Here is a 122,719-nt window from a genome sequence, read left to right on the forward strand (position 1 = left end):
ATATATTGTGATGCGGCGCCGGTTTAGTCGGTTTTTCCTTTGTGTGTTTTCACTTCTAGAAAGGAAAACAATGATGAGAGCAATTAATGATGTGAAGAAGAGACAATTACAGTTTATACTTTTGGGGCCCCGTGCGTTAGTCTGAAAGGGATTAACTTACTGCCGCGTTTGTATTCTGCTTACTTTCAATTGGCTCAAGCCCTCGTGTTTGGTCTTGTTAGTGCCAGCGGGCCCCCGTTTCCCAGTGAAGAGTACACTTCAGCTGTGATGAAGTATCCAGGAACGCAGAGGTTACCAGTGGCTGCTAATTAACCTCGCATTGTATTCGCTAACAAAGAAACAAAGGAACAAAGTGGAATTTCAATGCAGAAGATTATCACAATCACAAAGAGCATAGTGCTGGATCATGCACTTAATGGGGATTTTCACACCGGCCATGACACCATGAGATTAGATCAAAGACAGATGAAGTTACATTAACAAAACAATGCAGTCTTGTTATGCAACAACAAACAGCCCATCTGGGCCTTCTCTGGGGTAGGAAAGGCTACAAGTGCACAGCATCAACTGGTCACGCCAGAGCTCCCGTCTTCCTCAACAACTTCTGGAAGACTGGATTTGATTGTGAGAACTTTATTGCAGCTTTGTTCTGGTTGAGAGGAGGTAGCATCCTCTCCTCAAATACATTAAGACAAAGAGGAAATGGGCTGTATGTTCTTCACTGGTTATTGTTGTCTCGGTTTCTGTCCCCCTGGCTGAATGGCAATTACTGACGATTTCCTACCAGGCACTGAGCCCAGGCCCGCTGAGGGTGCCCTGACCCCGCACTATCCAGAGGGGAGAGACAGAAGCTGTCAAAACTTACACCTCTCCCTGCTCCCACTGGGAGTTCTCCTCCAGCTGCTGCCCCACGGGGCTTGTTGCGCACTCCTGCTAATCAGCTCCATCTTCTTCTTTTTTTCTTTTTTTGTGTGGAAGAAATCAGCCCCGAGTGGATGTATGTGCGTTTCTCACCTCTGCTACCTATTGCACCTTTGAAGTCCTCTGTAAGTGTTAGTTTATGGCTGGAGAGAGTACGATAAGATCCCAAGGAAAGGTGATAAATTAGCTTTTCGTCCCACATTTAAAAGGGGAAATAGCAGCCTGCTAAAATCCACAGAATCAGTTACAGTTCTGACACCTAACAGCTAAAGCACTCGAGAAGCAAAACATTGCAGTGCCAAATCTGTTAAGCAACTTCATTAAAGCAGATTATTTGCAGGAAGTTTACTTGCTTCCCACAATGAAGCTCTGTATGACAAGCATTTGGTGAAATCTCTCATAGTGCCATTTTTTGGAAAACAGAATTTGATAAATATTGCCGATCCAACAGATTCACTAGGATACACAAGGCAAGCTGGGACAGAGCAGATATTTTGAATCCCCAAAACACGCCCTTCACAGGCATGCCAATTACCAAAAACTGGGGAGTAAAAACACTTTTAAAAATCTGTAATTCATTTAATAGGATTAGATATGCGTTCAGCTACTTGCTGAACCCCTTTATGCGCCAAAATGCAACATAACTTAATCGTGAGTCACACGCAGTTGCTTAAAGTTCAGGATGACAGCTCGAAATTTGATGAATAGTTCTGTGTTGGTTGTGTTTCTCACCTTGTCTCAACCCGCCCAACAGTTGCACATACTCAGGCAAAAACAAGTGATCCATCTACATATAGAAGTGTCATGGCGTTACATTACATATTGTAAAATGAAGATGGGAAATGTGTCAGTGACTGTCGCCAATACACGATATCCTGTAACAGCTAATCCATATGTATATTGTTCAATTTATTATTCAAGTTAGCTTGAATCAGAAGAAATACATGGAATTATACAGAATCAGAAAAATATATTGTACAGAAAAGGGGTTCTACTTATAAACACACACACACATATATATGAACATACATATATAATTCAGAAAAAACTGTGCTGACAGTGTAACAACAGGGACTCATTTTCACCTCACAGCCTGTCACAATAAGCATTCTTATCTTGAATATCAATTATCACCTCATTTCCTAGAACCACTGAATCTCCTTTACAACACCTGCCTCTGTGCTGGAAACACCATCTCTGTGATGTGAGTGAGAATATGATCTGAACCACATAAACTTTATGGCGTAAAAAAAGTTTCACCGCAGTTTATAAAACAGACTCGATGGCCTATAACTTCCGCACAGCCACCGTCTGCTGCAGCTCAGTGGAATTTCGCCGCTGCCACCCGCTGACATAATTTGTTTCACAGTCACCACCCAGCAGCATGAATCAGATGTTGACACTCTAATTTCATGCACACATGGGTGTTTGGCTGAGCCAGCCTTGAATGTTGCTGCATTCCCCCCGTCTCTCTCGCTCCAGCTGCCCGCTATACCTGCCCTTTGCCCTGCGACACAGCCATGTAATGTATTTAGCCTATGACTCAGGATTTGACCAAATACTGTTGGACTGATAATGTGTAAGTCAGGAGTATGTCTTGAAAGTTGTAAAATATAATTCCAGTACTTATTATAAGCTAAACATATGAGCTTATCTTCTTTATTTCCCAGGGATTAAACCTTGGGATAAATCCCTAACTGGCCTCAAGCTCTCAAGTTTAAAAGAGACTCAGTCGTAAATGTCTGAAAGTAGAGATTTGTTTTTAATCCACAACTACTCTTTTACCCATCAGGAGAGCTTCAAGTTGCCCTGCTTACCACTAAAATAAACCTGTTTACCATGGTCCACAGCTCCATCTGAAAATATTTGTTTTACTGGGTTTTTTTTAAATACAAATTGCACATACTTGCAAGGAATAATAAAATAAAGCCACTAGCCATGCTACAAAATGCCAAACGCAAGTCAAGCACTGACATTTTGCTGAGTATAATTAATGCAAATTTTGTCTATCAGTGATTATTTGCTTCTTCTAAAAGCCACTTCTGGCAGTCTGCAGTGGGAGCGAGGAAGAATTACCTTGTGTTGTACATATATGTCCTCATTCTGTCAGCTCAAACAGGCAGCATAAACTATTTTCAACAGTAGTGACCAGCTGAATAAATGCAATTATATATCCCCCCCCCCAAAAAAAACGGATAAAGGTGAGAGCAAATCCCAATATATTTTCCCCTCAGCAAATATGACATCCTCTCTTATGGCTGAGCATAAATCTACAAGATAAGCACCGAAGAAACAAGTTGTTTGTGTGCATTGGAAGCAGCCAGGATTTTCTACTTGCTTCCTCGTGACAAATATCTAAACAGTAAACACATAGTAAATAACAGCACCCTGTCCATATCAGTTCCCTGCTTGAGGTTAAGTTGAGTTCATTGCAGAGGCCACTGCCTGCATGCATTAAGCAAATCATAAATTATACATGCTAATTACCTTGGGCCTCCACTTTAATGAATTATTTTAATTAAACTACAACATTGGGGTTTTGCATGTGGTCTATATTTCATCCCCTGCCTAAGATGACCTTCTTCTTTGTATAAGTGGAACATAGTTGAGAGAATAAGGACAATGCAGACTTGGTTTATACCGCTGAGTTCATACTGGTGCTGCTGAAGAAGGGAGTGAAACAGCAAGGCTGGCATTTATTTGCTGAAGGGAACGCTGGGTTTGTGTTTGCTAGTAAAGGAAAAAATAATCTATTCATATGGGTTTATGAAAAAATGTGATTTTTTTTACAGCGTCATAAGTGTCAGACGTGTCTCTTTACCTCCCACCTGTTACTTTAAAGCAAGGAGATTTAGACGCTCCCATTGGCTCTGGGAAAGGTTAAATCAATTTGCACATTTCATCAAGCTTGTAGTGTTCATATATTTGTAACTGAGTTGATTGTCTGCCCACCAAATACCTTTATATACCCCCCCCCCCCCCCCAATACAATTAAATTGAACCATCCAGTGAATGTGAAACAGAGCTGTAGGATGGCAGAGTTTCATGATTTAAATGCACATTAAAATATTGCATTTCTGTTTGTACACTGGTTGTGTTTGCGTTTCACATTTGGGTTGTATTAACAATAAATGACTTCTTATTCACAAAAGTTCCTTACAGCCATTTATCTGCATTATTATATTACATAAACCTTTTAGCAATGCAGTACAAATAAGACAAATGACACTGAAATTCAAATAATAAAAAAATCCACATTTATATATATATATATATATATATATATATATATATATATATATATATATATATATATATATATATATATAAATACATATTGCACTACTTAAAACAGTACTGTTTTTACCCCCCACTCTGTAAAACAGGTGTTTTAGGAGTTTTTTTCTTTTTATTTAACTTAATTAAAATAAAATAAAAAGTTCCATTTCTTAATGTGGTTTTAATGCAAGCCTAATTATTATTTTCTGATTAATCTGCTTCTAAATTGTAATCTGGTCTTCCAGTTTAAATACATCTAATCACCCAGAGTCAGAATTAATGTTACACACACAAAGATGCACAAAGTTGGGGTGGAGGGGTGGGGGGGCTAACACTGTTGTACAAACAGTCCGTGGGGGAGGGGTGGATTTAAATTCCAAAAGGGTCTCGCAGCTCGTTTCCTAGTTCCCCAGTCAGCAATGTGTTTGTGAAAAATCAGTCTTTTTGTCTTGCTGAAAAAAGGCTAAATCTACATTGGTGGCCCAGTCTAAGTTTACTATTCTTTGCACTTTCAATACAAGTGAATGAGGGAGAATGAAGTGGCCCGAGCCCCCTTATTTGATCTACTGGATTGTATAAAGTGACGGAATTCTAATGTATTTGCTCAATGCCCCGAAATAGGCTGTTGCTTTTCTATAGAGGATGCAGAAACGTCACGTTATTTTTTCAACACTAAAAAAAAAAAACAAAAAAAAAAAACACACACACACAAAAGTTAAAAAAGCGTATTTGGCAGCCTACGTAGGTATCTCCCTCCGTCTGTATTTACACAACCTGTTGGATAATGTCCCCTGAAATAGAAAAAAAGCACAAGGTTGAAACGTTCAGATGCTCTTTTTATAGGAACGAGGGGGGAAAAAATGAACATGGCGCTTATTTAATTACCCTCTGTGACGTCTGAAGTCGAAATTATGTAACACTTAATTTAGACACTGTTTGCAGCTTTTCTAAATGTTTATTGTCGGGCCTAATCGTGTTTAGCTCAGCTTGATGAATGAGCCTGGTTGTCTGCGCTGTGGCCAGGGCATCGCAGCTCCATGCATCCTAATCGGCTGCACGATTCATTTCTCTGCCCACAGCCTCCGCTGCCTTTCTCACATTCATAAAATTCGTAAAATCATCCAGTTCTGGATAAAGATTATTATTATTATAATTATTATTATTAGACGGAAATGTAAAACAAATCCCCAAAGTTACATTTACACGATCAAAAAAGCTGCCATTTGTAATGATAATAATAATAATAATAATAATAATAATAATAATAATAATAATAATAATAATAATAATAATAATTCGTATCGTCTTAGATAAAATCTTCAGAATCATTTTGATTGTTTACTTCACTTTTAATGAGAAAATATTTCGATGACCATTTTTTTCCAATTCATTGCAGACTGTTGGCACACTTTTCGAAAGCACGCATGCTTGCAAAAAAAATTTAAAAAATTTAAAAAATAATAATAATAAAAAACAATTAAAACAACAACAATACCCACGTCATCATCATCAACAACAACAACAACAACAGCAACAACACAAATTTTAAAATGCATGCTTTACCTAAAAAAAAAAGTACAAATTTACAGCATCTGATACACATGGTCACCACAGCCTTTTAAATTAAATGCTTCACAGAACATTTTCTGGAAAATAGATATCTAAAACATAAAACTAAAAAGTGCATTTTACAACATTTTTAGTATCAGTTATTTTCAATATTCACATCTTGCATTTTGAGGACTTCTCAAAATTCTACTTTTCAATATTGAAAAGAATTTCGTAACTCGGTTTGCTTTCTTTTTTTCTTTTTTTCTTACAGGGATGGTAAGAAGAAATCTAAACCCTATTCCTATTTGGTATACCCTTAACCATCATTCCAGTATTTTTTTTTTCTTTTTATAAAAAAAGCAAACAAAAAGTCATTGCCTCGCAATTTCATTGACATTACAGTGGTCACACAGAAACGGTGCAAAAGTTTTGCCAGTTGATGGAATTGAGAAACTGCAACGGGGGGATTTGGAAGCCACCTTCAAATAAGAGTTGATACTGCCAAAACAAACTCCCCCCCACCTCCCCACAGCCCTCCAATTGGATCCCCTCAGTGGCTCCACTTTCAACACTCGCATTTTAAAATAAACTGAAAAATAGAACTATCAAATAATTTATGATTTCAAGAGCAATACTGTACGATTCTGTGCTGGACTTGACACAATTTAAAGCGACACATTCAACACGAACACAAATAAATCGATATGCAAACTGCAACTCGCCTTGATTCCAACAGCAGAAAATATAAACTTTGGGTTTGGTAAAGGGGCCTTGGAGCCAGCCAGCAGTTCGTTTAATAGAAAAAGTTCAGGTGGTCAGTGCACAGCCACAGACTGTAGAGTGGAGGGGCTCGTCAGAGTCTCACTCGGGGTTGCAGGGCTGCTTTGGCTCGTCGCTGTCTGTGGGGACGTCGGGCTCAGAGACTGTGGAGAGTTTGATAGAAACGCGGGGATGTGGGGAGGTAGCGCCGAGAAACCGGGCATGGACGTCGGGGTGGGCTTGATTGGCACCGGGATAGCCGGTAAGGACTGTCCCCCGTGACACAGGGATTTTATGGGCACGCCATAGGCACTGTAGTCGCTGCTTGCCATGGATATTGGGGCCGCCGTGTCAATCACGCTAGTGTTGTACATGTGGGGCCAGGCTGTCGTCAGCTGGTTGTGAAGCGGGTACCCGGCAGACATGGACTGCATGGTGGAGAACGCCAGACTTCCCGGGACCTTGTATTCTCTGGCGATGATGTTCTCAATTGCAAAGGGGTGTTTGAAAGTTGATGACTGAGACACTCCGAGGTTGTAAGTTGACATCTGAGGGAGGTGTGTGCCGGTGGCTGCCAGGGCGCTCAGTCTCAGCTTGGCTTGCTGTTGGAGGTAATGGGCAGCATCCGACTGCTTGCTGGGAGCCAAATGATCAGACACGGGCAACACTTTGAACCTTTTGCGGCGCCTCAAAAAACTTCCATTCTCAAACATGTCCCCACAGTTGGGGTGCAGAGCCCAGAAACTGCCCTTACCTGGTTGATCTGGGCGCCGGGGGATTTTGATGAAACAGTCGTTAAATGACAGGTTGTGACGCAGAGAGTTCTGCCATCGCTGGGTGTTTTCTCTGTAATAAGGGAATCTATCCATGATGAACTTGTAAATTTCACTGAGTGGCAGCATCTTCTCCGGGCAGCTCTGGATCGCCATGGCAGTGAGCGAGATGTAGGAGTAAGGTGGCTTCTGATCGCTGTACGTGTTTCTCCCCGGACGAGGCATCCTCGGTGTATTTTTTCAGCAAACGCAATAATAATAATAATAATAAAGTAGCTTCCTTTAATTCCTTGGCGAAAGCTTGCTGCTCTTCATGAAAACAACCGCCGCAGAAAGTTTCAGTGCAGGCAGAGCCGGAGTTGGGTCGTGCGCAAAGCAGCCACTCTGAGCGCCTCTGCAGTGTGCAGGCGAACACGGTCGAGGACGGTGCACATTTATGGAGTGACGGCTGCTGCGAGTCTTTCTTCCAAAGTAAGTCAGCTTGTCCCTCTAGCAGAGCTGAATGGACTTCATTTGGCGTCCTTGATAAGACTAGCTAAGCGTATGCCTCCATGGCCTTCCTCTAACCATCTGATAGTTTTATGTAGTGACATGAACAGAAAAGACCCCTGTAGAGGCGCTCCATTAATGTGCCACCTCTTTGCTATCACATGACAATTGCCATGGGAGGAGGGGGCTGGGAGGAAGGCATAATCTGGTTTCATTTACACCTATTTACATGGACACCTTGGGCCAATGGAAATCATTTCCATTTGAAGACAGAAAAAGGGGCGAGAAGGCTCGGTAACCGGAATTGAACTGCGATGGCACTCAGTGTGTGAAGGTATGCGCTAATACTTCTTCAGCGGACTTTACAGCTGCACCTCACAAGTACGCTATGTGAGGGAACTACGTGGCAAATTTATGTCATTATAAAATGCTTTTAAATATTTATGTTTTTCTTAAAATAGATGCGTGTTTTAAAAACGTGACAATATTCCTGTTTGCGCAGTGATGTACGTAAGGAGCTATTTTATAAAGTGTTTTAGCATGCTGATCAGTCTTTTTATTATTATTATTATTATTATTATTATCATCATCATCATCATCATCATCATCATCATCACGTGGATTTGAATGAAAAGCTGATTTCCCAGATAGGCAAAAATGCTGAGAAAATGCATTTTGCTTTCCTCCCCTAATTACACTCTAACATTGTTTGCGAAATGCACACACCATAGAAAATAATTTGCCATGAGCAAGTTTGTTGATGAGCCCACTATTAGTTTTTCTCAGCTAATTTCGCCCAGAGCTGAACAACGGAAGTAGACGATATGAAAACATCAACACAATGCAAACAGCGCTGTTCAAACTAAAACTTCATGAGGCAATCAGGTCTATTGTGTTTATGTAAAGAAGATTCGAAAGTACTTCAGAAATGCAAATAAACCCTTGAGGACGGTGTGGTCACAACTGTATAAAATATCCATAAGTCAATTATATGAATGTGAAAACCAAATGGGAAGCCTATTTTGAGCTATTGCTATTCAAGCTTTTGGCCAGGGCCACCTTTCCGCTTGGAGGGTTTGCAATGCCAGGGACCACACACACGCACACGCAGATTTACTCATAATTTATGCTAATTTCCCCCCCATAAACCCACAGTGCACCCCATCACCAGTCTGATGGATTACGAAAAGAATCGCATTGCGGGGGACACCGAGCAACTTTCACCCAGAAAGCAGAAGCAGGCTGAAGAAGAGCATCCTCCCTGCTGTATGAGGATTGTTTGACAATCGATTAGTTAGTACAAGTAAATCAGTTAATTAGCTGATTGAGATTAAAGAACAGAAAAAAGAAACAAAGTGAGAAAAAAAAGTAAAATTATTGTTAATGTGTTGCATGCAATAAGTTAAAAATAAGCACGAAAAAATAAGCGTTTTTTTCTTTCTTTCTTTTTTTGCTGGAAAAATTCCCACCTTTCTCTTTCATTATTATTATTTTCCTGCAAAGTGGCTTTTAACACCTGTCATTTCACATTAATGTTCAGCTGAAAAGGTTTTGTCCAAAAGGAAGTGGCCCTGTCAACCTATCTCCAGCGGCTCGGATAATGACAACACACTGCCAAATGCCAAACATCTTCTGACATCCAGCCTGTTCAGTCAGCCATTCATTCCAAAAAAGAAAAAGAAGAAAAAGAAAAGTTAGGCCATGTTATTAGTTCTCACCCAGATTAATATGTCTGTCCACAAATCAGATAAATCGGTTTGAATTCGCAGTTGATTCAAAAAAATTAGCTGCAGAAATCGCACTACAAATGCTTGAGCGTGCAGCAAATGGATTGCATTTCACGCACTATTCGGGCTTATTTTACATTATCAACTTGAATAAACTTTGACAGTTTTTATTTTTTGGCACCGCAAACCAGCTGCGGGTTTGCGGATTGAAAGTTAACCCGCAACGCTCGCGTTAACCAGCCGTGCCACACAGGCATTTTCCCACCTTCTTTTTGACTCCTCTCACTCATAGTCGGAGTGGCTTTTTGAGCTTCAGGGTTATGGGGTATTGGTAGGCCTTTTGTCCCCGTCCAATGCACACACTGAAAATACCACCATGACTCTGAATCTGAATGGGGTTTTTAGCTGCTCCCAAAACTCCCGAGTTCAAGCAGCAGTAGATCAAGTCTGCACTATGTTTGGTCATTTGTAGAAACCCGAACAAAGGTTGGGATAAGCCAAATTGCATTGCACTTGTGAACCAGACCTCAGTCTGAAGTATCCTTTATAGCGGGAGGGGGAGACCAAGAACAATTTTGTGTGAGCTTAAAAAAAAGAGGGGGGGGGGGGGCAAAACAAAGGGCACTTTCTGAAACATCTTAAAGTAGAGTAGTGAGGCGTGACATTCCCAGGGTGACGAGACACAAAAGCTGAGGTCATGGGGATGAAAAAGAGAATCAAACAGCCACTTTCACACGTCTGCCCTCCTCTGCTGCACCCCCCGAACACAATAGGAAACAAATGTTGTTAAAAGAGGATCGATGCCATTCATCCTAAAGCAGCGAATGATAGCCAAACAATATTGTCACAGTGAATCGAGTTGAGATATGCTGCCACCCAGACCTACGGAGAAGGAAAGAAACTGCTATTCAGGGAATAATTAGGGGGGCTCATGGCGCTCGACCAAAAAAAAAAGTCAAAATGTTTTGAAGTATGTCAATAAACAAATGTCACTCTTGCTTATTATTTTTTATGTGTCTCAAATAGTTTTTTGTTTTTTTTTTACTTCCAGGTGGTGCTCTCCAGTTGTCGGCTCAGAAGCTCCATGTCAGACTTCAGGCAATGATTTAGGCCATTACCGATCAATAAGTAAACACAGTGCAGCTGCAGAATCATTTTAAGACAATCGTTTATAATCCCAAGTTTTCTCTTTGAGTTGGCTCAGTGTTCTTCACGCAGATTATCATCATCGTAGCCCGTAGATTTAAACGGATTTGTCATCCGCTGGCCTCTGAACACACGCTCTGCGTAAAGGAAAGCGTGCATAGTTTTGTTGTCTGCTGCAAACTACGGCTCTCCAAGCCGTCCAATAGGCCTGTGCTTTTAATTAAGTCCGTGGTGATTTCATCCCCCCCAGAGATGTTTTACGGTGCAATTAAGGACGCGCTGATGATAAGGTATGAATATTCAGCAGAATGACAATTAATTAGCAGACAGAGTGCTCTCACAAGAGTCTCCTCAACGGAAAATTTAGCCTATATAACGCAATATTCACACCACTTCGAGGCCAACTTCACATGCTGCCCCCCCCTTGAGATGGCTGTGGATTTTGACCAGAGAAAAATCAGCGTAAAGGTAAAACCCCAACGTTAACAAATACAGTAAATATATTTGTTAATATTTCTTTTTGGAACACTAAAATTACGGTCCTAGTCTAGTTGTTTCTTTGTGACATCAGAGGGAGTACCTGGAAGAAGACCTCAGGGCATTCGCAACATATGCTCGGATTAAGCTTAATGGTCTAATTACATAAATTAGGCATTAATTATACAGCACATCATGTGTAACAGATATCTCAATTGTACAGAGGCGGGAACAATCTAATTCAATTTGTGTGTGAATAGTTTCATCCAATTAAACACACAAGGACATAAAAAAGTAGAAATATCGATAGCGAGGCCCGGCTTATTTAATCAGGACACCAAGGGATTTTTCTGGTTGTAACATTTGAGCGTGCACATTTTTTTTAATCTAATTTCGTTGTGGAACGTTTTCCCCCCTTTAGCAGCATGAACACCGTGAGGCAGCAGTTTCACTCAATGGCCATAAGATGGGGACAGTGTAATTGATAGTTAAAGGAAGAGTTTTACAAGCGTAAATAGTAATCACTCTCTCTATGTGCATGTACACAGGGAGTTTTTTTTTTTTAAATTACAGTCATATTGAAGAATCACTATGACAACATGGGACTGTTTTTAAATCTATCTGTCCATCTATCTACTGTATTACTATGAGATTGTCTTCAGGCACACGAGTGTGCATGGTAAGTGTGAGTGTGTGTAGGAGGGTGTCCCAGTTCATTGACTCCATATGGTGAGAAACAGCAGGACTGATGAGTGTACTACCTGAGGTCCCTGTTTGTGCCGTGGAGTGTAACCAAAACAGCGGCCCCCCACCTGACCCCTCCACCATAATTCATTACAGACAAGACGGTGCCACTCTCACTCCCATTTCATTTAGCTTCTTTAGTGACAGATGACTCTGTAACAACAAATCATACCATTAAACTACACGTGATACTTAGCCAGCTGACAGATATAAAAGGGGAAGGAGCAAAGAGCAAGAAGATGAGAGAGAAATGGAAATGGGTGAAAGATGAGAGGAGAAAACAGAATAACAATATGGCAGAATCCATATCAATATTGAGAAGAAAATGCAAAAGCCCTCACTGATACACTATGTATTACCTCATAATGAACTGGTTTCATTTGAACAATAATCATGGAAATTCTCAGTCACTGTATATACTGTTGAAAATGAGAGAATACTGAACTATTTATCAGTGTGAGATCATGATATATTAACAACAAACTCAACAGAAGAACGAACTTTCGTTGTGACGAAGCAAGATAAAAGGGCTTTTATGCACAAAAAGGTGTGAATTAACATAGGTCAATCCTGTACGCAGGGGATAAAAATGAGGTGGAAGACTTTGACGTGAAACACAGTGCAAGAGCGCAATGAGGACGAGATCAGAGGGTGAAGTAATATTAATGAAGGTATACCACGATTAAAATCGTACGTTCATACTCCCCTTAAGTGTCATTACACACTGATGTACAATAGCACAACCTACCCAGATGGCAGGTGACATATAAACTAAATGGCAGAAAACGGATCAATATACTGGGTCACTGCAGGGGAAATTACAACCTCTTGAGGTCAACGTTATAAGTTTAACCTAAAACCTCTAACCTTCATGTTTGCCTTTTGCTCTGCCATTATCTTTTCATTGCAGGAAAATTAGTACAAAACGATTACTGCCCTTTAAGCGTTGCCTGTTTGTCACAAATTAATTGCAGGATTTAAAAAAAAAAAAGCTTTGAACTCAGGGATCAGTTGTAAGGAAAGTTGACATGTCCTCCGCAACACCACCAACACGTCTCTCCTTTGGGGGTTAATGTGAAAGACGTCTAATGGAGGCAAATCCCTTTTTTATTGTGAGCTTATGTGGTTGGAAGGCACGGTCCTTTGTGTGGCTCATATTCATCCAGACCTTGGCAGTGATCAGAACACACTTAACCAACTGGGACCAAATGAGGGGCATTTTGTTCTGTCTTTCATCTTATACATCAGGGAAAAATGCTTGGTCTCCACGGACGGTTAACGGAGCCAAAGACCAGAACAACACAATACGCAATAACAATACAGGAGTGTTTACAGCACACGTAAACAAAAACACATGGCTGATCCTCGGGACACCCACGGGGAAGGTAAAAGACTAAAAACATATCACAGAAATTTTTATTTAAAAAAAGTTTGCAAACATATTCTGTTTGTGAACACCTAAGAAAACGAGATAACACACTCTTTCTGACCTACATCTGTAATCTGCTCTTATTTTAGAGTTGCCTGTCTGTCTTTCTGCAGCCATCACAGAAGATTCAGTCATTTACTCATGAGCGGCTAACAAAATAACCAATCATTAAGTGCCACTTCCACTGATATGTTTTAATTGGTATGTGATATATGCTGCTGTAAGACTCAAATTTGCATTGCTAAGCATAAACAAGCATCGCTGTAAATCACAAGAAGCCCTAAAGAGAAACAAGAAATGTTGCATGGTGTGCTTTGAAATGCTCTTTATTGTTGACCAGCTCAATGTGCCTCCTGCTGAAAGATAATATGCATGACACAGTTCCAGGCACTGATTCATTTGTTTAGTAACAGGGCAGCTAACCTACGCTGAAGGCATGAGTGCAGTGAGGAAAACATAAAGGTCCTGTTAATCCACAGCTAATCACAGGGCCACAGGAAACAATCCTGCAAAAGGATTTTGTCAAGTTATTTAAGGCGGGACTTGATGTGTTTCTGTAAAAGCATGCTGACAAGACATGACACAGTGCAGATTCTGCATCATTATTCCATCAGGCTGCTGAAGACGCAGCCCCTAACTGGCAGCCAAGGACTTTTAGGAAAGCATGGCAAATGTCTAGAGAGAAATATGTATTTATGTTTCCGAAACACTGTTGATTAAGAGTTCTTGAAGCGGCGCCGTAGCTGATATACGAGAACGTTTATTTTTGAAGGATAGTAATGGACCTGATGAACTGCCGTGTTGATTACTAGAATCTTAAGGGTGTACACTTGAAAATAATGTTGTTGACTCTGACCCATTCAGGAGCAAGTGCTTCGGATGTGACAAGGCATCTGAATTATACATGGGAAATGCACAGAGGCTGCACTGCACACAGAAGAATGCAATTACATTTCTATCAAACAAATTTAATCTAGAGTCGAGGTTTATGCTATTATAATGCACTAATGGAAAAGCACAAGAAGAATCCTATAAAATGTCAAGTACCGCTGCATATCAGGAAAAGTCTTTATTGGTCACTGTAGGCACAGACTGAGTGTTAACAGGCTTATCCGCAAGGGAAATGTTCAGTTCCCCTGCCAAAACCAAAGCTATTACAATCCCAAATAATTAACTTTCAGCAGAATAGCCAGTTGTCACGAAAACTAGGATAGGAAGATGTCCAAGGGGGGAAACTGGATGAAAACACCAAGCTCTGTTTGCAACTACATCTTCAGACACAAGCTGGCAAGGTACACACTAATCCAAACCTTTGGTGGTCAATTAAAAATAAATGCAAACATGGTTAATACCTAACAGTATGGAGTCTTTTCTCCGAGCTGTCACCGTTTGCTTTCTCATAGGCAAATGTTTAACTGTTGGGTTCCTATTTATAATGGTCACTGAGATGATTGTCATTAGCTGGTGCTTAATTCCCCAAAATTAATTTAAATAAATAATCCAAATCTGGGCAAAAAAAGCACATCGCACATTGGCACTGTTGCACTTTTTCTTGTTTTCTATAATTCTTACACTCTTCTACAAATAAACACAGTTCTGAATTCCTTACACCGAAACCTCCTCGACTGAGAGAGAGACATTTATTATCAGTGAGGTCGATCTGCCTCCACATCACCGAAGCACTGTCATTCAATCATTACCTTGTTTATGCCCACATTTCACTGACAGTCTTGAATGGCCCTTAAACCAACTCAGGTAATATGGCCTAATAAACTGGGACCAATAAAAAGCATTTAATCGCGAGTGTCAACATGATTAATTGTGTACTAAAATCCATGTGAGACCTAGTCATGGGGGCAGTGAAAAAGGCATTTTGCATTTCAGCATAACTGGCACCAGGACAAGCAGTTATGTGAGTCTATCCATGGAATGGTATGAATATCAAATTAATAATTAGTCATGTAATTTCTCCTCAGGAATTACTATGCCTCAAACTGGTCGGTGAATTTAATTATTAGCAGCCTTTTTGTTTCCATGTCCCTCTCATTACTGTCAGGATTGATGTAACGTAAACTTCATTAAAAATTAAAGCAAGAGTCTTAATTATGAGGCTACACTGACTGAAGTTAGAATTAGCCAACTCAGTGATGTGCAAATGAGAGCATTATTTAAGAAACATGCTGGAAGTAGTTATGCTAATTTCAAGAGTTCACAGTAGCAGACCTTTTCACTTGCAGTTGCATATTCATTAAACACACTATGCAAATTTAATGTAGCAGTCTTAGTAATGCCTTGTTAATTTATTCAGATTTATTGAGAACGACTTGTAAAAAGTACCAATTTAATTACCCTATCTCCTTGGAAGGTAAGGGATATGGCCAAGGTTTTAAACTGTGTAAATCAGCATTAGTGTGGTTTGATGGAGAAAAAGGGAATGAAAGGACACTGCTGTTAATAGCCATGCTTGAAAGACATATTGATTCACTTAAGACATGATCCAGGTAAAGCGCATTCAACCAGCCAAATTTGGACAGTGCTGTAAAAAATTACAAAGTGTCAGTTTTAGCAACAGGAAATACTTTATCACCGATCGTGTGTTTTACACCTACAATCCGATCTGCAAAGTAACTCCTAGTTTAAAAAAATAAATATATAAAGTAATAAAGACATTACATTTTAATTTACAACAGCTTCTATTATCATATTACTCATTAACATAACATAACACTTCTGGTTGCTTACACCTGTTCAGGTGCTCGTTAATGCAAATATCTAACCGGCCAATCGCATGGCAGCACGTCTCGCGCTTAGGGGTGCAGGAGATGACCTGCTGAAACCAAGCATTACAATGGGAAGGATGTGAATTAATGATAAAATGTCCCATTGGTTCTAGACAGATTGGTCTGAGTATTTCAGAAACAGCTGGTCTATTGAGGAGAGAGGGCTCTCTCAAGTCTGAATAAGAGACAATGTCCAGTGAGTGGCAGTCCTCCAGCCAGAAATGCCTTGTTGATCCCACAGGTCAAAGGAGAGTGGCCAGAAATGCTGCAACAGTAACTCAACCAAGCACTCATTACAACCAAGGTATGCAGGTGAATATCTCTGAATGCACAACATGTTGAACCATGAAGCAGATAAGCTACAGCAGCAGAAGACTGCACTGAGTGCAACTCCTGTCTTTACCTTACAATATAAAGCACCTTGGGGTTATTGTGATTTGACACTTTATGACACTTTATTTAAAACTGAATTGAATTAAAACACATAGATTACAATGACATTGAACTTAATATTGGTGTGTTGTATATTCAGCAACAATTTGTCTAAATTGCTTTTCATTTTGTTTGATTGCACTAATACTGTTAAGTGCTATTCCATTTAACTGTACTGACAAAATATTGATGTATAATCAGGTCCAACTTGGAAACATCTCCATAATGCAAATCATTCTCAGAATTTATCAGTATAGAACCCTTGAAGCTACGGTAGCAGAAGTTAATGTCCTTCCAGTTACACATTCAAATTCCTGCCTTGAACAGCTGAGGTAAGACTGAATTTGTTTACAAGCCATCTTTGACTCACATTTTTTGGCCTAAATGGACTGTTAGTCGTGATGCTGTTTCCCCAGTATGTGCAGGTTGATTATGGTGTACACTGAAGATAATAATAAATAAGACAAGGGACTATAGCCAACTTTTACGAGATTAGCATAACAGAACTGTAACTAAATCTCTCCCTCTCAAGTAAAAATCATCGTCAAATTAGAAGACTGTTAAAGATGGACATCACCAGCATGACACTTGTTTTGAAGCCTCAATTGCTGCATTACAGAGATCACCATCTTGTTTTTTGTAGCCATATATTATAAGTAATATATGGCTCCAGAGTAATCAGCTAACACTAGCAAGTTGGGCTAGCAAGGCTGAATGGGTTTTTTGGCTAATGTGCTACATCATATACAAATAAAAACTGCACTTTCGCTCATGGACCTGGAGGACCTGTGTTTAACTGCAAAGTAAGCCTAATTATTTGTCAGACAATTGAAAACTATATTAAAAAGGTTCCACAAACAGTCAAAAGGTCTAGTTCAGTCAGTGACTTGAATTAGCTGAGGTAAAAAAAAACACCTAGGCCCTGAAAGAGCTAACTTTAACCCTTAATAGAATTTAAAATGATGGATTACAAAAACAAAAAAAAAAATTAAAAATCATCACTGGTACAGTTGTCACCATTGGGGGAAAACAGCAATCGCATGTTGTCTGAGTAGATGTCAGGTAAGTAAAACAATTGAAACAATGGACAAGGTAAAACCCAGCTCTTTTATCCTTTTAGTGTTTAATACTTGCATTTCATTTTAAAAACACTCTTGATTTGCGATCTGTGATTGTTAAGTCAGAGCATATAAAATGCTGGTTCAGGGAAAGGTGACCATTACAAACAATACCGCAATAAACATTTGCAACTGAGAGCATGTTTACTGCATTGGACCATGTCCAAATATAAAGAATTACAATGCAAAAGAGGGGTGTTAATTAATATGTGATTTTAATTCAATAAATAAACCCCCGAAGACAAAAAATAAACATGTCTGCACACATCCGGACTCACCCTGTTTATTATAATAAACCGAAATTTTACTGAGAGCTGTTGATTTACAAACAACAACAACGGTGTCATCTCAGGTACATATCACTTCACAAAGGAAAGAAAGAGGGAGCTAATACGATGTGCAACCAAATAATCTTGTTAGTTTCAAGTGGCCAGTTGTCAGTGACTACATGTTAGTCCTCGGGGACAGAGTTGAAAGACTGAGCTGCAGAAAAACATCCTTAGGGCTTGCGAAGGAAGAAGCCCAATCACTGTGTTGGAAAAAAAAAATAACCTGCAGATGAGCGCTGAGGGTCGCAGAGCTCTGACCGTGGCAGGGCAGAGCTCAGTGACTGCATACACCACTCGAGGAGATAATTACACTGGCTGGGTGTCTATTGCTTGTGTCTGTTCATCACTCTCTGTTGTCCCTCAGGAGTCCCTTTGGGTGTGTATGTGAAACTGTGTGTGTGCGTGTGTGTGTGTCAGGTGGTCCCTACAAGCCTCTTACTGTTTTGCTGCATTTGACGCAGTCATCCAAATACAAATTTAAAAAAAAGACACTAAACCTACGAACATGTACTCTCAACAGTTAAGCTGGATAAAATCATGGATAAAGCTTCTTATTCTCCGGCTCAATAAATAAACTAGATAGGGCACTTGGTGAGTGCATGTGTGGTTTTAAAGGAAGTGATCTGGATAAAGCAAAATTTGATGGGCTTTTCTTTGCCCGTGCATCATCATTTTATCTTTAGGCAAGTTTACAGAGTTTACATATTTAAGAGAATTCTGCTTCATATATTTTTTTGTAATCTTGCTGACAGACAGAAAGACAACCAAAGAAATGACACAGATCACAAACATCTGCTCTGGCTTTTACCTTCATCAAATAAACACTTAGTAGACTGGGAAAAACTGCACACACATTTACTTGAAAAGGAACAGCATAACATGTTTTTTAATAATTATCTATGCTCATAAATAAAGTTTGACATCCCATTAACCTAAGAGTTAGATTTTCTTTGTTAAAATGTAATTAAAAAATAACATATATACTAGCTGTATGCAATTCCAATATTGCGCAAAATAATAATTTAATTTAACCTTTAAAGTTGTAACTTTATGACCAGATGAGGCTGCTGTGGCTGAGCTCATGCGAGTTCTGGACACAAGGACAAGCAAGGTTAAGTAAATCCTAAAATCTCCTCGTTACCATATTAATTCAACCAAATATGCAAATATATAAATATAGATGGCATTATCAATTGACATTTACTGACCTATAAACTTATGACAACACACTGCATTGACAGATGCATACATATCATGCAGATATGCTTAGATAGGTGATAAATACTGGAGTCAGTTGTCATTATCTCTGTATACTTTGGTTTTAGGACATTGATGTGTCTCCTGCTCCTGTTTTTCCAGGTTATTCTGGCACACAATGCTGATGTCAGAATTAAAATGCTGATTGTATTCATCCCTATTGAACCTCCAACTAGAAGATGACTTAATATACATCCTTTATCATCTTGAGGGCAATAATTTCCATTTTTTCTACTAAGAGTGACAGATGCGAACCATCCCATTGACCATAATTAATCTGTGTTTAAAATGAACAGGCTGCATAGAAGTGGAGCCATAGCCCAGGGTCTGAGGGCCCGCGCCACAGTACTATCTGTCTGGCCCCATGCATCTCAGTGTAATTATCCCATTGCCATGAATAATGGGACAAGGGGGGATCCGAGTGATGCTTTGATAGAGATGAGATTAGTTTAATCAAGTTCATTGCTTGGGCTGGGCCACCGAATCTCATCATCGTTCCTCTCAAATCACCAGACCCTCACCCCACCCGCCAAAGCTCCTTTTACGCCTGCCACATTAGCCAGAAAAAATTTATGACATCGTTAGTTTTTAAGTGCTACCTCTGTTAGGACAATACATACTTAAAACAGAAGGCTTTGTGACAAAAGGATTCATATTAAACGGGGCAAAAGCAGGAGTCCTGAATATCAAATGGTCTGTAGGAACATTTACAACAGAAAAAAAATAGATACATAACACAATAATTATATATTTATTTAGTAAACTTATATATTTATTGTCTCAACAGATTTATGAATTACACTATCTCATGCTTTCAAATATAACCTTGGCCAAATAATTGAACAATTTAGCATCACATTCAGATTCATCATAAAGAAAAACTGTTGGTTTAGAATAGTTTAGGCACCTCCCATTACAAATTCAAACATGGGATTTGTCAATGTAATGTGTTATCCCCCTGAGGCAAGCATTCAAATAAAAAAAGAAAGAAAAGTACAGGGCACTCTGCGTATTTACAGACAACAAATCATGTTTGGCAAAAAGTGACAAACCCAGCGTGCGGCAAAGCCGGTGGACTCCTATAGTGATCTTAGCTTGGAGAGATCCATAAACACATGTTCCCTACAGCACACCATCACTCTCTCCTGCTGGCCTGACGTCAGAGGACAGGGCTTTATCTGTCTACAGAGGACGGCAACTTTGCAAACAAAGCCTCAAGTGAAGCCTCTCGGAAGTCCCGACTTTGACTTTCTCCTAGCTTCGTGTCAACACACCTCTCCGCAGCCCCCTCCACACGCACACACAAAAAAAAATACCACTATTACAGCACAATTTGGGAGCCATTCATCAAATAAGACATAGGATTAATTAAGCCTGAGGACTGAATTAGCCTCCCTCTTTGCTCATCAAGGTGTACCCTTGGCCTGGGGTTGGAGAATGGGGAGTGGGGGCTCCTCGGTGGTGGTGGTGGGAAGGGATTGGTGGGTTGGGGTGCTATTTCATACAACTCGTATGTGTTTATTAGCCTAGACCACAGATTCATGCTGAGACAGAAAATGAAAATTTCTTTAGCACCAATTTGCTTATGATGTACGACAGTTCAAAAACTCCAGAGGGGAATGCTACACCAGTGCTCTTCATTACATATTAGCTTTATGACAATATATTTACCAGAGATCGAGGCCTTGTAGGAAAATCTTGACAAAAGATTGACTGACAAAACCTATTTCCCCGCAAGTGCTTTTCCTCCTAAATCAAACATATACATCCATTTCCCAAGTATAATGCCTGTTGAAGCCAATATCACACATGATATATCACAATGACACTCAGCCTTTCAGGGTTGTTTTTAGTTGAATAATTTCACTCCCATAACAAGATCAATGACATTAGGGCACAGCAGGCAGACCGGGCTCTTCTGTTTGGTATGTTTGATGTGTTATGAAGTCTGAAATAAGTAAAGATTCCCTCCTCTATGGAGCAAAAAACATGACATGCATACATTCATACCTTGCACTGAGTTCATTAGTCCATAGCATCCTGTCCCTGACTGAAGAGGGTCATGGTTTTGATGAATGGACTGTGTAGCATGTAGCTTCAGGCTAAGATTCAGCACCTCAAGAGGCAGCGAGGACTCAACACTGGATGGAAAGAAGAAAAGAAAGAAAGGAGGAAATGAGGGAGAGAGAAATGAATTTGGATTACCCAGGAGTTCTGTCTCTCCTGAGTCCTGCATCCAAGATACATTAGGAATCTAATGTGCTATTATTCTCTATCACCCCCCTAAGCCTAAAACATCTGTCCTTGGGGTGTCTCTGGTAATAGACAAGGGCTTTCAGACCCCTCGCTACTACAAGATAGCAGCTTCTTCAAGGGCCCTTGACGTCCGGCTGACTTAATCTGCAAGTACTTCCACAAAATTGACATTGCCTAGAGTGTATAGCAATGAGCAGACAATGGCGTTACAGAGCATTTATATTTCAGGAGTGCTTCCAGGGACAGTGAAACCTGACCTTTAGAAGAGAAAGAATTGGATTTCTTTTTACTGGTTTTTCTAACTTCAGAAGACTTTGATTTGACATTTGAGTTTCTTGAAGGTTAGTCGAAGGTGTGCGGATCACTTCAGAGCACGTGTGGGTGGGTTGTATGGAGATATGTTGTATTTAGTGTGTGTGCCAACAGGATTCACAGCTATGGATCCAGGTTTTTTGGGAGAGCTGGAGAGTAACATACAATATCACAGTACTGTAATAACGCTTGTTATCTCCTGTTTTGAAATTGTGTGCTTTTGCAAAGTAATAAAAGGGTTAAGCTAGCAATGAATGACAAATGACGTCTGTGTAACACATATGTGAAGTGGTGAAATGACAACAATTTCAACAATGATTGTGATAAACACAGGAAATGCAATTTACTTAAAGTCAATTCTTCTTATGTTAAATAACTTCTTCTCGGTTAAATAAATCACTCCTACATATGCTGATCTACAACCAAGCAACTATTTAATGCTATCTATTCGTCTTAAAAATACAGTGGCCAGATTTTTCTCTACATGAAAACAGTTTAAAAAACGGAAGTGAATATTTCAATTAACAGTTACATTTTTAGTGGAGATAGGAGATCAGGAACAACAAAGTACTGATGAGCAGAAAAATGCATTGTTGGTTTTGATGACAAATAATATGGTGCATCTTTACCTTAACGAATACAAATGGCAGAAAATTCAAAAGTATTTCATTGCCACCCTTTTGTGCCATTTCATTTTGAAACAATGGCCTGCTGGTGTGGCGTTTCTTTCTGAAACCTAAACGCATCAGAGAATAACTGTTTTCATATGATCACGGATGCAATATTCATGATACTCATTTTTAACATGAAAGATCTGTTAATGGAGGCATAGTATTTGATGTTGTATTTCTACTAATTGAATTAAATCTAGTCAAAGAGCAGAAATATTTGTCTTTAAGGCTTTTGGACCTTCAAGCTCTGATTATAAATGCATCCCATTAAATGAAAAGAATATATCTTGATTCATTCATTATTAAAGAGATAGAGCAAAAATACTATGAGTACTCATTAATTTAGGAGAAATAATGTTTCATTCTTACGCAGGACAACGCCGCAGTAACTCTCCTTTTAGCCCATGGAGTACCTTATATTCATCATATATGGTAATGGAAACCAAGCAACCTGTTTAAATAGAAAGTTTCTTTGCTAAAGAGATGTGGGCTGAACAGATGGCCAACCCTGTGCCTTTCACTACTGTTTCTATTGAGCAATTAAAAGTTTCTGGCTGTTTTTCTCTCATCCCCCCTCCACCGTCCCCCAAAGTACAGATTGCAAACATGACAAAAGGTCAAATATCTGCAAGGGAAAAAGGAGTGGAACAACTGTTCCACCAAGCTGCTGCGGCCACAGCTGTTGTACACGCGGACGAGTATTCACCTGAACGAGGACTGGTAATCACCCCACACCGAAGTGAATAATTAGTGTAATAATTACCAGGCTTAAAATGAATCTATGAACTGCCCTCTCTCACAATGCCATCAAGAATAACAGGTGTTGAAAGTGCCTTGAAGGGACAGAGATTAAAGATTATTTCGTTATCCCGAGTCTCCTTCAGGCACAACTGTCTTGTGTTTTATCCTGTCATCCACAGCGAGGGTCATGTGGGGGCTCATTTTCCTCTGGCTTGGCAGTTCTGGGAGCTAGGCATTTGACAGAGAGTGAATGTTGTTTAATCTGGGAGTCTGGGCCGTCCTTGAGCTTCCTGGACACTCCATGTCCACATAACCTCCAGCTACATGGAGTTAGGTTCTACTAATGCTTATTATTAGCTGCCATAATGATTGTTACTTGTAAAAAGAAGAACATAAATAAAAATTGCATTTCTGATATTCATGAGACTAAATTAAGTTTTCTTCATTAACTAAAAACAGGGAGCACTTCCCCTTCGCTTCGGATTTCTTTGTAAAATAGTGGACATCTTTTTCTGATTTGTGTGGCAGCTTTGTGGCTGTATCTGTTGTGACTTAAGCACCGAAGCAAGTGAGCCTAGGGGTGTTTGTTCTTGTAAGACTTACTTAAAGACTTGTCAAGATGCCACAACTCGCGTGCTGGTTCCAAAGCTCTTTCTGTGTTGATTATTCAGACTTCCTGTGTGTTTTTGAAATTGCTACAGCAGGTGTAACACATCTTAGACACAGCGAATTAAATATTTGTTTCTAATGCTTAACAGAGTGGGTTTTGTGTTTCCATTACACTGAAACTGGAATAGTCCCAGTAGTATTACAGGGAAAAAATATATAAACGATAATTATTAAAACTGGCGAGGCTATAATATTGTAGTGAGAAACCATAATGTCACAGTAGTTTTGTGTGGTGCGAAAGGATCTGCCTGCATAAACAGCTATTTGTATGTATTCCTCAGTGTTTCCATTCAGCAATGACTAGAATATGTGAATGTCTATGCAAAATCAAGATAAATGTGCAGTTGAAACAGACATTGGTTGATTATAGTACCAATATGACATCTCACACTTCATCTTTTACCGTGGTCTGTTGTGTTATAATGTTATATCATTAGTTTTCCTGACAGTGATTCAGCATGCAGACATCTACCTCATTGACCTGAGCTGTGTTTAAATGTAACCTTCTTTTGGCCCTAGCCATCGTTTGTCAATTCTCAGCTGTCAAATACACACAAATTGGACACAACCTGTCATTTACCAGCGACAGTGAGATACAGAGGGGTTGCAAAACACAAGCAGGGCAATTATCTGCATCCCGTGGTTACATGGTCTGGGAGGTTAGCAAGTTGTTCCTGAAAGATTACCACCTCTAATTTCTTTGGGGAGGATGGGACCTTGGTTCTGCTGCCAAGCCTGCTTTTCAGGTCAGGGCTCCCTGAATGTTAACTAAGACCCAAGAGCAGGTCAGCACGCAGGCCAAGGGACCAGAGGAAAGCATGCGCCCTACTCTTACAGTGGCGGCCAGCAAGTCGTGCAGAAAATAGCCATCCATCTTTGGCACGATCCTAATGATCCACTGTGGGTGATATCTGTGGTTAGGAAGGCTATCCAGGTAGTCCTCCACTGGTGCCTCCCTGCAGCTAAGTGCAACACTGATTCTGAAATCTCTGCCAACAAAAACACAGACTCACTTACCAAAGAAATTCTCTAGTATTTCTTCAGGAGGAGGCAGAATTGTTTGATGTCCTCACAGCTGCTCATCAAGCCTTTGGTTGTCTTCTTTAAGCTATGCTGCAAGACATTTTCATGCAGTACCACAAAGGCGTGTTGTGCTTTCGTTTTTTTCTTTCTTTCTTTTTTTTACTTTGATCTAAATTATGAAACACTCGGCTCAATCTCAAACTGTTATGAGCACTGCAGCTATGTTTCTGAAACTGTCATAGCCCTACATTATATTTTAGAATGCCATTCAATGTCTTCTTTACTTTTTTGCAGGCAGCCAGCGAGACTGCATAAAATACATAAGTGGAATACGCATGTTCACACAAAAAGTGGTGACTTCTTCTGCATGTGGGACACATGAAAAATCTCAAATTAAACAAGAAAAAAATAAACAATGATATAAATAATTAGTAACTATATCTAAAATGATTTTAAATTTGGATTAATTAGAATTAGTTGTAATGCACTCCACTGAACATCTGTAGTAAACTAAAAATCCACAGTAAAAGTCTCTTGTTTCCATTGCCTTTAATAAAGATATACTTACATAGTAAACCATACAAATCTCGGTCAGTATCTGTAAAGACAAAAACATAATTGTTATAGCAAAAATCCATGCTTACATACACATAATAACATAACATTTGTCTTTACACAATCGGGCAATCGTGGCTCAAGAGTTGGTAGTTCATCTTGTAATAGGAAGGTTGCCGGTTCGAGCCCCGGCTCGGACAGTCTCGGTCGTTGTGTCCTTGGGCAACACACTTCACCCTGGTGGTGGTCAGATGGCCCGGTGGCGCCAGTGTCCGGCAGCCTCACCTCTGCCAGTGCGCCCCAGGGCAGATGTGGTTACAATGTAGCTTGCCATCACCAGTATGGGTGAATGACTGAATGTAGTGTAAAGTGCTTCGGGGTCCTTAGGGACTAAGTAAAGCACTATACAAATACAGGCCATTTACAATATCTCATCTAACACATATAAAAACTGGTATTTTGTTTTCATACATTCACTAAAAGCACAACCTTGTAGTAAATAGTATATAATATGCACAGAATTTATCAATAATCCCACATCAGTGCATGTTAGATGCTTTCCATATACAAAAACATAAATACAAAACTAAAGAAGACCAGACATCATAAGCTTCAGCAACACATCCCTTGTCATTTTATTTAATTTGGTTTACAAAGAAATGGCCAATTAAAAAATAGCTTCATTACTTTGTTAATAAAGCAGAGGATTGACTCGAGGGAACTTTTCAATTGGAAGTTAATTATGCAGTCTGGTATTCTCAAATGTTCTCTGCAAATGTACAGTGAGACTATAATGCTGCTCTGTGCTCTGGTTCAATTTCATATTTGCATAGCGGAAAGAGTGCCATGTGTTTTGCAGCTCAGGCACTCAGCTTGTTTTGGTGGTATTTGTATGTGTGGAGATGCATTATTGGTACATCATACCTCACTCGACTCAGTTCCTGGGACATAAGGTGGTAATCCCCAATGTTTGATTTTCAAAACATGAGTATAATCAGATATTTATGTTGCTGATGCTCCGTAATCCACAGAGCATCTAAGTACAAGAGCTAAATAAAATGTTCAAATGGTGCATATAGATAAAAATAAGATACAGTTCATCTAAATCTCTACAATCTGTGAGCTGAACAGAACTCCTAATGCTTTCACCTGTCTTCATTGAATCGTGCAGGAAAGCTCAGGGTAAATGATGCTTGAACAGCAGGAAGATCACTCATTGTTAACCATATGGTTTTGTGTGATAGGTCACCAGTGATTCTGAGGGTTAATATCAAATGCCCAAACACAGACAAGGGGGACCCACGCATATTAATGATAGTGCATATTCCCTTGTGCAAAGGAGATCGGATGAATGGCAAATGTGTTTTCTGGCGAGGTGGGGGTATTGTTTTCAGTAATTTGATAATCAGTGAATAAGTGCTTTGTATATCTTCTTACCTGAATAATGTGATAATATTTTAATTCACCAATCATTTCACGTTACACTGAGATGCTCCGAATTCACTCGTGAAATTCAAATATATATGCATCACTAATGGTTAGAATGAAAAGTGTCTCATTTCTCCTCTTTTCTTTTGGCGACATTTCTCTTTACATTAACAGTGAGTGGGATCTGCCCCCACCCCGAGCTACAATAAAAAATATATTGGCTTTTAACAGTTAAACTAAAACATATGGATGCTCAAGGCCATTCCAACATTGTGCGAAAGCCTCGAGGCTTTTACACAAAGTGCAGCTTCCCTACAAATCTGCAATAAGCAACCAAAACAACCACCGCTTCATGTGAGAATTAGCAAACAGTTATCATTTCTATGACATAAAAGAGTCCGTGCCAACATGCACTGAAATAATAAAATATTGAAATGTCTATGAAACATAAATGTGAATTCTTGCTACATCTGTCTCTTGCTAATTGAGTTGCTACCAAGAATGTTAGTACTCTGGAGAATAATTTGTCAGTGCAAAACATCGAATGGACCAATTTATTGGTTGCTGCAGGCTGTGGAGTTCCAACAGTCTTTGATCAACCTTTTTAGGTCAGTATCTCTCGAAATACAGAGAGGAGAATTACACAGCAGAGAAAATATTTCATCTTTTTAAAAGACAAGGAAAAGTATTCTTGTAGTTACGTTGTTTGGCTGTAATAGTGAATAAATTCTTTGCTTGAAGCCAGAAAGGGAAAAGGGAAGCTTTTGTGCACAGTATTTATTGTTTTGCATGGCTGGAAACTTAAACATTTATTGTGAAAAAGTGACAGTAAGAGTAATTATAAGTTTTGTTTTTTCTCATCACGCGCTGGATGTAAGATGCACGCACTGACAGTTACCGGTAGGTATTTCTGACACACTAAATTAAAAATGTTCTTCAAAGAGTTTTGTGTTGGCTGAGGGGTTGATCAGCCTCTGATTTTGAAATAGTCTTGGCATTTTGACAGTGAATGTACTAAAGGTTGTTTGACATATTCTGCAAGCATCAGAACTCTGTTTTTCCCAAATAATATTATAACTCTTACAGTTAGAAATAGAAGTTGTGTGTCGATCTTTAAGACGAGTGTCCTCACTGAACCTAACTAAATTAAAAATTCACTGTTATTATATAAATAGTGTTGTAGCCTGATGTGCAGTGTACCAGATCTACCCAATATTCCTATAAGAGTAAATATTATCACCTAATCTAACCTATTTAACTTAACCTTAAATGGTACACTGCAAATGATATAATATTAATCTATAAATAAATAATATTCTTTGTAGCTTGTTAGGGAAAAACAACCTAAAAAAATGTGCCTTCTAGCTTTTTCTGTACAATTTTCCATCCATTTTTTTCTCTTTTCTTCCACTAATGCTGGAGCCTATCCTGGGTGTCATAGGGTGAGAGCTGGGGTACATGCTGGATAACAAACAGAGACACATAACACATTCCTAACTACAACCAATTGAGAATCACCAATTAACCTAACAAGCATGTGTTTGGACTATGAGAGGAAGACAGAGAACCCGGAGAGAGTACACAGGGAACGTGCAAGCTGCACACAGAGGAGAGGAGCTGGGAAAGAGCTGGCTGGAGGATTCTGCCAGACCTTCTTCCTTTAAGGCTACAGTGTGACCCACTACACCACCATGCTGTCAGTTTAGTTCCCACTGAAATAAAACAATAATAAAATCTTTTGTTAAGATCCTGTTGTTGCCGAGTGCACAAGAAGCTTAGCAGCTTCTTCCTGACAACATTTGTCCTAGATGTGTAAAGACTATACTTACTACTTGTAAAGGTGCTGTTTTAGCACCAAGCTTCCTGGAACAGATACTAGTCGGAGCCAGTAACTCTAACTCGTATAGTGACATTTTAAACCACATCCCCTGTTTGGCCCCATTGTAACGTTTTACATGAACAGGTTATATCTGGTTAAAACACCATATTTGAGTTTCTAACATACTTAAATTGCAAATGACAGTATGCCATTTTTCTCTAAAAAATATAACATATTAAAGATGAAAAGAGACACACACTGTATTTTAATTAGGAGTGCAGCTGTTCTTTTTCTTGCTTAGCAGATTTCGTTATGAAATGGCCAAGAGTCTACACGCTGATCACCTTATCCCATTCATTATATCTATGAATGTTCCCTTGACCGCATGACTGGAAAGTCTATTAATGCTGGCAGGAAAAGGTAAAATTGAGTGGTACATTTAAAAATGCTGAATTGCTTTAATTAATTTTGTAAAAGTAGACTTAGCTAGTAGAGGTCTATTCTCCTGCGTCCTTTTCAAAAATGCTGTCTCAACACCATGCCAATGCTTTGCGCCCACACGAATTTCAAAGTAGCCATGTATACTGACATTCAAATTAATGTAAAGTTGCATTAATAATTAATAACATATGAGAAATCACAGTTTAAAAATAATAGGTACAAATCATTTGTGAACTGAAGGATACTGAGGATATAGTCACAAAGCAAATATGTGCATAAAATTATACTAGTTTTATTATATTGAAACTATATTACTATTAAAAGTTTTAAACTGAAAACAAAAAAGTCATCGCTTAATTCAGACACAACAAACTTAAACATGTTTGCTTGGAATATATCTACACTCCAACAGTGAGGTCACGCAATTCATTTTTACTCAAAACATTTCAATGAGGCCCTTAAGATAAAACATCAGGTTGTACAGCGCACCACATCATTAGCTCACACATGTACAGCATCTCAGAGGACCTTTAATTTGAGGAGGAAGAGTCTGTTCCTTCGCTACGAGGTTAAAGAGTGGGTGACAAGTGTAGAAAATCACAGCGGAATGGATTAATTAGGTAGACCTAAAAGCATATTTATCAAAGGCTAAGCCATACAGGCATTATCTTAGAAAGGATCTAATAAAGATGTGCAGGTTAATAGAATAAAGGGCCTTGAATAGAATGTGTGCTTATACATAAAATATCAACCACCTCCCACATGTAAAAGAATCATTAGAATATACAGATTAACTGTTACGGCAAGCAGATTCTTAACAACTCAAACGACCTTCATGTGGTTTGACAGCGGCAATTTGCTTCCTGTGGTCACTCTGATTAAAATGTCAAAGCCTCTGACTTAATTCGTTTTGGTCAAATTCCACATGAAAAGGGCCAATATTTGCTCAGAGAGAAAAGACTGATTACATAAACCTGAATACGCTGATATCAAAAAAATAAATATTTAATGAACTCCCTTAATCAGAAAACACCACGCTGCTCCACTGAGGAAATAAACAGCCTGGTGATTCTAGCTGAATCATCTAAACGGTGTCAATCACAAGTGAATAAGGAGGGCTCCGTTCCCGGGTAGTGATGACTGATGGCCCTTCAGCGGCGACTGAGACAGACAGAGCTGATTGAGAGAGCTTATCTTTATGGTGGAGCCATGGAATTGTTAACAGGATGTGATGGCTTGCGTCCGCCGAGTTGAGCTGGGAAATAAAGCTGTTGGGCTCGGGCTGCCTTGCCATCATTCACAGAGGTAATGATCTCTGTCTGGCTCAGAAGTAAGTAATAGTCTGCCCACAGGTTAGTAAGGGCATGACACAGCTACCCTGACAAAGTTAAACTTGGACAGATGAGCGCAGGGAATATAATAAATTTAATAGGCAGTTTAATAAAAAATTAGAATATGTGGTGAAACTTAGAATTCATAAGAGGTGTGCATGCTTCTTTTTTTCTATCCGCAGACATTTTTAGCTTTTTTCCTTATGACCCATAGAGGAATAATGTCATGCAGCTGTAGAGCAAGAGATCTGCAAAATACTAAACATAGTTCTTAAACCGCCATTACTATGCCATTACACCTTGGCATTTACTGGGGCATTTCTCGACCACATTTTGCATGGCGCACACGATATTCCTCACGTAATCAAAAGGAAGGCATATTGAGGGAAAGCAGTCAAAGATCTAGCTCCACTCAATTAGCTTCAGCAAGATAATTAATCAGTTCAGTATGCACATCCAAGTCTCAGAGGCGTCTTTGAGATAATTGTTCTCATTGACTTGAATAATTATTTGTTTGCTGATTTAATTATTTTCACATTTGGAAAACAAATGAATGCGTGCTGGTACATACTTTGGATCTTTTGTTTTCTTTTGATGTATGCAGGTGAGTGTCAGACTAAAAGAATGACTGATGACTTCTTTTCGGAAAATATCTCTTGAGAAATTATCTGGAACCAAATTCAGACAATTGTGTTTTTTTAAACCATAACCTCGACGTGAAGACAGTCAATAAAACATAAAATGTTTCTTCCTCGTGGCATCAATACAAACTGCGATGAATCAAAGGCTAATATTTCTCAGACAGAAGGTCATCTCAGGGTTACAGATACAGAGTCTCCGTACACTGTCTGGCACGGTGAAAACAATTGTCAGAGTCCTCGGTTCACACCATTACAAGTGTGACTGAGACCTTGCGGCTACTGTAGCAAATAGCACAAATTATGGGGGCCATTTTAATAGCAGTCTCTACTATTTATCATGCTGTTTTAAATGTTTTGCTCATTTGTTTCCATTAAATATTTCATCTTCCCTTAAATATTCATTTAACTTCCTCTTTAAATTTTTTACCAGTCTCTTTTCGGTTGCTATCTTCTTGCCTCCCTTTTAGGCTTTGCAATCATAAATAATTATTCATCTACACCCAAAAAGAGATTGCATAAAACATGCACATGAATCCTTTTTGTCTTTTCTCATTAGTGATATACTTCGAGTAGCCTAAATACTTCCCGCTACCCCACTTATGGAAATTGGTCAGAGAACCTTCCTAATGATTCTGCTTCACAAATAGCATACAGCCTGCGTTTCTGATCCTAACGTTCACCCTATCCTTTCAGGATGAAAGGCGGGGTCTGCTGCAGATCCCAAGTTTGTGTATTACTTTTAAAAGGAGGACTAATCCTGACATATTATCCATCAGACAATGCTGTTTTAGATTTTACTGTTTAAACCCAATGCTGGGCCGCAGTGGACCAGCTGTACTCTGAATGCCTGCTTCTTGGTGCTTAACTGTATATTGAAGAAAGAGATTTACCAAAAAAAAAGGTGCAACACAAAACCACAACATTTCTCTTTCACTGGGTTTACTGTCTCATGTCCTTCTCATTTGATAGTATTTTATTTTCAAATTATTTAAATATTTCTCACTTTTGTTTGGATTTCCTAAAATATTTCCAGGATTCACTTAACTAAAAATAAAAAGTCATCACATCATTTATAAATATTTAAGATAAATTGGTATTATTGGTATTAAGGCAACATTTGTCTTAATTTGTTGGACAATTTCAACTTGCCTTATTAGCATGTAGTGCCATGTTGGAAGGTGAAAGGGAAGCATAAACTCTCAATTTGACTGGATTATCCTTTTGTGATGAGGCCTAATGATCCAGCAGAGTAAATAGCAATGTGTTAATTAGAAATTACAGTGAATGATCCGCTGCACACAGAGGAGGTATTAATCAGGCTGCATCGTTATATTATACTCAGAGTTGTCTTTTCTTTTCTTATAAGAATAAAATATCTAAAAAAAAATTATATTATTTCCAATGTAGCTGATATGCTCCTAAAGAGCCAACTGACCAGCAATGCGTGTAAATAAAACCACCCCTAGCTGTGACTGAAATTATATTATACTGAAATTAACTATTTAAAAAAAATATGTACATGCTGTTCAGTAACGTATTTATTCCTCAATTCGTATGTCTTTCCTAATTTGTTTTTAATTTGGAAAATATTATGGAAAGGGCCTTGTAATTGTGGCTGCAGCTGCCAGTTACTTCTGAATAAATCTCAGACTTTGTCCAATTTGGACGTTGCACAGTTCACAGCAGATTTTAATCAATAAAGGTGTCTACAGCATTTAAGTAAGCATTTGCCTCCACCTAGTGGTAAATGTTGGTTACTGAGGCTAGAGCTATATAGAGCTGTATATTTTTCAGTTCTTATAATTTTACATTTTTTAATGATGTTAACAAAAAAAAACTATACTATCTTTTAATGATTTCTTTGAACTGATCTTTTCCCCAGGTGAACTGATTGTACAGCATGCATCTTTAATGACTTTAACAAACAAATACTGGGTGCACAAGTTTGAATTTAGTTTGGATTTTCTCTAATCCGCACAGCCAAAAGTATAAACTCTTAGCATGTACATAAACTTCCTTTTTTTTAATTGTAGTTTTAATTTATTTTTTAAATAAATGGTGCTGAAGGTTCCCATTAGTGATCACATTTGACTACAACTGCTAATTTCTCATCACCTCTCATCATCAAAAGGATTTCTTTGACAGCACTAATTGGATTGAGCAAAACTTTTTAAAAGGGAACGTCTAAGCAGCTCAGTGAAGAAGGAAAATTGTAGACTTGCATAAGCTGCAAAGGTCTTGGGGCAATTTCTAAACAACTGCAGATTCCAAGATCATCAGTTTAAACAAGTGCATTGTAGGTTATTTTCATGTGTCACTTTGCCAAAATCTGGAAGAAGTGTCCCAACTGTCACCCTCAGATAAGAAGAAATTGGTTAGGATGTTCAAGAACAATCCAAGAACCACCAAAACTCAAGCCTGTGAGGGTGCTGACAAAGAAGGGAGCCTCTGCTCCAGTAAAGAGCTATGTTTGCGTTTCACAATAAAAGTGAAACTTTCAAACCTAATAACACTGAACCAGCTGTCAAACTTGGTGGTGGTATCATCATGTTCTAGGATTGTTTTGCTATCAGTAGTACTGGCACATTGCACAAAGTGGAAGAAATAATGCAGGACTACCTCAAAATTCTTCAGCTTCATCTCAAATCAACAACTGTTGCAAAGCATGCATCAAAGCCGGTTTTGGAATGGATAAAGCAACTGGAATGACCTTTCCAAGGCTCTGACCAAAACTCTATTGAAAATTTGTGGACTATGTTTGAAAGCTGGGTCAGTGCCAGGAAACCAACCAATTTAAATGAACTCTTCTGCCAAGAAAGAGTAAAATAAATTCAAATTCAAACTTGTGCACCCAATTTTTGTTTTTTAAAGTCATTAAATATATGCACTGTATCATTCCACCCTGAAAGAAAGAAGAGTTCAAAGAAATCATTAAAGCCCCCAATTACCATGATATTCATGGCCATGATGAGTGTATGTAAACTTCTGACAACTCTGCATTCTTACATACAAAACTGAGTATTATTTTGTGCACACAAAATCTCTTGGCTGGAGGCTGCAGGTAGAAAGCTGATAAAACAGACAGGGCTTCTAAAATACCAATTCCATTGCATTATACACAGGACTGGTTCAGTTTACTTTGCAATAGTCAGCTACTGACCATAACTGACATTATTTCATGTAGTTAATAACTAAATCCATTAATTTAGAATTTCTTTGAAAGTAATTACTGCAAAGTTAGAGATGGATAAAGCATTACACAATAATGCTTTTCTTTTCGGTATTTCTATGCAAACAGGAGAACTTTGCATATTCAACATTTACAGTTAGTCAAACCAAATTAGCCTTGCAAAAACAGAGGCCTACTATACAAGACAGGCTACAAGTATGCACTTCAACAGCTTCATTATTTCATTGGTAATGATGAATAAAGTCATATTTTAAATAATTACTGAAAGGATAATGAAGTAATCACTGACAAAGTAACTATAATCCGATTACATATCTTTTTAAAAATGAATTGCGCTCAGAGTTACTTATTTGTGTAACCTTATTAGCTAAGAGATTATTTGCTGGATTAGGTATAAATGTTACTGCCCTAATGTAATGAAATATATCATAACACAAGCTCTTTTTACAGTGTTGCCTTTTCAGACACAGCGTCACTAATGCTTATTAAATAAAGTGAATAAAAAGAAAAAGTGAAAAAAAAATTACTTTGGCTTGACCAAATAACTAGCAGTTACTTCCCACTATAAGAGAGAACAGTGCGATTCCTAGTATAAACCATCAGACGAAATCAGCACGTTGCGGTTTTTAACATTTAACCCACTGCTGCACGAATCACTAATGGATAGCAAGATGAAAGCAAAAAATACAATTTGGACAACAGAGCTGGATTAGAGACGTGTGTGAACCAGACTGCGTAGTCTCTACCTTGTCATTATATGTTTCCAGTATCAGCAGAGGGCAGTGAAGCTTGCTAGGGTAAAGACACTTCTGCGGCTAATGGAAGGGCCGTTGCTATTAGGGGTTGCCAGATTTGCTCGTTTTCCACGGACCAGAGCAGTCTGAGCGATTAACTCTTTAGGTATATTGCGTTGTTTTGTTTTTTATCATTATTATTACATACTTTATAATCTACATTGTGCTAACTTTATTTTATGTGGGACACTCAAAAAGAAGTTTCAGTTTTGAAAATAGAATATCATTATGTTACTCGTGGTCACAGCAGGGCAGTAAAAAGAAAAGCTTACAGTGCACCAAAATGACATTTTAATGAAATTTGGCGTGCTTTTGTGTGCTTGCACACAAAAAAATAAATTCATAAATCACACGTGACCACAAACTGTGTCGTTTATGCCGAAGAATCTGCAGGAAACACAACTGGCAACTCCGCTGACCATAAACTGTATGCATATCTATGATAGAGCAAGGCGTTGTTAGCAAACGGTTAACTTCTGCCGTTTAGTTGCCGAGGTTCGTGTGTCGGCAAATTAAAAGGAAGTAGTCTTTGTATTTAACATGGGTCCAAGAAAAGACTGTCTTTACGTTGAGCTGTAGTTGATGACTGCCGAATTATTTCTTTTTTGGCTCATAGACAGCGTTAATTGGAATACAAAGCTTGTTTTGTCGTGGCTAAACTTTGCTAACCCCAAAGCTAGCCTGACTGAATGTGTTACGTCCACCGGAGAGCCCTCTGGACTTGGAGGAAGGAAGGAAGGAAACTGATAAGTAGGATAACTGCGCACCTATGCTTCTGCAAAGCTAGAACTCTTTAGGACTCTTGAGTTAACACCGTGACGCATTTAGAAAAGGTGACTATCTGTAGACTTCGCGTGATATTTGACACTGTTTGGTTAATGAGATATGCTGTTAGTTGGCATAGCTAGCTGCTAGCGCCACGTCTCTGGGCTAGCTGTGCAGCAGACGAGAGCTATCCTGTTAGCCACAAACTTCCAAAGAAGTTGTGTAAGTCAGATTTTTCTTTCTGGTTGAGTTGGTCAAGGAGCTGAACGGTGATTAAAGCGTTTCACGGTCAGACTCTTTAACTCTGATCTGCTGTACCACCGGGACAACCGAGAAACTTATGGCATCGGATGTGATTGAGAGTGAAGCGGTGCTGAAGGGTGTAAGTAATATGAATTTGAACAATAGCAGCCCAGATACTGTCACACCCAGGAGGACTCTTGAGGATTTGGGAAACAGACAGACTTCCAGCCCGTCATCATCCGGTGTATCGGGAGAAGGCGATGACGAGGAAACAGACGAATTGCAAAATAGCACAGCTTCTGCTGCAGAAAAGGGCGAAGAGGAGTTTCAAGACAGTCTAACCAAAACAAGCGGTACGCCACAAGAAAGGAAGACTCCAGACAATGTGCAGAAGCAACGAGGAAAAAGCTCTACCCCGGTGAGCGTTCCCCAGCCACGCTCACCAGCTGGAGCCACTGGAAGGTGTGTATTTAGACATTTTTGTGTTTTCCTTACACAGAAGCAAACTATGAGAAAATTAGCACAGATATGGTTTAGTCTCTCCCAGAGTCAAACGATAGTTTTGTCGGTGGTTCTAAAGTGGACCTAGGTGTACATGTGACTGTTTGTTTATCTGCCTTTGTATTGGTTATAGCGTAGTCTGACGGCCCTGTGTCAGTTGGGATAGGCTCCGGTGGCGTGCCAAAGAGCGTCGTATCATTGGCCTACAGTCTGTGAAATATATCTCAGACATGTCTCTCATGAATGAAGTCATTTTCAGCCAGAAAAGCATCTCTGTCATAGGGTAGAAACTGAAATCAGTTTTTGGAAGAGTGACTTTTATGTCCTTTTATTTATTCAGGTTGAAAGTCTCATTGACATTAAAAATTCATATTACATATTAAAAAAGAAACATGGAAAAATCAGGAGTCACTTTTTAGCACAACATCGATCCTCTGCAGAAAGATGTGTCAAAGCTATGGATTTCAGAATTGACAAGCCACCTATCCTTAACTATTATTGTCAATAAATATTGCTTACTGGGAGCCAATCACTCTTGTGTCTTCATTCCATTTCTCTTATTAGATATTTGTCAGTAATGTTTTTTTCATGCAGGAAAAAATAAGCAACTTGACATGGCGTGGATACTCTAAAACATTGTACTTATAGGTGTGTTTTTTATTTATTATTTTACATTTTTTGCAGTAATCTTGAAAATTGCTTGTCCAGGAGTTAACTTCCAAAAATGTCATCATTTAACCTCAGAGTTCATCTACGTCTTTGTAGCACTGGTACTTTGCTCTAAAAATAGTTGTTTTCAACATCTTGCCAGAAACTGTTGGAAACCAGCCATCCCAAAACTAATTCAGGACCATCAGATTACTTTGCAGATCTTAAGTTCAGAAAAAGCTGTTTCAGTTTAGCCAAACTGGTCATTTACAAAGGTTTGCCTACGGTAACTTCTGAACTTGTTAAGATGTGAAATTGAAGGTTTTCTCTACAGACATTAGTGCACTTTGCTCTGCACCCCTGAGGGATTTTTAAACTAAGTATTGTGAATATTAACTTGGAGGGAGCTATAAAGAATGGTAACAGACTTCAACCCTTCACATAACTAAAACAGAAAAACGCAGCAAAAATAAATGTAGATAGAATGATAAACTTACAATAATCTTGTATTTGTTTCATTTATGTTGAAATTATGAATATGAAAAATGACTTCTTAACTGGTAACACATTTACTTTTGCCTTGAGCTTTATTTAAACAAATTAGCATTGCATCTTTAAAGTTTTTCCATAGTTGAACCATCCCCCACTGATATCCATATTAATTCAGTTCTCTATTGTGCTAAAATTTCTGTCATCTTTTCCTTTTGACTTTTTAATGTAGCTAATTTCTTTCTATATGCTTCCATTTGCATTGATTGCAATGGTTCCCTCTCAGGAAACTACATTCCTGTAGCAGTTGGATTTCAGATGTAATGTGAGGATTAGCACCATGTACAAGTAGACAGCTAAACTGACATATTATGAAATGTTGAGTACTGAATGCCCAGAATGTTTGTGTGTCTGGAAATACAAATTCCGCAGTCTATATGATTAATGCATCAAAGGGAGCTTGGTACAACATGGATACAGATACCATTGGTCTGCACTGGTGAGCAGTCGGTTTATAAACTAAGCCCTTAGCACAAGCTTGTAAGCTTTTTAAGAAGCTACTGAAACTGAGATTTTCAAACATCTATTTCATATGATTACTTTTGTCTCATGTTAAGACATTTTATTAATTGAAAACAGGCAATGAGGATAAACTTCCTTTTAGGTTGCTTTAATCATTAAAAGCCACAATATTGAATATACAGTCCAAAAACATGCTTTTATCTCCATAATCTTTTTACCCCACACTTTACAGTTGCTCTACTTTGTTGGCAATGAAAACGTAGCCTGACAGATATAGGATTTTTAGGATCAATACCAATAGTTAGTTATTTTATGAGTTCAATATTTTAGATATTATTTCCTTTAATAAACATGAATGTGACACATGCATAGTAGTGATATGTAAAGAAGATTTTAGTTTTGCAATTATAAGTAATATTGGTGGGTGAATCAATACTTGCAGGCTCTGGTGCCTTCATTGTAAGGGTCAAAGATATTTTTCACCTCCTTACAGTTCTTGGGGGTCAAAAATTACTCAAAAATGCCAACCCTTATTTTGGACCTACAGACCTGTAAACGTATATTGGTTCTTTAAGTTGGCAGCATTTTGAGTATTAGAGGACTGTTTTGTTTTTTGGGTTTGTTGGGTACCTTTTGCATTAGTATAGCTTAAGTAAAATTACTTGTCAGCTTATTAATTTAAAATCGAATTGATTTGTTTCGAATAAATCCAGTTATTATGGCAGATGTTCTTCCTTCTTTATTTGTACAGTGTATGCTCATGTGCTTTTGTGTAGCCAAGTGTACCTATTATACACTGACTTTTTGAAGATTTTAATTGATGATGTATTAGCCCAAGGACAAAAATTGCCTTACTTTCAGCACATCAGGAATGCGTCTGCATTTTCCCCTTAATCATTTTAAGACTAAACAAGTCATTGTTTTAAGATGCCCAATTACACGTTTGGATTTCACAGATAATTTCCGCTTGCCCTCCTCCTGATCTTGATACATTTTCAAGTGCAAGACAACAATCAAGCAGTTAGAGATTGTTAACCATAACAGATTGTTCAACCTTTTTCCCCTTTTCATTCCCAGCCTTGAACGTCAAGAGTCAGTTGCCACAACAGAAGCCCGCCTCAGAATGGAAGGAGTTGAACTTAAGGAAGAGTGGCAGGATGAGGACTTTCCACGGTACTGTCTCAATCGCACTTATATCATGCTTCATAGCTTTGCATCACATGTTTGGGTTTTTCAAAGTCCCATTAACCGTGAATCTGTTGAATGTATCATTATCTTTTGTATGAATCTTAGGCCTCTCCCAGAGGAAGAGGAGCTTGAAGATGAGCTTTTTGCAGAAGCTTCTGAGGCAGGAAACTCTGGTAATGAAAACACAATACTGTTCTTTGCATTGCTACAGTCAAAAACAGAACACTGAAGAACAAAGTTCTTGCATTTTAAAATGCACATGGCCATATGGAAGTTAAAAGAGATACTGGTTGATCTTCAATTCATGTGCATTCAGCTGAAACTGAGGCCTGAGCAGTCTGAGTTTTACAAATCAAAAGAGTAATTTCTGACGTGGTCTTTTTAGTACAAAATCCTCTCAGGTAGGGGTGGGCGGTATAAAAGGTATACGGTAGAAACAATATAAAATTGGCCAACGGTAGAGATTTTGACTTTACTGCGATAGCGAATGTTGATGGTGTCATCAAGCTGCGCCTGTTTTGGTCGAAAGCATCGCAGCGGCTGCAAACAATATCATCTGCAAATTATGTCGAGCGACGGTAATAGCAAAGAGACTAAGCACTTTTGGAATACGGGGAAAGCCAAAAACTGCACTTCCTAGACTTCCGTACCATTGATTAATTTTTGCTGAATTCTCTCGCAGCTGCTCTATTCCATGTTGTTGCAGTATATTAATGACTAACCTCGTATTGTGAATGGATTATCTCAGATGTTCTCCTGACTGAAGTTTGGTCCGTTTACAGCATCCCGACATGTGATTGTATATGTCCCTAACCACCAGAAACCCTCACGTTAACATTTATCGAGTGGAAAAAAGTTAACAGCCATCCTTCAGCTTCACTGTGCTAATGTTATGCTAACGTAGCTGTTTTGCTAGCGATCACGTAGCACATCACTATATACCAGCTAGCTCAACTTCAGTAACCCTACAAAGTCACTGCTGTTTAGTTTTCTGTCTTCATTTATGTTGGAAATGACAGCAGAGCTGTACGTTTGAATTTTTCAGAGATCTCTCAGTCAGAACATGCAATATCATGTTTAGGTGGAAACTAGCGAGCTAACTTCCTTGTCACTACCCGATCCGTACCGGAAACCCGATCGGCACCCCGCATGCGCAAATCTTCCGTCACTTCCTCTCTTTGCCAACATTGCGACATTCAATATATTTGAATGATACGGTTAGCGCCCAGTTAGCTCCTAGCATTTCTCAACAGCTCTGCCTCCTTTTCGACTGCCCGGGACATTTAAACAATGGATAATCCGTATACAAAGAAATTCATGCTTTTCTCCTCAACAGAGAGCGTCCCCCGATTGAGCAACAGCGCTGTAAAATAAGAAGAATGGCGCCTAATTACAGAGTTAATAATGCAGACTTTGTAATATCTCACGTGTAGATTCATCAGCCAGATTAAGTGTTTACTGACAATTGACAGTGATAGCGCACATCATCATCACTATTCCAACAATCCTCTCCTCACAGACAAGCATAAACACACTCGACTATCGCTAAATCAGATTTAACACACGTTTGTCCATCCATTCGCTTCCGCTTATCCTTTTCAGGGTCGCGGGGGGCGCTGGAGCCTATCCCAGCTGTCATAGGGCGAGAGGCAGGGTACACCCTGGACAGGTCGCCAGTCTGTCGCAGGGCTAACACACAAGGACAGACAACCATTCACACTCACATTCACTCACACATTCACACCTAGTGGCAATTTGGATTATCCAATTAACCTATCCCCACAAGCTGCATGTCTTTGGACCGTGGGAGGAAGCTGGAGTACCCGGAGAGAACCCACGCAAACACGGGGAGAACATGCAAACTCCACACAGAAAGACCCCGGCCTGATGGTGGAATTGAACTCAGGACCTTCTTGCTGTGCGGCAACAGTGCTAACCACCGTGCCACCGTGCTGCCCCATAATAGGGTTTATTCGCTCCGTCAGCAGGTGGCGGTATCCTCGTACACTGGGGAGTAAACTGCCATTAAACGAACAGAAGAAAAAGAAAACATCTGCACATGCGCGGTACGGATCGGGTAGACCCGATTTGTATGGTCAGACTTTACACATGCGCAGTAAGGATCGGGGAGTCCTGATCCGTAACTTTCTTTTTATTTTTCGTTTTTGTCTACATTGTACTGAAATGCTTCATTATTGCAAACATTTTAAGATATACTTGTTATTCTTAACATCTTAACAGATACTCTGACCCATAACTATCGTAAAACGCTACGACCGGAAGTAGAAACCTTTCGCGCATGCGGGGTACCGATCGGGTTTCCGGTACGGATCGGGTAGTGACATTCCTGCTAACTTCTAACTCTGTTAAAAATAAATTCTGTTTTCATGGATGCCTGGATGTTAAACGTAATTATTACACCTGGTAAAGCAGCAACGCTGATCATTTTATTAAAGGTGAAAGAATTTAGACAGTTTTTAACTCTCAGTGATGCTGCAGTGTTTGTTTGACTTTGGGACCTGAAGCAGACAGAGTTTTGGACCCAGATTACTCCGCAAGGCTCCTCACTACGGCAGCCGTAATGCTCCGGCAATCCATCAAGCGGTGCGCCTTCATAGCTTACCAAAGTCGTACTGAAACATTTTTGACAGATTTCTGCGCGCCATGTACTACATAAAATCTGTTTGAGGTCGGTAACCACAACCAGAATTCATACATAAGGCACACTGTTGATCTTTGAGAAAATTAAATGATTTTAAGTGTGCCCAATGGTGTGTAAAAATACGTTATACAGAAGAAAAGAATATATCGCGATATATATATCGTTACCGCACATGCTTCAAATTATACCGTGATATTTCTTTGCCAAGCTGCAGTGGAATGATGTTCGCTGAAACCAAAATTTCCATTTTAAAAGACTGTAATGTTGAAAGTGTCACTTAATTTCTATACCAGCCAAGCTTCACATTAGTGTTGGCTGAACTTGAAAGTATTTGAAAAGTATTTTTTCATAAACAAGCTCTGTGAAGTACCAAAGCATAGTATTAAACTGGCTCTGGAGCTAATTAAATACTTTAGTAATCATTATCCCTGGCATTGTCAGTTCTGCTTTCATTGCTATAGAAATTTGGAAAAGAGATTTCCTTTTTGTTATGAGTATATAAACAATATCATTAATGTCGATTTCAATTTTATTCATATAGCACATTTCATGACATGTAAACTCAATGTCATAAAAGATAAAAATAAAAAAAATAAAAAAAACTTGACAAAGAAATACAAGGTAACACACACACTTTGTGCTGAGCTACAGCCAGGTGGTAGAGCAGGCTAATCTACTAATCAGGTAGTTGGTGGTTCGATCCCCATCTGCATCTGCTGCTCTGTGTGCCAAATATCCAAGATGTTTGGAACCATTAAAATGTCTGCACCTGATGGCCTGAGAGGTCTAATTGGGTTATAGATACTGAGGAAGTCAGAGATCTACTGTTCAGCCAAACCATTGAGGGCTTTATGAACTAATAGAAGCATTTTAAAGTAAATTCCGTACTGAACTGGGGGCACTTCAAAATTTGGGTAATATGTTCAAATTTACAAGTATGTGTGAAGGTTCTGGTTGCATTCTGAACAAGCTACTGATGATTTGGATAATCTGCCAAATAGAGCATTACAGTAGTTTCATTTCCCCAGTATGAATACATGGACTAATTTCTCTGAGCCAGTTTCAAAAAATAATTTTTATAGCATATTTTAGTGCATATTTCTAACTATTATTGGATATTTTCCCTCCATAAATTCTTAAATTTGCTCTTCCGTTTCTGTCTTTAAATACCAATTTAAAATAGATCTTTTTTGGTATTAGCAGTAGAAAGTTTTTATAATTTCTTTTATAAGGAAAACTGGTAAGACTGCACATTAAAAATACTGTCAAAATGAAAAGCCCTGCATTCACTTTTAGTTGAAATGCACACACACATTAAAATAAGTACCAACAAGAATACTGCCTATGCAATAGGTTAAAATGCCTCTTCCTACCAACCCATGATTCCAATCCCTACTTAAATAAGAGACGCACCAGAAAAGAACTGCTCACCACATGTAATCACTGTGTTATCTCTGACCTGAAAAAGCTTGAACCTTTCAAAAAGCTGTTCTCACAGTAGACCGTATAATCATTATTGATTTGACATCCTACCCTAGGCTACGCAGTGAATCATGGCAAGAAGACTAAGAAAAAACTTGCAGCTCCAGACATCAGTCTCACTCTTGACCGCAGTGAAGGTTCTCTTCTCTCTGACGAGCTGGATGAAAGCACAGAGCTAGACCTCAGTGACATGGACACGCCCTCGGACAACAGCAATGAATTTGAATGGGAAGGTAGGAATTATATATAATTTAAAATAATTAAAAATATTGGTCTGGTACTTCTGGTATTATCCTTTAACCCTCATTGTTTCACTTTGCTTATTTAAAGGCAGATGTTACACATCATCTTTTAGATGAGGTCTAGTTGGGATGTTATTTTCACAACAAACAGAAGTTCTCCGGTCTTTTTTTTTAATATCTGGGTTCTTGCGCCCATGTGGTTTTTTTTTTTTTTTTTTTTCTTCCTGTATTTTTTTACAGGTTTGCTTAGGCAGCTGACTGCCTGCAGTGTGGTTAAAATATGCTTTGTTGTTTTTTGTTTCCACACTGCTGCCTTCCTCTTTTTCACTTGGAAGAATTGTTTCCATTCTCTGCCTGGAAACAGGCTGCAGGCCAGCAACAGGTTTCTCTGTTCCTTGTGGTAAGATCTTTTGGACAGCTGTCTTTTTATTTTTCAAACAAATCAAGATGTTTTTTTGTTTGTTTTTCATTTTTGTTCGTTTGGTTTGTTCCTCCCCACCATATTTCATACCTTTTCATTTTTACTTAATATATTTGATTCATCTCCCCCTTTCTTTCAATTGTTCCTGCTTGAGTAAACAATAGCAGGTTATCACTTAATGGTGAAATTGTTGGCCATTTTGTCCTGTTTGATTATCAGTTATTCAGTGAGTCACAATTTAAAAGCATTCAAATTTCAGAGAATAACTACTGGAACAAGAAAACTTCATTGATCTCTGCACGAAAATTGATTTGCCGCAGTTGCTTAACACAGTAATAAAAGAGTAAATGCCTTAAGCATAAAACTTAAATTAAACTTGTATTAAGTTATATTGTTCCAAAATCAAACAAGACATGAGACCAGACAATTAGAATTAAATTAAATTAAATTAAGAACATTTTGGTCCTCTTCACAGAAAACACACTCAAGTTTGTCCGTTTGATTTAATCTCACGGTTTCATAAGTTTTGATTTGCTTGTTGCATGCTTGATATCATGTGATCATGTGAGTACTTTCCTTGATGTCTGCATGATGAACTTGACATTCTGCACATCATGCAGCTATGCTGTAAATCTTACAAACGATCCTCAGATATCCTTGGGCATTTGAGCAAATGCAGCACTCTACAGTAGAAGTGTGTTTTGCTTTTGCTTTCCTACAGGAAATTATGAATTTTCTCCCCAGAAAAAGTGAAGTGAGCGTATGGAATTGAGGATGTGAATGTTGGTGTTGATTCAGAGAAAGAACATCCCTCAAGATACACAAGATTAAAGCAAGAAAATAAATGTGCATATGATTTGAAATTTAAAATACGAATTATCGAGTGATCTCAAAATTGTATCACATTTGACCAAAAGGAATCTGATTTGAATCATGTGTTAAGTTTGCAGCATTCAAGTTGTTAGTTTAACTTGCCTCTTCTCCTTCAGATGATCTTCCTAAGCCAAAACCCACAGAACTACTACAGAAAGGCGTGGAGTCAGTTCACGAGTATTCGGCCTCAGAGGAGAGGGAAGACAGTCGACGCTGGAAGATGCTTCGTATTGGAGACCAGGAACACAGAGTGGACATGAAGGCCATTGAACCTTACAAGAGAGTCATTAGCCATGGAGGCCAGTACCATTGAAGTACCTCTAGTAGCAAGTCTTGAAACTTTACATACAATTTGGCAGCATCTCACTGTACTTATTAGAAGTATTATTTTTAAGGGCCTCTCTAAATAAATTATGAGTGATTCCTAATCTTAATTCCAGCTGCAGCCAGGACATGAAAACTACATTTATAGAGTCATCGGTGAAATCTGACAACAAAGACACTTGGGTATATCTGCCCCAGCTTGAGGCTTAAAAAGCTTTCATCACAGAGGTTACACTTTTACAAAACGTTGATTCACAAGATTATGGCTTCATTAACGGTTAAATCCAGTGATGACACAATCAAAGCCATAGTCTGGCTCCTCCCACCAGAGCAAAGAACAAATGGCATGCTAATTAATCTTATAGACACAGTAAGCCCAAAACAATGTTATGATTGGCTCATATTTTATCCGATCGGTTCTTTGGTAGCAGCAGTGGATGAATAAACTGTATTGCCGGTACACGTTTGACATGATTCAATCAGCTTGTGTGTATTCACAGTATGAATTCCTTTTTTTTTTTTTTTTTAAATATTAAAAATGACTTTGTGGCGTTTGAATCTCTCATTGCAGGTTACTATGGAGACGGTTTGAATGCCGTAATTGTGTTTGCTGTGTGCTTTATGCCGGAGAGCAATCAGCCAAATTACAGATACATCATGGAGAATTTATTCAAGTGAGTTTTTATTTGAAATTTAGTTCCTTCGCACATTTTAGAGAGCTGTGTCAAATGCGATATTCTTGTTTCAGGTACGTCATTGGCACACTGGAGCTTTTGGTTGCTGAGAACTATATGATTGTGTATTTAAACGGGGCGACCTCTCGTAAGAAGATGCCAACTGTTGGCTGGCTTAGAAAGTGCTATCAGCAGATTGATAGGAGGTGAGTGAGTTGCACAACTTGGAAAACTGGTTTTTAAAAGACAGACAATATGAGAACATAGATATTTGGGTCACTTCAGACAAATAAGCATCAGATCGTAACACCTGTCCTCACTCTTCTGTACAGGCTACGGAAGAATCTGAAATCCTTGATAATCGTACACCCCTCTTGGTTCATTCGCACCCTGCTGGCACTCACCAAACCTTTCATAAGGTAACTGTAATGTAAAAAGGTAATCACAAGTCAAAGACATTCGTGGTGTAATCTCTTTATTCTGAATGTTTCTGATTTCTTTTTCACAGCTCCAAATTTAGTCAGAAAATCAAGTACGTGTACAGCTTGTCAGACCTTGCTGACCTGGTTCCAATGGAGTATGTGTCCATACCAGATTGTATCAAACAGTAAGTATGGTGTTTGTAGCACTGATGTCTGTGTTGCATTATAGTGGTTTTCCTCGTGGCAAGGGTAGGCCGTAAGTTAGCTGTGTCCCACTGACCTAAATGTGCACACTGCGTCATTATACAGGAGATACAGTCTGCCCAAAGCCCATAGGCATTACTAGTATTATTATTATTATTATGATTATTATTATTATTATCATCATCATATATGCATGATCCCATGTTACAATGGCAATGTTTTATTGCCACGTCACTACATATTGCTTCCAGTGTATACACAGCTTAGGTTGTTGTTTTGTAAGTATTCTATAAGCTGCTGTTAAATATCGTAGTCTTCATTTCTTTGCTAATATGCATAATTATTGAGCTGCACTACAAATTACTCATGCTGTCTTCTTCTTTGAGGCTCTGCACGTGACAAATCTTGTATCGTCACGGCATTTAAAAAGGCAGCACAAATAACTCATCTTGACTCAGTGAAACTCAGTAAAATGTTTTTCTCTTTTGGATGTGTGGTTGCTGTCGGCTGTGTGTTTCTTCTTCTGCCTAACCCGATTTCCCTGCCCCCTTCTTAAGGTTTGACGAGGAAAAAAATAGGAAAAGCCGTAAAAGGTATATGCACTTTCACCCAGGGTCAGCTTCCGCATCTTCTGCATTTCATAAAACTAACAGAGAAATGATGAGTTGGCTTTCAGAAATGCACCAAGACACCTAACTTTCTTTCATTTTCATAGTTGGATGATTTTTAGTTACTGCTTGTCCCGAATCAACAGCTTTCCTCTTCAACTCCCCACATGTTCATCTGATTTGATTCAGGATTTACCTTCCTAATTAACAGATTGAGAGTACATTTTTTGGTCTCCAAAAAATAGGTGACTTGGTGATTATTTAACCAGCTAAATAGATTTTCTGAGCCACTTTTGTGAAGATCATCCCCAAAAGACTATTGCATTTACATTTATTACCTCAAAGCTACCTTAAAATTGTATTCAGCACTTAGTTTTGTTTGTTTTTTTTAAGCCGCAGAGCGTGCTTGCTCACAGCTCATACTTGCTGTCACAAGTCATAACTTCACAAGCTACATGAAGATAAGGTTTCAAGGAAGCTGAATGTGTTGCTGCTTGTTAAGGTAAAAAAAGCCAGGGCATTAAGTTGCACTTACTTGCATTTATCTTGTGAAAAACAGGCTCTTATTTTGAGGAGGTTGGTGTTTGGTAAGTTTGTTCGTGTGTACAAATGAATGGGGTCAAGTAAGGAAGTAGCTCGCCTTAGTCACTGTGGTTTTTGGTGGCACTGCAGCCGTGGCCTCACATGGTTTAGTAACTGGCTCTCACTGAACACACGGTTTGTTCATTCTCACAGCTCTTTGCATGACTCACTGCTTACCCGCTGCCCACTGATTTTTGGTAATTGCCACTTCTTTCAGTTTTAATATTCTGCTTATTGTTGATTCAGTAATGACCACTCAGGAAGAGATGGTATTCAGCAAGACAAAGGCTTTTCTGGCAATATTTAATGTATTTTTACTGCTAAAGTAGAAGCCAAAGTAGAAATTTTTCACTTTTCAATGGAAACAGGAAACTTTTAACGATACAGCTGGTACTGATCTTTGTACTGATCAGACATTTTAAGAAGTTGCATGTATACAAAATATATACATGTGTATATACAATATACAAATTGGGATTTGTATATATTTTAGCGTTTTAAAATTTTTTTTTTTTTTTTTTTTTTTTTTTTTTTTTTGGGCAAACTGGTCTAGTGAGTCTGATCATTTTTATACATTCCTGTGTATAGAAATAATCCTGACACCAAAAAATCCCATTTTGATAGTGTTACAGATTTTGTACAGTTTTAATGACCACTAAACTTGTGTGCAGAATCGATCAGGACATGCACGGCAAAACGGAGAGCGCAGCTGCTACTGTCCCGGAGTGACCTGGCTCACGCTTCGAGACGTGGAAAGGAACGGTGAAGAATGTTGAGGACTGCAGCCATTCATGTTTGTTTTCTGGGTGATGGGACTGGAGGCTTCTTTGCATCAAGAAAGTGCCTTTTTGACATGATGCTGCCTGTTACATGTTGGAACTGTTTTTTGTTTTTGTGCTGCATTTCTGTGTCAACCAGTTTGATCTGCAGCACTTTGTCCACATGCTGTCATAAACTTTTTAATCCTTTTTTATTTACTCCTGTATCTCATGTCAAACTAAGCGCATTGGTTTCCCTGTAGCTACTGGTGTATGTACACTATTTGAGGCACTCTTGTTACAAGTGGTTGATGCATGTTCTACTTTATTACATTTAAAATTATATATTTATATTCAAAAGGTGTCAAAGGAAATAAATTAATATATTTTTATGATGGATCTGATTTTAAACTGCGGTCACTGACTCACTGAGTGGCATTGGATAGAACACGTTTAATGGCATCTTGTTCACTGTTCACTGCTGATGTTCTCTGTTAAAATCCTGCCTGGGGAAAGGAAATCTTTGTTTTTATTTTATCTTTTTTTTTCTTTTTCTCGATCTTTTTTTTTTTTTTTCTTTTTTTTCTTTTTTTTTTTTTTTTTGGCCCCTCACTTGAATGTACTGTTTTTGCTTGTTGGGGGTGAACACTTGCGAAAGAAACTATCTGAACCAAGGATGTAGGTCTTTATTTTCTCATTTCCTTCAAAGTAAAGCCATGGATCCAATCTGATTGCTTTGTATCTTTTATTATTGTTGTTATTATTAGTTTTAGATCTTTTTTTTTTTTTTTTTTTGTAATGCAAAATTTTTGGGAATAACAAGATAGTTTTTGCGCTACAATAGTTCTGTAGTGGTCAAAAGTATGTTTAACAGGAAATGAGAATTTACAAGAACAAAAACAAAAGGCAACGTGCACTCAGCTATTAATTGTCTATATGGAAATAAAAATGTAGCCTAATGCAGTAGTTCTGCAGTAAATGTGCTTTCCGTTAGGTTAAAACTTTTGCTTGAGACAATGTGAGCTGAGTTAACTACCTAGTAATTGCAAGGACAAAATTTGAGAAACCTCTGTTTAAATACAATATAAAAAAAATACAATACAAAAACAATACACTTAAAAAGAAAAGATTTGAATTTCAAATGATCTGTTGTGAAAGTTTAATAGACATACTTTAAGCAATGTTTTTCACCTTTGCGTGTCTCTTCTGCCATACTTGAGCTCCACTAGATGGCACTGCAATTACAGGTTTCACTGACAAGAAACTATTAACAGCTCTACAAGAAGGCTTGAAAGAAGTACCAAAAATGACAAGGAACAGTGACAGCCACGGGATTTTACATTTACATGACTGACATTTTAGTATAAATTATTGCTGATCTGAAAAAATCTAATTCTCCATAGTTGTTGAAAAACCAAGGCATTAGACCCCTTTGCTTTGTTACAACACCTCCCAACATTCTTATCTTTTTAACCACTAAAGGCAAAAATAAAACTCAGGATCTTCTACGGGTGTAACTTAGAAAGGACTTTCTACTTACAACAAACAACGCAAACTTCACTTATAATGAATTACACTTTTAATTCATTGTAAGTATTACTCAATGGTCACATTTTCCTAGTGGACAGTGGATCATGACCTAAAGCTTTGAAACGCAGCACTGATTCCAGACACCTTATGGCAACATCATCATCCTCTGGATCAAACTTATTTGCAAACAGGTGGTGTTGTTTCAGGAGCCATGGGAGGTCACCCGCTCCATACACACAAATAGATCTTCTATAAACACCAGTGCATGGGTAATATGGGGCTCCCTTATTCATATCTCCTGCTAAATACGACCACTTCACTGCCCGAGCCAAAGCTAGCATGTCTGACATGTCATACTTCCCATTTTGGGGCATTGACCCAGGAACAGAGGGCATCCTCTGCAGGGTGGCCCACAAGTGCTCATCAGGGCTGTATGTGTCCTTCTCCCACTCCAGAAACTTCTGAACCTCTCTGTCCTCCATCACATGTTCCACAAAAGCTCTTGTGACCACAAAGTAGGCATTTCCTGAGAACATGGGGATGCTGATTGGTGGGTCACTTTTCCTCACATTTGTGTTGATAACACTCTTTGTGATATTGTGGTGATACTGCCAACGACCTTTCTTGTAGCCAGAAGTCACCTCGGACTCCATGCTGTTCCTCCCATTGAGAAGCTTCAGTGCCCTCACAATCTCTCTGTTTGTTTTGATGGGGAAGTCTGTCCCACAGGTGTTAAGCAGGTACCTCCAGTTGATGTGAGTATTTAGCAGATCTTTCATGCAATTCAGATCTGCCTGTACTCTGAACCACGAGGCATATACCACTCTTTCTAATTTACTGGCTACAAACACATTAGGAAAGCATGAAGCAATCGCAGCCACAGCCTTCATGAATGATGCAGAGGAGTTCTGGTCCACGTGTACACAGTAAATGTTCTGAGGAGCATAAACAGCTCGTAGAAGCCGCTCAAACATCTCAATCTTGTCATGGATCACCATGGAGTATGCAATGGGGAAATCTTTCTCTTCCTCACTGAGAGGAGCTGTGATGAAACCTCTTTTTTCAATGTAAGCCTGACAGTTCACTGTTGCGTTAATGTAGAAGTCCTCAGAAAAAACATTCTTCTTTTTCCTGGATGACAGAAGCCCTTCTAATTCACCTTCCTTACCTTTCACATCACCAGTGATAATAGTCGAACAACCAGGCAGATCAGCTGAGAACTGAGGAGGTATTTGCAGATCAGACGGTGACTGTTCAGAGCCAAATCTCCAAAGAGCAAAAGAAAGGAACAAAACCATCAAGGTAAGAAAAAGATTTCTTAACATACGACCCTTTGTAAAATACATATCCTTGTTTGAAAGGGACTGCCACACAGGTGACTTTGTCTTCGGTGCAGGTTACAATTCGACTAAATGGTGAGAGGCTGCACCGTGGGGAGGTGTGTCAAGCTAAGGCGGAGACAATAAAAACATTACCTGGGAGGTTATGCCTATTACATCTATTTCTTTTGTCCCCATGATAGATCAGAGAAAACCGACTCATAGTGTATTAAAACATCTATATTTCTTTTTATTCAATCATCTTCCGGAAGAGAGAGACCCCTGCACAGCCCAAACGCCAGTTGCAGGATCTCTAACATTAGAATCATAAACTATGTCTCATATATTATTTTGGTACTTTACACGTCACACAGTTTCGATACCAACATTCCTCATATGGCAAAGTTCCACTTTTCTGTGTCTTATCTATTAATATGCCTGTGCACTAAAACTTCCTGTGCAGCTTGCAATAACTTCCCCTTTCTAAGGTCTGTCTGAACTTAGTTTCACTCTGTCTGTTGCTCATACTCTACAAAAAACATGCAGTTTCTTGTCAGCCTGTGACCTAGTCTCAAAGCTGGCCTTCTTTTCTACATAAAACAATCTAATGAGCAGATACGCATTAAAAAATATCTCTCTATTTCTTACAGCATCAGTAGTGCTGATGTCACTGATACACCAGTGCAAATTCAAACAGATGATATTTTCAGGATGATAGTTTATAACACGCTGGTGTGTTTCAAGGTGTACTGATAGCATCAATTAGAAAAGATTTTATTTCTATTTACAATAAATCATGCAAGTTTCACTTACAAATTTAATATCAGGTTGAAAAAAATATATACATTCACACAAACTTGTAACTTTTCAGACATTACTCACGTGGTCTAAGAAATGGTAATATACTGTACAGATACGGGCACCTCATATAGGAAATATTCACCTTAAGTCGAAAGAAACCTACCAAAACAAATTAACTCTTCATTCTCTTTTGATCATTAACCATTTTAACTTTGAATACTTGTCCGTCTTGATACTGTGCATCCATGATACATACCTCAGTTAGGGTGAGCTCTAGATGCATCTGAGGCATTAACATTTTGATCATAAAATTAAAAAAAAAAAACTCAAGAAAACAATGGCACAGTAACAACCACAGGCTTTTACATATTACATGACTGATATTTTAGTCGATGTTTCTCAATAGCTCAGTTATTTATGCTGCATGGCTTTTGGACCCTTGCTTCATGTAACTCCATTTCTCTGCCTTCCTGTTTCCTCGTCACCTCACTAAAGGCAATGAAAAAATTCTTAATATAAATCTTTATAATAATTTATTTAAATCTCAAAAACTACATATCAATGCCATGATATTTACTTAAATAACTCGAATATCACAAATTACACTTTTAAATCATTGTAAGTATTACTCTGTGCCTGGGTCCTCGTCACAAAACATGACATCACTGTTTTGTACATTTAAACACAATTTAATCCCCACATTTGTGAAAGAAATGCAAAACACTTTTTTGAAAAGTCTGTAGCAAAACCATCAAATCTGATAAAGGTTATTTAAATGCTGGAAAAGAAGAATGAATTGGAATATTAAAAAAAATACATATCCTAACCTTAATTACTGGGGGAGAATAATGGATGATGCTCATAGTGAGTAAAAAGTAAACTGACTGCATTTTTTGGATACATAAAAAAATACTCCCAAAACAGAATAAAAACATTACAAATAAATTATTAGAAAATATTAATAAAAAACTATGAAAGTGAGGCAACTTTGCCTGTGGTAGAATGTATATAATGTATGAAAAAATCTTTACTGCTGATACTAATTTTACTAATTTAATAATTCTAATTTTGTGTTGTAAGATTTATGAGTTTCATACATTCATAGTGGTACTTGGGAGAGCTTGACATTTTATCAGGTGGTACACACTGTAAAAAGTTTGAGAAACACTGATAAGTGTATGTGTGCTTTTGGAAAACATTTAAAGCTGCAGTACAGAATCTTTTGAAACAAGCTTAAAACATTTTTAGAATAGAAACAGAGCACTCTGCTTCTCTCTACAGCTCCTCACTCCACCAGGGCTGTTTGGCACTTTCTGATAGTGTGCAAATGTGATGTACGTACTGCGGCAGTCATACAGACAACCGGATGGTCCAAAGGTTGGCCTACCTATTACTGGCTGAGGTTTAAGTAGAGTTGTGGCTGAACCACATAAAAATATATCATTAATTTTAATCTCCCCAATCAATGATAATGTTATGTTGGTTTTGCAGATTCTGCATAGCAGGTTTAATATAGGGGGAAAACAACTTCCAGATTGTGTGAGTAAAATCAGGTTTTTTCTCTTTGTCAGTTTAACAGTTTCTGTTGTGCCTGTCACTGTTCCCTGTCTGTCTTCTTACCCGGTTCTTCCTGACCTTGTACTTTCTCCTCATGTTCCCCTCTTTCCTCTCTCCCTCTTTGGACTGACAATCTTACACAAATAGATTATAAACAATTAGATGAAAAATTAAATTAATATGAAACAAATACTGTAGATCATTGGTTAAATGATCACCAAGCAATATTTGTTTGTGCAGACCTGCCATAACTGTGGGGGACTAGCCCAACCGGAATAGTATGGTGGGGGGAGTTTTGTTCTTCCGGTGCGGTCTGTGTGTTTTGTCATGTGCTGGAGTACGCATTAAAAGTTTTACAGCGGACTACTAACAAAAAGTCCTAACCAAACCACATGCATATCTAATAAAAGATATAAATATTGAAACACTGATCGAACATTATTGCTGATTCACGGATCATTTGATTTTACAATTTTACCTGAATGTGGCTCCTTTTTTTGAAAAAAACTTTCTTATATCCATTGTGAACCTGGCTGTCTCTCTGTACACACAAACACTGATTCAGTAAGGACATCTCCTGGTTTCATCTTCATGTTTCCCTCTCCCCACATACACAAACCGATATCATGACCAGCAGCTTTTACAGCTGTGGCTCCACCGAACATCAGCTGATACTAGAAATTAATATTAAATAAATGCTAACAACAGCTGATCACGCTTAAACGTCCTGCCGTTGTTCAGCGTGACCTCCGCTGGTCTCAGCAGGTTTCCCCAATCTTATAAACAGTACATTGCATAATGACTGCAATTAGCACCACTGAAGGAACAATGGGCTGGGAGGGCAGTTCCTTGATTATTAATATGCGATGAGTTTATACGATTCGGGAAAACCTGCAGTCAGAGGGTCAGAGATTTCTGGTCCACGTGTACACAGTAAATGTTCTGAGGAGCATAAACAGCTCGTAGAAGCCGCTCAAACATCTCAATCTTGTCATGGATCAACATGGAGTATGCAATGGGGAAATCTTTCTCTTCCTCACTGAGAGGAGCTGTGATGAAACCTCTTTCTTCAACGTAAACTTGACAGTTGACTGTTGCATTAATGTAGAAGTCCTCAGAAAAAACATTCTTCTTTTTCTTGGATGACAGAAGCCTTCCTAATTCACCTTCCTTACCTTTCACATCACCAGTGATAATAGTCGAACAACCAGGCAGATCAGCTGAGAACTGAGGAAGTATTTGCAGATCAGACGATGACTGTTCAGAGCCAAATCTCCAAAGAGCAAAAGAAAAGAACAAAACCATCAAGATAAGAAAAAGATTTCTTAACATACGACCCTTTGTAAAATACATATCCTTGTTTGAAAGGGACTGCCACACAGGTGACTTTGTCTTCAGTGCAGGTTACAGTTTGACGAAATGGTGAGAGGCTGCACTGTTTCATTACATAAAGAAGTATCTAAAACTAAGGTGTGGAAAACCTAAAAAAAAATCCGAGACCGTTTTGCCTGTTGCATAGTTGAGCATCAACACTACTAATGCCGCTGACAGAGTAGTGTTAAATGCAATCAGATAACATTACCAAGTTGTTTGTTGAAGTTGTTTGTTTCAGGATCTTCTACGGGTGTAACTTAGAAAGGACTTTCTACTTACAACAAACAACGCAAACTTCACTTATAATGAATTACACTTTTAATTCATTGTAAGTTTTACTCAATGGTCACATTTTCCTAGTGGGCAGTGGGTCATGGCCTAAAGCTTTGAAACGCAGCACTGATTCCAGACACCTTATGGCAACATCATCAACCTCTGGATCAAACTTATTTGCAAACAGGTGGTGTTGTTTCAGGAGCCATGGGAGGTCACCCGCTCCATACACACAAATAGATCTTCTGTAAACACCAGTGCATGGGTAATATGGGGCTCCTTTATTCATATCTCCTGCTGAATACGACCACTTCACTGCCCGAGCCAAAGCTAGCATGTCTGACATGTCATACTTCACATTTTGGGGCATTGACCCAGGAACAGAGGGCATCCTCTGCAGGGTGGCCCACAAGTGCTCATCAGGGCTGTATGTGTCCTTCTCCCACTCCAGAAACTTCTGAACCTCTCTGTCCTCCATCACATGTTCCACAAAAGCTCTTGTGACCACAAAGTAGGCATTTCCTGAGAACATGGGGATGCTGATTGGTGGGGCACTTTTCCAGACATATGTGCCGATAACTTTGTTGGTGACTTTGTGGTGATACTGCCAACGACCTTTCTTGCGTCTAGGAGTGGCTTCAGACTCCATGCTGTTCCTCCCATTGAGAAGCTTCAGTGCCCTCACCATCTCTCTGTTTGTTTTGATGGGGAAGTCTGTCCCACAGGTGTTAAGCAGGTACCTCCAGTTGATGTGAGTATTTAGCAGATCTTTCATGCAATTCAGATCTGCCTGTACTCTGAACCACGAGGCATATACCACTCTTTCTAATTTACTGGCTACAAACACATTAGGAAAGCATGAAGCAATCGCAGCCACAGCCTTCTTGAATGTTGCAGAGGATTTCTGGTCCACGTGTACACAGTAAATGTTCTGAGGAACATAAATAGCTCGTAGAAGCCGCTCAAACATCTCAATCTTGTCATGGATCACCATGGAGTATGCAATGGGGAAATCTTTCTCTTCCTCACTGAGAGGAGCTGTGATGAAACCTCTTTTTTCAATGTAAGCCTGACAGTTCACTGTTGCGTTAATGTAGAAGTCCTCAGAAAAAACATTCTTCTTTTTCTTGGATGACAGAAGCCCTTCTAATTCACATTGCTTGCCTCCAGGGATAAGAGCCAACTTACCAGGCAGATCAGCTGAGAACTGAGGAAGTATTTGCAGATCAGACGATGACTGTTCAGAGCCAAATCTCCAAAGAGCAAAAGAAAAGAACAAAACCATCAAGGTAAGAAAAAGATTTCTTAACATACAACGCTTCTTAAAATACATATCCTTGTTTGAAAGGGACTGCCGCACAGGTGACTTTGTCTTCAGTGCAGGTTACAGTTCGACTAAATGGTGAGAGGCTGCACTGTTTCATTACATAAGGAAATATGTCAAACTAAGGTGTGGAAAACCGAAAAACATTCCTGGAATATTTTACAGTTTGCAGAATTGTATTCAACTCTACTGATGACACTGATAGACCAGATGACACTGATAACATTACCAGGATGACAGGGTTTAAGGCAGTTATTTCAAGGCATTCAAACAGTGTAAATTAGAAAAGATTTTCTCTTTCCAACAAACAAGTTTAACTTACAGTATATGACCAATTCACTGTTTCACAAGCACGACTTTAATATCAAGTTGAAAAAAAAAAACCCATATACATTTACACAAACGTGTATGATCTGTACTGTTTCACGTGTCTAAGAATTTCCATTATACAGATACAGGCACTTCATAGAATAAATATTCACCTGAAGTCAAAAGAAACATACCAAAGAAAATTACTGCTGCGTTCTCTTTTACACATTAACTATTTTAACTTTGACTACGTGTCCGTCTTGATACTGAGCATCCCGAAACATTCCTCAATTACTCTGAGCTCTAAATGCATCTAAGAATGACTAAAACGGATGTTTCATTACATAAGGAAGTCTGTAAATCTAAGGTGTGGAAAACCTAAAAAATATCCGAGACCATTTTTGCCTGTTGCATAGTTGAGCATCAACACTACTAATGCCGCTTTTAGAGTAGTGTTAAATGCAATCAGATAACATTACCAAGAAGAGCGAGTATAATGAAGTTGTTTGTTTCAGGATCTTCTACGGGTGTAACTTAGAAAGGACTTTCTACTTACAACAAACAACGCAAACTTCACTTATAATGAATGACACTTTTAATTCATTGTAAGTTTTACTCAATGGTCACATTTTCCTAGTGGACAGTGGGTCATGGACTAAAGCTTTGAAACGCAGCACTGATTCCAGACACCTTATGGCAACATCATCAACCTCTGGATCAAACTTATTTGCAAACAGGTGGTGTTGTTTCAGGAGCCATGGGAGGTCACCCGCTCCATACACACAAATAGCTCTTCTGTAAACACCAGTGCATGGGTAATATGGGGCTCCCTTATTCATATCTCCTGCTGAATACGACCACTTCACTGCCCGAGCCAAAGCTAGCATGTCTGACATGTCATACTTCCCATTTTGGGGCATTGACCCAGGAACAGAGGGCATCCTCTGCAGGGTGGCCCACAAGTGCTCATCAGGGCTGTATGTGTCCTTCTCCCACTCCAGAAACTTCTGAACCTCTCTGTCCTCCATCACATGTTCCACAAAAGCTCTTGTGACCACAAAGTAGGCATTTCCTGAGAACATGGGGATGCTGATTGGTGGGTCACTTTTCCTCACATTTGTGTTGATAACACTCTTTGTGATATTGTGGTGATACTGCCAACGACCTTTCTTGTAGCCAGAAGTCACCTCGGACTCCATGCTGTTCCTCCCATTGAGAAGCTTCAGTGCCCTCACCATCTCTCTGTTTGTTTTGATGGGGAAGTCTGTCCCACAGGTGTTAAGCAGGTACCTCCAGTTGATGTGAGTATTTAGCAGATCTTTCATGCAATTCAGATCTGCCTGTACTCTGAACCACGAGGCATATACCACTCTTTCTAATTTACTGGCTACAAACACATTAGGAAAGCATGAAGCAATCGCAGCCACAGCCTTCATGAATGATGCAGAGGAGTTCTGGTCCACGTGTACACAGTAAATGTTCTGAGGAGCATAAACAGCTCGTAGAAGCCGCTCAAACATCTCAATCTTGTCATGGATCACCATGGAGTATGCAATGGGGAAATCTTTCTCTTCCTCACTGAGAGGAGCTGTGATGAAACCTCTTTCTTCAACGTAAACTTGACAGTTGACTGTTGCATTAATGTAGAAGTCCTCAGAAAAAACATTCTTCTTTTTCTTGGATGACAGAAGCCTTTCTAATTCACCTTCCTTACCTTTCACATCACCAGTGATAATAGTCGAACAACCAGGCAGATCAGCTGAGAACTGAGGAGGTATTTGCAGATCAGACGATGACTGTTCAGAGCCAAATGTCCAAAGAGCAAAAGAAAGGAACAAAACCATCAAGGTAAGAAAAAGATTTCTTAACATACGACCCTTTGTAAAATACATATCCTTGTTTGAAAGGGACTGCCACACAGGTGACTTTGTCTTCAGTGCAGGTTACAGTTCGACTAAATGGTGAGAGGCTGCACTGTTTCATTACATTAGGAAATATGTAAAACTAAGGTGTGGAAAACCAAAAAACATTCCTGGAGTATTTTACAGTTTGCAGAATTGTATTCAACTCTACTGATGCCACTGATAGACCAGATGACACTGATAACATTACCAGGATGACAGGGTTTAAGGCAGTTGTTTCAAGGCATTCAAACGATGTAAATTAGAAAAGATTTTCTCTTTCCAACAAACAAGTTTAACTTACAGTATATGACCAATTCACTGTTTCACAAGCACGACTTTAATATCAAGTTGAAAAAAAAAACCCATATACATTTACACAAACGTGTATGATCTGTACTGTTTCACGTGTCTAAGAATTTCCATTATACAGATACAGGCACTTCATAGAATAAATATTCACCTGAAGTCAAAAGAAACATACCAAAGAAAATTACTGCTGCATTCTCTTTTACACATTAACTATTTTAACTTTGACTACGTGTCCGTCTTGATACTGAGCATCCCGAAACATTCCTCAATTACTCTGAGCTCTAAATGCATCTAAGAATGACTAAAACGGATGTTCTCATCCACATCCTGGTCTGCATCTGTGTCCTGCTCGTGGATGAAGCTGTAACGCCGATAAACGGATCCACCTTTGCTGGTGTACACCACATCTACCTCATCTCCGCTATCTGGCTCGGGCACGCCGTGGGGCATGTTAATGTTCGCACTACCACTCAATCTCTCATAGCTTCGTTTCCAACAAAGCCTCTTCCTAGCATGGGCTTTAACCAAGACAAATACAGCCAGAGTCAAACCAATTGCCAGCAGCAGAGCAATAGGCAAGGCAGCTGAGGTGTGCTTCAGAGTTCTGGAGGACAAACTCATATCGGTTTCCTGGATGTCTCCTGATTTAGGCTGGGGGGCCTCCACACACAGTGCTAGAAAAAACACAAAATTCCTTTAGTAAACTGTCACATCTATACACTTTTCTTTCGCTTATGAAAGACAGCATCACTACCTGAGCGGCTGTCACAAACACAGCAATTGGTGTAATTGCCTCCAGTCTGACAGCATGGAGCACAACGGTTCTCCACAGCATGAAGAGCAGAGTCAGTGTGACAAGTCAGACAGTGGTCAGGTCCGGGGCCGTAGCAATGCCTGCATGACTTGTTGCAAGGCTTGCATGTTTCCTACAATCGAACAGTTAGATACAGACATTAGATAAAAGGTTATGCCAGAGGTTATGTTATGCTCTGAAGAGAATGGAAGGCAAATAGCCCAGCCTGTTTCACCACTATCAGTTCTAACCTGACAATTCAGTATGTCAGTATTACTCACTGTTAATCCTGTTTTACTACATCCTGGTTTTGAGAGGATGTCTATGTACTTTCTTTTGTGTACTGTCACAAGCTAGTAGGCATACAGCAAACATCCGTGGTAGCTCGCTTACGAATATATGTGGCAGCCAAACTAAAATATTAATTTGGATCAGTGTTTTTTATTATTTCACTCATTTACGGTGGTGTGATCAATTAGTGTCTGTAGGCAGATTCTATGCTATCAATTTAAGCGAGAACACCTGCCATTTGCCTTTAAATACAATGGTTATGATACATAGAGTAGTACAATGACAAGACGATCATTAAGTCATAACTAGGGCTGTGCGATATGACCAAAATCTCATATCCCGATATAAGAATTCTATCGTCTGATAATGATATAAATCACAAAACTGTAACATTTTCTGTAAATTCTGTGAACTTCGGGCAGCTCGACTTGCGGGAAGTGTTTCCAGCTGGGCGTCATGTAGCTGGAGTCGAGTGTTTTAACCGATGCATGAAACGATACATTTTTAGACATAAATTGTAATGCCCGCCGTTTTCTTTGTGAGTATTTATTACACGGCATGCTGCGGGGAAAGCCTGTTCTAACGTTTGAGTCTTTTAGCACCTGGCGGCTCTTTTTTTTACTTCTCATCCGTAAATAATCTGCTCTTTCACGTGATTCAATTTATTTTGAAAAGTCTCAACAGGATCTTGAGCTTTATTGTGAAAGGTTTATGTGGAACATAAACAAGCGGACACGCGATGGTGTTACCGTTGTTGTTGCTAACCACAAAGCATAAAACAGGCGCTTGTCCATCTGTAGTGTGGTTATATTGAATATAAGAGAAATAGAGAACTTTAAGAAATTAATATAGCCACTACAGTGACCATCAAAACGATGAAAAATATTGCCGTAAACAGTTTATTTTGTGACACCACGAAACAAACAATAGCATAAAATGAAACGATAGACGTTTTTATATCGTCATATCGAACAGCCCTAATCATAACCCACCTCTTCAGAAAAGTACAGTCCCTCCTTACAGCGTGGATAGCACACTTTGTCCTGTAGCATGCTGCCCCAGTCACAAGTCAAGCAGCCCTGAGGAGAGGCATCTGCAAACACACATACAGGCACTGAGCAGATACCTAATGAGAAAGTGAATCCACGATATTGACAGTTTGGAAATATAAAGTACAGTCAGAAATTATTCAAGCCCCAGTTCAGGGTCAAAGGTGGTGGTGGTGGCAACCCAGTTCATCACACTGTGAGAACAAGCCAGAGTAACTGGAGAGACCCATGCAGACATCCACATATAGAAGGACTCTAGACTGGATTCAAATCCAGGACCCTGTGAGGTAACAGTCTTACCCAGCATACCACCATTTAGTATCCGAAAACCATTTACAGTCAACAGTCAGTCTACAAAATAAAAAATAAAGTAACAATTGAGGGTTCCCCCCCCCCCCATTTAATACTACTGAATGAAGCTGTGCTGCTAGATACTGTACCCAGATCACTGGAGTGCTGCTATAATGCATATTCTATTTGTCCCATGTCACCACAGGTTCTCTGGAGGTCACCAGGTTCCTAACCACCTTTAGTACCACGATCTTGCTCTCATGATTCCTCAGTTTGGGAATCGTTTGTCTACAGGAAGAGTGCTTGTTGCTCCAAATGTGCTCCCTGTAAGAATATGGATCTGTGCCTCCACACAGTCATGTCTACAAGCACTTTAGGGAGGGCTTTTGAGTTCCTTTTGCTTCCCCTTTGATTTTGTTTTCATGTGCCAATCAAGGTACAGAAACATCTCAAAGATGATTAAGAGAAAGAGAGACTCCTGAGTTAAAATGAAAGCAAATGGTCTAAATAGTTACATCAGTGTTACATTTCAGAAGGAATTTTATTTTTCTGTTTGCTGAACTGAAATTAAATGAAATGATTAGAACAAAAAGCTGTATGTAACACAGTAAAATAAATAACATGTAAAAAACATGCCTGAATGCTTAAAAATGGGTTTCTGTTGACTCACTGGTTTGACATTTCACCTCTACCTACCTATGCATGTCTGACAACTGATATGACATTTTTTGCAGATGTCGTTAGACTGATAGAAGCGGTGTGGGCAGCGTTCGACACACAGCTTGGTGCCTTTCAGCTCCAGCAGAGGAGGGGAACATGCCCTGCAAGACTCGGGCCCCGGTCCTGTACACAGCTCACAGGACTGGTGACATTTATGACACTGGGAGCCCTCCCTGTAATACCTGAAGAAATGCATAAAAAAATGGGTTAAAACATTTCCTTCATGTTTGTCAAATATGTAACTGATAAAAAAAAAAAAAAGCTTTAAGAAAAAGTTACTTTGCTGCTGAAGAAGGAGAAACCACGTTACACCCTTTCTTCCTAAGAAACTTTGGTTCACTTCCAAAACAAATACTGTATTATCTCTAGTTTGGTGTCACTGAAGCATAAAGGTCTGTTTGCAGAAATTGTTTGTCTACTTGAGGTAAACATTTCACAAATAGTAACAGAGCTTTCTACCCAGTGGGACAATGGGTGACACAGAGCTGAAGGAGCCGCAGATATCCTGGAGAACACGTAAGACAATCTCTTGGTGATGCACTAGTGCAAGAGGAACACACGTGGTCACAAGGCAAACAGAGTCCCAACATCTTTCCATCAGCTTCCTGCCTTGTGGTATACGTGCCATCAGGACACATATTAACACATGTGCTGTCTGGAAAAAAAGCATACAGCAACAGAGTTAGCACCTTAACTTGGTGGCGTACTCACTTCAGAGAAGCAACCAGTACAACTGCATAAATCTGTTTAACCTGAAATTGTCAAATAGTCTTACAAAAGCCATTATTATGAAGCCAGCTGTGAGAGCACTAAATGCAAAAGCAAAGTCTATAACTTGGGCCAAAAATTTCATTAGTGATTAAAATGAGAAAAGGCTTTTTCAAACACCTGTAGAGCTAACAGTTAAAAGATAAATGATTCAGATTTGTTTTGTCTTTGCATGATAAATCAACTTTAAAACAATCAGTTTTGTGCTGATTTTCATTTATACCACAAATCACCTCTGTGTCTGCACATAAACCTGTTGAAAATGCTCACTGTAAAGATATCTGGGGACAGCACAGGTCTGGCATTCATCGTTGCCTGGCCCCTCACACGAAAGACAGTGTCGGTGGCAACCCTTGCAGGTGAACTGGTCGTTGTGTAGGTAGGTCCCCGGTGGGCAGGCCGTATCACCCGTCACACCACACAGTAACGTGTTTGGATCCAACACGAGTCCTCTCTCGCACTGGGTGCACTCGTTGGCGTCCGGCCCGGTGCAGCTAAGGCAAGTCTGGTGGCACTCTAAATACAACCAAGCAAAGCAGATTGCAACACCTTCATGTCACATTACCACATTTACACAAGAGGGTACAATAATCATGTTTTAGAGGTGAATGGATTTCATTTTAAGCAAATAGCTTATTTCATTATCACTCAGTTGTGAGTTTAGTAATTGCTTTTGGCCATTGCATTAACCTCCCTTTGTTACACATTTTCTGTTTTATTTTATTTTTAACGCTTATTCAAGCTTTAACATTATTCAAGGTAATTAGTATGGAAAAGAAAGTCTAATAGAAGGTGTGAGGAAAAAATTGGATGATCTCGCTTTCAAGGTTTTTTCTTTGTGTACTTGGTGTGGACTTCTAGTGCACGCTTTATAGACTGTTCTGTGTGAGTGCCATTCTAACCACTCCATGGACCTCAAGCACAGCGCAAACATTTAACTTTCTGAGTCTAGCGCAAACATTTAACTTTCTGAGTCTAGCTAACCTAACTTTCATGTCTGTGGACATTAGTGTGTGTGGAGTCCACAGTGTTCAAACCTCAAGGCGGCACATGTGCATTTTGGTTTTTTTTATTATACTTTTACAGAGCTTGCACCTTAAATTTGTCTGATTCTCTGTGGTGAGCTTTACTATATTACGCTGAGCTGTCTAAGGGAGAGAAACTTTAGCATCTCCACTGTGCTACGTGGTGTTGTCACCACTGGCCCAACTCTGGCATATTTGGCTCCTGGTGAGTTTATCCTCTTCCCCAAAATGAAAGACAAGTTGAAGGGTCACACTTCTAACGTTGTGGAGGAGATCCAGAACCGATTGCTGATATACAAATTCAAGTGGTGGGAATAGGAGCTGTACAGTGAAAAAATCAGCAGTTCCGCTGAAACGAATGTGGTGCTGCAAGCTGATCTATTTTACATTATGATCTAATTTATACAGTAGTATAGGTACGACTGTATAAACACTACAGTATAGTATAGATACTATAATACTGCAGGACTGGGAGTAAACTGCTTTTAAAAAGTCTGTGCCAGATTTTTTCCGAAACATTGCCTCCAGCACATGAAATAAACACTAAAACTAATACAAACTAAACTAAAAGGCAACATTTTCAAACAGTAAAACCAAAACTGAAAATAGCAAACCCACTCTGGAAACTAAATGAAACTCTGAAATCAAAGAATCAAATAAAAATGAATCAGAAAATACAATAATAATAACTCTGGGCTTCTTTTACATCAATTCCCTAAAAACTACGACATGGAAAGGGTCAGTTTGATCAATTACCCAGAGTATTATGCATGATTATTGCAACACATCTACATGTTAATTTATCCAACTACCGTACTTATTCAAAGGGATATCCCAACTCTATATTACACAGATGCAAGTCCTGTGAGTCAAAGTACTTTCAGCAACACATTGTGAAAAAACATTAGAGAATATTACTTGTGGGGTTATCTTAACATTATCTTAAAAGTTCTGGTGGTGCCAGTAGTACCCCTCAGGCTCCTAGTAGATGCACCTATGGTATAAATGTGAAAATCCTATGTTGCTTTGTTCTGAAGTTATCACATTCACAAGATCTTCTGACCTTGAGGTCGAGGTCGCCGAGATTTGAAGTTTTCTGAAATTTTTAGTTAATAATTAATTAATTAAATAATAATAATAATTAAATAATTAATAATTTTATCAATTTAAAAGTCTTAGGTGGTTTCCTTCTCGAGTTATCACATTCATAAACTTGAGTGTTCGTGCCAGCCACCCGCTCCGCAAGGTGACAACCACACCCCATCAGCCTTTTACGGCTGAGGGATAAAAACAAATAACTTTGCAACACTGCAGAATTCCTGCTACTAGGAAGGTCAAATCCAAAACTCGAACAGAGGTAATATCATTGGATTTAAATGAAATGAAATTTGACAGTTGCATTTCATAGTTGCTACAGTTTCAATTTCTAAAATTTCAATTTCATCAAAATTGAATAAATATTAAAATGATTAAATGATTAAAGTGTATTTTAATCATTTTGACATCTGAATTTATGGTCTTTGAACTGACGTAGTAGCATCATGAAAACTAGAAAGAATTCTCGCTGTAGAACGGTGAAGCCGTAACAAGAAAACTCCACATATTTGGTGTTTAAAACCAAATCAAATCTGTGAATCCAGGTGCTCACCTTGACACTCCATAGCTGCAGTCTCATAGTAAGTACCAGCGGGGCAGTCCTTTGAGCATACACCTTTATAGAGCTTGGGGCTGTAGGTTGAGCAGGTCTCACAATCATCTGCTGAAGGCCCTGAACAGCTGCCACACGTAGGGTGGCACTGACCGCAGCGGCCCTCCTCCATGTCCTCATAATAGCCCACAGGACAACTAGCCTTACACTCACCGTTCAGCATCAAGTAGAGGAAACTGCACCCTGGAGGGGTGAAAAATTTATAACACAAATCTCTCACCTGTATCGAACATTATATCTTTTAAATCTGCTGACTGTGCTAATAACTCACGGAAGCAGGTCCTGTCATCTGAGCAAACTTCACAGTGGGGAGGACATCGTCTGCAGGTACCATCATCTGCAGGATACATTCCCAGCGAACAGTTGAGTCTACACATGCCACTCTCCAGGTAGTAGCCGTCAGCACAGGACAGACACTGGGATTTGATGTCATCACAGGTGAGACAGGAGCTATCACAGGCTTCACACGACCCCTCTGCTGTCTCAAAGAAACCTCTAAAGAAAAACAAAACAAAAATAACCCCAATACGGTTGGGAGAAAACAAAAGAGAAGCGAAGCACGAAGAAGATCGTGTCATCATTGCATAGCTCCGTGTTTGTTTCACCACTTATCAAACTGCTTACTCTGGGCAATTGGACCAGCACCGGCCTTGGTGGAGAAAAAGTTTATCGGTGCCTTTGGAACAGCTGATGCAGTTATCACTGGTGTCCACACAGGCCTCACAGCTGGGAGAGCAGTCCTCACACAGCTGAGTGGCAGAGTTCGCATATGAGCCAGGTGGACACTGCTCTACGCAGGAACTGTCCTGGTCCAGGAAATATCCTGTGAAGCACAAATACACACACATCCACACTCGCACGATTGGCATCAAGAATTAACATCGCGATTAAGATAGTTTACTCTGAAAAGCTAAAAGCAGTAAATATTACCTTTAAAACAAGAAGAACAATCCAGTGCCTGTGGGCCAAAACAGGTCTTACAGGAAACATTGCACGTGTGACATTCACCATATTTCCCTGGATGGAAAAGAATATACATACAGCACACAGCTTGTTTTAACCATCCCCACCACAAGAGGGAACCATAACAAGATTTAGTGTCTCAGGCACAAATAGACTGTATAAGAAAGGGCTCTGGGCAGAAATAAACAGAAATGATTGATAATCAGGAGCTTTTGGACTATTGCATTCTGTATTCAAAAGCAAACATTAAGAAAAGGTATTGCTCTAAAACCATTCATGTTCAGTGTTGCCTAAGGATAAAACAGGCACTAGTGTTTTAAAAAAAACAAAACAAAAACACTAAATTGCAAATGCGCAATAACAGCTCTTGGCTCAAAGTGACAGCACTGGTCAGTTTTACAGATATGTGAATGACACCTGTGTTAAAATCGAAACCTAAGAAGTAGAATGTTTTAAATGAAGCTGTTTCCTTACAATAGCAGTATATAGCTTGGAAAAATACTTGATGGCTGAATGCGAACTGCTCCTGACGAAGCTGGCTTATCCACACGCGTAAGCAAATAATGAAACCAATGATGTGGAAATTAAAACAATCGACTTATTAACCGTATATGGCTGATAACAAGAACAATGGAGTATTGTATCCAAGTGCTGGTGACACAGACACAAAAGAGAAGGGGCTAGAGAGGTAGATGCTTGAGGCAGATGACCCCAGAGGTCCTTCAGCAGGGTTCAAGCTTGTGGGCTCAGCAGCAAGTATCAACTTCCTAAAGTGTCCTTGAGCAAGACGATGAATCCCTCCACATTTCTGGGACAGTGTACTGACCTCCAGTGTCACCCAAAGGAGAAAAGCAATCATTTCCACCCGAGATTCAGAGAAGTATCGTGTTACGAGTGTTATCTGCGATTCAGCTATGACCTGATATGTCATTCTGTCCTTTTGTTCGTAAATTTGTAAATCTGTAATTTACCTGGATTACAGTGGATCACATAAAACTTCTTTTTTAACCAGCCTAAGTCAGCTTTCACCGTGCTTCCTCTACTTACCATCAAAATACTGTCCCTGTGGGCAGTTAATGTGAGGACACTGTCCATGTACAGGAAAATTCCCACCAGGACAAAGGTCGCAGTCTGTTGCACGAGGTCCGTGGCATGTCTGGCACGAGCTGTGGCAAGACTGACAGCGCCACCCGCTGGAGTCGCTGAAGGTTTGCTGAGGACACTTTTTAATGCATTGTCCCTCTGACACAGACACAGAAGCACAGAGAGGGACTAATGTTATTACGACATTATTCCATTACAGCATTTCTTCTATACTGACAATCTTAAAAACATGGATGCTATAGCAGACAAAAGCACTTCTCTACATGTTCTCTTCTACTTTTTTCTGTAGAAATAAGTCAAGAGAAACCATAAGAAGTTACTTTGATTTGTAAAAACACTATTTATTCTTTAAATTGTGCTGATAAACTTATTCTCATAAGTGAGCTGTTCACTGCTGCGTAAATCCTTCTCCTTTGCCCTTATAGGATCACTCTCTCTCCAAATTCCATCTGACTGCCCAGGCACAAAACAATGACCTAGATTTTTTTTTTTTTTTTGAAACTGGACCTTGTAGCTGGAGAAGGTGGAGGCCGATTAGTGCAGCAGTGGGCTCGCCAACCTTTCTTTACTATAGTTTTGTTTCCAGGCTTTATTTACAGTCTCCAACCTTTTTCTCCCACGCCTACAGAACACAAAAACACAATCCCTTCTTCTTTGTTTGCATAAATCATACATTTGCATATCTTATGTTACAGATTTGCTTAAATGAACATGTTTTGCAAGCCAAATTAAGACTCAGAGTGCTTTCATTTGTCTTTGGTTAGTCTCAAAAACAACGTGATTAAAGAATATATTGAATATACTCTTTTAGTATGGTATGGAACATCTGCATCATTTAGTATACTGATAGTAAGGAAAGCATAGATATATGATTGTTATTTGCTTCTACCGTTGAGGAAGTAACCAGGCTGGCAGGCAAAGCAGTGCGTGTTATTCCTGCAGTCTTCACATGGTGCTGGGCAGGAGAGACAGACACGCCTGCCTCTGTCCTCATAGGTGCTCTGAGGACAATGTCTGCGACACTGGTGCCTGAAACTGTAGAGAAAGGTTCATTGAAAATCTTCCATTAGTTTCTTTAACTTGTTTGCACGTGGTGAGCAATAAGAATCCCTGGCAATTAGCAAAGTATTTTTCCTCAGTAGAACTTTTAATAGGTCAGTGACTGCATTACTTGAACTCCCTGCCACAGCTATTAAATGAAAGTAGACTCTGTTTTGCAAAGCAAACATGCTGAACAGAACTATTGTGATATCAAAAAAGCCAATGAAAAGCACCATGATCTGATGGCAGCAGAAACACAAGGTATACCGCACACAAGTGGTAATCCCAACATGCATTGTGTCAGTAAGCCGCACACCTGTAGATGAATTGTTGACTTCAGAGCACTCCTCTCCCAACTCGTGCAGTTTAGACGAACAACAGTAGGGACAGGAAGCACAATGTAGGCTGGCTTTCTTCAAGCATATTGTGGTTCTACTTTCTTCTTAAGGCGAAAAGATAATTGGTGTTTTATTTGTAGCCCGCAGGTATGGGGTGATTTCTGTCATTAACCTATCCTATCAGTCCTTCGGGGCTTAACTGTCTTATTAAACATGAGACAGCTGCCCCAGAAACGAGCTTTAAAAAAAGTGAAGATTTGATTTGCAAAGATGTCACGCTAAAACATTAAAGAAAGAGGGACTTAGCCAAGCAGCAAATAAGCCACTAACATATGTGATGCAGCATCTTGTGTAGCCTATTCCACCACCTTCCTACATAAGGGAACCTGACCAGTGACAGCCCAACCTGCCCTTCCTACTGCGTTGCCGTGGATCTGGTGCTAAGATGTGGGGGTTGTTTGAAGAGGAACAGCTGGAGGCGCCACGATGCATCCATCAAGTGGTTCACAATAGCAGCTGGTACAAACCAGGCCCCATTTCTTGCCAGGAAAAACTACTCTGCTTTAAAATCTGCAGGATGTTTAAGAATCCCCCTGTGCAAACACCAGGCTATCCATTCCAGAAGAGCACATTTGCATTTCCAACGCAACTTCTGTTTAGGTCTTTTACTCCTGGACTTTGTTAGTAAGGAAGAAAATATACTGCAGGTAGTCTCAGAAAAGAGAAAGCCCCGGGAAATGAAGGATTTAAATTATAGTGAGAATGAATCACAGCAATTTTTGGTTTTGCTGCACTTCTTTGGTTCCTTGGGGAGGAAAGTAAATGCCAATAAATACCAAACATCCATCATGCTGTGATTTCTTTTAAAAGGCGGCGTTTAATGCAAGAGTAACACTGGACTCACTGATTCATGGTTATGCCAAAGCTGTCGAACTTTAACATTTTTCACTACCAGCAAAATCTCAAAAGGAGGAATTTCTTTTAGTGCTCGAAACTGTCACAATCTGTCGCAGTGTGGCTGTTTTTCCAATTTATAATAGCTCCCTGCTGGATTATATTTATTTTATTTTTGTCTGCTACACATGTAGATATATAATAGCTATAACAACATAAAATGCTAAGATGAACAGTCATATTGAATCTCTAAAACCATACTTTTAAAGAAAACTACACAAGCAGATGCAGAAAAATAGACTATCCCAATAAACCTGTGTAGCATCCACAAAAGCAGGTGCTGTATTTTCTTGCAGCTCTTCCATGTTTTTCTCTACTCCTTACACATAAGAACACTTTGTTAAGTCTCTTCTGAGCTCAAAACCAAGGCTCAGGTAACAGCGTATGATTCTGAATGGAAGGTAACCTGATTCACACGATTCCAGGAGGCCTAAACTCGAGGGAGGAGTGCACAATTGGGGGGTCTGTTCTGGCTCTATAACTTGTGTTACACACTGCGTCCAATTGATAAGCTGGTGTAAACAGGAATATAGATGCAATTTTCTGTAGAGGCAAGAAAGCTAAGCATATTCTGATAAGCAATTTGTGAAATGGTTGGCCATATAATGCCTCACAGTGCATGTAGATTTACAAGACCCGTTTTTTGTTGTTGTTGTTTTTTTTCCTGCAAAGCAATACCATTGAATGTAAAAAACAATTACAGGGTCATTGTGAGGTTAATTGCTTCTTGGCAGCATATTTAATCTCCATAAAAAAAGAAAAACTGTTTGAAAAATCATAAAGCATAGCATGCAAAAGCATAACTGTTCCATGCCGGATAAACAAATAACTAAGTCGAGTTTTCTCATTTTACTATTTGCAACATTTCAGACCTTTTGAACTCAAATTTATAAGCATAAACTGATTAACTAATTTTAAAACTGTTAAAAATCAGAAAAGAAATTACAAAAAATAATGATTTCAATTTTTTGTGTTTTTTACTAATAATTACTAATATTCAAACTAATAGAAAATACCTGTCAAATCCATAAACAATGAAAAGATAATTGCCAATTGACGCTGTTGTCTGTGGATGATTTCAGAGCAGAACAGGAGGAAAACACAGTTATCAAAATATAATAATAAGGTAAGAAAAAAAACACTCACAGAAAGTAACCTTCAACACAGCTGCTACAGATCTCTGGGTCTTCTGGGAACAGAGGAGAAAAGGTAATTAATTAGCATTCATAGGGAGAAACAAACTGCATTGTGCTCCTTTATCAGCGTTTTAATATACATCGCTAAACAGTAATGGTGTGTGGGCCTCATACAGAAAGCATGTTTACCTGTGTAACATGTTTTGCAGCCAATTTCACAGTCAATGCACTCTCCTGTATCAGGGTCCTGCACCTGCCCTGAAACACAGAGGTCCAGAATACTGAATGCCTCTCTGTTAGGCAAAGATATCGCCTCCACAAAAACTCTGTTTTGCACTTACCTATGCCGCAGAGTGCTGTTTGGCAGACCCCATTGTGAAGTTTGTAATGTCCTCGACACTTGGCACATATGTTGCCATCTGTGCACAGTTCACAATTGGCTATGCAGGGCAGGCAGGCATAGTGACCCCTGTCAGGATAGAATCCCCGTGGGCAGTGTGTCCGACAGCGACCTTGGTGGAGGAAACGTTCCTGTCCGTCTTCATCTGAGGAGGAAGAGGAGGTCACGGAGGAGCTGTTAGCATACTCTATTTTCCCTTATCATAAAAATGCTGTTTGCCGTATTCTGAGAGTGAAAAACATTCAGATTCTCCTAATAAATACAGAGGTAAGCTTTAATCTTTTCTTCATCTGACAGCCAGTCGGATGAAGGAAAGTTAAAAAGACACTGCAACTGTGTAAAAGTAAGTGCCTAATGAAAGATGAGGATTGCTGAGGGAATCTGTGGCAACTGCTGGGAGGTGCTGGATTCAGAGATTTCACATGCATATTTAATAAAAACAGAGAATAGCGGCAGGCGAATGGAAGGCATAAAGATCATTATAAACTGACTGCAGACAGCAACAGTGCCAGATCACTTGTGGACTGATGCTCCAACTAATATAAACACTGGCAATTAGCGGGAGACCAGAGATCAGAGCTGTAAGCAGAGACAGCCTTGTGTTGGCCCTCATGATTAATGCTCTGCCACCTGCCACTAGCCTAGCAAGGCACCTGTGGCACCTGAGGCATCTCTGAGAGCAGCCGAGTTACAGCATTGTCTCATCTGCTCAGCGCCACACAGAAGACGTGTGAGACAGGGAGGAGAGCGGCTGCAAGCTGCTGCCTCTCTTATCCTTCCACTTCCTCAATCACAGCATGATCAGAAAAATATGGCACATGACAACCAAGCATAGGTCCACCCAGCAACAATGTATAGTAAGAGAATCAGTAGTGTGTGTTCAAGGGAGGGAGAGTGTGAGGGAAGGAGGGACAGAGTTGCAGCTTTTGCAGGTTGAGCCTAGTCAACAGCACTACTTCCAGCTCTTCCAGATATTTTTTCCCTGTTCTGATTAACAAAGGCCTCTTTCTGACACGATCACATTACACCGTGAAAACTCGGGTGAAAAACGATCATACATTCATACATTCAACCCTTCCCTATTTCAGAGGTAGCCAGCAAGTCCTACAGCCAGCCTCTCTGATTGTTTAACAAGAGTAAATGGTAAACCAGAGCTGAATGCTCCTCATCGAACAAAAGCCTTTTTTAAAGAGCTGGGTAATCATTAAATAGACTAGTAAAAAAAAAAAAAACTGGATTACTGAGTCGTCAACAGGTCTTTGTCATAATCTGGTATAGGTGTGGTAAAATAATAACAAATTATAATAAAATCCTTTAAAAAAACAATTATATGAACAATGGCATGCAAATTTAGTGCTCTCATGTCCTCATTTCATAGGTACTGTGTTGGATCTTTTTGCCAATGATGATGAAAACTTAAGTTATTGTCACATAAGATACACGACTTTAAAAAAATCCGTGGGTATATCAAATGCACTGCAAGCTAGTGTGTGTGGAAAATGTAATGGATATTTAATAAAAATCGCCTTTTTTTCATTTGAGAAAGCCATCAACAACAGCCCTATATTCACCGCGTTATACGTGCTAAGAAAATCCTACTCACAAACTCCACAGGTAGTGCATTCAAACAGCTCGTGTCCGTAGCACTCGGAGCAGGTGGGATGACACAGGACACACTGGTTCTTCAGCATAAACTGGCCACTCGGACAGGGCGACGAGGGTTTACATCCAGTAAATCCAACGCAGAAGACCAGGAGAATGACAAACGCGACGGAAGACCTCATGGCTGTGCCCGAGGACTTTCGGTTGAAAGTGAGAAAGACGGCAAACAGTGAGGACTGTCTCCAAAGACGCAGTGTCCGTGCGGCAGGTAAAGCTGGCGGATCGATATGGGGACTCGGTGTGAGGCACCAGCCCAGAGATAACTTGCTGGACCAGTTCAAGTGAAACACTGGACAATGAGAATGGACCGCGGTGAGCATTTAGTCAACGAGCCAAAGAAAATGAGAAAACACCCAGTCTCTGTGAGTCACGATAGATAGATAGATAAATGATTTCCCCAGCACTGGAATGTAGATCCCAAACCAAACGTCTACCTGTTAGGTACGTCTATTAAAATAACACCTTGGAGAATTTGTTTCTTGTAGAAACTCGAGATTTTGCCTGTGTATGACAGAACTTTAAAGAAAAATGAAAAAAAAAAAAGATAAAAAAAAAAAAAAAGATTTCCTAACCTATTGTCTAACCCATTAGCCCAGAGGTCTACTTCACCACCACCATCGTCACCTAATTTGACATCAGTAATAAACATTATGTAGACTGATCCCCCTTTTTCTATCTTATTTTTTGTTTTAAAGTAATTAAAACATAACATTTAGAAGCCTTGTGAAATGTATGGCAGATTTATATATCCACGGGTGTTCCTAATAAAGGGGTAAATGAGTGCAGCAGTCTTCAGTGTGCTTTTAATCTCAGGAGAATAGCTTTGCAGTCACTGGAGTTTCGTACAGGCTGTGATTACGCTGGCTTTTCATTTCTTTCCTTCTTTTTTTTTCTTTATTGGTTCATGCACAGCGGCCTCTGGCGGCCAAATGATGGACGCGCATGCGAGGGCGTGTGCAAAAAAGGGCTCGTAAGAGGCAGACGTCACGCGGCTACTGGAGGAGGCGTGGCTTGGTTCTGCTGCAGCGGAGAGAAACATGACATGGGGATGAGCGAGAGAGAGGGAGTGAGTGACACAGCCTGATAGGAATAAACGGCTCGTCAGAGGTCTGGACTCCAAACGCTATGATGGGGAGCCATGACTGAAGGCAGAACGGTAAGAGACACGGATGGTTTCATCTCCTTTTACATGTACGTCTATGCTGTATTTCGCACACACGGCGCGACACGTAGATTTGGTAGTGAGCACAAAAGGCTGCCACTGCAGACAGGTGCACCTGCCTTTATGGGAGTACGTGCCTCGATGCATTCAACTTCAGCTCCTGTGCGAATACCTTTAATTTTCTTTGGACGAAGACAAACGCACCGAGGCCACATATTTCCTCGACGGTCTGGGATGCTGTAAACATGGACCTCAATGCTTAGTCACAGACCTTTGTGATGTAGCAATATAATATAGGCTTCATCCGAGGCAGCTGGGTATATATGTTTGCAGCCTAGCCTTAAATCACTTTTTAAAATAAAATAAAATAAATATCCTATTAGGTTTATGAGGCTGTGAAACCGTGAAGGTTATAATATGTATATTTTCTGAGTATTCCAGACATGGGATATTAATCATTCCAATGTTTTTTTTTTTCTTTTTTCTTTTGGAGGGCCAGGTGGCTTTACATGGAGATGGTGGTAAAATGCATAACGGCTGGTTGTTTTATATTAAATCACAGCAATCTCACTTTCAGCTGAAGCCAAACAATAAGTGCAAACACCACTGCCTCTTTCATTCTGGTGCCTGTATGCTTCTCTTATTGTTGGCCTGGTTGACAAAACCTACCAGCTCTGCCTGCCTGTAAAGATAGTGAGGCCACTGATTCATTGCTGTGGTATTTTTAAAACACATTCACGTCCTCTGACAAAGACCTACATAATAACACCTCTTCTATCACTAATTATATTTGAGCTAGTTGCAACGCTGGTGTAATAAACACCACATAAATATGCAAGATTAGATTTCCGATCAAGTCAACTTTGCTTTCTTAACTTTGCCTCCTAGCCAGGTCTTTACTGCCGGGTTTTAAACTCCTGTGGCTGCTGACAGCAGGCGGGTGTGATTTGGAGATAGCTTGAATAGTCGAGGGTAGAGCTACAAAGCTTGGGCCCGTGGCTGCAAGACCAGGCCAGGCCAGGCCAATGCCAGCTTCGTGGAGGGCTTCGGTGCAGCAGGGCACTGGGGAGAGGGCACTTGGCACCTGATCAGTTACCACAGTGAATTCTGTTCCTGTCAGTGGCATTTATCTACAGAAAAGCAGAGCAGAGATGACGGCTGTTGTTGAACTCAGTTGGGCTTTCATGTCACCGAGGCAGTGCCGCTTTATCAAACTGCTCTTCGGCTGATACAGAATGACACCTCCTTGCAAACATCGGTGCCAGTTCCACTACCTACTCGAAAACCTCAGCAGAGAAATTCCCTTCACAACGCATCACTATGGAAAAAAAACCAACAACATTAGATGCATAATAAATGCAACATTTCAGATATTCAGCATTTTACAGCATTTCATGCATATTTTGCATCAGAAACAAGTTCTAATTAAAGTGTTTCTACACTGGTATTAATGTACACAATCAAAAAATATAGATGGGAAGAAGAATCCATCTCCGTGCTTGATGCCCCAAAGTTTAGTGCTTTAGAGGAGATGAAATGAGTCAAGTGCCCATGGTAATCATGGCCAATCACTGACTGCGTAGCTCTGAAGTGGGGCCTGTTCTTCAGACATCTCTACAGGTGGGGAGGCAGTGTTAAGTGGTCTGTCTGCAGGCGGAGGGAGGTCAGCTAGAGGCCAAAGATGCAGGCAGAGGGGCTTCTTTCACACATCAGCATAGCAGGTAGTGGTTAGCTTTCCAGCCACTGCGCTCTGGTCCAGTGTGAGGCCTTTTTTCTTGAGGCCCTAATTCAGCACACTGTTGAATTTGCGTATGAATGAAAATATGACGTGTACCTCCAAATTACAGATCACCTGTCTCATAAAGCTCCAATAAATCCCTGCACAAGTATTTCCTTTCATACTGCGGTAAAGGCTTCATTCACAGAAGTGTTGTAATAAGATTATTGTGGAAATCCTTTATTGTAGTTTCTATATTTGTCCACGTATACTAGAAAGGGCTTGTGTTTTACAGTTTCGAGTTTTTGATGTCTGAATAACTTTAGAGCTACGTATAAGCTTGCAACCAAAATCCAAAGGGGAGCAACGCAACCTTAAGGTTCCTTAAAAATTCTGTCGTGACGAAGCGCTGACATTTTTGTGTCGTTTTTGTTTAAAGTGATAAGCTGAGACACATGCCAATCAAGCAAACACTCCCACAAAGATGGCCCTCTTTCACCTTTTATGTTGTCGAAATGAATCATTTGTCAGTCGATTAACAGGGACGGCATCCACAAGCCAAGTTTAAATGAAAAGCATTTAAATTCAGAGAATTTCAGAGCTTTCCTTTTAATGTCGAATAATGTTTAATACAGTCAGCTTTCCATGAGCGACTTAAGGTATTTTCCCCATTGTCTTCACTTTTTAATCTGATGTTTAATTTAGAAAACAACCTCTGAAACTCACTCTACTTCCTTTTATTAGCCACTTAAGAAACAACTTCTTGAATCTACCAGGTTTCAACAGATGGTTCGATATGATGTTTGCTCAAACGCAACCTGTAAGAAAGAGGGCTCAGCTGAGACAGGGGGCAACAGGAACTGGATTTTAGGCTGTAGCAAGGAGACGTATGCGTGTGAACACGTTTGTGTCTGCTCCTCCTGCACCTAATTGCATTTGTGTTGCTTGGCTTGTCTGGTGCTGAGTCTGGGAGCAGGGTGCTGCTGGAGACGTCTGCCATTGAAACATTCCCCCCTCAAGGCCTAGTGGGCACAGCCATCCCCTGTCTTGCCTCGAATCAGCAGGGGAGCAGTTTCTAAATCAAACAGAACACTGTTGCACAGGATACCCTTGGTGACTCAATTTAGATTCATGCAGGCCCACAGCGTAGGTCATTTCCATTCATTCCGAGAAATAGGTCAGGCTTCTTTTTCTCCTGCAAATTCCAGCTGTATTTGGTAGAAACTCTGTGTTTCTCCATTTTGTCACATATTAAAAGGCAAACGCACTCACGGGTACGGGTAGAGAGAAGCAGCCGTGCTGTATTTGACTGTAGTCTTCACGTCATTCATTTTCTTAAGTAGAGAAAGAAAACGCTACCCTGTCTATCACTGTCACTGCCCTGTCTTTCCTCTTTGCTTGTTAAGCCAACGAATATATCATTGAATGTTTGACGAAACCCATTCACGGACCAATCAGGAGCCAGTTCAAAAATGTCTGAGAGAAATCGACTGTGTCAGGAATAACTAGTTTTTGTTTACTTATGAACGTTTTCGCTGAACATGTTGATGTCCCCCTACATTTATAGTCACATAGCTGCAGATACTATACATTCATAATTTCACAAGAATCTGTGGTGGGAGGTGTGCTTTGATCATTTCCCTGCAGCTGGTTTCCTCCCACCAGCTTTTGGTGCATCTTTTTACATACTCTAGCTGCGTGGTCTGGACTCCATGTGAGGTCACAGTACGTGTAGGCTGGGGTCACGGAGCATTTTTTTAAAAGATGGTTTAATTGTTTCCCGTACAAAGAAGGAGTAGTGCTTCAATTTGTGCAGTTTATTTGAATTCAATGATACTTTTGAAAATACTGTGCTCGCTTTAGTCAGTTTGACAACACTAACTGCTGTGGCACGTAAGATCTTATGATTGTAATCCTCAAGGTTTCCTGGCAAATTGAACAGCTGGCTCTTGTAACCAGCCATTTGGATGTGGGGGAAGTGGCTAGCCTAGCTGTAGGGAGTTGGTAAAAGGCCAAACAACCAAAATAGCAAGATTTAAGGTGAACTTATGATCTGGTGATTCCCTAATAACTGTGTTCTGAGAAGAGACAAACTTTTAACTGGAAACAGAATTTAAAGGATCTTCTACATATGCCTTGGTGGCAGATACAACAGGGCATTCAGAGGTCCTGCTCGCTCTGTGATAATAGGTTGGTATGGGTTCAATAACATGCAAAGAGTTAGGAACACATTAGGAAAATGTGGTGTTGAAGTGAATAATGTACAGATTAATGGGAAATATAGGGAAAATTTGAGCCTTTGAAACCAAATAGTGAATCAATTAAAGGGATTTGGTGGCTCTCTTACATTGTGGGGGCATTTTGCTGGGTTCCCTTTTTCTTTAAAAGGAAGAGTCACCGCAGTTTTGTTCTATTCGCTTTCATCCTGTGACAAAACATTTCTATCCTGATCATAATTCTGATGGCCACCAAATAATAAGCAAATCTTTGGAAGAACGGTTAATTTCCACAAATGTTATGAATCAGAACAAACAAGGGGTATTTTGAAATTGTTTCCTTGGGCATCCCTCTTCACCTCGTTTGGCTAGCAACCTAATTGTCTCTCTCAAACTGCACTCGAGTTTACTTGAGTGATATATATTCATTTAATACCAAGATTATGTTCTGTTATGATTAGTTATTTGAATACTTTTTCAGCATCTTTGCATATTAAAACTTAACTGTCCTGTTAGGGTTCCTTATATTGGACAGAGGCTGTTTAGGAAGGGCTTAGCAAAGGAGAGTATAAAGGTACAAATGCTCCCTAGGGGTTTGTATACCTGACATGTTTTATTTTGAGTACTATATTAAGGATAAGGTTATGTGATACTGCCCTCTCCACCTACTTGAGTGTACATGCACAGCCATGCATGCACCCTCCCACACAATCAATCCAAAAGTGATGAAACTCTGTACAATGTTGGTATTGTGTGATGTAGATTTTGATATATAACAGGTGTCAGAATATCTTTTTATCTGTTTCCCTTCTTGTTCGAATGACCATGAAATTTCTTATTTGCCTGTGTAGTGTATTGTTTTAATAATAGATTATATTGTTACAAAGACATCTGTCAAACAGGGATTTTTGTAGGTGATTGGGTAGGAGCATCTTCAAAACAGCAGCTCTCGCAGTGGTTTGACAGTACCTATCCAAATGTGCACAAAAAAGGAGAGCCAGTGGTGACAGTGTCAAGGGTGTTAAAGGCTGACTGATCCTTTTGGGGGAGAGAGGGCTGGGTTTGCGCTCCAATTTCACAGAAGAGTTACTGTCTTGCAAATAGCTGAAGACTTAATACTAATGAAAGCTGTCAGAATATACAGAGAACTTCATAAGGGGCTTTGTAAGTGCAGGCTGGTATACGTGCCCATCTTGACCTGTCTGTTGCCAAAATCATCTACAATGGGCCTGAATATCCAAACTAGGCCACTGAGCGATGGCTCAGTCTGATGAGTTCTGTGTTGTTTTTTACAGTTACGTCCATAATTTGTCAGACGGAGACACAGTTTTTGCAGTTTTACCTCTGTACACCACCACAGTGGATTTTAAATCAAGTAATCAAGTGGTTTCTCAAAAGGGTTGCATTAACTGTTTAGGAATTAATTCAACATTAATTGTAAAACATACTTTAATGTAATTTTAATCATAAAGACTGCTTTTAATACTTGAAAGTATTTTGCAGTTAATGACTCCCTGAAGTTTAGAACCCATGAAGAACAATTGCATTCCTCCCTTGATGAGCTCTGCCAGACATTTCGATGCTGGGGAGCCCAGCTGTCTTGGGGCGAGAGGCAGGGTACACCCTGGACAGGTCGCAGTTTGAATCAATTTCAGATATTAAATCTCCTTTATTTATCATGCAAGAATGAAATGAACAGGCGTCATGTAGCCATGATGCTGCAGACTGTGTATAAAAATCACTCTAATTACTAAACATTTAACAAAATCCTCGTAAAACCTTTTAAATTGATACCATCATTGGTACCATCACTTCAATCACATATTGGCTTTGCTCCTGTGGTGATGTACAGAAAAAAAACTGCAAAAAACTGTCTTTGTCCAAGGAATTATGGACCAAACTATATCATGTGGATATCTGGGTGCAGTGTTACTGTTTACTCTGGGAGTAAATGGCAGAAGGATACACATTAGGGGAAAAAAGCAAACTGGGAGAAGCAGTATGAAGCTTTAGGTAATGTTCTCCTGGGAAATCTTTCATCCTTGCATTTGTCGCATATAGCCGCTCATGGCAACAGTATTCCCTGGTAGCAGTGGCCCGAAATAGTTTATGTTGTGGACTTGGTTTCCAGACTCCGCGGGTTTCAGTGTAATCATCTGTGGGATGTGTTGGATCTGGTCTGTGAATTCAACATAGACTGCAACATGGATTTGCCTCTAACGTCTCAGTGCCCAGTACAACAGGACATCTTCAGAGGGCACGTTCAGTCCATTCATCAAAGCGTAAAAGCAGCACAAGGGCGCCCTACACTGTATTGTTCTCCCGATTTCTCATGGTACCAAGATGAAATCATGGAAATAATCAGGCTAGCAAGATATTTTGAAGTACTGTATATCCTCTTTCCATAACTGTGTGGTCGTTCTGAAATTCAAAGAGTGAATTGAAGGGACATCATTCGAACCTGCTTTATACATTTTTTGGTCATAGACAAGTAAAGTAACAGTGTAGTTGGATAATCTGCAGGAGATGAAAAGCTTATAAACCCATCGTACAAGAGATCCTCAAGAACTGAGAGTACTCAAAGACTTGCAGGCCTTTGAGCTTGTGAGAATAGTGAAAGCAAGCACTAACAGAGGACACTCTCCCTCAGCAGAAACTCAAACAGGAAACACCAGCTGGCTTCACTTATCTCACGTGGCATCAGAAGATTCATCATATTCAGACAACAAGCATTTCTATATATCTAATCTGTGCATATCTTACCCTACGTGCTTGAAACACTCTCTGCAAGACTTTAGTATACCTGACATAGGTTGCGAAGTACTATTTATATCCACAATATGCAAGTTTTTTGTTTGCCTTTGTTTGGCTTTTTTCTTCAAATCAACAAAAGTCAAGCTCCTGCTTTGGAAGTGCTTCAGTCTGTAGTCGCAGCTGTCTGCTTGTGGCATTCTTTCTAAAAGGAACCAGTCGGGAAAAGAGGTATTGGCCGCTGCAGCAGGAAGGCTGAAGGGACTGACATTTTAAGGGGTGATGATCTTGTTCTGTGCCCCTCAGCAACCAGCTCTTTGTTTCGGTGCACGCTGTACACACAGCTGAGCTGTGTTCAGCTCTGCCAGAACCAGAAATTTAATTTCACTCCACAGTCATGTGAAAAGGAAAGTTTTATGGAAAGACTCTGTATGACTTTATCAGTCTCTTAATTCTTGTGAAGGGATTTTGGTCCACTCGTCTTTACAACATTGCTTCAGTTCATTGTGGTTTGTGGATGTTCATTTATGCAGAGCTTTGTTAAGGTCCTGCCACAGCCTGTCAGTCAGGTTGAGGTTTGGACTTTTGGACATTGCAACATCTTTATTTTTTTCTTTTTCAGCCATTGTGTTATAGATTTGCTGCTGCAATTGTGATCATTGTCTTGTTGCACGAACCAGTTTTGGCCAATTTTTAGTTTTAGCAATCAGATGACGTCATATTTGACTCTAGAATACTTATCGTAGTCAAATCAATGACTGCTAGATTCCCAGGTCATGTAGCAGCAAAATAAACCCAAACATCACCTCTTGACCACTGTGGTTGACAGTTTATATGAGGTGTTAGCTCTGATGTGCTGATTTTCTGTTTCATTTGGTCTCTTCTGTCAAGCGGATGCTGCTTTTTCTTGTCTAATCTAAGCTGTGCTGGCGTGTTCCTTTTTCTTTTTCTTTTCTAATTGTACTGCCTTGAACTTTAACATTTAAGATGCCGTCTGAGGCCTGTAGAGTCTTAAGATCTACCTCTCGGGGTTTGTTTGCAGTTTCTCTGAGCATTACACAGTCTGACCTTGGGGTGTATTTGCTGGGAACATTGTTGCATTGTGTCAACGCACATCTGAATGCTCCACACTAATAAACTGACAAAACTTATGCTTTTATAGAGGTGCTCACACTTGCTGATGATCATTTAATCAAGTGCATTTGATTAACAGCACCGGGCTGCTCCTTACCCCGTTTAAGTACACCCCGAGGGGCTACTTAAATTTTTAACAGGACTCCAAAATGATGTACGAGGTGCGAACTCTTGTTTTTGTCTCTGTAAATAATCCAAAACAAGCATAAAGCAGAAAAGTTGTTTGTAAACTTTAATAAAGCCTGATAGTAAGTTGTGTTTTTTTGTTTTTTTTTACCTTTTAATTGGTGTTATACGATCAAGGTCCCTCAGGTACTGTAAACAGCACATTATCCATGTTGTGGAGTGCATCATTAATCACAATTTACCTCAAATAATAATAATGTGATAATACATTTTAGCGCTAATTGACAAAATCTCTTCACTACATAAATTTGCTGTGGTGGCGGTATGCAGCGCAGTAATGAAATGCAAAGTGACATTATTGCTTCTGGCAGCATCTTTCTCACAGCAGCTAACAGTAATCTGCGCAGAGGTGTGCTTTTTTTTAAAGTTTAAAGTATGAGAGAAGAACAAAAGGTAACGGTATGAGTGTACACTGTACGCCACTTCATTATAGACACTGTCAAGAGGTCAAGAAATTTTGCCTTGCATTAAACAAAAGTAATTAGGGTTTGACGTAAAACAGAGCGCATCGTTCCACATTGTCAGCTTACCCTCTTCCTCCATGTTCTTGTCCATGGAAGTGCTTCTCAGCAGTTGATTTCTCTGAGTGTGGGGATGCTCTCAAATCCCTGCAAAGACGTGTCATCTGTTGGTTTTTCTGATGGCAGGGTAAGTCCCGCTACTGAATAAAGTATTATGGAGGGCCAAGCAGGGACACAGCACACTCCCAGATGCTGATTGGAGAGGGAGAGACAGACATGGCGGGTGCTCGCAAAAATCTAAATGATTTACCATGATGAGCTGACACCTGGTCAAGACGTCTGCTGTCCAGTGCATTGATTGAAACAGCATGCATTCCACAGTCCACCTATTATACTGTCTAGATGATGGGATATACGCATTTAAACCAAACAGGGACCTTGAAAAATGAAACCAATGTACCGGTAGAAGTAAAAAAAAAACTGCAGTTCTTTAAAAAGCCACTTGAGGCAGTGTCCGTGTTCAGGGATTCAAATGGTTTTGGTCTCTATTGCTAATTTCTCCCTTCATAACATCTGCATCAAATATTAGTACTATTCTTTTTTAACCCACATGTTTGGATTTTGTTAAGGTTTTAAGTTAGAGATGTGGCCACTTGAATTGACATGCTTTGACATTTGCTTTGACATGGGCCTGTTGGTTTTTGCAGTGTTTTCTTCTTCTTTTAAAAAAAAATCGCATTACCTGTCTAAATAATACGGCCTGCTGCATGGAACAGCACATCGAAGAAGTCATCGGTCCAGTTTTGGTGAGTGGCTGCTTTAGCACGGATTAGCAGGCATCTGTGTTTGCGCATTGGAGTCATACAGTTTATTTTTTACAGTTTTCTAACAAATTTGTCCTCATTCGTTGATAGATCGCATCAAAAATATGGTAACTTCTAGCTCCAGGAAATTACGATGATGATGGCCATAAAGCTAACCTGATGCCCATCTTTTATCTACAGTCTGTGACGTGAAGGCGCATGCACACACTCCTGAAGCACGTATGCAGTCACCACAATTGCAAGGTTGTTATTATAGCTGCAATTAAGGAGGGACAGAGATTGAGTCTGGCTAACTGATATAAAGTCTGAATAGCAAGTGGCACTTCCACCACTCTGCAATGAAATTCGCTAATTGAATTTTGTGCTCTCAAGCAAGGACAGTCAAAGTGCTTAGTGTTTAGCTTGGCGAGACATTATAATATCCCATTACATGCATTTCCCATGCTAGGAATGTGTGCATTGTAATTTTGAAGCATGCTAATGGACTGCGTTGATTATTCGGTACCGATGCAAGGTGGAAATGAACTGTTTTCCTGGAGCTGTGCTCATTTGTTTCTCCGACATATAATTACCCCAAGTTAAATGTTTTTCCATTACTGTATTTTGCCAGTCTGTGCATTTATGTATTGGCTTCATCAATAATAGCTGTTGCTGTTGTTGTTTGCTTTTGCTGTCTTCATCTTGTACTATATTAAAATGTCTGAGCTGTGTCCATTGTTGCAAAAATAACGGGCTTGTTTTTGTGTTTCTCTCAGACCATAACTGAGAGGGTGGCTTGACATTTTGCTGTGCACAGGCATGTGAATAAGTACTGGGTTAGCATGAATGCCATCCTTTATTAGCTGTCTTGTGTGTTTTGGCAGCCCTTTGTGGAAGCACTTGCTCCGTTAGCTTTGAGATTGGTAAACACGCCGAGGGAACACTGAGTGAACATGCCACAGTGTTCCACACAAACAGGAAAACGTGTGCATATTTTGCATTCACACACACTCATGAACTCCAGAGAGGGGGATCATAGGGTGTTTATCTACCAGTGTTGAGCGCAGCAGTTTGGGCCTGTCGGTTCCTGAAACTGCTAACTGCAGCTCAGCTCACACGCTGGTGATGAAGCCACAGTTGGCTTGAGGAAGCTGCTTCTGCGAGCCAGAATATAAGATTTTATTCCCTGCTTGCCTTGAAGAATCCAAAATATTCCATCCACTAGCGGAGGGATTGCACACTTTGAAGACTGATTTGATTCAATTTGTGTTTAAACAACGAGCCCACATCTTCCATCCAACTGTGATGCATGGGTCTCATGCCACTGTTTTATAAACCAGGCTCAGGTTTTAGGTTTCAGATGTTCTGCTGACACTGAACTAGTATACTGATGGGAAACTATATAGTGAACAGGTTGTTTATGAGCAGTATGCGCTGAGTCAGCCTCTGTGATTGCATTGTTATTTATTTATGAATGTCATTTTCTTTGCAACAGTAACAAATGTTTATCGACCAAAAATCTTTGTTTGAGCCAATCAGTCAGTTTTCTTTAACAAGAAGACACATCGCACAATGAGCAATCAGCAGAAAAACAAAGATCAGATCAGAAGAAATTGTAAATCAAAGTTGATCATTTATATGTACATTTATAAAGAGAAAAGAAAAGGAAAAACAGTCTCCTCTCATGCTGGCGTTGGGTTGAAGACTGACACCAGATGTTCTGCCATTGGCAAGTTTAGCAGTAGATTGTCACCATGTCACACTAAGTCTTTATAAAAAGGTTTCATCCACCATTGTCAGACTAAAAATGTTGAATTCTTTTCGTATTAGGTGGAAACCAATGTTAAGGCGATGAACTTTGTCATAGCTAGCTGAAGGCTGGTGATGTGTGACCTGGTGCCATAAATCAACTTCTAAGAGGAGAATGTATCAGATGTACTGCTACTGCCTTGTCAGTACTGGCCAACAGGGCTGACTACAGGGACCCTGAAACTGGTAGCTGATGGATCGGTGATAGGCCCCTGTCACACATGGCTAAAGGAAGTGAGTATTCCCCAACTGATTCTGGAGTGGTTGCTGGGAATAGCTATGAAACTGTTTGCTAAAGCACCAGTCACGCAAGCTCAGAGAACAGTCAGGGATCCCCCTGGTAACCACTGCTCATTGGGGAGTTGCTCATTGCTCAATTGCTCATGGATTCCAATTGCTAAGTGATTCCTAGAGGTTGCTTGGTTGCCCCAGTGACAGCCAGCAACCACTGGCCAACTGGATGGAGAATACACATTTTTCCTACCAACCAGAGCATGTCAGTAGGTTACTGATTGTTCTTTTGGCCTATGAGACTGAGGCCTTAGATAGCTAGCTAATGATAGCTCAGTTGCAAACACCATTGCTTTGACAGTGAAGAATTACTTGTCTTTACCTCAATATTGACACGTCCACATGAAAATTACATGTAAATGTGCTTTTGTAGTTGATGCATGAATATAAGTGCAGGATTGTAGATAGTGCATAATTAAGATCTCATAAATCTAGCACCTTTACAGGTATCCCTATAGCAAAGCCAAGCCCCTCCTGCAGCCTCCTTTGAGTGCACCCTGGGTTGTTTTCTGTGTGTCTTTGCCCCCTCACTCTCTCCCTCACGTTCCTTTATGAGCTAGATTGTCTTACCAAAAAAAAAGACAAAAGGACCAAAAAATATTCTAGCACTTTTATTTTGGGAAGTTACCACAGCAATATTATAGTGTTTAGCCCAAATTTTGCACTAGTGAGGAGCAACTATGCAGAAGCGCTGCAGAGGTGGGCCGACAGTCGACTAGGACAACGCCTGGCGTGCTCTCGATTCCTCTCTCTGTGAGGTTACAAACTCTTTAGTTTGCACTTTCGGCATCTGCTGTTTCGGGAAAGTTAGCAGATGCCAAATGTGCAAACAAACGTACCAGTGACGTTAACTCTAATGACTTTAAACCTCAGGATCCTAAGATGGATAACGTTATTAGGGTAAACAACAGTGCACAGATAGTAGCTCAGTCGGTAAAATAGAAAGTGTTAGATGCTGACACAAACGTGACGGAGAAGAGGGAAAGAGCAGAGCTGGTGAGAAAGTAGATGAAAAACATTGCTCAGAAACTTTGCTCTCTTAACTTTGGCTGTTTATGCAAAACATGCCTTAATCCTACATTCTTTCTAATGGTTTGGCCTTCAGGAAATTATGCCTTAACTCCTTTGATCCGTGTCTTCAATAAATATTTTCCTGATGAGTTTAATGTCTAGTTTTAAGCTGTACCAACGTGATTGTCATTTTATTAATTAAGATCCCAAGAGTGAGAAGTGGATAAGGTACGGTGGGCTTCAGGACAAGTTTCTACTCTGAGAAAATCTGCACTCTTACAGTTTGATCTATCTCTCATTCATCATGTCAAGCTTAAAAACTACACATACGCACACACGAATATTTACATGCACACACATGAAGTCCAAATCATACAGAAGACAAGGCATAAGCTTGTGTGGTGCAGACTAGGGCTGCCACGATTAGTTGACTAGTCACGATTACGTCAACTATCAAAATCGTCGATGGCTAATTTAATAGTCGACACGTCGTTTGAAACTTTGTAAGATGCTGAAAGATGCAGGAAGAAGTAGTAGGATTTAAGAGTGTAATAACGGACTGAAAAAGAAGATGGCAGAAATGCATCTACAAGGATGCCAGCTGCCGTTAAACACTGAAGAAGAAGAAGAAGAAGCAGTCTCCGGTATCATAGTTGTGTCCAAATTCAGGGGCCGCATCCTTCAGAGGCCGTATTTGTAGGCCGATTACGTCACAGCAACGCAACGAAGGCTGTCCGAATTCGAAGACTCTGACAAATGCGGCCGATAAATGCGTCCTCCTTTTCCCCAGATTTGAAGGATGGGTCGGGTGTATCCTTCGTGGCCCAACCTATCCCAGAATTCATAGCGTGGTTCAGCCAGGGTGGCTGTGGCTACAATGTACAATGTAGCTGCCATCACCAGTTTCCAACAATGGCGGTAGCTACTTCGTTTTAATATAACTCTTTCTGGGTCACGAAATAAACTTTTAAGATATTTTAAGGCGAGAATGTAGCTGTGTAAACTTCAAATGTTGGCTCGATTTATCAAGACACCGCATATTTGCAAAAGTGCTCTGACGTTTTCGGAGACGTCTGTTACCCACCACCTCGGTAGCTAGTCGGGGGTTCACGGCTCACTAGAGCCGGTGAGAACACCGAACTCCCGGCACATTGTTTTCAGACCTCCCACGGTCTTTCGCTACTCAGGTTAAACATGATATATGAGTCACTTAGATAACTTAAAAATGTTATTGTTTGGCTTTTTTCAATGTTTTATTTGTTCCTGAGTAAATCGGTTGGGCTGAGATTAAAGTTATAGTTTTTACACCGCTGAATAAACATCAAGCAGAAAACTGATTAAACAGAAATGTGAAATGATCGAGAATTTACTCCAATGTCCTGTTATATATTAGGGAGCAAGGAGCAGACGGCTGAGTGTACTCCACCGAGACAATCTGCAAATTTAATAACAAGTTTAATAAACTATCATCTTGTCATGATCCTGGGTCCTATTGACCCAGCGTTTTGTGTTTTCTCTTCGCGATTTTGGTTCTGTTCTTCCTCTGGTTAGTGTTTACTCTGTTCTGCCCGTGTGTTCCTGTATCTAGTCCGCGTTTCTTAGTTTGTGTCCTTTCATGTGTAAGTTCCTGTTTTATTGTGAAGGTCTGTGTCTTATGTGAGTGTTTTCAGTTGCCTCCCTAGTCTCGTCATGTTAATTACTCCCAGCTGTGTCCCCGCCTGTATGTAATCCCCCTGTGTTCTCTGAGTGTATTTAAGTTGTGTCTTCTGTCATAGTAGTTGCTGGTTCGTCTGTGTTGTTTCCCCTCGGTCTCCCTGCGTCTCCCTGTATGTATTTCTCCGGACCTCCCTGCATCCTCATTCTGGTTTGTCTTATTAGTTTACCCAGTTTAGGTTTCCGGTTTCATGTTTTGTCGCCACCGCTGTTTGTACTCACACCCCTGTAAATAAACACTCATCTGCACCAGAGCTGCCGCATTTTGGGTCCTATTTCATATTCCACACGGCTTGCCTCGGCAAACCGTGACACATCTTGTCTTTATTTTTGGTTAGCACATACCTTAAACACTTCAAGCTGCAAGCTAATGATAGTTATATAAGAGCAGATGCATGCTGGTGCGATAAGCTGTACGTTTTACGTCCAATGGATGCATGATCTGATTAGTCGACTAATCGCAAAAATAATCGGTGACTAGTCGACTATCAAAATAATTGTTTGTGGCAGCCTACCGCAGACCCATGCACACTCAGACACAGCTATGTGACAAGTGTTGATCTGTGTGGAGGTGTGGCGTGAAATTATGGCTTTGCAGTTTTAACTAACTTGTGAATATCAAAAGGATGATATTGATATAATGCATCAATGGGGAAATTTGATCATTTTAATGAAAAAGATTGGAATCTTTCCCCCCTTTTTTGGTTTTCTAATGGGTGGCGATGAACTGAGAAGGCAAAACTGGTTGTTTCTCATAGCTAGCTGAAGGCTGGTGATGTGTGACATGGCGCCGTGAATCACCTTCTCAGAGAAGAATGTTTCAGATCAGCCCAATCAGATCAAACCAAGCTAGATTTGGAGTATGGAGAGGTAATGAAAGACATGCCAGTCTTCCTGCGTAGCCAGAGTGCCATCAGATAATTTGGATACTGATGTTTATATGTTGTTTTAAAGAGCAAAATTTGTTAAAACATGCACCAAACCTGGACTTTGTTTGCGTGTGTGTTTTCTGTCTTCTTCTGAGAGATAAACATAAAATCGTAATATTTAATATTTGAAATTAATGGGAAATTGACAGCTTTGTGCTACAATTCTGCCGAGTGCACAGTATTTTCTGTTGTAATACAAACTGTGTAGTTCTCTTCAATGTAGTTTCACCTGATGCTAAATTATTTCTTTGGATGTAATAACAAGCAGCTTATAAAAATTACTGACATTCATCTAGTGTCATTGGTAGGTACTGGATTGTGAAATCAGCTTTACAAAGCTTTTCTTTCTTTTTACCACTTATATATACAATTTTTTCCAGTGACAATGCCATCAATGGACCAAAATAGAGTATTTCTTGTGTAATGTGTATTTTTTTTGTTCCCTCCTCTGAATAGTATACCGTATGTGTGTTTGCTCTCCTCTGATTAGAAGCAGTGCTTGGTGGTTGTTGAAAGCATGCTGTAAGGAGGAGGCAATCAAAATCCAAAGTGGAAGCAGACAGGGCATTTTTATGGCCATATAACCCATGAACAAACTGAAAATTAATGAAATCTAACAGTCTGCAAAGCATGTAACCAATTGGTTGTGTAATCTGACAGCTACATTAAATCACATTTAAAAAAGCTGGAAATCTAAATCAGAACAGGGGCAGGCTTTTGAAAATCCTGTTTGAGAGCATAACTGCACATGCATGCACTGCTGCTGACCTCATATAGGGTTTGCTGCCTGGCTATTTTCCAGTTATGGAGCAGATGCAGTGCAAAGAGTAGAGTGTGAGTGTTTGTACAGTATGTTCACCTCCCACCTGCTGTGTATCAGCCTTGCACGTGGGCGATCAGCGCTCACTATGGAGACAATTATCTCAGCTATAACTCATCATCTCGCTGTAAAATGGTTACATACACATGCACATCATGGAAAGAAAAGAGGCTGGTGGCACATTTTCACATAATGGCGTAATTTATGGAAAATGACATCTTTAATAGATGACAAATAATCTGTGTGGAACAAATTGCGTTGAATTGATTTTTCCTGTCCATTTAACTATTCGCAAAGAGAGAACTGCACTTTTTCCTTAGGTGTTTTTTTTTTTTTTAGATTCACTCACAGTTACCTAATTTCACACATTTTAATCACCCAATACGCAGTGTTGAACATATCAACGGAAGTAGTGGGTGGGACCCCGAGTGTGAGTATTAGCTTAGTGTTGAGGTAAAAAAATAAGTTCAAAAATAATGCCGCATTTCTTAGATAAGATAAGATAGAACTTTATTAATCCCTCGGGTGGGTTCCTCTGGGAAATTCGACTTCTTAAAAGGTTCATTAAAATTCAGTGGCTATAAGGGCCGTTAAGTAAAGGATTCACGCAGGTAGCTTTATTTACTGGTGGTGTATAGTTCGATAAATCATCTTAAATGCCACCCAATAAAAAGCATCTTTGGTATTTCAGTTATAAACATTAGGAACGAATTACTCTCTGTAGGGTGGATCCGTCAACTCCATGGGTTGGTCTGTTGATAATAATTAAGTTGTTGTCTATCAAAACTTGTAACTGAGCTAAACTCTATATCTAATTAATTTTGTTTTGTAAATGCAGTTAAAATACACACTTTGACTCTATTCTGTTATTTGCGTATCTGTCTGCTACTCGAAAGTTGAGGGAGAGTGAACACAAACACTTAGAGATAGTGGCTGTTGCAAGACCACAAGTTTTTTTGTTTTTTTTTTCACTTCTAGCCTGCAAGTAGAAGTGTTCAGACCACAAGATCAAAGTTACAGAACATACAGCTTGCAGCAAACGAGTTTCTCTCTGAGACAGATATATAGAGTACTGGCATAAAAGGGTACTTATTAGCAGGCGTCGAAAGTTCAGCATGTACTCAACATATATTGGGACTGGTGAGCTTCTTTTGGAAACTATGAAAAGTCTTTTTTTTAACCTCTCAGTAGTTTTAGAAACAAAAGAAGTATTCTGGACATGAATTAACAGCTATAATAATACTGTAAAATATTATTGCATATTATTAAAATAAAGCTTTCTAAGGTTACCAAGCTAACCCTAGTTCTCTGAAATTCAAGTGAGATTTTTTTTTTTTATCTATGGGAAGCACCTTCTGTGATTGGTCATGCCATACGACGCTTCCCATAGTCAGATGTGAAAGAGAAGAACATCTACTTAGACAAAAATGATTTTTTTTCCTGTCAGTGTCACCAATCCACCAGTGAAAGAATTATAAACAAAGGAAAGCTGGAGCTGAGGCGGCAAAGCATTTCACCATTCATTCATCGTAAGACTGATGGTCTGTTTGTGGGCTCCTAATACCCAAGTGTTTTTTAGCAACTCCAAATTTTAACACTTACATTTTGAGCTATTAATCGTAAATGGCAGATGAACCCCTCTGGAGTGCATTAGATTGGAGAGGTGGTAATTCATTTGGTCAGAAGTATGCACTTTTATTGAAAGTTAGTCAGGATCCAGCATGAACCTTTGAGAGTGACTGTTAACAAGTCTAAAATACATTGTCTGTGAAGGTTCTCAGTCATCCAGGTTATTGTAGTCTAAGGAGCTTGGAAAGAAAACATCTGGACTTCTTTAAGTTGCTTGACGATGCTTCACCTTCTTCAGTTCTAAGGTTAAATGGTAGAGTCCCAGATATAAGCCCTATGGGAGTGTCCCCCCCAAGAGGGAAATAGACCCGCTAACAATCCTCTAACTAATCACACGAGCCAAGGTGTGAAAATAGGTGTAGGTCACAATCACCCAAGGTTTCAGGTGAACTCATTGTGAAACCTAGCCCCACCCTATCATGTGATTTCCTGATGTCAAAAGGCCCCGGATGTCAGTGGGCGTTAAGGCATCTGGGAAGGGATCTCAAAACTTGATTATAGATGGCAGACAGTTGGTGTCATAAGCCACCACCTCTGTTCAAAGAGGGTCGTTCACAGTGGACATAGATGGCTTCTTTGACTCCTCTTTTCAAACCATATACACTGAGCAAAATAAGTATTGAACACGCCACTAATTTTCTAAGCAAATGTATTTCTAAAGGTGCTACTGGCATGAAATTCTCAACAGATGTTGGTAACCCATCAAATTCACACATGCAAAGAAATCAAACCTGGAGGGCAGACATAAATGGCCAGTTAAGGTATGTGTAACAATGAGAAATGACAAAGGAAAAATGTATTTAACACATGAATAAAGGGTGATGCAAAAAGGCACAGGAAGTCATGATACCAGCTCAGATCTGTGGTTTGATAGTCTGATTTCTATGCTTGAGTGGAGTCGATGGGTTGTTATCAACATCTGGTGAGGATTTAATGTCAATAGCACATTCAGAAATATATTTACTTAGAAAATTGGTGACATATTCAATACCTGTCTTAAATGCTGTAATTCCATATAACCTGAGGTCAACGTGCCTTTTATTAAAAATTCAAGTTCAAACTAAAAGTGAGGATTGTCTCAGATTTCGAGGTAACGTAGAGTGCTCTCGCCAAATTTTGAGTTTGTACAAATAAACAAGATACATGGAGTTTATGAACCTTTCTTCTGTTGATGTGAATAATGCATGACACTGAAGGATATTTTAGTAGCACTTAGCTTTCACACTAACTCCTCAGCACTTCACAGTGCTGTGCTGAAAGGGTGGAGAGAGGCGTTGGTTGGTGTGACCCATTGGAGGATAGCGTAATAGTCACTGCTGTATTTGAACTGGGACTTATTGCTTACTGTCCTCTCATTTCTTGTGTACATATGCTATATTGCCTAATCACACATCTGCAACCCAACACTAAACTGCTAATGTTGGGAGGGTAACACCAGCATGCCTGTGTACCAAGCTGCTTAACTAAACTCCACAGATACAACACACAGGGAAACATCTGTGGCGATTAGAGGTAATTCAGAGGAAAATACTAGAAATTCACTCTTGAAAGCTGAAGCACAAACTTCTTGGACAGGCTTCACCGCTCAGTAAGCCATGTGTCAGATAATTCCATTAAAAATGCTCCCAAGGGCACCAAGACCATCGACAGAGGTCCAGTTTACTGACTTTAATTAGTGCAAGTAAAGCCAGGACGCCTGTCAATCAAAGCAACCACGCCTCTTACTCCAGTATCCAGAAGTATGCGTTACATTGGGCATTTTAATTTGGAGTGTTTGGCAGTTGACTCACTTTTAGACTCAGCCTCAAGTTTTTGGCACTCATGTTGGCTTTATTTTTCAGCCCTGGAAGTTGCCGCTAGGCGTTCACACACAGCTCTCCTGGGTGATGTCTATAAAAGTTCAGGGCACATGCAGTGCATATGAAAAAGAATCAGATGCCACTCAAGCATTGATTAAATCGCTAGAGATTTGTTTAAGTTAATTAATTTGTAGCCGTTGTTCACCTGTTATTCCAGTCAAACCTTGTTAACTAATTAGTGTTGTGATAGGTGTTAGTAAGTGAGAGTGACAGAAAGTGGATCATTATTCTTAGCAAATGGGTCCCATTTGTAGCTAGACTTAAGGTTCATAAGTGGGCAGCGCATGGCACTTTTAAGGATGCTGGGTCAGCTGTCCAAAGCACAAGCATCACAAGTAAAGTAAATACAAAATTAAATCACATTTTAGTCACAGAGAGGTGGAAAAGCAACTTTATCACAAACCACATTTGTAAAATGAAAATAGCAACACCCCAAATCAACAAAAATATAGTCTAGTTGTGGTCTTGGAAAATGAGTAGTGGTCTCTAAATCACTTCACCACTCTTGCAAAATGATTTATTTATTCATTTATTTGCCTTCTCTGGAGTTGGCCACCTGCTTCAAATCCACTCCACCTTGACAAGAGAGAAGTAGCACTCCAGTCATCAGAGACGTGTTCAGGTTTGCATCTTTGTGGAGATGCATTCATTTTGCAGCATGGTAATGAACCTAAAAACACCTTTGTGAGCAATACTTGAAAACCAAGAAGTGCTGATTGTCACAGAGTTTGCTCCACAGACTCGCCAACTGAAATTTTTTTTGGATGCTAATGTTCAGTGTTTTTGTGTGTTTCAGGATTCTCTTCTTTGCATCCCCAGTGTCTTCCTTTCCTCTGCTGCCTCTGAAGTCATGGACTAGCCCACCGTCTGGTCCTGGCAGTTCTGTGGGTCATCAGATGGCTTCTCAACAACCCTCAGCGAAAATACAGAATGTATGTATCACCACCTAAAGAGAGAAAGTTGCATCACATCATCAGTGTTGTCACATTCAGCTGGTAGATGACAATAATAACATTGGCTGGATGTGGCTGTCATAGACACCCACTTTGTCAAAAACACATCAGTGAGCAGCACTTCTGCAGTGGGCATCTTGTTTTCTTGAGTGATGGGCATGGGTACTATCCGGTCGTTAAGTCTGACGTCACTAGCCGTGCCTGGGCCTAAACTCCGCTGCAGGTCCATATATCAAACGATCACTATGGCATTACTGAGAGTTGAAAAACTGTCTAAAGTCTTTCATCTTTAATAAAATGATCAGCGTTCTGCTCTACCAGCTGTAACAATTGAGTTTAACATCCAGGCATCCACGAAAACAGAATTTATGGCATTTAACGAGTTAGAAGTTAGCAGGAAGTTAGCTCGCTAGCTTCTATCTAAATACAATATAGCATGTCCTGACTGCGGGGTTTTGGAAACAAATTAAAACGTACAGCTATGTTATCACTTCCAACATAAATGAAGACAGAAAACTAAACAGCAGTGACGTTTGTAGGGTTACTGAAGTTGGGCTAGCTGGTATATAATGATGTGCTACGTGACCGCTAGCGACACAGCTATGTTAGCATAATATAAACAAGCTAACTTTTTTTCCACTCGATAAAAGTTAACGCGAGTGTTCTCGGTGGTCAGGAACAAATGTAATCGCATGGCAGGATGCTGTAAAAGGACCAAACTTCAGCCAGGAGAACAACTGAGATAATCCATTCACAATACGAGGTTAGTCATTCATATACTGCTGCATGGGCTGGGCTGTAGTTACATCCTAAGGTTTTAAAAACTGAGCTTAAATAAATGATTAGCGGTAATAAAAGCCGAGGGAGGTCAACAGTGATCACTGACTGTTTTAGGAGCTTTTTGAGATTAAATAGAAGAAAATACAAAACATTAAACATGTTAACAACACAAAAGCCATATTAAACGCAGACTACTTTAGGCCCGGAAGTAGGATTCCTCACGTCATCACTTAACGACCGGATAGTTGATTTCACTTCCAGCCTTCTCTGTGTGACGTCCATTCACATGTTTCACAGAGCAAAAACCTCACCATCAAAACAGTAAATAACAGAACAGTTATGCATGGTATATGACACTACCTTGAGCCAGCTTTCTTTTGCATACAGAAGGTTTAAACAAGCAGGTGGGTGGGGCTTCTGTGTTCTTAGCAAGAACTGTGCCTGAGATCATTGTATAAGGAATATTATCTCTCTGACACTGTGGGATTACCTATCCAGTGCTGACCACAGTATTTGAAACTTTGGCCATGGTTAACATGATTATCCACCACTGTAATGCTAAATCTATGGAAGAAAATAAGAAACGGCGTGTAAGATCCACTTTAAAGTGGAAGTAGTGTTTTACTGTTTCATGGCAGTTGATCAAGCTGGAGATAACTTGACCGCTTTGATGTGTACAATGTCACAATAGGGCACATTTTATACACTTATGGTAAGACGTGTGCACAGAACGCTTAACAGAAAAGTGTTGGAAGTGATGTGCTTTCTGCTTCTGCAAAAAGGCGAGGGTCTTCTCAGGTCAGAGTCAGACATATATGGTCATCACAAAGTGTACACAAAGCTCTGCAACAACTTTTTTGTAGCTTCAGTTTTTTGTTATGCGAGCACAGATCTCCACAGGTTTGGAGGTTTTCAGGGAAGTACCATCCAAGTACTACCTCTACTACAAGTCCCATTTTTTACAGTTTGTATAACGATATAAATCAAACTAAAGTAAAGAGAAAAAAAACCTGTTTAACAACAGCAGCCAAATGATTGTACTCATTTACATTCCAAAACTGCTTACTCCTGAATTTATACTGATCTATATCTGGATATTACAGTTTGAAGGAAACGTTACTGGTCAGTTTTCCAAAGTAGTTCATCCATATTCTACAAAAATGACCCTGAGAGGTACAGAAGTTGCATTTGAGTTTCAGTCCTTTTGCTGCATTTGTCAACTTGCCTTCACATTTTGCAGAAGTGTGAAAAAGCCAACAGAGTTGGTGACTAACAGGAAGCTAGATAGACCTATAGTTATTATGGCCCACATGTTTTTACATCAAGTAGAAAAGCATACATTTGGGTGTTTGAGTCATAATTACCTCCCACAGGGAAAATGACCTCAGTAGTGCTGCTCTTATGGGAAAAGATGAGACCCTGGCTTCTAAAGAATGCGCTCTCTCTCATTCCTTCTCCACCGTTCGTCAAAGATTTTTCCTTTGCAAAGCGTTATTGATACCCTGATAGGCAGCCTATTAATCCATATTGAGCCCTTATAGTGTAATTACGCACACAATTGGTGCCTCTTAAGTCCTCAAAGAAGATAAATATCTCACAGACTGCGTTCAAGGGTTTAGAATTTTCTCTAAGTGGTATTTATGGCTGAAATAAAAAGTTTGCCTGTTGGTTATAAAAAGAAAATGTCCAATTTCAAGTATGTAAAAAGCCAAAATTATAAACGTTGGCTCATAGCTTTATTATTCACAGTCGAACACTGTAAATGTTGCATTTCCTGTTTCTCTCGGTACAATAATCTACATTCAACACAATGCACACTAAGTAGGTCAGCTAAACTAAAGCTTAAGTGCAGCTTTAACTCATTAATAATGCATATGACAAAGACTGAAGTTGCTGGGTCTTGAAGAATGATGCTTCTAAATCTAATGCCAACAATCAAAAAGCACTCAAGTTATATTCTTTTATGTCTCGTGCCTTTAATTTCCATGTGCTGATAATACTGACTGAGGGGACACTTTGAAATAAAAAAAATTTCTGTAGTGCTCAGCAAAAGATGCCACGATATTCTGCTGTCCCTCATTATGCTTTTTGATTATTTCACTGGTTTTCTGTAACCTCGGAAGCGGGAGTGTCTGCCGGCCCACAAAGCCTATCCGATCCCTGATGGAAAGTCCAGTCCCTGTGGCGCACTTGGAGCTAGCGCTTCTGTCCTGCTTGCCTCTCTCATGCGTGGGCAGAGTATCTGGATGGCTCCAACATGCTCTCACTCCTCTTAAGGTCAAAGTTTCACATCTGAACTGTTCTCCAACCTCTGTTCAGTACACAGAGGCCTGGTGTCAGAGCTCCAGCCTGTAGGTGTTTGTTTCTTCACTGACAATGCTCTGAGCTCAGCTTCCCCGTCACCCACACAGAAGGAAGGGGAATGAAAGCTATGCGTGGACTCATTCATTCCATAGACCGAGGGAGTGAGTGCGCGTGCGCAGTTGTGTTATTTATGACCTAACAAGGCAATGTTTGTTGATGATTAGAGCTCGGGTGTTATAGCCATGATGTAAAAATCCCATCACACTAAATAACATCACACTGAATCACACAACTACACTAATAGTCAGAGGCATCCTTCCTCTGTCTACATCAATAATATCCGTATATTGATGTGTTCAGATACTGGATCATACCCAAAGACCACAGGTTGACACTCAGTGGCTGGAAGAAGCTCAGTGTTGTTATGTTCATGGGCAGTTGGCCAGATTCTTTGGGCATAAGCAGGTGAGTCCTGGTTGTGGTTTTCATATTGCATCTGTGATGCTGGTTATTATGTTGTGAATGTTAGAAGAGGCTGGGAGGAGTGCTGGGAGTTGAGTGCTCTTCACATTACTATGAACTATGCTCTATAAAGCATTGCACACCAGTACAAGCTGGCTTGAGCTGCTGGCTAGGATTAAAACGAGGCAGCGGGGCAGTCTCTTCTCAAAGGGGTTAGTGAGGAATCCGTTTTTAAAGGTGTGGCCGATGCTGTTGAACAGTGTGTTTAAAACCTGCTTGTGTTTTTCTTTGCCTTTTTTTTCCATATTCCACCTCAGATGAGAACGTGAAGCCTGGCGTCCACCAAGGCCACCCCTGCACCTTGGGCAGCGCACACACATGATCACATGACTCTGGACATGGACGCGGTCCTGTCAGACTTTGTTCGGTCCACCGGGGCAGAACCAGGTCTGGCAAGAGACCTGCTGGAAGGTAAGAGATGACTACGCGCTCTTTTCTTGCGAAATCTAAATATTTATATGTATTGTTTTGATCGGCTGCTCCCAGTTATGCCATGAGCAGAGAAGAGGAAATAAGCGGAACGGAAAATAAAGAAAACAGAAGACGGGCGGAGAGGAGAGGGGCCTGCGTCGGAGAGCAAGCTTGCTGATTTAGAGGCCAGTGTGACAGTTTTACGAGGGCGCTCCCCAGAGAAAGCTTTGTGCCCATTCATTGGAACTCATTGAGGAGCACAGTGTTACTGGCACTTGTATAGCTTGGGTGCAGCTCCAAAAAAAAAAAAAAAAAAAAAAGGCAGCAAAATGCACACGGCCTCAGAAAGCTGATTGATAGCTGGTTGAATCAGCTTCAGTAGATATATATGTTGTGCGTTTCTACTCTTCGTTCGTCCACAGGAAATTCTGTGATTTCATCTAATTTAGCATAAAGTGAAGCACGCTGAACCATTCTTGTCTGCTTTACAGGAATAAAAGCGTGCACCACAGTAATCAGGCATCCATTAGGGTGATGAAATCCTCGTGGAGTGCTGGCAGCACGCATGTGTCCTGGAATTTTTTTTTTGTCTGGGTGTATATAGTACATCCAGTTTCGTCTCTTCGGATGAAGAGTGAGAGTTTTGAGCGTCCGATTCTCTGCTACTGTCAGTTTTTTTTCCTGATTCTGTTTTGGCACTTAACCTCGGTGGACTACACGTGACACTCACAGACACCAAACAAGACCGTGCACTCAGACAAGGCAGACAAGAGCCTGGATGAGCTGTTTCAGTATTGTGCTTTGGTCTGATGTTGTCTTAGTTTTAGAGGCTTGAATCAAACAGCTGCTCTGTGACCCTGCGGTCTGAATCAAGTTGGTGTGAAGAGACAGAGAAACATGACAGAGCACATGTGGTGCTTCCCCCTAGAGGCCTGTTTAAGTATTGAATCTACACTGTTGAATTGGTTTTGGGCCTTTATTGTATTCAGATTGTGATGTACGTTCATACTGCATGAATTTATGTGGGTTTTTGTTTTGGTTTTTTTTGCAGACGACAGGCATTATAAATGAAAGCGTTGAAATAGTGCTTTCCAAACCAAAGTTAATAGCAGGCTAATGTGGAAGCTTTTAAAGACAGTGCATTAGGTGCTGAGTGGCTGTGCAGCTGGACCATAAGTTGTATTCCTGTATTTGTGTAGCTCAAGATACCGAGATCCATAGAGCGAAATAAGCTTTGCATTGATTGATGTGAGAGACAGCGATTAGTGGTGTCGGTTCTCATATCCAGACGCTTCGCAATCATCGTGTCTGGAAGTCAGCAAGAGAGGACAACTTCCTGCAGGTCTCTTTTTACAAAGGCTTTCCATTAATGGACTCTGACTCACGAACATGCTCCGATTACACGAAGACACACCCGTGGGTTTTGAAATGACTGGTTTGCAGAGAGTTCCTATGGCATTGTTAAAAAATATCACACTGTGGTATAATAAGACTGAGACTTGACTCGTGTCTTTAAAGCCTTGAGGGGATTTCTGTTAGAGAGACAGCACCCAGAGGAGACAACTGTGTCTCTGCATGTGTTGCCAGTATGTGTGTGGGTCTCTTTGTGGGTCCCTCCTTGCACATCAGGATATTGCTGTCATAATGTTAATGGATCTGCTTCCCTTCACTGTCTTTATAACCTCGATATCCAAGTCTGTATTTTACGTGAAGCAGCGTGTTTTCCTCGGGCAAAAGCACTGTGTGACTTTGCTCCATATGGATGTTGTATCGTTATAACTGAAGCTCATTCTTTAAAATTTTTAAGATATAGGAATTTGTCGGAATTTATCTGTGCTAAATGATTTATGTGGCTTATCTGCAGCATACTCAGCAGCTTTTTGCATTCTGTCCCAGGGTTCCCCTTTACTTCCCACAATAGGTAGCATAGGTAGTTTTTTTTACCACGAGATAACCCTGTTTACTGTAAGCTGTAGTTAAGAGTGTCTTGTTGTGAATGTTGGCTTTTTTTTTCTTTCAGAAAAGCCTTTTTTTTTTTTAAATAAAAAATTTGTGTGTTTCTCCTCCAGGTAAAAACTGGGACCTCAGTGCTGCTCTAAATGACTACGAGGAGCTCAGACAGGTCCACACTGCCAACCTGCCGCAGGTCTTTAACGAGGGCCGCTATTACAAACAGCCAGAGACGCGTGACACACCCACCCATGTCAGCAAGATCGACAGACCGTGTGCACAGAAGCAGGAGGACAATGCACAAGGTAGCCACCTCAGCGCGACCATCGCCAAGATCCAAAGAAATCTTTTTCTTTCATCTTTCAGTTTGCTTTCCACTCGTCCCTTCACTTTTCATTTGTCTCTCATTTTCAGAGAAGCGTCTCTCGCGTGGAATCTCCCATGCCAGCTCTGCTATCGTCTCCCTGGCACGGTTGCAGGTGGCTAGTGAGTGTACCAGCGAGCAGTTCCCTCTTGAGATGCCCATTTACACATTCCAGCTACCGGACCTCAGCGTCTACAGCGAAGACTTTAGGAGCTTCATAGAAAGAGATCTGATAGAGCAGTCAACCATGATGGCTTTGGAGCAGGCTGGTGAGTACTGTAGGATGTTATACATTCACTTAAAGTCCTTCTGCTCCTACTGATATGGGATACGTGCTTTTCCCCATATTCTCAGTTTAGTGAGAATAAAATGTTCGTCTAACAAAGCAGTAGCAGTGAGAAAATGCTCTGAAAGTCAGTGAAGCAGACAGATGTAGGGGGCTAGACTGAAATTAAGACAGAGAGACTGAGCAAATCAGAGTAGCAGCATCATCTGGAAGGGAGATGACAACAGCTAATTCAAAGCATCCGGGACCCCAAAGGATTCATATCCCAGCCGACGCTTTGAACTACGGAGAGAAACTAGTTAGAGAAGTTTCCAATCTTCCTGCAGACTTTTCCACACCAGGACTGCAGAGACTGTAAAACCTCCTAAATTTGATTCTGTTCAAGGTCTGCGAACACTCAGCCAGAGAAATATTGGGTCAATTAACCGTTAACACATAAATAGGACAGAATCAGTGTCTTTATAGTTAAATATTTAGATAAACACAAGATTTATCTGATCTCTTGTGAAAAAGTGATGGATTTACTGCTGCAAATTTACTCTAAACTTTATAAATCGCAGACTGTGGGTACCAAAGCTTAGCCACTACTATAAAGTGCATATCTCTGCAATTAGGAAAAGGTACAGTAAAGTACAACCAGTTGTGAATTTGCCTTTCTTCATGGGTGGTTGATTCTCAGCCGTAATATTCCATGTGCAGGGCACATGTATTACTCTTTGATGTAACGTCATAAAAAGCGCTGATAAGTCAAGCTAGTCCAACTTTCTAGACAATTAACGAATATTTATTGTGAGAAATAAAATCAGGAGCTGCAAATCGAGAAAACATCTGCATTCTGAGCCCATCCACACTGAGGGGTAAATCATTCAGACGCTCTTCTGTGTTTAATGTTGTTAAATAAATGATGCAGTCAGATCACCCCCGGCTCAGAGCAGTGCGGCTAGCTGCAGTAAAGCACTGTGTGGTGCCCAGGGCTGTGAAACAGTCGTCTCTCCCTCAGGGATGCAAGCACGGCTATGATGAAGTGGAAAGCTGTACATACTGTAAAAGTTGGGCTGAGGAGGAACTTGTTTTAGGGAGACGTGCTGGTTTTGAAACAAATTGTGCTTGTTGGAAAAACTGTGTGTTTTCTTGCCTCTGTGATGTAATTAATAAGTGTATTTTCTGACATCCTCGTGTTGCTCTCGCTGTTGTGCGCAGGTCGTCTGAACTGGTGGTCTACAATGTGCACCAGCTGCAAGAAGCTGCTCCCTCTGGCCACCACAGGGGATGGGAACTGCCTCCTGCATGCTGCCTCGTTGGGTGAGTTATTCACTATTCATAATTTACGCTTGAATCAAAAACCCGGTAATAATGGAGCGCTTCTCTAAGCATCAGCTGTGCGAGCTGGTGTCATGTCTATCTAAAAACCATGTCAGTGCTGCAGAGCAGCTGCTGAATATAAGGAATAGTCTGCGAATGATGGAGCTGGAGAAAGCCAAGGAAGCAAGGAAGGGAAGGAGGAAAGTGACCTATACACTGCAGGAGACTTTCAGCCGTAGGGTTTAAGAGACAACGCCATATTCAGGTATCTGCTGAAAGAGGTGGTTGACTCCTCAGTGTGAGGACTGCTAGCAGCACAGGGTTAGGCACACCGGAGTTAATGCAATCTACTGTGTCTGTCAGACAACTGAGGCTGTTTGAGGAGTGATGAAGGACATTTTTAATAAAAAGCCATGGACACCTCTGAATGATTTATCAACATAATCTTGTTTTGTGTGTAATGGCCACATTGTTTCATCTCCTCTGTCCTACCATTCAGCAACATGTCATGTGTGTGCATTTATCAGGGATGTGGGGCTTCCATGACAGAGACCTGATGCTGAGGAAGTCCCTGTACACCATGATGAAGAGCGGAGCGGAGAGAGACGCTCTGAAGAGGAGATGGAGGTGGCAGCAGACGCAACAGAACAAGGAGGTAGGGAGAGCGTCAGTCTTCACACACTGAAACTCCTAAATGCACCGCATCCTCTTTCATTAATGACATATTAATAAATCCATATGAGCAAGCAAGCATTAAACGAGCCGCAGTTAATAGTCTCCGATTTTGCACTTTTAGTTTTTTTTGCTTTGATAAAAAATGATCTTTCCATGATCGCAAGCGTGCATTAGTAGCAGTGCCGCTAATACTGTCAAATCCTCTACATTTCCTCCATTTTCTTGATATTCATGTATTAAAGAGTTTTAAAATCTATTAGAAAAACGGTGTCACCAAAGATAGCTCAGCCCTAAGAAGTAGTCCAGATGCTCATGTTTTAAAAACGCCCAAGGCGTCCTGGTGGCCCAGTGATCTAAGATGCATCTCATGTAACACAGCGTCCTGGTTTGCGTCTGGGCACGGAGCATTGTTTCATGTCAGCCACCTGTCTCTAATTACCCGTATCTCCTGACTTTCTCTTTTACCAAACACTCATTAACGGTGGAAAAATGACAAAATGTCCACAAATGCAAGCTGCAATGGCAAAAAATGGGCTGTCTGGGTGAACACTGTGCATATTAATCAGAATTTCCTTTTCTTTTCTTTTTTTTTCTGCAGTCGGGGCTGGTGTACACCGAAGAGGAGTGGGAGAAAGAGTGGAACGAACTGCTAAAGTTGGCCTCCAGCGAGCCTCGAAGTCACCTCAGCAAAAACGGGAACACCAGTGGAGGGTACGGGCTTACAGTCGAGCCCACAAGAACATTCAATTTCCCAGACACATTACCACTGACCAAAATTCAGCAAAAGTTGCTCCTGAATCACTGCATAAAATGAACGGAACGAAACGGAAATGCAGCAGCGAGCAGTGCCGTTTTAATCCTACATTACAACCCTCCTTTGTTTCCTAACCCTGTGTGGTGAAGCGCTGCACAAAGCCCACAGCTAAAACAAAAGTGACCTTCTCAGTAAAATCAATTTGTCAGGGAAGCTCATTGTTTCCACTTGGACAGTTTCTCTTCAGAACTGCTGCCTCCCTTTAATAACATTGCTGAAGCTAACGCGTGAAACTGTGCCATCTACTGGCTGTCGTCAGTATTAATCATCTGAGCTGTGAACCTCCCCTGAGCTGTGGGTTACTTTTAGCTGCAGAAAGCTGCATAAATAAGGGTAACGCAGGGTTTATCTCAGGCTACAGAGGCAGATTTGAAACGTACTCTGGTTTCCTCCTCCTACGCAGAGAAACTTGTGGTTTGTCTCTGTTTCCATATTCACTGAAATAAACATACATACTTTCTCATGTAGGTGCTCGCTATAGTGAAGTGAAAACCGCTCTGACGGACAGACAGGCTCATCACGGTGTCTGCTGAAATACATACAGTGCCATTTAAGGAGGCTGTGGTTATCTGTGCTCGTCATCACTAACTTTTGTTTCAGTTGAAAGTGAAATGTAAAAAAAACCAACAACAACAACAAAAAAAACCTCCTTGCAAACTGTTTCTTTGTGAGTGCGACATCTGAAAACAGCACAGTTTTTCTGTGTTATTCCTCATGTTGGTGCAATGCCGTCCAGTGCTGAAAAATTTCTGTTAAAGGAAATCATTTCCTCATTTAATCTGGTGTTTTTAACCTCTCATTGAGGTTGACTGTGATACGGTAATCAGGTTAGGGATGTTTGATGGTCCTAGTGTGAGATGAGGCCCTAAATAGGATGAGTGGGATCGCATATTAAGAGGCTCTTTATTAGAGTGAATTTGGCAGCGTGGCTGTTTGTGTGGCTGACAACTTAATTGTTGTACATCCTCTGGTTCCCTGGTGGCTGCATGCCTGAGAGCTATGGCTCTCCCTTCCCTTTTCTCGTTTTCCTCTCCTGCTCTCTTTTACTGAAACACATGTATGACAGGATGGGCATCGTTGTCCTGTCTGTTAAAGCGAGCCAAATGGGAAATGGATTCAAGAGGATCAGATTAGGCATATGATTGGCATGGACATTGCTATTTTGGCTGGCCTCAATACAGAAGCAGGAAATTGCTACAGTGTTGCAGTGTGTAATGTAATGTTTTTGGGTTTTTTTCCCTTCAGGGTGGATAACTCAGAGGATCCGGTCTATGAGAGTCTGGAGGAGTTCCATGTGTTTGTGCTGGCCCACGTGCTACGCAGGCCAATTGTAGTGGTGGCTGATACAATGCTCAGAGACTCGGGAGGAGAAGGTAGACTTGAACGCATGTCGACTCGCTCCTCTCTGGTACAGCAGTTCAAGCGATAGAGTGAAACTAAATATGGTTCTCTATCTGAATTCCAGCGTTTGCTCCCATCCCGTTTGGAGGGCTCTATCTGCCCCTCGAGGTGCCCCCGAGCCGCTGTCACTGCTCCCCACTGGTCCTGGCCTACGATCAGGCGCACTTCTCCGCACTGGTGTCCATGGAGCAGAGAGACCAGCAGCGCGAGCAAGGTAAGAAGATGTCCAGCAAAAAACCAAAAACCGCTTCTATACCCTGACAGAAAGAGCCGACGGCATCCTCAGGTGGGAATCTTTAATGCAAAACCTTTTCTTGACCTCCTGTTCATGAAAATTCAAGGTTTTTTTTCTGACAACATCTGCAGTAGTTTGACAGCCATTGCTTTTAACTTGGTGGGTGGAGGACTGCGAGAGGGAAGGCGAGTGGTCTGCCTGTCCTGCTAGAGGTGAATAATGTATGAGACAGCAGTCTAATTACTCGTGATCCATTATTTAAACAGGCCAGTTGGCAGCAGGAACCAGAAAGTGGCCAACATGCAGGAAAGTGGACAGCACGCTTCTTCTTCTTATTAGGAGCTGACCGAATAATTCAAAGCTCACCTGCAGTCACTGTTGTGAGTTTAATTTGTCAGAGTAGGGGTGTGTGTTTATATGTGTGCCTCTTTCACAGGAATTTGTGACACGATGCTGTGCAGAGCATATTGATTGTGTTATGTTGTGGTAAGGAAGTGTGGATTGTCCCTTGTGTTGAGCAAGGCTTGTTTTGTTCACTCAGATGCCAGCGTTCCCACTCTGGGTGCGTTGCTCGCTCTTGAGGTCAGAGCATTTCTCACACGGACGTTTTTAATTGATAAACAGAGTGGATCTCCCTGACAACCAGTCTTAGTAGTCACGGCACTCTTCTGTATCTGACTCAGTGGGTGGAACTCACGTGTCATTTGCGGGGGCAGCTGGCTGACTCCGTCTCTGTCTCTTTTTCTCACTCGCAAGCGAACAAGCAGTTTCATTCTTCCTCTTTTCTCTCTCTCTCTCTCTCTCTCTCTCTCTCTCTCTCTCTCTCTCTCTCTCTCTCTCTCTCTCGCTTTTTTGAATATTCAAGGTCCTAATCTGGGTCATCAAACACCAACCTAGTTATTAAGTCCGTCTATGACCACTGCAGGCTAGCAGACAGACATGATTACTAACCTGCCATTCCTGCCCTGCAGTCATTCTCTTTAATGCCCCAGCAGCACATCAAAGCCAGTCTACCACACAGCTGAGAACTACTGAATACTTACACTAGTGTTTGGGGATTTAGCGGGCTGATGGATTCTCTTCTTGTCCACCAGATGGTGCATATACCCAAAAAACACACAGCAGCCTGATCACAACACCACTGCGTGGCTGTACTTTTTCCTTCTGGTACAGAGTGTACTGCGATAGGATCAGAAAGTGTTTCATCTGCAGTCTTTCTCCAGTATGCCATGTGATAACCCGTACTGCATGGCTCTTATACAATTCTGGACTGCTTTCAATATGAGTGTCAGCATCTGCAAATGTGTTATGCATATTTCTCTTTTATGCACACATTTTTATAACGTGCGTCTGCATTTTAATAGAATTTGTAAATTTCTCAATGCAGTACTGTGCGGCCGTGCTGGTTCATATCTCTGTACGGCTGCCAGACAGACAGGCGGTCAGTCTGACTGACAGACCTAATCTTCCACTGCCAACTAGGGCAGAGCCAGACCCAGCCAGCCCCGAAGACCTCACCACATCACCACATATGGGCAGGGTCCCGGGATGCTTGGGGCCCCAGCAAACCAACCCGCTCTTCTGACAGTAAGGCCACTGTGTGGACGTCTCAGGTGGATGCTTACTCTCAATTTCCCTCTTCCACAGTGAAGAGCATCCGAGGGTCTCTTGGCCTTGTGTGTGTTCAGGTGTCAGGGACTGGGTTAGAATAGTGGCTCTTTATTCCGCCCTCTGTGTGGAAGATTATAGTGGAGTCCTTCCTAGTAACCTGACTCTAAATCACCCTGACAGATCATGCTTCTGCTCCTTTTATAGCATGCCTGCATGACTTCTGGGGTTGCACTGAAGGCGGATGAAAAAACAACACGTGAGGAGTGACTGAAGCCAGAGGTTATTGCAGTTTTGTTAAGGGTTTTTTTCCCCTTTTTTTCCCCTCAGGAGTCAAGTGGTTTGCTTGGGTGAGGAAGTCAGGTGAACCTAGAGACCTGTGCACATTTCTATGGTCACCAGCTGTGTAATAATGACTAGCTCCTCAGTAGATGCCACTTGCTGTCTTTCATGATTTTGTTTGTGCTTCTGTGGCTAAAAAATCTATGAGAGGAACTGACCCTCTGGAAAACTCTGGAGCTATTTCAAGCTCTGCTCCTAAAACCAAAACACTTCCAGGTTTTCTTTGGCATCACATCATCACACTTCTAACACTCTCTTGAATGAAAAGTAAATGGACAACTTTTATGCAAAGACCACCTACAAAACAGTGTCATTTAACTACACAGCTTCTCTCCAGATCCACATCTATTGAAAAAAGGACAGTATACAGTACTGTGAAAAAGTCTTGAGGCACCCCTCATTTCTTTATATTTGCAAAGAAAATGGGGAATACGTAGGTGCAGTGACGTATTGAAATATGTGAAACCATACACGGAAAACAGTATAGCTATAAAGGTGTGACCACCTTTATTCTTCAGCACAGCCTGAACTCTCTTAGGCAAGCTTTCTTGTGATTTCTTCAAGTAGTCTTCAGGAATAGTTCATTCAAAGCTGGTCTTTGGATGTTTCCTGCTTTTTCTTCTGTCTAGATGATCCTACATTGCTTCAATAATGTTGAAGCCGGGGCTCTGGTGAAGTCAGTCCATGACACATTCATTTCCACTGTGTGCTTCTCTATGCATATATGCTTTTACTGCACTGGCAGTAACACCACCAACACCACTGGCTCCAAACCATGACAGAACCTCCACCTGACCTCCTCTGTGCAGATTTTTACATTCGTCACACTGTAAGACCTGTTGCCTGGATTTGTTTCCTGTCTCTTAAGGATTTGACTTTTCAGAAACCGTTCACTGGATTTTTTTTTTTAATAATAATGGATTGGATTTATATAGCGCTTTTCAAGGCACCCAAAGCGCTTTACAATACCACTATTCATTCACTCTCGCATTCACACACTGGTGGAGGCAAGCTATGGTTGTAGCCACAGCTGCCCTGGGGCAGACTGACAGAAGCAAGGCTGCCATATTGCACCATCGGCCCCTCTGGCCAACACCAGTAGGCGGTAGGGTAAAGTGTCTTGCCCAAGGACACAACGACCAGGACAGAGAGCCCGGGGATCGAACCGGCGACCTTCTGGTTACAGATACGCTTCCCAACCCCCTGAACCACAGTCGTCCCCATGTTACTTCTTCTTTTTGTCCTCCACTCATCCAGTTTCTGAGAGTTTTTTAAGGACAGATTGCATACTATGCCAAAACACATCAAGTTTTCACCTAATAGCTCTTTTGTACTTTGTTGGTGCAAAATTGCTATTTATGGTGTTATCTTTGGTATTTGGTAAGAAATGGGAACAAATTACAGGCTGCTAGCAACAAAGTGCCTAAAAATACAATTTAAAACAGGTTCTTTGCTAAGTTGTCTGTTATGTGTAGACACAAAACTGGTTCATCCCTTGTTTGATGCCTTTTTTTATGCTTGAGTGATTCACAGGTCAGTGTTAAGTGGCATAACAAAGGAAAAAAACATTCCTCTGAAAATGGTCAGTTATAAGGATTTGATTTAAAAAAAGAGTAAACAAACAGCTAGTGTCTAACAAAAAATGGAAGGACCTTCAGAAAGCCTGGACAACTATTGCTCAAGACCACTTTTAAAAAACACAAGAAGCTCTGGCTCCCTGAAAGCAAAATGTGAACATGGGTTTTTGACATTGTGCCTGCAGTATCAAGTATAACAATATGGGAATGGCCATTAAAATTGTATTTATTCTAGTTTTCTGTGTTGCTTCAGATGTGATTCACTTCTATTATCCACCATGATTTTCTGGGGAAAAGGCTCAGACTTGTTTACATGCATGGCTGCTGTTTACCCTGGTGAATTGAGCCCTTTAAATCTGCAGCTGTGCAAACTCAGGAATTTCAAATTTGTGCATTTTCCAGACAGTACAAATTGTTCTTGAATCTCAATACAGAGGGAAACATTGACTCCGTGATTCTGCTGCCAATCAAACCTTGTAAAAGGTGACTTTGTCTAAGTGAGGGGAAAAAGAGAAGTTGGAGAAGCCACATTGACATCTTATTCTGCTGTTTTGTTTGACTAACAAAAAAGAAGGACAAATATGTTTATGACCAATCAAGTGATTTTCATTTAACTGCTGTTTCCTTACATGTCACACCCAAGTTTTGTATGTTCGTATTTCCCCGAATCAAACTGCAAACTTAGCAAAGTGAGGCAGGCTATCAGCGATGCTGCTGAGTGCACAGCTTGCATACCATGCAGCGCTGTGATGTCATCCATCCATAAAGTATGGAAATTGGTCATTCAAGGACAACAAAACAAAGCTGCCAACAGGGAGAGTAAATACATTACAGCACACTTTAGTCCCCCAGAGCTCAACTGGCAATGTTGAATCTCTAAATTTGGACCAGGCCCAAATGGGAACAACAGCACACACAGCTCTTTGGAATGGCGAGAAAGACGGACAGCTGCATCGTGGGAGCCCGGACGGCACCTCGCAGACCTCTGCTGTATGACCCGAGTGGGAACTGAGTGGGAGCTGGTTCACTGTCCTCTGGCTGGCTGTGTGTGTGTGTGTGTTTGCGATTATGACAGAATTTTTCTGGGCAAGACATTCTAGGAAAAAACATCTATAAAGAAAACCACCTTTCCTCTCAGCTTACAGCGCTGCCATGCCAGTGCTCATTACCGCCTGACGGTGTGGCTGCAGGCATAGGTCATGCATTTATTTCTTTATTTTAAGTTTGTGTTTAATATGTTGTGATTTGCAAGCAGTCAAAGGCAGCGGTGACCTCTAAGGACAAATGTCTGTCATCAGTGCTCTTATTAATATATTTACCCAGCAGGCATTTATTTGTGACTAATGGTGCCAGATATATATGAGTGATCAGGTTAACGCTGGCGTGGGTGTAGCTGGACTAATTGTGTCTCAAGAGCTTCAAGCGTCACGAGGATGCATGTCCCACCAGTATTTTGACACCTGGCACGATTAATCGCGTGCATTTCATTATGCATATGAACTTAAAAAAAGACACGCAAGAGGGCACAGAGTGAGGATTTGACGTGCAGGGACGCAGGAGGGGCAGTTGCTGCTGGTATCTGTGTCTCCGTGAAGCCTGGAGAGCAGAGCAGCCTATTGGCAGTGGAAGAATTGATGAAGCAGGGAGGAGACTGCGTCTTCCATCTGGGTCTGACAGTGAAGGCTGGAATGTCCCCAGCCCGAACAGCCTGCCTCTCTCTGCTGTCATGTGGACAACAACCCCCACACTAGGTAGCCTGAGGAGAGCTGTCATGTGGGCCAGCGAGGTCTAGTTAGTCCTCCTTATGTACGGTTGTTTTAAAAGGCACCCACACACTCAGACCAAAACAAGTACTGTACATGCCTGCACTGTGTACACACTGTAAGCACATTTCCCACAAGAGGAGGCCGGGTAGGTGTCTGTTTTATGTTCTGTGTCCAGTGATTACTGTTGAAAACCTCTTCCTGCTTCTAAGTAGTTGATCATATCAGATAAGCATGAATGGAATTATTTCAGCACTCCGGCTCTTATCCTCTGCTGCTGTGTCTGATTGCAGTCTATTACTGAACCAAATTTAGCTTATGCAGCTTCAGTCAAATGTAGAACGCTCAAGCTCTGAAATTGTTTGGATTGTGCGCAGATAAAACCAGAATGTAATGATTTGAAAATCTCAAAAACTAGAAATAGAACATAGAAAACAGGCCAAGTGTTTAAACTGTACTGTTTTAAGACAAAATTTAGCTCGTTTTGAATTTGATGGCAGCGACACGCTTCCAAAAATCAGCCATGTTTACCACTGTTTAACATCCGGTCTGGCATCTGAGGGGACCAGTTGCTGGACTTCTGGGAGAGGAATGCTGTATGATACAGGATTCTCAATACTCCTGGGTCATCTTTGTCATATTTTTGTTTCATGATGCGTCAGATGTGTTTTCAGTTGGTGAATGGTCTGGACTGCTGGCTGGCCAGTTCAGCGCTGGGATTCATGCTGCTGTAACAGATGCAGTAGGCATTTTTAAAGGCCTTCGCTGAAATTGATGTCATCTGGATTGGAGCGCGTATGTTCTAAAAGCTGTAAATACCTTTCAGCACTGATGGTGCCTTACATGTGCAAGCTGGCAGCTCCATAGACACTAATGCAACCTTATACAATCAAACCTGAGGGTTCGCTTTAGTCCAGAGGATCTTGTGTGTTTTCCAAAAAAAACAGAATTTCACATTTCGAAACCCGTCTGACCACAGAACAGTCTTCCACTTTGCCTCAGTCCATTTTAAATGAGTTTCAGCCCAGGCTTCTTGTTTGCGTGATAGAGCTTTAACCTCCATTTGTGGAGACAAGGATTTCTGGAAGTGTTCCTGAACCCATATAGTGATTTCCATGTCTGTTTTTAATGCAGTGGTAACTGAGAGTCCAAAGATCACAGGCACCCAGTGATGATTCTTTTTAATATATCGTGTAGTGTGGATAATGAGATATTTGTAGTCTTTACAATTTCACATTGAGGAACATTATTCTAAAATTATTCCACAATTTGTCGACACCTCTTTTTTTCCCCCAGCTTGTGAAGCTCTGCTCATCTTTACTTCTGAGAAACTCTGGCTGTTTAAGATGCTCTTTTTATACTAAATCATGCTGCTGACCTGTTGCTAATTAACCTAATTATGTGCAAAAAGTTCCTCCAGCTGTTTCTTCTTAGTACCACTTGGCTTTCCACCCTTGCATTGTCCCTGTTCCTGCTATTTTGAGATGTGTTGCTGCCATCAAATTTAAAAAGTTTTTAAAATAGTGCATTTTGTCAGTTTAAACATTTGATATGTTTTCTTTGTTCTATTATGAATGCAATATGGGTTTCTGAGATTCTTTTCCAGAGTGGTTGGTCCTATTTTAGTCGTTTTGGGCTGTTATTCATTTTGGTAATGTTAACACTATGCCACGTAAATGTAAGTGAAAGAATGGGAGAGCATTGAACAAAACTAGTAAGAGCAGTCTGACCAGAGTTTGTTCAGTGTTGCAGACACGTAAGCACATCTGTATTTCAGCGTGTAAGCTGGGATTGCACGTTCAGTCGTGATGTTGGAAGCAGTAATTGATAAAACAGTCTCACCATAATGTCTATTTGGTCACTGTTTTTAGAACTTTCAGTTGTATTATATGATAAAAACACTTTGGGGCTCCAGACCAGTTTCAACCCAAGTTATAATAAAGAAATGCTTTCCTTTCATTTTCTTCGTGGAAAAGATAAAAGTCTGTTTAGACTAGACTAAACACGCCAGTCTGCATTACATCATAAACAATCAAGTTTGACTGAGGCCCTTCTGTGTTTGAATGAGTCATGTTGAATGACAGTCACAGGTCATGGTCACTTCTCTGCCTGAAAAATAAATGACGGCGTGAATACACCTCCAGTATACTTTACCCCACACTGACAGGCATCTGGGATCATTAACGTGGTATTATTCTAGTGTGTCATTACGGTGCCGCTTGCTTTCGCTGTGACAGTGCGATGGCCTTGAGAGAAGTGGTAGCATGCTATTTTGTCTCCAGTGGTAAAGCTGGACCAAGCTAATGTTCTGATAATCTCATGTCTTCCAGCTGTTATCCCTCTGACCGACTCGGAGCACAAGCTGCTGGCACTCCATTTTGCCGTGGACCCCGGCAGGGATTGGGAGTGGGGGAGGGACGACAATGATAATGCCAAGCTAGCCAAGTAAGTCCTGTACAGTATATCACTCGGCGATCCTTATCGACAAGGCGCACGGCGTCACAAGGCGTGAGAGGGTAAAACCTGCAGGTCAGGAGAGTCCTGCCTGTTCACCTACAAGGTGCTATGTGGAGGATTTAATTCAGATTATTTACTTCAGGATCAAGCCGCTTTAAAAGAATGAGAGCACTGGAAGAGCAAATTGTGAGGTTCCCATAGGTAGAGCCTCACTGAAACAGCGAAAGCCTGAGCTGAAGAAAGAGTTTATGCAAGAAGTTTCTGTTTCACATTCCTGTCAGTCAGGGTGTCATTTTATCCTCCCAACAAGCTGTAGTGTGAACAAAGCAGAAAAGACTTTATATTGCCCTCAATACGTTGTGGGCGTTATTTGCGCCGTGGTTCCACTTCTGCATTTGAACAATGAAACACGTTCGTGCAAGATGGCTCAAAGAGTTTGTCAGTATTTTCTACAAATGCTATAGCACACCCACATGTGCCACAAAATTTTGGTGAACATATGTCACAAATGTCACACACGTGTTGTAACCGCTGCTTGTTGTTAATTCATGTGTTTTTTTCCCCCCTTCTCCAGTCTCATCTTGTCTCTGGAGGCCAAACTAAACCTGCTGCACAACTACATGAATGTAACATGGATCCGAATTCCATCTGAAACAAGGGTAACCTTTTTTTCTTCTTCACACAAGTGTGCCTTGTTTGTCATGGTTAATTTAGCGCTATGCAGGGACTCTTCCATTCCAGATGTTCTCGAAGCCCCAGAGTCCAATCAGTCGGCTTTATTTACTCTCAGAAAGCAATAATCTTAGACATTTATGCGTTTACTGGCTATAAAAAAATAGAAAACAGGCAATTATACTTGATTTCTTCTTCTTTTTTGTTTGGAATTCATTGGGAATACATGAAAAGGAAAGTTTACCTCAAAATTAAAAATGCATATTTGGTCTGTAGTGCTGTTTATCATTCCATGATTTGCTTAATTTTTGGAAAATCATCTGTAGATAAATCTTTCTTCTGTTTAATAGAATGGAAGTAGAAGGCGCTTGCTTCATGGTGCAAATGGTCATGGTGCAAATGGTCATGGTAAAATAGAAGTGAAAAAATTCAGCAGCAGTGTTTCTTATCAGAAAACATGACCCAGATAGAGCAGGTCTAGTCTGGTAGAAGAAAAGGTAGTTACTACATGAAGGTGCTCACTATGAGCTACAAGGTCGGTCAAGCGACGCTGATATTTTTTTGCATGTTTTGAGCACCACAAGGCGAGTGCAGTGTAGGTGTCGTTCTGTTAGGCAAAAACTGGTCAACCCCACAATAATTCAGATGGATTCACTGAAAATATGTAGGTAAAGTTTTGCGGCAAGCTTTCCCCTTAAATTTTCATGGTGCTAATCCACAAGCGAATTTTGAACAACTGTTCAGTCGTGTGTGTTTGCGTGTCTTTGTGCAGGCTCCCCTTGCTCAGCCAGAGTCTCCCACAGCCTCCGCAGGTGAGGATGTCCAGTCTCTGGCCGAGTCCATGGACTCTGACCGCGAGTCTGTCGGCAGCAACTCTAACGTCAACACTGGCAAGCCAAGCAAGGAGAAGGATAAAGACAAGCAGCGAAAAGACAAAGACAAGAGCCGGGCCGACTCTGTAGCCAACAAACTAGGTAGCTTCAGCAAAACCCTTGGAATCAAGCTGAAGAAGAACATGGGTGGTCTGGGTGGCCTTGTTCATGGCAAAATGAACAAATCTAACTCTGGCTCAGGTCGCAGTGGGGAGAACGGAGGGGAAAAGGCAAAGAAAAAGGAGGCTAAGTCAACCAAGGGAAGCAAGGAGGACTCGGGCCAGTCTGCAAGCTCCACTTCTTCTGAGAAGGCCACTAGTCCTTCCCCCACGGACAGAGACAGACCCTCCAGCTCCTCGCCCACTGAGAGACAGGACAGTGCAGGTAAAGGCTCAGGGGACAAGACCCTGGAAAACTGGAAATACAGCACCGATGTCAAGCTCAGCCTCAACATCCTACGGGCTGCCATGCAGGGGGAGCGTAAGTTCATTTTTGCAGGACTCCTGCTCACCAGCCATCGACACCAGTTCCACGAAGAGATGATCAGCTACTACTTGACAAACGCCCAGGAGCGCTTCAGCCAGGAGCAGGACCAGAAAAGGAAGGAGGTCGAAAAGAAGCCCGCTGTCACCAATGAGGTAGCTGTCAAGAAGCCTGAGCATGAGAGTGTCTTCCAGAGGGAGAGATCAGACAGCTCACCTCCGGAGAGCTGCTCTCCCATCCTGCCTCACCACACACACCCCTATAACAACTCCCAGCCCCCGCTGGGTCTCAAGATGCAGGGCAGGAACAGTCCCACTCCCGCGGCGCCTCTTGCCTCTGTCCCGGCCCCTCCTCTCACCCCACCTCCAGCCTTGCACCATGTCTCGCACCCGGCCCCAACCCCTGCGCCTTACTCCTCCCCCAGTATTGGTGCTAAGAGACCTGGGCCTGTTCCTGTGTCTGCCCACTACAGCCATACACCGCCCATCCAGAGGCACAGCGTGATCCACTTACAAGATGTCAACATGCAATCCTCCATCTTCCAAGATGACCCCTACAAGCCTGTGGTGGGCACTCTAAAGACATGCGCCACCTACCCCCAGCAGAACCGCACACTTTCATCCCAGAGTTACAGCCCTGCTCGCCTGTCAGGGGTCCGCACTGTTAACACCATAGATTCGCTGTCCTACAATATGCCTGGCGAACACAAGTCCCACACCTACACCAATGGATTCGATGCGGGAGACATTCAGGACTGCCTTGAGTTTGCCGATGAGGACAACTCATCTCACACCTGGCTCAACCAAGATAAAACCAAAGGGCGGAGCTCTGGAAGCCCTTTGTACTGCTTTCAGCAGCGCCGCTGCAAGAGGGAGAACTGCTCCTTCTACGGTAGGCCAGAGACAGACAACTACTGCTCCTACTGCTACAGAGAGGAGGTGAAACGCAGGGAGAGGGAGAGCAAAATGCAGAGGCCTGTATAGCCATCACCGCTACTCCAGCTTGTCAAAAAGTCTGCAGGAGACCTGAGGGAACAACACCATCTGCACTCTGCATTTAGAATAACATGATGGCAAACATTATCCTGTTTTGTTGAAGAATGCTTGTGTATTCCCGTCGCCCTTCCCTTGTTAGTAAAGGTTATTACTTTATGATGGGGGAAGCAGAACTTGAAACAGTGAGCAGCTTTGGCCAGATATCGTAGTTTTGTTTGACTTCTGTCTCATTCAATTTAGTCTTTTACTTGTTTTAGAGTAAAAGTCATCTTTGTGATGTAACTTTCTGTATGTGGAAAGGAAATTTCTTTATTTTTCAAAGTGCAGAACATTTGCATCTCGTCAGGAAGGAACATTTTATCTCTTTTAATCAGTTTGAATGCAATACCTCTGCTCGGTTCTTCAAAATCTCTGTGGAAAAAAAAATTTGTAGTTGTTTTGCAATCAATATAAATCTAATGAGGGAATAATATTAGAATTTCAAGCAATAAATTGGTGATTCTTTTGCTACACCCTCTCTCAATTTTGTCTATGCACCAATAATATAGTTACTGTAGGTTAACTGTGTCTTGTACATTGTAAAAGATCGTCAGTGTGCTTTTGTAAACCAATTTGAACTACAGGAATTGAAATGTGTAAGCATTAGAGATTGTAATGTCGGATTAGGATGAAATGTAAAACTCTCATATGTGAAGTGTACCTTTGTTCTAGCCAAGTTGCAAAGGTTTGCCGTTTCGGAATTGGACTCAAACTATTGTGTAAGACATTGTTTCACATTTTTGCCCGTAGTCAACCTCCTAAAAGTCCACAAGCACTGCCAAACTGGCTTCTTAAAAGAAAAAAAAAGTACAGTTCAGATTTTCAAAATGTTTCTTTTTTGTGCCAAACACTGAACAATGTGCATAGGATGATTTGCTTCTCAAATATGCAGTGCTTATGGTGTGTTTCTCTGAGTTGCTGTTGACTGCGCTACTTGGTAAATGTGTTAGATGAGAAGAACTGCGGGTAGTGAGAGCAGGTCGATGTGTGTTTGTCTGAAGTGTTTTTACATGTCCGTTGCCCCCGACACACACACACAACACAACACAATGTGCAATCATGCTACTAGCACTATGTGGTGACATGCAGTATAGATGTGTCACCGGTCCAGTGTGAGATTGTTCTTCTTCCATATCTAGAGGCCGTTAAAAAGAAGCACCTGCTGCTATGAGCACCACAAGCCTTTGTGATCATCAGTGCTTTAACCAATCAGAGGGGCTTTTCCAAAAAAAAACCAACAAAAAAAGAAACCCCAGGCCTCCAAGTGCTTTCTGCTCATTTGACATGACTACTGTAAAGACGCAGTGTTTGTGTTGCTGTTTGTTCTGGTGATGCTTGGATAATGTACCATGCTGTCCTTAACTTAGTGTGTCCTGGCCAAGGATGTCCACTGCTCTCTCAGTTTGCTTCTGTCTCTCTCCTGTACACACTGCAGTGTTGCTCCTCTTTGTTTCTATGTGACGACTAGTTCATGGACTCTCCACCATGTTTAGGACTGTAAGATATGATTTTGTATTTCTTTAAGAGTTTTACACTACTTTAAATTATTGATTTGCACATTAGGTACGAATGTAAATATGAGAAAAAGAATAGTTTATTGTTACAAATGTGGTGTGTCTGTGTTATTTTTGTTTAGCTCCAAAAAGTGATCGGGAGAAATCTGGACGGATAAATTACATTTTGAAACTTAAGAATATTTTTATTCACTGCTGCGTTCTCAGAGTTTGGAGTCATGTGTGATAATCTGCTCTACATGCAGTTTCTGCTTGCTTTTTTTTTTTTTTTTTTTTTTTTTTTTTTTTTACCTTTTGGTCCTCTTTCTAGAGGCATAAAAGCAGGGGATGTTTGGTTTGGTTCCCTTTTTATCATTTAAACTGTTCCAGATTTATCCTGCCATAATCACTGCTTAGAATTACCGAACATCCCTAAACTGTAGATGAGCATATTAGGGCTACAGTCCTAAGAAAACCTATGATTCACTTTTAGCAGCAATAATTTCTGTGGGATTTTATCAGTCTGTCACATCACTGTAGAAGAATTCTTTTCCAAATCTTCATTTCAAGGTTGCTTCGAGGTTTGCATTTGTCAGGTTAAGTTTTTTTCTTCAGCCATCCTGTTGCAGATTTACTGCTGTGCTTTGGGATCTTGCAAGTATTATGCTGGGGCATGCAACATCCTGTTGCACAATCCAGTTGTAGCCACGCTTTGGCTGTCAGACAGAAGGCCTTACATTAAACTCTTGAATACTTTGGTACATAGAGGAGTTTGTGGTCAACTTAGCGACTGCCCGAGTCCTGTGACTGCAAAAACGAGTTCAAACCATCATCCATCCTCCACTGTGCTTGATAGATGATGTGAGGTTTTTGTGCCAATACGCTGTCTTTGCCAAACATCTCTGCTTTGGTCTCCTCTCTAAAGCGTAACTTTCCAGAAGGTATTTTTAAAGCTCTTTAGCAACTACTCCATACAAGTCATACATGTTCAGTCTTTTTCTGATTATACTGTTTAACGTACTAATGAAGGCCTGTAGAGTCAGAGGTGTTTTTTGTTGTTTCTCTGAGCATTGCGCTCTCTGAATTTCTCGGGACATCCACTCCCAGGACGCCATGCAACTGTCTCGAATGTTTTCTACTTGTGAATACTCTTTCTCAGTGAAAAATGATGGACTTCAGCTACTTTGCTCTCATAACCTTTCCCAGAGCGATGGGCAGAAACGAATGCTTCTTTGAGATCGTTGTTCTTTCCTCCTCTCCATTGCGTTAACTCGCACCTAAATGCTCCCGACCAACAAACTGCCAAACCTTTAGCGCTTATAGAGGTGCTCACACTTACTGATGTTTAGTTAATCAAATACATTTGTTTAGCAGCACATGACTTACCCTCTGAATTCCTATGGAATGAGCAAGGATGCACTTAGTCTTTCAAAAGCTTTTTTTCACATAAGAATTGCACTTGACCGACTGAAGATACGATATATCAGTTTTCCAAATAAAGGTGAGTTAAACAGTTTCTCAATTACAGATTAACTGATGAGAGAGGGAGATATAGGACACAAAGTATCCTACACTGAACAGTTCAGTTCACTTTTGTCAGAGCTGACCAGTGATATTATATGTGGGTTTTATTTAGATAATACTTTAAAGTAACTGCGCAGAATTTGTATCTGAAGATTTCACCTTGGCAAGTGGGGAGACTTGATTTCTACAAGAACAAGAGTAAAATATTATTATTAAATATATTGTAGCTCAAGATGAGAACCAAAGGAATTTCATCAGGTTTATCTTTAATAAGCTACTCATAGTTTATAAATGTAGGGCACTGACCTATTAAATAAGTATGCTAGTTGCCTTATCTGCACTAAAATTCAAATTTGTCAACATCCACTTCACCAATAAAGTCTTTACCTGACATGAGAATGTGCCCTTTAACTTTATGAACTTTATGATGACAAATAAACACTGGCAAAAACATTTTAAAAGAATTCTCATAACATTTGCACTGAAATATCCTTACTGTTGGTTGATAATGTGGGTCAGACTCATCGGTCATAGCTGACATTTTCCACAACACAACTCAGCAGTCTCGCCTATTTTTAAACAAAGGCATCTTTTTTTTTCCATAAACTGGTCGTGAATCATGAGTCAGCGTTTTTTGAATGAGTCAATCCAAACACAACGAGGGGAAAATTCCCACCGAAATCAGGGTTATGGAGTTGGGATTCTTGAGTGAACTCTAAAATAGGTCAGCATTTGAGGCTCGGAGCTGTAATCCCCCCTCGGAGACACGCCTGCACTGGCAAGAGGATTGACACCCAGCAACTGAAGAGGATGGCACAAAACAGCAAACAAATCTCCAAGCGCATTCTTGAGAAGTGCCCCCCGCCTTCAGTGATTAAATCCAATGAGGGCTTTCTGCACGTGAGCCATAAGTCATATATCAAGATTAGCAACATCAAACACCACGCACACAAAATGACTCAAAGGATATTCAAAGAGATTTACTTGTCATCACAGCAATGTAGGGATGAAGTTAATTACGGCTCAATTTAATCTTTAAATGCACGGAGCAGGAGGTGCTTGTGACAATAGTGAAGTAAGAAAGGTTTCATTCCAGTGCATTAACAAGCTGTTACCAATTAACAAGAGCTCCTTTCACACAGAGAGCCAGTGTTTGAGTTCAGTTTCTTCCACTGCTGCCCACCGCTTGTGTCAGAAAAACCTCAAGCGACATGTATGACCTTAGAGCTTTACTCTTAGTCTTTAAAATTAAACCATAATGCAACCGCGAGACAGCAGATAAACAAATGCCTTGTTTTCCTATAATGAGGCAAAAACCAGGCTTTTAAAATGTGCAGTCTGTACAGTAGCAGCAGGCTGGAGTTGGTGGTGAGGGTGGGCAGCAGTCCTCTAATGTGTGGGATGAACTGCATACTTCTGAGTGTATAGTCTCGTGACTGAGTCGATGATGAAGTGGGATGGATTTACCTCTCCAGCTTTTGCTCTGTGGTTTTGGACTGTGGCTGCTAATAATGTGAAATGAATATGAATATGAAATGACTTTTTCAGGTCTTTAAGATGAATTACATCTCCACGTGATGCCCAGTGTTAGTCACACAATGACACACAGGGGCCTCTGTCATCACAGCAGTTATACCCCAAGCTCTTGAATTATGAACAAGTACTGAATAAGACAGAGGGCATTGTCTTCTTTCTTGGATAATATCTTCTCAGAATGTCCTTGGAGAGACCCCCCCTGTTGGTTTTCAAAAGTGACAAAGAGCTCTATCAGGCATACAGCAGGATTTTGGCAGGCCTGCTTTTTCTCTCGAAACTGCACAGCCTCCATGTTGTCAAATTCACTCAGCTCATTTCTAACTGCGATTCATGCTAAAAAAAACACCCCGACGCATCTGTTTCTTTCCTCAGCATAATTAGAGCCCATTACAGACTTTAAAGGAACACAATAGTCCATAAATATTGATTTTTGTTGGGTAAGCAGTTGTCTCATTATGATGGCGAAATGAAAATGTGGGACAAATATGCATATCCATGGGCGTGCAATTTGAGTGTTTAAATCCTCTCTGCACACTTCTCTTCAAGTTTGGAAGCACCTCGCAGTATTTTCAGGTCTGTTTCAAAGAGGGGCTGCTGCCTTTGATGTCTCTGCTGCAGTGAGTTGTATGCCCCACACAGCACCACCCCCTCCCCAAAGCTAAGCCTTGTTCTCAGCCAGTGCCAGCCTCCAATATCTGAGCTCATCCCACCCGCTCTCCGCAAGAACTAGCGCCAGCCCTGCCATGCACTGCACTTGAGAGTGGGTGGCATCACATGGCCCTTCAGGCTGCCTTCTGGGGTTTGGCATGTAGGAAGACACACACACACACACACACACACACACACACACACACACACATGGCTACTATGTGATTAGGCCCGCTGCTGCTGTTGCTGCTGACTGCATCTCTTCCTCTTTTTTTTCTGTGGAGTAATTTTATAGATTCTCAAAGTCAGTGATGCCCACACACCTCAGTGGAGCATAGACCCTTTTCCAGCCTGCAGTGCCTCCCACGCCGTAGACTTTGAGTGTTTCTAAGCGCCAATCAGCGCTGGGTAGCACCACCAAAACCGCCCCCTCATCCTTGTGTTCCTTCTCTCTCACACACTGTCCTGCACTTTCACTGAGCAACCGCGGTGAAAATAACTCGCGCACGAAAGCAAAGTTTGCTCAGCAAGCAGGATTTCATCTGGAAACCTGATGCTCTAGAGCAGATAATCCAAAGAAAAGGTGCGA

At 40.5% G+C, this 122,719-nt stretch overlaps 7 protein-coding genes and 1 long non-coding RNA gene across 14 annotated transcripts; 2 read left to right on the forward strand and 6 right to left on the reverse strand.

Moving 5' to 3' along the window:
- Positions 1-5,528: 5,528 nt before the first annotated feature.
- On the reverse strand, positions 5,529-7,896 carry foxb1a (forkhead box B1a). Its single transcript, XM_004553137.2, has one exon. It carries the CDS (start codon positions 7,506-7,508, stop codon positions 6,567-6,569), a length of 942 nt encoding a protein of 313 aa, XP_004553194.1. The 5' UTR covers positions 7,509-7,896; the 3' UTR covers positions 5,529-6,566.
- A 13,325-nt stretch (positions 7,897-21,221) lies between these two features.
- LOC143419357 (uncharacterized) lies at positions 21,222-35,102 on the reverse strand. The gene is made up of 4 exons (XR_013099321.1): positions 35,035-35,102; positions 25,452-25,481; positions 24,878-24,973; positions 21,222-21,352 (listed from the first exon to the last, which is right to left on the reverse strand). It is a non-coding gene; the product is annotated as an uncharacterized LOC143419357 (long non-coding RNA).
- Positions 35,103-35,500: 398 nt separating this feature from the next.
- On the forward strand, positions 35,501-49,421 carry bnip2 (BCL2 interacting protein 2). 5 transcript variants are annotated; one of them, XR_013099320.1, is made up of 12 exons: positions 35,501-36,552; positions 39,328-39,423; positions 39,544-39,611; positions 43,639-43,815; positions 45,235-45,417; positions 46,014-46,116; positions 46,191-46,322; positions 46,449-46,535; positions 46,625-46,723; positions 47,300-47,335; positions 47,744-47,937; positions 48,604-49,421. XR_013099320.1 is itself a non-coding variant. In XM_024803249.2 (12 exons), exons 1-11 carry the CDS (start codon positions 36,188-36,190, stop codon positions 47,920-47,922), a joined length of 1,359 nt encoding a protein of 452 aa, XP_024659017.1. In that variant the 5' UTR covers positions 35,501-36,187; the 3' UTR covers positions 47,923-47,937; positions 48,604-49,421. The 5 variants fall into 5 exon arrangements, 3 of the variants coding, with proteins under 3 accessions (XP_024659017.1, XP_024659015.1, XP_024659016.1); XR_003024444.2 differs by having other exon boundaries at positions 47,744-47,852; XM_024803249.2 differs by having other exon boundaries at positions 47,910-47,937.
- Positions 49,422-49,853: 432 nt separating this feature from the next.
- LOC106674750 (beta-1,3-galactosyl-O-glycosyl-glycoprotein beta-1,6-N-acetylglucosaminyltransferase 3-like) lies at positions 49,854-51,295 on the reverse strand. The gene has a single exon (XM_014407873.3). The coding sequence runs from the start codon at positions 51,216-51,218 to the stop codon at positions 50,298-50,300; it is 921 nt and encodes a 306-aa protein (XP_014263359.3). The 5' UTR covers positions 51,219-51,295; the 3' UTR covers positions 49,854-50,297.
- Positions 51,296-55,512: 4,217 nt separating this feature from the next.
- Positions 55,513-57,071, reverse strand: LOC101474413 (beta-1,3-galactosyl-O-glycosyl-glycoprotein beta-1,6-N-acetylglucosaminyltransferase 3). The gene has a single exon (XM_014407869.4). It carries the CDS (start codon positions 56,875-56,877, stop codon positions 55,618-55,620), a length of 1,260 nt encoding a protein of 419 aa, XP_014263355.3. The 5' UTR covers positions 56,878-57,071; the 3' UTR covers positions 55,513-55,617.
- Positions 57,072-57,210: 139 nt separating this feature from the next.
- Positions 57,211-59,294, reverse strand: LOC143419358 (beta-1,3-galactosyl-O-glycosyl-glycoprotein beta-1,6-N-acetylglucosaminyltransferase 3-like). Its single transcript, XM_076885796.1, has one exon. It carries the CDS (start codon positions 59,067-59,069, stop codon positions 57,801-57,803), a length of 1,269 nt encoding a protein of 422 aa, XP_076741911.1. The 5' UTR covers positions 59,070-59,294; the 3' UTR covers positions 57,211-57,800.
- Positions 59,295-59,395: 101 nt separating this feature from the next.
- LOC101480007 (uncharacterized) lies at positions 59,396-74,339 on the reverse strand. Of its 2 annotated transcripts, none has more exons than XM_004553135.6 (16): positions 73,575-74,339; positions 71,913-72,116; positions 71,761-71,829; positions 71,582-71,621; positions 68,992-69,137; positions 68,046-68,240; positions 66,966-67,052; positions 66,660-66,858; positions 66,307-66,530; positions 65,976-66,218; positions 63,573-63,818; positions 62,994-63,189; positions 62,511-62,716; positions 61,467-61,567; positions 60,145-60,316; positions 59,396-60,064 (listed from the first exon to the last, which is right to left on the reverse strand). In XM_004553135.6, exons 1-16 carry the CDS (start codon positions 73,951-73,953, stop codon positions 59,682-59,684), a joined length of 3,090 nt encoding a protein of 1,029 aa, XP_004553192.2. In that variant the 5' UTR covers positions 73,954-74,339; the 3' UTR covers positions 59,396-59,681. The 2 variants fall into 2 exon arrangements, with proteins under 2 accessions (XP_004553192.2, XP_004553191.2); XM_004553134.6 differs by having other exon boundaries at positions 71,582-71,624; positions 73,575-74,336.
- A 243-nt stretch (positions 74,340-74,582) lies between these two features.
- Positions 74,583-118,690, forward strand: otud7a (OTU deubiquitinase 7A). Of its 2 annotated transcripts, none has more exons than XM_004553133.4 (13): positions 74,583-74,789; positions 94,921-95,056; positions 98,941-99,094; positions 101,164-101,349; positions 101,459-101,677; positions 102,895-102,996; positions 103,524-103,651; positions 104,270-104,382; positions 105,731-105,858; positions 105,951-106,100; positions 113,742-113,856; positions 114,443-114,527; positions 115,313-118,690. In XM_004553133.4, exons 3-13 carry the CDS (start codon positions 99,010-99,012, stop codon positions 116,876-116,878), a joined length of 2,877 nt encoding a protein of 958 aa, XP_004553190.1. In that variant the 5' UTR covers positions 74,583-74,789; positions 94,921-95,056; positions 98,941-99,009; the 3' UTR covers positions 116,879-118,690. The 2 variants fall into 2 exon arrangements, with proteins under 2 accessions (XP_004553190.1, XP_012775129.1); XM_012919675.4 differs by having other exon boundaries at positions 94,944-95,056.
- Positions 118,691-122,719: the final 4,029 nt, after the last annotated feature.

The sequence above is a fragment of the Maylandia zebra genome, linkage group LG7 (genome assembly GCF_041146795.1).
Source record: "Maylandia zebra isolate NMK-2024a linkage group LG7, Mzebra_GT3a, whole genome shotgun sequence".
NCBI lineage: Eukaryota > Metazoa > Chordata > Actinopteri > Cichliformes > Cichlidae > Maylandia > Maylandia zebra.

Coding starts and splice junctions, on each gene's coding strand:
- LOC101480007 (XM_004553134.6), bottom strand. CDS start 73,953: ATGCTCACCGCGGTCCATTCTCATTGTCCAGTGTTTCACTTGAACTGG. Junction 68,241..68,991: donor GCCTGGTTACTTCCTCAACG/GTAGAAGCAAAT, acceptor TGTCTGTGTCAG/AGGGACAATGCATTAAAAAG. Junction 63,190..63,572: donor TGTCCCCAGATATCTTTACA/GTGAGCATTTTC, acceptor CTTTTTTTCCAG/ACAGCACATGTGTTAATATG.
- LOC101474413 (XM_014407869.4), bottom strand. CDS start 56,877: ATGTATTTTAAGAAGCGTTGTATGTTAAGAAATCTTTTTCTTACCTTG.
- otud7a (XM_004553133.4), top strand. CDS start 99,010: ATGACTCTGGACATGGACGCGGTCCTGTCAGACTTTGTTCGGTCCACC. Junction 105,859..105,950: donor CAGAGACTCGGGAGGAGAAG/GTAGACTTGAAC, acceptor TCTGAATTCCAG/CGTTTGCTCCCATCCCGTTT. Junction 114,528..115,312: donor GAATTCCATCTGAAACAAGG/GTAACCTTTTTT, acceptor GTCTTTGTGCAG/GCTCCCCTTGCTCAGCCAGA.
- bnip2 (XM_024803247.2), top strand. CDS start 36,188: ATGGCATCGGATGTGATTGAGAGTGAAGCGGTGCTGAAGGGTGTAAGT. Junction 39,424..39,543: donor CAGGATGAGGACTTTCCACG/GTACTGTCTCAA, acceptor TATGAATCTTAG/GCCTCTCCCAGAGGAAGAGG. Junction 45,418..46,013: donor GAGAGTCATTAGCCATGGAG/GCCAGTACCATT, acceptor CTCTCATTGCAG/GTTACTATGGAGACGGTTTG.
- LOC106674750 (XM_014407873.3), bottom strand. CDS start 51,218: ATGGTGATCCATGACAAGATTGAGATGTTTGAGCGGCTTCTACGAGCT.
- foxb1a (XM_004553137.2), bottom strand. CDS start 7,508: ATGCCTCGTCCGGGGAGAAACACGTACAGCGATCAGAAGCCACCTTAC.
- LOC143419358 (XM_076885796.1), bottom strand. CDS start 59,069: ATGTATTTTACAAAGGGTCGTATGTTAAGAAATCTTTTTCTTACCTTG.